Source organism: Lithobates pipiens, unplaced genomic scaffold (assembly GCF_037356315.1).
Source record: "Lithobates pipiens isolate NorthernLeopardFrog02 unplaced genomic scaffold, aLitPip1_a1.2 Scaffold_30, whole genome shotgun sequence".
In the NCBI taxonomy this organism is placed as follows: Eukaryota; Metazoa; Chordata; class Amphibia; order Anura; family Ranidae; genus Lithobates; species Lithobates pipiens.
The window spans coordinates 102,319,892-102,445,300 of record NW_027507791.1 but is presented as its reverse complement, the minus strand read 5'-3'; the positions used below and the strand labels follow the sequence as shown (position 1 = coordinate 102,445,300).

General features: G+C 44.6%; 1 protein-coding gene across 1 annotated transcript; it reads left to right on the top strand.

Annotated features, from left to right (window-relative positions):
- Nucleotides 1–32,289: 32,289 nt before the first annotated feature.
- Nucleotides 32,290–106,435, top strand: SNX6 (sorting nexin 6). The gene is made up of 14 exons (XM_077464704.1): nucleotides 32,290–32,449; nucleotides 32,567–32,617; nucleotides 67,673–67,777; nucleotides 71,528–71,638; nucleotides 81,084–81,205; nucleotides 82,641–82,764; nucleotides 86,245–86,340; nucleotides 92,274–92,379; nucleotides 93,569–93,644; nucleotides 95,935–95,974; nucleotides 98,830–98,916; nucleotides 99,011–99,170; nucleotides 105,384–105,469; nucleotides 105,770–106,435. Exons 1-14 carry the CDS (start codon nucleotides 32,444–32,446, stop codon nucleotides 105,821–105,823), a joined length of 1,224 nt encoding a protein of 407 aa, XP_077320830.1. The 5' UTR covers nucleotides 32,290–32,443; the 3' UTR covers nucleotides 105,824–106,435.
- Nucleotides 106,436–125,409: the final 18,974 nt, after the last annotated feature.

Sequence of the window (125,409 nt, the reverse complement as noted above, 5' to 3'; positions counted from 1 at the left end):
CCCCATCATCTGGCTGCAGAGATGCATCACTGACAGTGTGGGGGATGTCTGTGGTAGAGCTAGCTGGGTACTTCATGTTAGTACAAGGGAGAGGCATGGGCAGGATGTTGATGCTTGTAAAAGTGAAGGGTGAGAACATTTCTCAGAGCTGAGGAGGGGTGGATGGGGTATCATGTGAATGAGAACGCAGTGGAAAGGAGGGAGTGGTGGAAGAGAACTGAACCCTGCATGCTCTATGTAGTGTGCACGCCCTGCATGCTGTATGTAGTGCGCACACCCTGCATGCTGTATGTAGTGTGCATGCCCTGCACGCTGTATATACGCAAAATAAAACCTGGTGCACAAGGCACGGTATAACCCCTCAGGATTTTAACTGACAGACCAAATGTGAGATAAAAAAAAGTATTTATTATACACAATATATCATTCCAATATCAAAAAAGTTTATCATTATAAAAAAATTGACATGATTAGGCATGAAACTTAGCTGCCCTGTACACAGATTTTGGGCTAGCAGGGAACTCTGGTTGCTTATTAGCAATGTCAGTCAGCTGTATTATTTTAGCTCTATATAACTCACTCCCTCAGCTTGGACGGTCATTCTGATTGTGCCATGCTGTAGGATTCATCTTTACACAAACAAACTGCTTTAATAAGGTAAGTTATCGGCATATATGTTACCTTACAAGGATCGGTCTGTCTCTACATTGGACATTGGCTGATCCACTTACCGTTTGACTTTACTGACCATTTTGGTTCACATTTTAGATACTGTTTAGTGCTAAGTATTACACATATACTACCTGGGCATTTGTTTTGTGCTTAAATTTACAGACCCATACATCAGCCAAACAGTTGCACATATTCCACTTTGGCCGGTCAGCGGTGGGTGATTTCTTTCTCCACTAGCTGGGTGCTCTTGCAGTGGGGCTGCTCCCTTATCCCCAATGCTGAGGCTGGCCTGTGTACTCTTGCCATTTCTGGCTGCTGGGGGGCCCGGGAGTAGTATAGATGACAATTCCATCTCTCAGGTGTCCAGCATTGGCTGACCTGCTTATGTAAGTATGTACCCACCGTCTTATCATTCTGAACTATGTTTTAGCATGTTGACCATGGTTGAAAGTGTAACTATTGAATAAACTATTTTGACCTATATTACTATTATGTTGTATTCATTTATATTATATTCATACTGTAGAAAAATAAACAACACAATACAATTGTTCTAAGTGACGTTAAAGCCTCTGAGGAAGGACGTCATAGTCCGAAACATGTCGGGCGTCATTTACAGCATGGATCCCTGCTAGCCCAAAATCTGTGTACAGGGCAGCAAAGTTTCATGCCTAATCATGTTAATATTTTTATAATGATAACATTTTTTCATATTGTAATTATATATTGTGTATAATAAATACTTTTTTTATCTCACATTTGGTCTGTCATTTAAAATCCTGAGGGGTTATACCTTGTGCACCAGGTTTTCTTTTGCTGATATATTGGATCGGACAGACCAAATGTTTATGCACACACTGCCAATCCTTACCTTTATAGATGCACTCTGTATGTAGTGTGCACGCCCTGCATGCTGTATGTAGTGCACACGCCCTGCACACTGTATTTAGTGCACACTGCACTCTGTATGTAGTGCGCTCTGAACCCTGCACTCTGTATGTAGTGTGCCCTGGCATGAGCAGGCTGGATAAAATACATGTACATCATCCAGCCTGTTACAGGTTAGTGGTGCGCATGCTGTCTGTTCCTGTTGATCCACGCTGACACTGGCTACAGCGGAATTTTGGCAGCAGGTCCCAACCAATGATTTATAGCTGAGACCTGCTGATTGGCCTTAGCCAATAAAAGCATAGAGTTCTGTGTTTAAAAACACACAGGGCTCTGTACACTAGTCAGCGATCTGGCTTGTTCTTATGTAGTGCGCACGCCCTGCACTCTGTATGTAGTGCGCCCTGAACCCTGCACTCTGTATGCAGGGCAGCCCTGAACCCTGCACTCTGTACGTGCTGCGCCCTGAACCCTGCACTCTGTATGAAGTGCGCCCTGAACCCTGCACTCTGAATGTACTGCACCCTGCACTCATAGTGTGCCTTGAACCCTGCACTCTGTATGTAGCGTACACGCCCTGCACTCTGTATGTAGCGTACACGCTCTGCACTCTGTATGTAGCGTACATGCTCTGCACTCTGTATGTACTGAACCCTGCACTCTGTAGTGCGCTTTTGACCCTGCACTCTGTATGTAGTGTGCACGCCCTGCATTCTGCATATAGTGTGACCTGAACCCTGCCCTCTGTATGTAGTGTGCACGGCACTCTGTATGAAGCGCACATTAAACCCTGAACTCTGTATGTAGTGCGCCCTGGCATGAGCAAGCTGGATAAAATACATGTACATCATCCAGCTTGTTCCAGGATAGGGGTGTGCATGTTTTCTCTTCCTGTTGAAACACGCTGACACTGGCTACAGTGGGATTTTGTCAGCAGGTCCCGGCCACCCCCTCCACCCCAAGGTATTAAAGAACTGAGAATACCATCCTACCTCTCCAGTCAAGGTATTGAGGCACTGAGGATGCCCTTATAACTCTCCACCCCCAGGTATTGAGGCACTGAGGATGACCGCCTAACTCCACCCAAAGGTATTAAGGAACTTTTGAAATGAACGGACTTGCTCACATGGAGAAAAGTCTGTTCATTTTGAACGTGGCTCCAGGTAGACGGGACTAGCAAAGGAGGTCAATGTTGCCACCTCCATCGGCGAGATTGACACCACGCTGGCCCTGTCACCTGGTATGGACTTAAAGGGGAAGCCCTATGCCGAAAAAAAATTGCAAAGTCCATATCAGACCCTTATCCTTATCAGACCCTTATCCGAGCACGCCCCCCCCGAGCGAGCGCCCCCCCCCCGAGCCATACCAGGCCGGGTGCCCTCAACTTGGGGGGTGCTTTGGGGAAGGGAAGGCCCTGCGGCCCACCCACCCACCCCAAAGCACCTTGTCCCCATGTTGATGAGGACAAGGGCCTCTTTCCGACAACCCTACCCGTGATTGTCGGGTTCTGCGGGCGGGGGCTTCTCGGAATCCTGGTGAAAAAAAAAGTGTGAAGAACAAAACACGTTTTTAAAATAATATATTGGACAGCTCCGGTGGTCTTCCGTCTTGGGGGGTCTTCTCGCCGGACTTCTCTGCTATCTTCTGCTAGCTCTTTTACTAGCGGAGGACCCCGGCTTTCTTCTTAGTCGTCGTGCCACTGTCCGGGGGGCTTCTTCCGACTTCGGGGTCTTGTCCCCCTCTTTGGTCCTTCTTGCTGGGCCTCCGCTATCTTCTTATAGCTCTTTTACTAGCGGTGGCCCGGTCTTCTGTCGTGGCCTCTTTTTCCGACTTGGGGGGTCCTGTCCCCCTCTTCGGGTTCTTCTTGCCGGGTCTCTGCTTTCCTCTTCCAACTCTTTTATTAGCGGTGGCCCGGTCTTCTGTCGCCGCCTTCTCTACTCTTCTTCTTCCTTGAGATGTTGACTCAACGCTCTCTCTGGCCGCAATGACAGGGACGCGTTGTGCGGCAACTTATATAGGGGCAAGGGGCGGGGTCACCGGGTGATGTCACATGGTGACCCCACCACCTTATGATGTCGACAACCAACCATGGGGACAAGGTGCTTTGGGGTGGGAGGACCGCAGGGCCCCCCTTCCCCAAAGCATCCCCCCATGTTGAGGTCACGCGGCCTGGTACGGCTCAGGAGGGGGGGCTCGCTCGTCCCCACCCCCTTTCCTGACTGGCCGGGCTGCTTGCTCGGATAAGGGTCTGATATGGACGCAGTTTTTTCGGCGTAGGGCTTCCCCTTTAAGTCCATACCAGGTGACGGGGCCAGCATGGACCTCCTTCGCTAGTCCCGTCTACCTAGAGCCACGTTCAAAATGAACAGACTTTTCTCCGTGTGTGGGCAAGTCCGTTAATTTAAAAAGCCCGGCGGACTCCCGCCATAGTCTGGCGGTTTTTCCACCGGAAAAGTCCGGTGGTGTGTGGGCAGGTCCGCTCATTCGGAAAGTCCGGCAGACCTCTGCTGCAAAGTCCGGCGGTTTGTCTGCCGGACTAAGTCTGCCGGATAGTCCAATCGTGTGTACGCAGCATAAGTCTTGCATGGTATCAGAAGTCTTCCTTTATGGACTGCCACTAAAGAGTATCACCCACGTGCCCTCCTGATGTGGTGAATCCCTTAAAATAACCAAGGTGGTCAAAAGTACTTTAATCACATAGGCAACAGATCTAACACCCCCAGGTCACCTCTCCATATTACGCAGCTCTTGCATAAAAAAGCTCATATAAATATATGCAAAGAAGATCCAATAGCGTAATATTGCCAGTGACCGTTTAATAATGCTCACAATGCGCAGAGACACATACAAGTGTCTATTTACAGCATGCATACACACTGTGCAGATTTGTCAGCTCGATTATTCCTGGCCCCTCCCAGCATGGTGTTATCACATTGGTCCACCCACCTCATGTGTATCGTCCCAGGCGTCTGCTTGCTAGATTTTGGATCATCAGCTCTCCCAGGACCAGGATTAAATCAAAAGGTCTGTGACATCATACCCACTGAAATAAGCCAGGGTATAGGATAAATGTATAGGTAATTATTCCCCTCATGTGTCATTTTTTTAATAGGTAACAGTGTTTTTTAAGGGGCGAGGGTATAAAAGTTAAGTGACCTTTCATCTTTATGCAATTATTTTTGATATCTAACAACTGATTATTATGAATAAACGATACTATGCAAGAAAACAACAATTTCAACATGGCGGATGTATGGACAACATGCCTGTTTAGGATAAATAAATATTCTTTAAAGTTTGAATTAGAACATATTGGGGGTTATTTACGAAAGGCAAATCCACTTTGCACTAAAAGTGCAAAGTACACTTGAAATTGCACTGAAAGTGCACTTGGAAGTGCAGTAGCTGTAGATCCGAGGGGGACATACAAAGAAAATAAAAAACAGCATTTTAGCTTTCACATGATTGGATGATAAAATCAGCAGAGCTTCCCCTCATTTCAGATCTACCACTCAGATTTACAGCGACTGCACTTCCAAGTGCACTTTCAGTGCAATTTCAAGTTTTCAAGTAGTGCAAAGTGGATTTGCTTTTCGTAAATAACCCCCATCGAGTTAGTCAATTCAATGGCACCATCTATATTGAAGCTTTCCAGCCTGTATTAAAGCCCCCTTTCCCTCTGCCACCCACTGCTGTTCCTGGGTTCTCCTGTCCTATCGGGGAGCCCGGGATAGCTGCAAGTGGTCATGGTCAGGTCAGCTGCAGACAGAGGACAGGGAGGAACATTCATTCCTCCACTTACTCTATGACAAATGTGTATTGCGTCACTTCCGGTTTTAGTTCTTTGTTTAAAAGCCGGTACCGGCCAGTAAGCCAGCCAAACAAACCAATTTCAGTTTGATTAGCTGCTTTGGAGGGCAGAAGAGAGATCAAGGGTCTAATAGACCCCAGATCTCTCTATAAACAGGACCTGTCACTGACCCAGCTATCACAAGGGATGTTGTTTAGCCCTTGTGATAGCAATAAAGTTAAATAAAAAAATGAAAGTGTAAAAAAAAAAAAAAATAGTAACATAAATTATTAAAAAAAATATTAAATCACCCCCGTCCCCCTTTAACACGTATATAATAAATGTGAAAAGTGGCCTAGACAGCAAGTGATTCCACTTTGCTTCTCCGTGCTGTACAAGAAGAATAAAGAATTTGACTGTTAGCTCTCAGCTACAGTTCTCTTAGACACTGGTAAATCAAAGTCATAGTCAGCAAAGAGCTTAGTTTAAATCATGTGCAGAGCAATGATAAAGTGCAGTACAGGATAGCAGCTAATTGGAAATTCTTATATAAATCAAGTTCTCTTTTTGGTTGCTTTAAGTTACTGCACTTTGTACAGCCGGGGCTTTTGCACTGCATATTCTGAAAGCCAAACGTTGAACGCATCGCTGTTATTGCACCCAGAGAGATCTAGATGGCACTGTAGAACTAACAAGTCATCATGCTGCATAGCCAGTACTGTGGTATAGGCACATTATAGTTCTGTTTAGTGATAAATTCTAATGCATGTAACAAATGGATGAAATATGCCAAAAATGCAAAAAAAAAGTACACTGCACCTAAAGCACACTACATCTCTCATGCAGAGATGTGAATGTAGCCTTATGGCTCATTTACACCATAAGCAGTCAAACATGTTGTTAAACTCAATATGAACACATATGTAAGCCCCCGTACACACGGTCGGAGAATCTGTTGGAATGTGTCCTATCGGACCGTGTTGTCGGATAATCCGACTGTGTGTGGTATGCATCGGACTGATTCCGTCGGAATATCCGTCGGACCAAGTTTTCCAACATGTTGGAAATATTTTCCGACCAACTGGTCCGATCGGACATACTCCGATCATGTGTAGCCTACTCCGACGGACAAGGTTCCCACGCATGCACACATTCAAATTCCGACACGGAAGCGCTCGTTCAGGTAAAACTACTGCTCGTAAGCGATATAGCACATTCGTCACGCTGCAATGTTCAAAATTCTTTCATCAAGCGCATGGGAATGCAGGCCGCACCTACCCTCCCCGAATACCAAAACTTATATAGCCTATTTAAATAATAACTCAACACACTTATTGGCAAAGAATTGGCCGCTGCACATTTATTGGTATATTCAAATCAATAAATAAATAATAACCATATTCTGATAATTTTATTGCATCATAAAATTCTTATATTTCAAACGATCAACTTCAAAACAGCTCAGTCTTAAAGGACTCGAGCATACATAAATCTTTTAACCAAAGTCCCCCCTACATCACGTAGGGTGACAGACCACATAAACGTGCTTAGCGACAAGGGAAGGGGGGGTGGGAAGCTTGTTGCACCTTCACTGCCTGGCTGGGAACAGATGTGAGTGCACCTGTGAGAGATTCCTGTATATAATAAGCCCCTTTCCAGAACATTCCCCATAGGTCACATGACTATTTGGGATATCACCAATAGCCTTGCAACCCTTAACCCCGCCCCCAGCCCAATTTGCCATTTTCTTAAAGGGACATTAACCCAAATACATTAACCTGTATATAGCCCTAAATATTTACATTATTTATTCTATTCTCTTATTAATAAAGGGAGGGGCGACCGCATGCCCATGCTGTCGGGCCCAAAGCCTTAAGCCCTCCTATTTCATGGGAATGCAGGCCGCACCTACCCTCCCCGAATACCAAAACGTATATAGCCTATTTAAATAATAACTCAACACACTTATTGGCAAAGAATTGGCCGCTGCACATTTATTGGTATATTCAAATCAATAAATAAATAATAACCATATTCTGATAATTTTATTGCATCATAAAATTCTTATATTTCAAACGATCAACTTCAAAACAGCTCAGTCTTAAAGGACTCGAGCATACATAAATCTTTTAACCAAAGTCCCCACATGCCGGGTTTGAGAATTTCAAGCCCGGCCTACCCCACAACCACGGCCAATTCAATGCAGTTTTGCAATCCTACATTAAATATATCTAAACCTATATTGGACAGGTGAACGCCATCTGCTCTATATAATCAAGGGAAACCACCCTCTATATTAATGTGTCCATATGAGGAAACCTCCAATGCGCATAAATAATAACCATATTCAGATAATTTTATTGCATCATAAAATTCTTATATTGCAAACGATCAACTTCAAAACAGCTCTGTCTTAAAGGACTAGAGCATACCGAAATCTTTTAACCAAATGCGCAGCATAAATTTTTCCATAAACCTGTTCAATCTCTTCCTAATTTTCTTTAAAAAATTTTAAATGAACTTCTTGGAGCCATACTAGCCGAGGGATTATCTCTGAAAAGATAATTCTGGTATTCGGAAAAGATAACTTAACCTTAATTAGATCACATCTAAACAACGACATGAGGTCCAGAGTGCTAACTTTTCCCACATCATTTCCCCCTAGGTGTACTGTTAAGGCATCCGGAACTGGCCATGACTCAATCAATCAATCTAGAGACATAAAAATAAAGAAATAAAGAAATTAGCCCAATTTAAGACCTCTAATTACTTTCCAGAAAATTCTGGAAATTCATGAAATTTCTCCAGGATCCATAGACAAATTGGACATATAGCAGTGTTTCTTGGCTCCTTTATTAGCCCAGTATACAAAAGAGTGGCTCAGGATCCAAACATATCTTCTATTACTTAGAATTTAAAGAAAAAGATCAGGTCTGACCTAAATCTGAAAACTTTGAGATTCCCATCTCCCCAACCTTTTGATTATTGCATCATCCAATCCCATCCTAGCAGCTTCCGTAGCTGCCCCGATCCTGAAAGAATGAGAAATAAACTTAAATTGATGCGAATTCAATTTTCTCAAGCAAGCCTTTAATATGTAATTGAATTGATACTGAGTAAGAGGGGACCCATCAGCAGCAACCAAAAAAAAAACAAAAAAAAAACCTTTTCATATTGGCCTAACTGCCGGGTAACCATTTATGACTCTAACTGGACATATATCCTCATCTCCACATCGACTTAAAGGTACCCAACTGCCTTTTCCTAACCTATCTGTTTTTTGACACAGGGATGAACAATTTGACCGAGACAATCACATTCCTTTTTAGTAAACCCACCATGACTTTTTTTGTTTTTTGGCAGCAACTCAGATATTCTGAGAGCCCCAAAAAGGCTAGTACAAATGCAGTATTAAATAATATAGCCATAATTTTTTAATTTAAAATATTTTTAATTTGAAGAAAAAAGATAAACCCGCCATGATTTTGGAAACGTGACTCAAATTGTATATCCATTTCCATAGCAAAATTACACCACCTATTCCATGCGGTTGAGTACTCAACTCATGTATTTTCTGCCACACAGTGTCTTATTGCATTTGTAAGAACCTTTAAATTAGGCTCCACAGATTTTCTGGACACACATTACCTTCCTTGTCCGCATTCTGCAGGAGTTGGTGAAATCTGTATACCTGAAATTGAGATAATGCATCCGCAATTTGATTCTCCTTCCCTGGGATGTGCCTGGCCTTTAACCAAATATTACATTTAAGACAAAGAAACACTAAGTATCTTAGTAAGTTGACCACTTGTAGAGATTTGGCTGACAAACAATTCACAGCATATATGACCCCTTTATTATGCAAATTAATCAGGATTCCTTTATTTGCAAATTGCTCACCCCATATTTCTATCGCAACCACTAAAGGGAAAAGCTCCCACACTACTATGCTTTTGGTGACTTTATTCGTCTCCCAACTCACAAGCCACTTCCCACAGCACCAGTGAGTCTTCCAAATAGCTGTGAATCCATATGAGCCTGCAGCATCTGTATATAGCTCAAGGTCGGATGAGGACACAAATTGTTCCTCAAAAAATGATCTGCCATTGTATATATCAAAGGATTTAAACCAAACTGACAGGTCCTCCTTGAGGTCAACTGTCAATCTGATGTGGGAAAATGGTGATTGCATTCCAGACATGGCCAAGTACAAGCGCTGCAAGAGGATTCTGCCAACTGCCATAATCCTTGTCGCGAATGCCAAAAGGCCTAATAAAGATTGGAGTTCTTTTAATAACACTTTTTTATGCCTAATCAACACTGAAATTAAAGCTTTAATCTTAAAGATTTTACCCTGTAGCAACCTCTAGTGTGTGCTAGAGGTTAGTGCAGGTAAATTTACTGGCTCATGGTAAAAATTTGTCTTTTTTGAATTTGTGTCAGGGCAGGGTAACTCATCCTGGCAGCTCTCTGGTGCCTCCTCCTGGTCTAGAAGGTTGGATAATCTTCTAGAACTAAAGGGTGGAGGTCAGGAGCTGCCTTGAATATTTATGCAGCCTTGGCCAATCCTCAGTAGGCTGGCAGGGGGCTAAGACCACTCCATAAATAAACATGGGCCATGCCAGCAGGGCAGTCAGGTGGAAGATGGGAGATGCAGTGTTGAGGAGGCTGTCAGTGGCCCTCAGGGCCCTCTGGACCCGGCGGTCATGGATGTTCCCAGGTGCGCGACCCAGGGGGGCGCACGGGAACGAGATTCTGTGAGGATGTCCCGCAGACATAAACCTAGAATTAGCCAACCGCGCTGTAGCCGTCTTTCGGCTATGGCCCGGTCGACATGTGGTTAACCATGATGGATAAAGCACCTGGACCAGATGGCATCTAGCCCTACTAAAAGCCAAATTTCAAAGCCATTGTTTCTCTTTAATGACGGGAATTGTACCACTGGATTGGCATAGGGCCAAGGTGGTGCCTTTTTTTTAAAAAAGGGATCAAAGTCTTTACCAAGTAACTATAGACCTGTTATTTTAACTTTTATAGTTGGGAAGATACTGGAGAGTTTAATAAAAGATCACATAGATCTAGAGATGGCCTTGCGGTTTGCCCGGCGGTTGGTTCGCAGCGAACTTTGCTCGTTCGAGATTCGCCAAACCGGTGGACTTCTGGCGCTGTTTGCGGCGGACATATTCGTTTACATTGTGAAGAACTTTGACCCATGACACATCCATCATGGGGTACAGGACGGCCAATTGAGACATTTCAGAACATGGACATACCCCCTACCTTTTAAATAGACCTGATCTGGTGACCATTTTACATTCTGTCTTTTGTCAGTGTAGGGAAAGGACGCTGTGTGGAGCAGGGACAGTCAGTCTAATCACTAGCTATTACTATTAGGTCCACAAAAGTCCTTTTAAGGACTGGTATAGGTGTACAGTATATAGGGTTGTAATGCACTTATAATATACTTTCTTTCAAATATAGAAAGCATATTATAGTGCACTGCAGTGCTGACTGATTCTGCAGCTGTCTTTTCTCAGTGTAGGGAGGGACAGTTTGGGGTTTGGAGCAGGGACAGTCTGCAATTCACTAGCTACTAGCTAGCTACTATTAGGTCCACAAAGGTCCTTTTAAGGACTGCTATAGGTGTACAGTATATAGGGTTGTAATACACGTATAATATACTTTCTTTCAAATATAGAAAGCATATTATAGTGCACTGCAGTGCTGCTGACCGATTCTGCAGCTGTCGTTTCTCAGTGTAGGGACAGTTTGGTGTTTGGAGCAGGGACAGTCTGCAATTCGCTAGCTACTAGCTAGCTACTATTAGGTCCACAAAGGTCCTTTTAAGGACTGGTATAGGTGTACCATTTGGTGTGCAGTATATAGGGGTGTAATACACGTATAAAATACTTTCAAATATAGAAAGCATAGTATAGTGCATTTCCACTGTGCAGCATTGTGACTGCTGAGCTGTTCTGCAGCGATACTACAAAGAGTGACAAACGCAATTAGAAAAAAGTATTATAACTGGTGTGATAGACCAGTGGCCCCCCAAAACGACAGATGGAAGCAGGGTGTTATATACCTTCTTCCATATATACTGTACTTCTCTAGAGACTTTTGTCACAGGGTCATTTAAAAATTTACAGGTAGAGGAAGAGGCAGGCCCTTCTGCAGGGGTGGTAAGGGTAGGGCAGGAGTAACAGGCTTGAGCCAAAGTGGCAAATTGCAGAAGGTGCGTTCGATTACATCAAAGGATGCACCAGACTTGGTTGAGTGGCTCACTCAGCCTTACTCTTCTGCACCCTCCTCATCCTCTCGATCTGCACCCTCTTCACTCTCTGCTGTGTGCACCCCCACAGATCGTGACTGATAAGCGTACTTGCCTAGCTCACGACAGTGTTGACTACCTCACATTTATAAAAATGAACGAGGCATGGATCTCGGAGGAATTTAACACGTGACCAGTAGACCATGTATATGCATAACTCTATAAACAATTTATATAATCTAGCACATGGACTTTTTTTCTACCTTTGGCTCACTTGTACAAAAAAAGCACACCGTACTATATGCCCCTACCCTCCTGTTTGAAGAGGTTGAGTGGTGTCATATTTTTGGGTCCCACAGCGGGTTGCTGGTGTCAGTGCTCTCTACCACGGTGCTGGTGTGGTGTCAGTTCTCTCTATCACAGTGCTGGTGTCAGTGTTCTCTATCACGGTGCTGGTGTCAGTGCTCTCTATCTCGGTGCTGGTGTGGTGTCAGTGCTCTCTATCTCGGTGCTGGTGTGGTGTCAGTGCTCTCTATCACGGTGCTGGTGTGGTGTCAGTGCTCTCCATCTCGGTGCTGGTGTCAGTGCTCTCCATCTCGGTGCTGGTGTCAGTGCTCTCCATCTCGGTGCTGGTGTCAGTGCTCTCCATCTCGGTGCTGGTGTCAGTGCTCTCTATCATGGTGCTGGTGTCAGTGCTCTCTATCTTGGTGATGGTGTCAGTGCTCAGTCTCTATCGCAGTGATGGTGTCAGACAGTGAGGGAGATAGCAGCAGAGAAGCCAATCAGCAGGCAGTGCCAGCACCATGGCTGAGGATCAGCACTGGACTGGCACCTCCGGACCACCGCAGTGGAGCCCTGCATAGGTGGGGGTAAGGGCCGGGCAGAGGGAGGGGTCAGGGGCTCAAGCTCAGGTTGGCACACTGGGACACTGGCACAGGACTGCGCTGCCCTGACTGTAGCACTGATCATCTCCTGCACCCACTTCATAGCCTGGCCTGACCTTGCCTCTCCTCCATGGCCTTCATGCGCTCCTGAATTGTCAAAATTTCACAGATAAAAAAAGAATGCTTGTCGTTGTCGATCCCAGATTCACTTAATACTTCTGGTATGCCAGTGTCCATGTTGTGGGACTATGTGTGCACAGCTAGTAAGTATTTTGTGGCTGAAAATATGACCTGGAGGTTTTTAAGGTTCGCCTGCCATTAAAGTGAATGGGGTCCGCCGCAAACCTTGCAGTTCGCGAACATTTGGGCACGTTCGTGAAACATCCCGTCGGAAGTTCGTCCATCACTACATAGATCAACGAGTTCTTGCTGGAAAAAAATATTTTAAGTAACTGACAGTATGGATTGATGAAAGACAGAAGTTGTCAGACAAACCTGATTTCTTTTTATGAGGAGGTAGGTAAAACCTTAGACACGGGTGGCTGTGGATGTTGTATACTTGGATTTTGCAAAAGCATTTGACACAGTTCCCCACACACACAAGATCAATTTGTAAATGGATAGAAACTGACAGAATTCAGAGAGTAGTGGTTAATGATTCTTACTCTGAATGGTCTAAGGTTATCGGTGGTGTACCCCAAGGTTCAGTGCTGGGACCATTACTTTTTAATACCTTTATAAATGATATAGGGTCTGGGAGTAGCATTTACTTCTTTGCAGGTGACACCAAGCTATGCAGTGGAATATCGTCCTCACAGGATTTCTCCAATTTACAAGCCGATCTCAATGCACTGTTGAGCAACTATGTGGAAAATGAGGTTTCAATACCAGGCACTTACCCCCCTTACTACCCAAGCCAATTTTCAGGCTTCAGCGCTGTCACTTTTTAAATGACGATTGCGTGGTCATGCTACACTGTACCCAAACATAATTTTTATAATTTTTTCCCACAAATAGAGCTTTCTTTTGGTGGTATTTGATCATCTCTGTGTTTTTTCAGTTTTTTGCCAAACCAAACAAGTTTCTGTTATAAAATTTTGTAAAAAAGTAAGTTTTCTTCTTCACTGATGGGCATTGATAAGCTGCACTGATGAGCACTGATAAGGCAGCACAGATGAGGTGGCACCATTGAGATAGCACTGATGAGGTGGCACTGATGATGGGCACTGATTTTCAGCACTGATGGGCATTGATAGGTGGCACTAATGGGCACTGATAGGTCACACTGATGGGCACTGAAAGGTTGCACTGATGGGTACTTATGGGTGGCACTGATAGGTAGCACTGCCAGGCACTGATAGGTGGCACTGATAGAGTGCATTAATAGGCATCACTGGCACGCATTTTTAATCGGCACTGATTGGCAGCTGCCTGGTCACTTATTGGCATATCCCTGGTGGTTTGGGGTGACATACCTGGTGGTTTTGTGTGGTGGTCATCCCTGGTGGTCCTGGCGGCATCCTGGTGGTCCTGGGTGGGCATCCGCGGAGGGAGGATAAACAATCAGCGCAGACCCCCCCTGTCAGGGAAGCCCCCGATCGGCTCTTCTCTACTCGCGTCTGTCAGACGCGAGTGAGGAAAAGCTGATAAACGGCTCTTCCTGTTTACATCATGATCATCCGTGATTGGACACGGCTGATCCCGTATTAAAGAGCCTCCCTCAGAAGCTCTTTACCGAGATCGGTGATGCGGTGTGTCAAATTGACACACCACCAATCGCCACACACCCCCTAGGGCACGTGATCGCGGCTTATCCTGCTGGATGTCATATGATGCCAGGTCAGGATAACTGAACCACCGCCCGGCCGTCATTTTGCTATAGGTAAGGCGGGAAGTGGTTACCAGTGGAGGAATTATAAGGGTCGCCAAGATCGCCATGGCGACCGGGCCCCTTGCTGCAGGGGGCCCTTGAGGGCCCCCTGTACTCTTCGATAGGGGGGAGGCTGAGAGGAGCTCCACGATCATCAGCCGAACTGAAATCTGCACTGTGCGGGGAGCTCCTCACTTTAGCCTAAAGGCCCCTTTCACACGGGACGGATCAGTAACGCTGAGCCGGCGAGGGACAGGGCGGTCTCTGCACACTGTGGCGGAACCGCCCTGTCAGCTCTCCGCTCTCCTCTATGGGGAATTGGATGAGCACGGACCGTCTTTCCGTGTTCATCCGATCCGCTCTGCACACGGATAGAAAAATAGGATTTTCCTCCGTCTGCAGAATCGGACAATTGCGGAGGCGGACTAGGGTTGCCACCTGTCCGGGATTCACCCGGACAGTCTGAGTTTTGAATCCTGTGTCCAGGTTTCAGTCCATTTGAAACCTGGACACATTATTCAGGCAGGAATGTGGCTCAAAACAAGGCTTGACTGGAGGGTGAGGGGGCACGATGTGTGCTTCACCGAGCGGGCTCACTGTTTGTAACAGCATGTCAAACAACAAGTCCTGCACTCTTAACCCCTGCAGTGCTGCACACTATTAATGTTCCTCCTGCTGATTACACCGACAAGCAGCCAGGACTTCATAGGGGGCACATACAAGTCCTACAAAGATGGAGAGCAGTCCTGGCTGGGACGTTCCCACAGCCTTATAGATGCACGCCTGCCCGGCGCCATCACCTCACAGGGAGCCCTCAGTACACCACAGAGAGCCTGTCCTAGCCCTCTGCACCCCTCCAATCCCCGCCATCCCTCTCATGTGAATGACAGCTCGGGTTTCTGGGTGCGCACGCATGCGCGAGAGCGGACCCGGAAGAAAGCCCCGATGTACAGGTACTTCACGATGCCTGAAGGAGCCAACCCCCCACAGTATAGTTACTGCAGCAGTTTGGCAAGAGGTTAAAGGCCTCATTCACAGGGGCGTACCTATGCTAAGGCCCCCCCCCATGCCTGCATGGGGTACCCAAGTGTTTCATGCCTCTGGGTGCAAGCAGTATGGTTTATGTCTACTGGGACGCAGTGCCTGCACAGACGTTCAGAGACATGCCCCTGCACGACTGCCAAGCTGGGACCGGCGGCTATATCCATGCAGCTACTATGTCCCAATAGACATAAATGGATGCGGGCAAAGATGGTCCTTCACACAGAGGTGTGAATAGCTGAGGCCTAAGAGTGGGGTTGCCACCTGTCCGGGATTCACCCGGACAGTCCGAGTTTTGAATCCTGTGTCCAGGGTGACCCTTTGAGAAAGTCACGTGGTATGTGACGCAACGCGTCAGGGAGGAGCTAGGTGTCGATCGTCACTTCCGGTCGCGGCCGAGACCGGAAGTATCATTGTTTACATTCGCGAATTACTGGATCCTTATGTAAGTGTGGATATTTTTATTAATAAACGTTTTCTGATTATACTACACATTGGAGCCCCCTTTATTCTCTTTCCCCATTATAATATAACCCGGATTGGGAGTTGTGGAGATTTTAAGTTGGTGTCCTGGAGGTTAAATCTAAGAGGAGGTGGGAGATTGCCAGCCCATTATCCCTGAAGTGTAATCTGGTCCTTAGGGACCTTGTTTTGAGGTGAGAGGCTGGGGGAAACAAGGGGTGCACCATAAGCACTGAAGTGTGGAGGAACGGAGTAGTCTGCACTTTTATCCACTTTGCATGGTTATTATTATCCGTTGGACTGATTGCACAACTTGGATACATCTGAATGGACTGATTTATATGCACTTTGCACTTTAAAGTTTGCTTGGAGCAACACGATTTTTTCATATGCTTGGTTGGATTTTGTGCTTTACTAATTGCACTTTTGCACATTTGCACTTATTAATTTATTTATACAAATTTTTTTTTTTTACGTTTGTGATACTGTATATTTTTTATTGGGAGTAACACTATTCTTTGGCTTGATGGTGTGCTTTATGAATTACACCTTTGCACATTTGCATGTATTGATTTATTTATACAATTAATTTTGATGTTTGTGATATTGGTAACATTCCCTTTGCATTTTATACTTTTCTGAAAATTGATGCACTATATGAGGTTTTATATATGGATTATATTTATTTTTGATAATTTATTTATTTCACTAAGAATTCACATTTATTAGAAACCATATAGGATTTATTTATCTAGGTAGCGCCACATAAACACCTCCTATATTTATATCTTTGAGTGCAGAGAACACTTTTATATGTGAGCAGCTTCCTAAAATTTAGATCAGACCCATCTGGCGAAGGTTGTGCGCAACAGTATTTATCAAATTTACATATTTATATATATATATATGCTCTACAATTAAAATGTAAATAAAGTAGTATAAGCAGCCTGAATAATACAGTAAAACGGGCATCTCCCTCCAGTGTCCTTCTGTGTGCTCTCCCCCCGTCTCCCTGTGCAGGTGTGACTTGAGTGTGGGGACCAAGGGGACCCCATCATCTTCTATGGCCCGGGGGCCCCATGAGTTGTCAGTCCGCCCCTGTCTCCCACCCAGTCTCCAGCTGAAAGATCAGAGTTGGCACCTGCAGCCGATGTCCATCAGTCTTGCAAATTACCCTCTTGCAAATCAGCCAAGCAGTCTGAGCCCGAAATCATGCAGCAGATGTTTATCCGCAGACACCCGCTATCCCATAGGGATGCATGTATGTGCGTATTTCATCCGCAAACGGATGGATGAAATACGGACATAATGTCCGCATGTGTGAAAGGGGCCTACGTGAAAGCACAGTGTGTGCTCTTTGTCTCCCCCTACAGTGCAGTACCCGGCAGGAAGAGCCAAGGTAAATGTCTGCCATTTTTTTTTATAAGACTAGCTACTGTATTTGTGTTTATATGTGTGTGTGTGTGTGTGTGTGTGTGAGCATGCGTGTGTGTGTGTGTGTGTTTGTTTGTATGTGTGTGTGTGCATGCATGTATGTGTGTGTGCATATATGTGAGTGTGCATGTATGCATATGTATGTATGTGAATGTGCATGTGTTTATCAGTAGCGGTGCGTCCAAAAGGGTGCACAGGTGCCGCCCCCTCTCTCCAGCCACTCCCTCTATGACCAATGGATAGATTCATGCATAGCATAGCATGAATCTATCCATGGCCACTGCTGCCACCGCCATATTTAGGTGTCTGGTCACTTTTGGGGTGCGGGCGCCTGAATTACAGCGGCGGGGGGTGTTTTTGAAGCACTTGATTAGAGCCATTGGCTCTAATAGGCTTCAAAATAGGTGAACTGCGAGCGCCATGCTTGGCGCTCACAGTCTACCCAGGTGTAGGGCTGCAACTAACGATTATTTTCATAATCAATTAGTTGGCCGATTATTGTTTCGATTAATCGGTTAATAACTTTAAAAAATTTTTTTAAAAAGTGGGTCAAATTGACGTTCATTTTCAACCACAGTGACGGGAAAATTTGGAAATAATTGAAAACTTCTTAGTCAAAGGAATTTTCAGACAGTGTATGTGGTTTTCGTTCAGAAATTACATTCATTTTAAAAACAAGTGAAAATATCAAACAAATTTCTTTCATTCAGCAAATGTACAAAGATTTTTTGTCTGAATATTTTCATCTGAAAATTGATCTGTGTGGCCAGCATAAGGCTCGGTACACACCTATGCAGTTTGCTTTTGATCTGTTTCTGCTGTGCTTTTTGCTGTACGTTTTGATTTTTGCACACGTAATTTGCATTTTTGCATTTTTTTTGGGCAGATTGAAAAACACAAATTGCTGCAAAAACGCATTACATGCTTTTCTGCAGCTTTTCCATTGAAGTATATTAAACCAATAGCACCATTTTGCGTTAAAAGTCCCTGACCCTTTTAGATGTGAACGTGTCCGATAGCAAACCATGTAAATGAACTGTAGTGCATTTCTGTGAAAACCACCAATAAACGCATAGATGTGAACCAGGTCTAAGACGTTTAGTAACATAATGGGGTTAAAAAAAATTAAAAATTAGCCGTTTATAGTAGAAAAAAAGCAGACAATCACTACTGTAAGGGGTTGATTTTTTTTTTTTTACTGTACGATGAAAGTAATATTTACAGTAGCGATTATTTGCTCTTTTTGTACTATAAACAGGGCTCAAGTCCTGCAGGAACGCATGGGAACGGAGTTCCTGTACTTTTTCCACAATAGGAACTCAGTTTCCCGTTAGCAGCCGCGTCCTGCAAGACTTTGAAGTATGCGAGCTGTGTGGGAGGTGCTACACTAGCACCCGCTGACACAGCTCACAATAGTAAGTTCCGTACACCAGGGGTGGACTGACCATTCAGGCATTGCCAGTAGGGGGCCCCATGATAGCTCCTCTTCGATCTACCTGTCAATCACAGCTAGCTGACAGGTAGATGAGGTCCCTGCCGCTAAGAGATTGTATTTAGTCAGATCTCTCGTGATGCGCTCCTCCCCACCAGCCCCTCCTGATTTTCTGTCTCCACATTCCCCCCCCAGTCTCCTGCATACTTGCTCTGTGTGCCATATGATGAGAGAACCCAGAGAAGGAGCACAGCTATTCTGCTCACAAGACATGCAGGGAGAGAGGAGAGCTGAGGGAGGAACATCAGTTTGGGGTGGTAAGCTGGGCACAATACCTGGCAAAGTTTAATGCCAGGAGGGAAGTTTATGTGGAAATATGTGAAGGGTTGGAATAGCAGCGAGTGTGTGTTGGAGCCCTGCAGAGTTTGCAGCCCCCCAAGCTAACATACATCTCCTAAGCAGGAACACATCACTATCTCCCCAAGCATTCTGTCCAGATAATGTGCAGTTATTTTATGACCTTTCCGTTTAACCCTGTGTTATCCAAACTCTGTTCAATGAAAAGTGGAAACTCACAACATAAACACTCTATATACAAAAAAATTCCCCTATAAAGATCAGAACACATTTGCATGGAAGCACAATTGAATGAATGCTGATTATTCAGAGAATTACCGTATTTATGTTTATTGAGGATTGTTTTTTTATGTACTAACAGTTAAGCTTCATTCGCACAATATGAAAATTGGATGAAAAATACCACTTTTGAAGGGTTCGTGCATATGAGCGTATCATTTATTTATTTATTTTGGTGGGGGAGTGGATCTTGGGTGGGAGTTCCCACACTTTTTTCCACAGGACTTGACCCCTGACTATAAAGGGCTCATTTTAGTTTTTTTTAACCCCATTATGTTACTGGCCGATTAATCGATTACTATTTTCATAATCGATTAATTTCATAATTGATTAGTTGTCGATTAATCAATTAGTTGTTTCAGCCCTACTCAGGTGTGTTAGAAAAGTGAATTAATATTCACTTTCCTAACACTAAACTGCCTCTCCACCAATCAGGTGTGCGGGTCTGTTACCCGTCACCTGATTGGCTGAAACGATAGGCGCAGCTATTGGACGCTTATCAGGAGGAGAGGACGGGAGATGAGGATGGCAGGAGATGCATGGAGGACCCCGCTCATGGCCGTCACCCACTGCCCAACCAAGACAGGGTAAGTGGTGGGCAACATTTGATGGCACACTGCCAGCATTTAATGGGCACACTGGCGGCATTTGATGTGCACACTGGCGGCATTTGATGTGCACAGTGGCGGCATTTGATGTGCACAGTGGCAGAGCTTAATAGGCACAGTGGCAGAGCTTGATGGGCACAGTGGCAGAGCTTGATGGGCACAGTGGCAGCATTTGATGGGCACACTGGTGGCATTTGATGGGCACAGTGGCAGCTTTGGGCACAGTGGCAGCATTTGATGGGCACAGTGGTGACATTTGATGGCTCAGTGGTGGCGTTTGATGGTACAGTGGCTGTAATTTATGTTTTTTTTTCAATTTGCTTGCGCCCCCCTAAAAATTTTGAGCACCAGCTGCAACTGGTTTATATGTGCGTGCATATGTGCATTTATATATGTGTGTGTTTTTAGATATATATATATATGTGTGTGTGTGTGTGTGTGCCGATAGTTCGCGAACCGTAACATTCGCGGCGGGCCCCATTGACTTCAATGGGAGGCGAACTTTGCAAACCTACAGGTCAAATTTGCAGCCACAAAATAATTACTAGCTGTGCAAACATAGTCCCACCACATAGCCAATGACATAACACATGTATGAGGTGAATCTGGGAAAAACACTGACACCAGCACCATGATATACCAGTCCTTAAGGATTAGCAGACTGTACCTCACTCAACCCTATATACTGTAGTACCCTAGACCTTACCAGTCCTTATAAGGACCTTTGTGGAACTAGTAGGTTGTGAATGATTAGCAGACTGTACCTCAGTCCCTATACTGATAAAGGACTACTGCAGCAGTCAGCAGTAGTGCACCTCAACCCTATATATTGTGGACCTATACCAGTCCTTAAGGAATAGCAGACTGTACCTCACTCAACCCTATGTACTGTAGTACCCTAGACCTTACCAGTCCTTATAAGGACCTTTGTGGAACAAGTAGGTTGTGAATGATTAGCAGACTGTACCTCAGTCCCTATACTGATAAAGGACTACTGCAGCAGTAGGGCAGCAGTCAGCAGTAGTGCACCTCAACCCTATGTATTGTGGACCTATACCAGTCCTTAAGGAATAGCAGACTGTACCTCACTCAACCCTATGTACTGTAGTACCCTAGACCTTACCAGTCCTTATAAGGACCTTTGTGGAACAAGTAGGTTGTGAATGATTAGCAGACTGTACCTCAGTCCTTATACTGATAAAGGACTACTGCAGCAGAAGGGCAGCAGTCAGCAGTAGTGCACTTCAACCCTATATAAATTGTGGACCTATACCAGTCCTTAAGAAATAGCAGACTGTACCTCACCCAACCCTATGTACTGTAGTACCCTAGACCTTACCAGTCCTTATAAGGACCTTTGTGGAACAAGTAGGTTGTGAATGATTAGCAGACTGTACCTCAGTCCCTATACTGATAAAGGACTACTGCAGCAGAAGGGCAGCATTCAAGTATAATATTCTTTCTATATTTGGAAGAAAGAATATTATACGTGTACAAGCCTATTACCATACCAGTCCTTAAAAGAACCTTTGTGGACCTAATAGTAACAGCTACTGATTAAACTGACTGTCCCTCACTGCCTCACACACAGCTTCCTGCCTGTCCCTATTTAAACTGACAAAACAGAGGCTGCTGGAACTATAACTTGAATAGCACTTTTGTGGACCTAATAGTAACAGCTTATGATTAAACTGACTGTCCCTGCAGCACACAGCGTACTGTCCCTCTCTCTACACTGACAAAAGACAGGCTGCTGCAAAAATCAGTAGCACAGCAGTGCCTCAAACCTATATCCTGAACTACACCTAACACCTATGCCAGTCCTGAAAAGAACTTTTGTGGACCAAATAGCTAGCGATTTGGGTCACTGCAGTCTCTCCCTGCTCCACACAGCAACCTCTCCCTATAGTGACAGAAGAAAGAATGTAAAATGGCCGCCGGATCGGGTCTATTTATAAGTTAGGGGGAATGTCCAAGTGTCCATGTGCTGTAATTTCTCAATTGTCTGTCCTGTACCCCATGATGGATGTGTCATCATAGGTCAAAGTTCTTTTACACAGTAAACATGGAAGTCCGCCGGGCGAACGGCGGCAATAGTCCGCCGATCGGGCGGACCGCGAACAGCCGAAATTCGCCACGAAATGACCGCCGGACGAACCGTTCGGCCATCCCTACTCTGCAGTTCATCCAGAGAGATCATGGGCCTCTTGGCTGCATCTCTGATCAGTCTTCTCCTTGTCTGAGCTGAAAGTTTAGAGGGACGGCCAGGTCTTGGTAGATTTGCAGTGGTCTGATACTCCTTCCATTTCAAAATGATTGCTTGCACAGTGCTCCTTGGGATGTTTAAAGCTTGGGAAATCTTTTTGTATCCAAATCCGGCTTTAAACTTCTCCACAACAGTATTACTGACCTGCCTGGTGTGTTCCTTGGTCTTCATGATGCTGAGACAATCACAGAGCAGGTGCATTTATATAGAGACTTGATTACACACAGGTGGATTCTATTTATCACCATCAGTCATTTAGGACAACATTGGATCATTCAGAGATCCTCGCTGAACTTCTGGAGTGAGTTTGCTGCACTGAAAGTAAAGGGGCCGAATAATTTTGCATGCACCACTTTTCAGTTTTTTATTTGCTAAAAAAGTTTAAAATATCCAATAGATTTCGTTCCACTTCACAATTGTGTCCCACTTGTTGGTGATTCTTCACAAAAAATTACAATTTTATATCTTTATGTTTGAAGCCTGAAATGTGGCAAAAGGTTGAAAAGTTCAAGGGGGCCCGAATACTTTCGCAAGGCACTGTATATGTGTCTGTGTGTGTTTACATGTATGTATGCACATTTTATGTAAAAAGCTGTTTCTCTGAAAAGCGATCCATGCTCAGATCGCTTTTCAGAGGCATTTGACAGCCGGTAGAGAGGCAATATGTTGCCTACTGACCACCTGTTTTTAACCCCTTAAATGCATCATCACTATGCTGCAACTGCATGCAATGCACACAGTTGCAGGGGGGTTGGAGTGCAGCCCCATTCACCTAGGGGTATACTTCAAGGGTGTCCTGACTGTAAAAAGATTCTGAAACACCGACATAGAGGAATCCATCTCTCCATTTTCCTCCTGCAGCCGCTGAATCCCTGTGGGTAGGAGAGGAGGAGAAGTGAGGGAAATGGAGAAATTGGTTCTTTTATATGCAGCCACTCACTTGGGACCGAGCCCTGGTGTTCCACCATCGGGCTTGGAGAAAGGAGCCCTGTCCGAAGGTCGGGGGGGGCCTCCATGGTTTCTTGCATCGGGGCCCTGAAGGTTCTAGTTACGCCACTGGTCGTTACTGTTGATAAATGTAAAGTTATGCACTTGGGGGGCTAAGAATATGCATGCATCATACATACTAGGGGGAGTACAACTGGGGGAATCCATAGTGGAGAAGGATCTGGGGGGTTTTGGTAGATCATAAGCTTAATAATAGCATGCAATGCCAAGTGAGCAAAGTCATTTCTTGTATTAAGAGAGGTATGGACTCCAGAGAGAGAGATATAATTTTGCCCCCATGCAAATCATTAGTAAGACCTCATCTGGAATATGCAGTTCAGCTGCACGTTTTTTTCAATGAAATGCAATCAATCAGTGATCACCCGTCTCACTAAATATACAATCAGATTACATAGCGTATGGCTATCTTTTACAAGTACATAGGAGGGAGTTGACATAAACACTCAGCTGTCAAGCCCCGTTCACATCTTTGCATATGCACATGCGTTTTTTTTGGGGGGGGGGGTGTGTTTTGGAGCATTTGCACTCATCACACATAAGGCAGCTCATTCACTTAAATGGGCTTCCCTACACGCAGCAAACGCTCCAAAGAAGCTTCAGGATTTTTTTTTTTTTAGAGCGGAGCTTGGTGTGTTTTTTATTGCAATTTTTAATGCAGTGCATTTCTGAAATGCAAGGAAACACACAGATGTTAATGGAGCTTCATTGTTCTTGTGTAAACACACCAATTTCAGTTTCAGGCCCCATTCACATCTAGCATAGTGGGAGCGAATGTTTTGTGTCTCGTTTTTCCTTTCCCTTTGACATGCATAGGGCAGTCTGGCGATTTCAATGGAATGCACTACATGTGGCTTATGGGACATGTTGGCGTTTTGTGGATTGCGTGTTTTTAAACTGTATGTTTTGCAGCATTTGCGGCTCATTTTTTTCACAAAGCAAAATGTGTGTTTGGTGTGCCGCTAACAATTAATGGCACTAAAAGCGTTAAGGTGTATAAAGGTGGCCATACACTATACAATCTGATTGTACAATCTCCTTTAGATATGTCATTAATAATAATTTAGTGCAAGGGCCTGCCTGATTGGATACAGAGTGATTGGCTAGATAGGTGTTTCCTCCTCTTATATAAATTTGGTAAATCGAAAGGCGACTGTACAATCAGATTGCATAGTGTATGGCCACCTTTTACACCTAAAACTACCTAGTTGTGCTTTCAGTGCCATTAATTGGTAACGGCACACCAAACACAGGAGCAAACACACATTTTGCCATGTAAAAAAAATTTGTGGCGAATGCTGCAAAATGCACAGTAAAAAACCTGCAACCCACAAATGCCAAAATGTCCCATAAGCCACGTGTAGTGCATCCCATTGAAATCAGCAGGCTGCCCTATGCGTGTCACAAGAAAAACAAGCCACAAAATGTTCGCTCCCACTATGCTAGTTGTGAATGGGACCCAAAAGTGAACTTGTGTTACTGCACCAATAACAATGAGGCTCCATTCACATCTGCACGTTTCCATGCATTTCAGAAATGCACTGCAATAAAAAACACATCAAGCTCCACTAAAAAAAAAAATTCTGAAGCTTCTTTGGGGCGATTGCTGTGTGTAGGGCAACTCATTCAGGTGGATGGGCTGTCCTATGTGTGATGAGTGAAAATGCTCCAAAATACCTCACTTAAAAAAAAAAAAAAGTATGTAGGAATGTGAGTCCCCACTATGCAGAGTTGTGAATGGGGCTTGACAGCTGAGTGTTTCTGTCCACTCTCTTCTATGTACTTGTATAAAGATGGCCATAAACTATGCAATCTGATGTGTATTGATGTATATATACACAACTCCTGCCTCCACACTGCTAAACAAACCTACAACACTCTCATCAAAACCCTCTCATCCAAACCTCTTCAAATATTTTCTACCGTTAATTCCTTACTTCACCCCCCACTGCCCCCACCCAGCAACTTGCTTACCGCTCAACAGATTGCCAACCATTTCAAAAGCAAAATCGACACCATTCGCAAGGAGATATCCAGCATTCAACTACCTCCCCTACCCAACACATCAGGTCCAAAACCACACTCAATACTTTCCTTCTGCCCAGTTACCACTGATAAAGTTCATAAATGCCTCTCCATGGCCCACCTCACCACCTGTCCCCTGGACCCTGCCCCTCACAATTACTGCGACCATTTTCCCACTCGATCCTAAACTCCCTAAACCACATCTTCAACCTCTCCCTCACTTCCGGCACCTTTCCTTCCCCGCTCAAACATGCACTGGTTACCCCATACTTAAAAAAAAACCCTCACTAGACCCCACCTGTTTGAATAACTCAAGTCCCATCTCCCTGCTCCCATTTGCCTCCAACCTCATCGAACGCCTTGTCCATTTCCTAATAAGTCGCTACTTCATGGACAACAACCTTCTCGACCCCCTAGAGTCTGGTTTCCGTCCACAACAATCTACTGAAACTGCCCTACTAAAACTCACCAATGACCTACTAACTGCTAAAACCAATGGCCACTACTCCATACTCATACTCTTATGCCCTGTATATACGGTCGGACATTCAGACGACAAAATCTGTCTGATTTTTTCCGACGACAAAATCCGTCTGATTCTTTCCGACAAATTTTGGCCCAAACTTTTCCTGCACACACACGGGCGCACAAAGTTGTCGGAAAGTCCGATCGTTCAGAAAGAGGTGATGTACAACAGGACTATAAAGAGGGCAGTAGCCAATAGCTTTCGGAATTGTCTACACGCGATCGGAATTTAAACGATCAGATTTTGTTGTCGCAAAATTTCAGATCCAGATCTCAAACTTTGTGTGTCAGAAATTCCGATGGAAAAAGTCAGATGGAGCCCACACACAATCGGAATTTCCGACAACACAGTTCGATCGCACATTTTCCGTCAGAAAGTCTGACCGTGTGTACAGGGCATTAGGCCTCTCTGCTGCCTTCGACACAGTTGACCACCTGCTCCTCCTCAGCAAACTACACTCCCTTGGCCTCTTCTGCTTTATCCTGCTTCTCCTCCTACCTATCTCAGCGCACTTTCAGTGTCACTAATGCCACGTACACACGACCAAACTTTCCATTCCGTCAGAAGTCTGTTGCAACTCCGTAGGAAATCCGTCTAGAAGACCTTCAGGCCTTTTCTGCCGGAAAATCCGGTCGTGTGTACGCGGCATTACAATTCCATCTCCTCTACTCTGCTTCCTCTCTCTGTAAGCCCTTGTACACACGGTCGGACATTCCGACAGCAAAATCCGTCGGATTTTGTCCGAAACTTGTGTTGCATATACACGGCCGGACAAAGTTGTTGGAAAATCCGATCGTACGTAACGTGATGACGTTATTTCGTTACGACGGGACTACGTTCAGTTTAGTAGCCAATAGCTTTGGTCTAGGAATTTGATCTGAGCATGCGTGGCACTTTGTCCGATCGGAATTCTCTACACACAATCGGACAAAGTCCCATCGGACCATGTTGTCGGAAAGTTTTATAGGCCAGCTCTAAAACTTTGTCCGTCGGAAACAGTCCGATGGAGCCCACACACAGTCGCATTATCCGACAACACGGTCCGATCGGACATTTTGCGTCGGAATGTCCGACCGTGTGTACAAGGGCTTAGGATTCCTCTGTCCTTGGGCCCCTCCTATTCTCGCTCTATACCTCTTCCCTGGGCCAGTTGATAACCTCCCATGGCTTCCAATACCACCTCTATGCCAACGACACCCAGATCTATCTCTCCACTCCTCAACTCACCCCCTCAATCTCCTCACGGATCTCAAACTTACTGAATGACATCTTGGTATGGATGCCACACCACTTCCTCAAACTCAATCTTTCTAAAACTGAGCTTGTGATATTTCCTCCTTCACGGTCTCCCCCCTGTGACTTCACCATTAATATCAACAACACAACCATTGGTCCCTCCACACGTGCCAGGGTCCTGGGTGTAATCCTTGACTCTGACCTCTCCTTCAGCCCCCACATCCAATCACTGGCTAAATTCTTCCGCCGTCACCTCCGCAACATCTCCAGAATTCGAACCTTCCTGACTAATGCCACCACAAAGCAACGTATTCACTCCTTGATTATTTCCCACCTTGACTACTGCAACTCTCTCCTTAATGGCCTACCCTTACACAGGCTATCCCCCCTTTAGTCTATTATGAATGCTGGTGCAAGACTAATGCACCCCACTAACCGTTCCGTGACTGACGCCCCTCTCTGCCAATCCCTTCACTGGCTTCCCCTACCCCACTGTGTCTAATTCAAAAAATTTTAACCACAGCATTGACCCCAGCTACATCATCAACCTCATCTGCAGATATTGCCCAAATCGTACCCTCCTCTCCTCCCAGGACCTCCTGCTCTCTAGCTCCCTTGTTACCTCCTCTCATGCTCGTCTTCAGGACTTCTCCAGAGCCTCTCCTATACTCTGGAATTCCCTGTATATACAATCAGCCCCAACCTGTCCACCATTAGGAGATCCCTGAAAACAAATTCATTCAGGGAAGCCTATCCCACACCCACCTAACTGTCCCTGAGCCACCTCCATCAAATCATTCCCTGCATCTACTACCTTTTGTACCACCACCCCCTTTTCTCCCTTTAGAATGTAAGCTCTATGAGCAGGGCCCTCCTGTCCCCTCTGTATTGAACTGTACTGTAATTGTGCTGTCCCCCCTCTACATTGTAAAGCACTGTGTAAACTGTTGGCACTATATAAATTGTTAATAATAATAATAATAATATTGTGTAGTTAGTGAGAAGGGTAATCACTGACTGATTGCATTTCATTTAAAAAAACGTGCAGCTGGGAATTGGTGGGTAGGTAGGAGAGTGGATAATGCAAGGTGTGTGCTAATGAGGGTCAGCTGGTCAACTCCTTCCTGTGTCATGATATAAAGTCTGTCCAGGAAGTGAGGCAGAAGCAATGGATACGTTTGTAAACATGGATGAGGACAAGTGAAGTAAGTTATTGTATATTTAATGGAAAGCTTTACATTTTTTGCAAAAAAAGTACATGAATGCTATATTGATACAAAGGGGGCTGAAATTTAGAAAAAAAAGATGAACTTATCCTTTAACCACTTCAACCCCGGCCTATAGACATGTGACGCCCACAGATGGGATCTCCCATCCTGGGTGGGCGTCATATGACGTCCTCTGATTCCCGGCCGTCTAGAGGGCGCGAGCGCACCGCCCAGCGGCCGCGATGTCCGCCAGGCACCCGCGATTGCCTGGGAACACAGCAGGACCATGGATCTGTGTATGTAAACACACAGATCCACGTCCTGTCAGTGGAGAGGAGACCGATGGTGTGTTCCCAGTACAGAGGAACACTGATCGGTCTCTTTCTCTTGTGAGTCCCCTCCAACCACATTTAGAATCACTCCCATAGGGAACATATTAACCCCTGCAGCGCCCCCTGGTGTTAACCCCTTCCCTGCCAGTCACATTTACACAGTAACCAGTGAAATTTTATAGCACGATTGCTGTGTAAATGTGAATGGTCCCAAAAATGTGTCAAAAGTGTCCGATGTGTCCGCCATAATGTCGCAGTCACAAAAAAAATGCCATAAATCTAGCCCCTATTTTGTAGATGGTATAACTTTTGCACAAACCAATCAATAATCGCTCATTGTGATTTTTTTTTTTTTTTACCAAAAATATGTAGAAGAATACGTATTGGCCTAAACTGAGGAAAAAATTCGTTTTTTTTTTAAAAAATGGGATATTTATTATAGCAAAAAGTAAAAAATATTGTGTTTTTTTTTCAAAATTGTCGCTCTTTTTTTTGTTTAATAAAAAATAAAAACCGCAGAGGTGATCAAATAACACCAAAATAAAGCTCTATTTGTGGGAAAAAAGGGACGTCAATTTTGTTTGGGTGCCACATCGCACGACTGCGCAATTGTCAGTTAAAGTGACACAGTGCCGAATCGCAAAAAGTGCTTTGGTAAGGAAGGGGTTAAAATCCCCCGGGGCTGAAGTGGTTAACCACTTCCAGCCCGGCCTATATCAGAATGATGACCGGGAAGTGGTTCTGTTATCCTGACTGGGCATCATATATGTCAGTCATCCATATATGTCAGTCTGACACGCCGCATCACCGATTGTGGTAAGAAGCCTCTGACAGAGGTTTCTTACCACGTGATCAGCTGTGACTAATCACAGCTGATCATCGTGTGAACCAGGAATTGCCGGTAAACAGCATTCCTCGGTTCACGCTGACAGGGAGAGCCTATCGGCAGCTCTCCCTGTCAGAGGGGGGGGTCTGTGCTGATAATCAGCACATTGATTACAGTGCCGCCAGTCAGTGCCCATCACAGCTGCCAGTCAGTGCCCATCACAGCCGCCAGTCAGTGCCCATCACAGCCGCCAGTCAGTGCCCATCACAGCTGCCAGTCAGTGCCCATCACAGCCGCCTGTCAGTGTTAGAGCCCATGAGTGCTGTATATCAGTACCGCCTATTGGTGCCTATCAATTCTACATATCAGTGCCTCATCAGTGCCACCTTAACAGTGCCAACCCATCAGTGCTGCCTCATCAGTGCCCGTCAGTGAAGGAGAAAATAAAATTTTATAACCGAAACGAAGAAAAACTATTTTTTTTTTTAAATCTGTCTTTTTTAGTTTAGCAAAAAATAAACCCTGCAGAGGTGACAAAACACCACCAAAAAGAAATCTCTATTTGTGGGAACATGATTGTAAAAATTTGGTTTGGGTACAGTGTTGTATGACCACGCAATTGTCATTCAAAGTGCGACAGCTCTGAAAGCTGAAAATTGTCCTGGGCACTCTTTATGTCTAGAGGAAAATAGATTTCATCTCCAAATATGGAAAGGTTTCTTCACAGTAAAGCCCTATACACACTATCAGATTTTCTGCTGAGTTTTTCCTTCAGATTTACCAAAACCATGTAGTAGAAGGGCCTGCCTGATTGCACACACATTGAAACTCCTAAGGTTTGACCTCATATTATATGGTTTTGGTAAATCTGAGGGAAAAACTTAGCAGAAAAACTGATAGTGTGTATGGGGCTTCATGCCCCGTACACACGGTCGCAAATTCCGACGGAAAAGGACCGATCGGATTATGTTGTCGGACAATCTGATCGTGTGTGGGCTCTATCAGACTTTTTCCGTTGGAAATTCAGATGGAAAAAGTTTGAGAGCTGGATCTAAAATTTTCCGTAAAAAAAAAAAAAAAACGATCTGACTTTTTCCGAACATTTGTAGAGAATTCCGATGGACAAAGTGCCACGCATGCTCAGATTGCATTACGAAACCAAAGCTATTGGCTACTGGCCTCTACGTAGTCCCATCATACGTAACAAATGTCATTTCGAGTGAACGGATTTTCCGACAACTTTGTCCGACTGTGTGTATGCAATACAAGTTTCGGCAAAAATCCGACGGATTTTATGGTCGGAATGTCCAGCTGTGTGTACAGGGCATAAGAAGAGCTGTGACAATGTGGAATAGACTCCTTGCAGAGGTGGTTCTGGCCAGCTCAGTAGATTGCTTTGAGAAACGCCTGGATTCTTTCCTAAATGTAGATAATATAACTGTGTACTAACATTTATAGGTAAAGTTGAACCGGGGAAAACCTGATTGACTCTCGGGGGATCAGGAAGGAATTTTTTTCCTGCTGTAGCAAACTGGATCATGCTCTGCTGGGGTTTTTCACCTTCCTCTGGATCAACTGTGAGTATAGGATTGTGTATATGGGATTGGATGATTTTTTTTTTTTTTTTTTGGTTGAACCAGAATGGACTTGTGTCTTTTTTGAACCATCACACCGGAAACCCTCCTTCATATATCCCCCTCACATCAGAGCCCCACCTTTATATCATATCCCCCCTTCCATTCAAATACCCCCCTTCACAACGCAGTCGTGGCCCCCCCCATCAGAGTCCCTCCTTCCGATCAGAGTCCCTCCTTCCGATCAGAGTCCCTCCTTCCGATCAGAGTCCCTCCTTCCGATCAGAGTCCCTCCTTCCGCATCAGGGAGTCCCCCCCTCCCTTTCCGCATCAGGGAGTCCCCCCCTCCCTTTCCGCATCAGGGAGTCCCCCCCTCCCTTTCCGCATCAGGGAGTCCCCCCTCCCTTTCCGCATCAGGGAGTCCCCCCTCCCTTTCCGCATCAGGGAGTCCCCCCTCCCTTTCCGCATCAGGGAGTCCCCCCCCCCCTTTCCGCATCAGGGAGTCCCCCCCCCCCTTTCCGCATCAGGGAGTCCCCCCCCCCTTTCCGCATCAGGGAGTCCCCCCCCTTTCCGATCAGAGTCCCCCCCCCTTTCCGATCAGAGTCCCCCCTTCACATCAGAGTCCCTCCTTCACACAGAGTCCCCAGGCCCACAGTTTGCATAGTATTGGGGGTCAGGCCCAGCAGGTCTGGATAGAGGGTGGGAGGCCCTGGATGCCCCCACTATGGATCAGTGTCTTGTATTTCCATGGTGCAGTTGTGTCGGTCACTAGTACAAAGCAATGCATGACGTTGCGTGTTCTGCTCAGTGTCATTGGTGGTCATGGTGTTGGCTGCTGCCTGCACCATGGAATCACATAATGCGGATATAGAATGAGGGTTACTAAGGGCTGGGTAAAATCTTCTATTCTGGAGAACCCTCATTTAATTGATTGGATGCTGAAAACTATTACTTCAAAATCTGCAGAAAATTTGCCTGCATTGACGCAATAGACACCACGCTTCCTCTGAGTGTGAAATAATTGAAATGATGATTGGACCAAAAAAATCAATCAAATGAAATGACTGGAAATTTCCAATCATACAGCTTTTGGCTTTAAAAAGATTAGTATTTCTCAATGATCATCAAAATATTGAGATAATAATTTTAATTGAAAATATCATTACATTTAATAACAGATCTGCGGGAAATCTGGGAAGGCGCCCCTAGAACAGGTCCCCGTCTGTATCTGCACGGATTCTTCGCCAAGGACCAATCTCCTCTCTCCCTCAACAAACATGGCCACTCAGATTCCTTCCAGTGGTCACATGACAATCTAACCCACCAGCCGACTTGCAGTTCGGTCCAGCTGTCATTCAGCCGGGCCCCCTCCTCCTATCACGTGTCCCCGCGGCGATCTCTCCTCCCACTGATCCTCGGTGGAGTCCGTCCCCAGCCTGCCAGTGACCGTCTCAGCCATGATGGTGAGCGGCGGAGGGGAGGGCGGGGGATTGGCGCTTGTGCAGGGCACAGTGCTGGCTCTGGGGCCCGGGGGGCACTGTGAGGAGGGTAACAGTGATTGTTTTGTTCTCTCTTTGTAGCAGGAAGGCCTGGATGACGGACCCGACTTCCTGTCAGAGGAGGACAGAGCGGTAAGTGGCCACCTACCCTTCTCATGGATGTGTGACACCTCTCAGGGAATGGATGTGCCAATGTATGGTAGGCATCATGGGCAGAGCCAGCATACAGATGTGCAGCTCATACACTGCTTCCCATCCATTCATCACCCTGGCATAGTCTGTGTCTTAGTCACTGACCCCCCCCCTCATAGACTGCCCCTTAGTCACTGACACCCCCCGTCATAGACTGCCCCTTATTCACTGATCCCCGTCATAGACTGCCCCTTATTCACTGATCCCCGTCATAGACTGCCCCTTATTCACAGATCCCCCCGTCATAGACTGCCCCTTATTCACAGATCCCCCCGTCATAGACTGCCCCTTATTCACTGATCCCCCCCCCCCGTCATAGACTGCCCCTTATTCACAGATCCCCCCGTCATAGACTGCCCCTTATTCACAGATCCCCCCGTCATAGACTGCCCCTTATTCACTGATCCCCCCCCCCGTCATAGACTGCCCCTTATTCACTGATCCCCCCCCGTCATAGACTGCCCCTTATTCACTGATCCCCCCCCGTCATAGACTGCCTCTTAGTCACTGACCCCCCCCCGGTCATAGACTGCCCCTTATTCACTGATACCCCCCCCCGTCATAGACTGCCCCTTATTCACTGTTCCCCTGTCATAGACTGCCCCTTATTCACTGATCCCCCGTCATAGACTGCCCCTTATTCACTGATCCCCCGTCATAGACTGCCCCTTATTCACTGATCCCCCGTCATAGACTGCCCCTTATTCACTGATCCCCCGTCATAGACTGCCCCTTATTCACTGATCCCCCCCGTCATAGACTGCCCCTTATTCACTGATCCCCCCCGTCATAGACTGCCCCTTATTCACTGATCCCCCCCGTCATAGACTGCCCCTTATTCACTGATCCCCCCCGTCATAGACTGCCCCTTATTCACTGATCCCCCCCGTCATAGACTGCCCCTTATTCACTGATCCCCCCCGTCATAGACTGCCCCTTATTCACTGATCCCCCCCGTCATAGACTGCCCCTTATTCACTGATCCCCCCCGTCATAGACTGCCCCTTATTCACTGATCCCCCCCGTCATAGACTGCCCCTTATTCACTGATCCCCCCCGTCATAGACTGCCCCTTATTCACTGATCCCCCCGTCATAGACTGCCCCTTATTCACTGACCCCCCCGTCATAGACTGCCCCTTATTCACTGACCCCCCGTCATAGACTGCCCCTTATTCACTGACCCCCCCGTCATAGACTGCCCCTTATTCACTGATCCCCCCCCCCCCGTCATAGACTGCCCCTTATTCACTGATACCCCCCCCCCCCCCGTCATAGACTGCCCCTTATTCACTGATCCCCCGTCATAGACTGCCCCTTATTCACTGATCCCCCGTCATAGACTGCCCCTTATTCACTGATCCCCCGTCATAGACTGCCCCTTATTCACTGATCCCCGTCATAGACTGCCCCTTATTCACTGATCCCCCGTCATAGACTGCCCCTTATTCACTGATCCCCCCCGTCATAGACTGCCCCTTATTCACTGATCCCCCCCGTCATAGACTGCCCCTTATTCACTGATCCCCCCCGTCATAGACTGCCCCTTATTCACTGATCCCCCCCGTCATAGACTGCCCCTTATTCACTGATCCCCCCCCGTCATAGACTGCCCCTTATTCACTGATCCCCCCCCCTGTCATAGACTGCCCCTTATTCACTGATCCCCCCCCGTCATAGACTGCCCCTTATTCACTGACCCCCCCGTCATAGACTGCCCCTTATTCACTGACCCCCCCGTCATAGACTGCCCCTTATTCACTGACCCCCCCCGTCATAGACTGCCACTTATTCACTGATACCCCCCCCCGTCATAGACTGCCCCTTATTCACTGATCCCCCGTCATAGACTGCCCCTTATTCACTGATCCCCCGTCATAGACTGCCCCTTATTCACTGATCCCCCGTCATAGACTGCCCCTTATTCACTGATCCCCCCCCCCCCCCGTCATAGACTGCCCCTTGTTCACTGATTCCCCCCGTCATAGACTGCCCCTTGTTCACTGATTCCCCCCGTCATAGACTGCCCCTTGTTCACTGATTCCCCCCGTCATAGACTGCCCCTTAGTCACTGACCCGCCCCCCGGTCATAGACTGCCCCTTAGTCACTGACCCCCCCCCCCCCCGGTCATAGACTGCCCCTTAGTCACTGACCCCCCCCCCCCGGTCATAGACTGCCCCTTAGTCACTGACCCCCCCGGTCATAGACTGCCCCTTAGTCACTGACCCCCCCCCGGTCATAGACTGCCCCTTAGTCACTGACCCCCCCCCCCCCGGTCATAGACTGCCCCTTAGTCACTGACCCCCCCCCCCCGGTCATAGACTGCCCCTTAGTCACTGACCCCCCCCCCCCCCCCGGTCATAGACTGCCCCTTAGTCACTGACCCCCCCCGGTCATAGACTGCCCCTTAGTCACTGACCCCCCCGGTCATAGACTGCCCCTTAGTCACTGACCCCCCCCCCGGTCATAGACTGCCCCTTAGTCACTGACCCCCCCCCCGGTCATAGACTGCCCCTTAGTCACTGACCCCCCCCCGGTCATAGACTGCCCCTTGGTCACTGACCCCCCCCGGTCATAGACTGCCCCTTAGTCACTGACCCCCCCCCCCCGGTCATAGACTGCCCCTTAGTCACTGACCCCCCCCCCGGTCATAGACTGCCCCTTAGTCACTGACCCCCCCCCGGTCATAGACTGCCCCTTAGTCACTGACCCCCCCGGTCATAGCTTGCCCCTTAGTCACTGACCCCCCCCCCGGTCATAGACTGCCCCTTAGTCACTGACCCCCCCCCCCCCCCGGTCATAGACTGCCCCTTAGTCACTGACCCCCCCCCCCCCCCCCGGTCATAGACTGCCCCTTAGTCACTGACCCCCCCCCCCCCCCGGTCATAGACTGCCCCTTAGTCACTGACCCCCCCCCCCCGGTCATAGACTGCCCCTTAGTCACTGACCCCCCCCCCCCCCGGTCATAGACTGCCCCTTAGTCACTGACCCCCCCCCGGTCATAGACTGCCCCTTAGTCACTGACCCCCCCGGTCATAGACTGCCCCTTAGTCACTGACCCCCCCCCGGTCATAGACTGCCCCCCTTAGTTACTGATTCGCCCCCCCCCGTCATAGACTGCCCCTTATTCACTGACCGACCCCCCCCCGTCATAGACTGCTCGCTCCTTAGTCACTGACCCCCCCCGGTCATAGACTGCTCGCTCCTTAGTCACTGACCCCCCCCCCGGTCATAGACTCCTCGCTCCTTAGTCACTGACCCCCCCCGGTCATAGACTGCCCCTTAGTCACTGACCCCCCGGTCATAGACTGCCCCTTAGTCACTGACCCCCCCCGGTCATAGACTGCCCCTTAGTCACTGACACCCCCCCGGTCATAGACTGCCCCTTAGTCACTGACACCCCCCCGGTCATAGACTGCCCCTTAGTCACTGACACCCCCCGGTCATAGACTGCCCCTTAGTCACTGACACCCCCCCGGTCATAGACTGCCCCTTAGTCACTGACACCCCCCCGGTCATAGACTGCCCCTTAGTCACTGACACCCCCCCCGGTCATAGACTGCCCCTTAGTCACTGACACCCCCCCGGTCATAGACTGCCCCTTAGTCACTGACACCCCCCCCGGTCATAGACTGCCCCTTAGTCACTGACACCCCCCCCGGTCATAGACTGCCCCTTAGTCACTGACACCCCCCCCGGTCATAGACTGCCCCTTAGTCACTGACACCCCCCCCGGTCATAGACTGCCCCTTAGTCACTGACACCCCCCCCGGTCATAGACTGCCCCTTAGTCACTGACACCCCCCCCGGTCATAGACTGCCCCTTAGTCACTGACACCCCCCCCGGTCATAGACTGCCCCTTAGTCACTGACACCCCCCCCCGGTCATAGACTGCCCCTTAGTCACTGACACCCCCCCCGGTCATAGACTGCCCCTTAGTCACTGACACCCCCCCGGTCATAGACTGCCCCTTAGTCACTGACACCCCCCCCGGTCATAGACTGCCCCTTAGTCACTGACACCCCCCCCCCCGGTCATAGACTGCTCCTTAGTCACTGACACCCCCCCCCGGTCATAGACTGCCCCTTAGTCACTGAAACCCCCCCCCCGGTCATAGACTGCCCCTTAGTCACTGACACCCCCCCGGTCATAGACTGCCCCTTAGTCACTGACCCCTGCCCCTTATTCACTGACCCCCCATCATAGACTGCCCCTTATTCACTGCCCCTTAGTCAATGACCCCTGCCCCTTATTCACTGACCCTCTCCCCCCCCCATCATAGACTGCAACTTGTTCACTGATTCCCCCCCGTCATAGACTGCCCCTTAGTTACTGATTCCCCCCCCCCCCCCCATCATAGACTGCCCCTTAGTCACTGACCCAAGGGTCATAGACTGCCCCTTAGTCACTGACCCAAGGGTCATAGACTGCCCCTTAGTCACTGATCCCCCCCCCGTCATAGACTGCCCCTTATTCACTGACCCCTGCCCCTTAGTCACTGATCCCCCCCCCCCCATCATAGACTGCGCCTTATTCACTGACCCCCCCCATCATAGACTGCCCCTTATTCACTGACCCCCCCATCATAGACTGCCCCTTATTCACTGACCCCCCCCAATCATAGACTGGCCCTTATTCACTGACCCCCCCAATCATAGACTGGCCCTTATTCACTGACCCCCCCAATCATAGACTGCCCCTTAGTCACTGATCCCCCCCCCGTCATAGACTGCCCCTTAGTCACTGACCCCCCCCCCCCCCCCAATCATAGACTGCCCTTTATTCACTGACCCCCCCCCCCCCCCCCCCCCCAATTATAGACTGCCCCTTAGTCACTGATCTCTCCCCCCCCCGTCATAGACTGCCCCTTATTCACTGACCACTGCCCCTTATTCACTGATTCCCCCCCCCCATCATAGACTGCCCCTTGTTCACTGATCCCCACCCCCCGCCATCATAGAATGCCTGTAATCTGCCCCAAAGAAGCTCATGCTCTTTTCTCTTCGCTCATGCTCTTTTTTGAGCTTAGGGCGTTTTGATTCAGGGGACAGAATGCTCAGATGTGAACAGGTGCCATTGAAAGGAATGGGATTTTGCTTGTTGGAGCGTTTTTCATGCATTTTTTTGGGGTGTTTTATGAGCTGAAAACACTCAGCTGTGAACGCAGCCTAAAGCCTCGTGCACACAGGATGTTTTGTTTTTCCTCCTTTGGACATTTTTGCTGCAGGGGAGGAAAAAGCATCTAAAAAAAACACGTGCCTAAACCTCGCCTTGCAAACGCCTTTAGGCAAGTCCAAACATTTGGGCATTTATTCTGACCATTGGAATGAATGAATGCTTAAGACCCCTTTCACACCACGCCGCCCATAGCGTCGGCGGTAAAACGCCGCTATTATGTTAGCGTGGTTGTAAAGACTGAATGTTTTTATTTTTTACTTTCATGCACTCTTTGGCATGTTAAGTTTTTTTTTTTCTGCCCAAATGTTCTTCTCCAAAACGTGTTAATGGTGCGCCCCCCTTTTTATCTTTTTTTTTTTCCAGCCTCTAATTACTCCTCTTATAATTATATGTGTAAAAAATGCCTGGCCACAAAGGCTAAGATGGAGGTGTGTTTAAAGGGGGCATCAAAGGCCTGTAAAAGTGGTGTTTTTAAATCCTGCATGCATGAGGCCTAAATGTTTTAATCCAGTAGGTCCTTGCAGCGTGTACTCGCCTTTCCGGCTCCAACCTTTCCATTCCAGCACTGCAGCCTAGGAGAACGTCTTCGGCATTCAACCCTTTTACTCATTAGTGACGTATAGGGATGGAAGAAGCAACAAGTGTGTGGCTGCAGACATAGACATCTGACGCTCCCAGAAGCATCGAATGCTGAAGATATTTTAGTAGACTGCAGTGCTGAATAGAGGACAAGAGGAAGAAATTGCAAAACACAAAGGTGAGTTTATACTAAGGATTGACCGATATCGTTATTTCGCTGCCGATACCGATATTTTGACCACCTCTCTTGCCGATAGCTGTTTTTTTTTTTTTTGTATATTTAAAATTTATTTTTTTAACACTGTCATTTTAAATTACTCTTTAACCCCTCCACTGCACTTGAAAGTATTCAAAACTTTAAGATCGGCATTTTTGAATACTTTATTTTTAAACTGGCGTCTTTAAAGTGGTTGTAAACCCTTAGATTAAGGCTTACCTGTAGGTCCAAGCAATATCTCCTAAACCTATATGGTTTAGGAGATATTTGCCCGAAAGCGGGCACCGCTGGCTACGGCGCATGCGCCGTAGACAGCGGCGTGCAGGCGCACTGATTCTCAGCGCACCATTCTCAGCGACGGAGCTGCCGCGCGTGTCGGCTCCCGTGCGCATGCGCGGGAGTGACGTCATAGCGGCTTCGCCGAATGACAGCGGCGGAGCTGCGAGACCCCACCAACAAGATGGATGCGGCGGACTACAGGGGACAGCGGCGACTTCGCTGGCTCCTGTGTCAGGTAAGTGACACTTAATGGGCTACTATGCGATGCATAGTAGTCCATTATGCTTTGCCTTTGCAGGGAATGAAAGAGGAAGTAAACTCATCAGGGTTTACTTCCTCTTTAAGATGGCAGTAATCTGGGAAGTGATGTCATGACATCGCTTCCGGGTTACTAGATCCGAGACCCGAACAAAGCATTGGCTTTGTTTGGGTCTTCGGCCAGCCGGGGGATGTGCCGGCTGGTTGCTCGGGCCTCCTAATGGGACGGGTGAGCAGGGGGCTGTCCCCTCTAGCTGCTTGTAATAACAGTCGACCGGTTGCTGAGCCACATCGGTTGTTTTTACAATTAAGCCGACCGTCCGCTCTAAAGAACGGTACAGGGGATGCATGCAGCTGCATGTGTCACCCCGGTAAAACCCCTTGAAACGCGATTGGTAATATCGGTCAGTTTTTTGACCGGTTCTTCTAAAAACAGTGAATATCGGCCGCACCGATAATCAGTCGATCCCTAGTTTATGCAGCCTTTCATTGCAGGGATCTGCTGGATTTCCCAACTGAGTCTCATTACGTATCAGTACTGTACTTCCAATTAATAGCATATTGGTAGTTATAAAAAAATAATTTAAAGCTACAGCAAATATTTCAGGCAGTGGGGCTGGAGTTAAAGATGCTTGTGGCAACCTATGGGAGGATCTCACCAGTATGGTGTCTATTAGGCCCCAGTCACAATTGAGCATGTTTTAAATGTTTGTACAGGTGATTTTGCTTGGATTTAGGCTTGAGCATTTTTTTTTTTTTTTTTAAGTTACTAGGCAAAAAAAAAAAAAAAAAAAAGCTTTCTTTTCAGGTACTCCCTTTGAAGTTTGCTGGAGCCAAAGCACACAAGTCTGCACCAAGAGAAGCTCAATTACTTTTTCAAGTGACAGCAAGCCTAATTTCAACACCCAGCAAAAGGCGTTGGATAAAGTATAACTAAAGACAAAACTTTTTTTCCCAAGGCGTCTTTCAGGACAGCACCTGAGAGATAGCGACTCCACCCTCCTCGTTAGGAAACACCTTCTTCCTCCAGACTTTAAAGGGAGGCGCCTCCCTACCACACATCAGTTTTTGTGTTTCCTCCGGCCCGGAGGGAACACCTTTTGGGAAGGAGTCTGTTTCTCTTAGGTGTTCCTGAGGGACTAGGCTTCTTTCCCTTTTTTTCCTCCTTTAGAGACCCGCTGTCCTCCCGACCTACCCACGCCTCGTCAGCGGTAGCAAGCGGGCTCCTCTTCCCCTCTTGTGCTCGGAGAGAGCCGAAGACTCGGTGGCCCGCACGTTCGTAGGCGCGGCGGCGCGCGTGTGCCGCCGCCATGTTTGTTTTCGGCGGTCGCGCCGGAAGTGACAGAGCGGGTCAGCTGAAACGTCGTTTCCGGCGTGGACGCAGGGGGGAGGAGGGAGGACAGGTGCTGGTGCCTATTTCCGCTTCCGGTCCGGTGCAGCTGCACGGCGTGACTCCGGAGGCGGCGTTTAGCCACAAGTGGATCTCTGCACAGCTGATTATGGAAGATTCAGCGTCTGCAGCGGTGGGGACAGGCACCAGCAAGGCCCAGGTAAGAGGCAGCAGTTAAAGTCTGCCTTTCTTTTTCTATTTCCTGGCGTTTGGTCTCGCTCTCTCCTTTCTTTTTTCCCCCCTGGTGGCAAGGGGCCTGTCTGGGCACTAGAAGCTGACTGGTTTCTTCTTAGTGCACCTGTGTGGTGATCCCTATCAAAGCTGAGACTGGGTCTCACTAAGGGTTCCCTGGTTTTTTTCCCTTTTTTGTCTTTTTCTTCATAGGCTAAGAGCTCTGACCCAAAGAAAAGATGTCCTTCTTGCAGGGCCAAGCTGGGAGAAAATTGGAAGAAAACCTTATGCAGTCCCTGCATTACTTCTTTAGTTAAAGAGGAATCTGCCTCTGTATGTGAGGATCTGGTGGCCTCTGTAAAGAAGGAGCTGTACGCCACGATCCAGAATTTTCGTGACTCACTAGCAAACCCGGCTGCTAGTCAGCCTTCCACTTCAGAGTCTTCCCAGGGGTCTCTCTCAATCCCGGTGTTAGAATCTCTGCCTGAAGACCCTTCAGATAGGGAAAAGCAGTCCACTGCTCTTTCCGTTAAAGATTCGGAAGAGGAGTTGGAGGATTCTGAGGTAGCCCCCTCTAAATTCAAACTGTCCCTTGAAGAGGTCGATGGGCTCCTTAAAGCCATTCATGCTACGCTTGGTTTAAGTGAGGAGAAAAAGGAATTATCACTCCATGACCGCATGTATGCTGGGTTGGATGAGCCTAAGGGCCGAACATTCCCAGTTCATCCGGTCATCTCTGAGGCCATTAGGAAAGAATGGCAGGATCCAGAGAAAAAGCCCTTTTTCTCCAAAGCCCACAAAAGGCGTTTTCCTTTCGAGGAGGACCCTGCAGCAGTATGGAACAAGGTGCCCAGACTGGATGCCGCCTTTTCCCAGGTTTCAAGGTCCACAGATCTGTCCTTTGAGGATATGGGAGTTTTGAAAGATCCGATGGACAAACGCATGGATCTTTTGCTCAAGAGATCATGGCAATCAGTTATGAGCAATTTAAAACCAGCAATGGCCACAACGTGTGTAGCCAGAAATTTAGAATACTGGATTAACCAGTTAAAGTCACATATAGCTGCAGATTCCCCTAAACAGGAAATCTTAGATTCTTTTCCTACCCTGATTACGGCAGTGGCCTATGTTGCAGATGCCTCAGCTGAGGCAATTAAGATATCGGCCAGGTCAGCAGCTCTAACTAATGCTGCAAGAAGAGCCTTATGGCTTAAAACCTGGCCGGGTGACTCGGCTTCAAAGAATAAGCTGTGTGGGTTACCCTTTTCAGGAGACTTGCTCTTCGGCTCTGACCTCGATAATATTCTTGACAGGACAGCCGATAAAAAGAGATCCTTTCCGGTCAAAAAGAAAAAGCAGGTACCAAAGCGTCTTTTTCGACCTCAAAAAACTCAGGATCAGGACAGCAAGTTGCAAGGGAGAAGGAAAAGTTGGTCCGCCCCGAAGCCGAAGGGTAGAGGCGGAATTCTCTTCCGTCCTCCTACACAGGCCGAAAAATCGCAATGACTCGTCTCTGCGGGTGGGCGGAAGACTACAAGAATTTCTTCCGCAGTGGTCAGGGATAACTTCAAATCAGTTTATCCTGACCACTCTCGCGCAGGGTTACTCACTCGAGTTTGTCAACGACCCCCCAAAAAGGTTCCTGATTACCAACACCCCGCGGGATCCAGTAAGGGCCCTGGCCATGAAGTCCTCTCTAGAGGAACTGATGCAACAGGGCGTAGTAGTACAGGTACCCCTGCAAGAACAGCAGGAGGGGTTTTATTCCCATGTTTTCCTAGTAAAGAAACCGACAGGGAAGTTTCGGTTGATTCTCAACCTAAAACCTTTAAACGAGTCCATAAGGTACAGGAAGTTCAAAATGGACTCAATTTTTTCGGTCAGAAACCTGTTGACGCCAGGATGTTTTATGGCGTCAGTAGATTTAAAAGACGCATACCTACATGTTCCGATCTCTCCCCAGTCTCAGAAGTTTCTCAGGCTGGCGGTGAGGTTGGGGGGTATGGTTCATCATCTCCAGTTCAGGGCCCTACCCTTCGGCCTGTCATCATCTCCCCGAATTTTTACCAAAATAATGGCAGAAGCTTTAGCGCCACTGCGTCTTCAGGGAATCGCAGTTATTCCTTATTTAGACGATCTGCTGTTTTTCGCCCCATCCAGCGAGGAATTGCAGACCAATCTAGGCAAAGCTCGCAGCCATCTGGAGGCGTTGGGTTGGATTTTGAACCTCCAAAAGTCGTCCCTAAACCCATCTCAGGAGATTCGGTTTTTAGGGTTTCTAATAAATTCGGTGGAGCAAAAAATCTTCCTTCCCTTAGACAAAAAGGACAGGATTTCCGGTGCAGTGTCTTTATTACAGACCAGCCAAAATCTGACAGTAAGACAGGTTATGTCAGCTTTGGGAGTTCTGACTTCAGCAATGCCAGCAGTCCAGTGGGCAAGAATGCATTTCAGGTGTCTGCAGGCTTTCCTTCTAAAATCTTGGGATCACACAGTGGCATCCCTAGAGGCAGAGGTGAGAATGTCAACCCAGGTAAAAAGGTCCCTATGGTGGTGGAAAAGACAGGAGGTCTTATCGGAAGGGTTAGTCTGGGCTTTTCCAGTCGGGAAAAGACTAACAACCGACGCCAGTTCCTGGGGGTGGGGAGCCCATCTAGGAACACGTTTCACTCAGGGGTCCTGGGCCAAAGAGGAGACAATAAGGTCCTCAAACTGGAGGGAACTCAAGGCGATTGCCTTGGCTCTGGAGTTGTTTGTTCAGGAACTGCAGTCCCATCACGTCCAGGTCCTAACAGACAATGCCACGGCAGTGGCTTATTTAAACAGACAGGGGGGTACAAGAAGCAGGTCGCTTCAGGTACTGGCCATGGAGATTCTTCGGTGGGCGGAAAAACATTTGTTATCCCTATCAGCAGTCCACCTAAAAGGGGATCTAAACAGGGTAGCGGACTTCCTAAGCAGAAACGCTATTCGGGAAGCAGAATGGTCTCTAAATCCGGAGGTATTCACAATGATTGCCGGAAAATGGGGTTTACCAGAAGTAGACCTGTTCGCCTCAAGGGTGAACGCCCAGGTTCCCCAGTTCTTTTCCCTGGACAGTCGCGATGGCTCGCTGGGCACAGATGCGCTAGCTTATCCATGGGAATTTCGTCTTTGCTATGCTTTCCCCCCATTTCAGTTAATCCCGTTAATTTTAAGAAAAATTCAGAGGGAGAAGGTACCAGTTATTCTAATCACGCCCTTTTGGCCAAAAAGGGCTTGGTTTTCGACAGTTCTAGGCCTGGCAATCAAGCCTTGTTGGCGTCTGCCCCTCAGACACGATCTGTTGTTGCAGGGCCCAGTGAACCATCCAGGAGTGGCCAGCCTGGCTCTCACGGCCTGGTTTCTGAAAGGCAGCTCCTTAGGAGCAAGGGGTTTTCCAACCGTTTGATCTCGACCCTTTTAGCAAGTAGGAAAAGGGTTACGAGGGCCATTTATTCTAAGGTCTGGAAGCGTTATGAAACTTGGTGTTTGTCAGCCGCCCAGGTGACAGGGAGCCTTGTCTCCATCTTGGAGTTTTTACAAGATGGTGCAGACAAGGGACTGGCAGTTAGTACCCTGAAGGTGCAAGTAGCAGCCCTGACGGTGTTCTTAGAAAAATCTGTGGCCTCAGATCCGCTGGTGATCAGGTTCTTTAGAGCTCTTAAAAGATCTAGGCCAGCTCCTGTTAAGGTTTTTCCTAGATGGGATTTGTCGGTAGTCCTACAGTCTCTAACAAAAGGGCCTTTTGAGCCTCTTGTGGAGGCTTCCCTTAGGTTTCTCACATTAAAAACCGTGTTTCTGATTGCCATTGTCTCTGCACGCAGGATCAGTGAGCTAAATGCTCTGTCAATTAAAGAACCATATCTTTCCATTTTTCCTGACAGTTATTCTTAGAACAGATGCAAAATTCTTACCGAAGGTAGCTTCAGTTCAGAACCGTATACAGGACATAGTACTGCCAACGTTTTGTGTTAACCCCAAAGGAAATAAGGAGACTTCTTTCCATACTTTGGACGTCAGAAGGACTCTGCTGAGTTATTTAAAAAGGACGGAGTCCTTCAGGCGTTCAGATTCACTGTTTGTACTTTTCTCAGGAAGAAAAAAGGGTTTTCAGGCTTCTAAAGTTACTTTAGCTAGATGGCTGAAATTAGCTATCTCAGAGGCATATTCCCAGGCAGGGTTATCTCCTCCAGCAGGAATTTGTGCACACTCAACCAGAGCTCTGGCGTCTACGTGGGCAGAGAGAGCTGGTGCCACCCCTGAGCAGATCTGCAAGGCGGCGACGTGGTCGAGTTTTCACACATTTGTGAAACATTATAGACTGGATCTCACTTCTGCCAGCGATCAGGCGTTTGGCAGAAAGGTCCTGCAAGCTGTTGTCCCGCCCTAAGGGGTAAGTCTCTGTTATCCTCTCAGGTGCTGTCCTGAAAGACGCCTTGGGAAAGACCAAGTTAGACTTACCGGTAACTTGTTTTCCAGAAGTCTTTCAGGACAGCAAGCATCCCGCCCTATGGTATTATATTATGCTACGCTGTGACTAACGTATGTGTTTATGTGTTCCAGCCGGGGCCGGAGGTTCTCTTCTACAACTGATGTGTGGTAGGGAGGCGCCTCCCTTTAAAGTCTGGAGGAAGAAGGTGTTTCCTAACGAGGAGGGTGGAGTCGCTATCTCTCAGGTGCTGTCCTGAAAGACTTCTGGAAAACAAGTTACCGGTAAGTCTAACTTGGTCTTTTTAGATTTGGGTAGATGTAAGGGATTAGAACTGCTTTCAGGTTTTTTATTGCTGTCTACAGGGAGATTCACTCTCTTTAATTGATTATCAATGATAAAATTTATGAGAAATCCAACATTTTGAGTAGCCACCAGAACAGGGGTAGAGGGGAATCCTGTGCCAACTTAGGAGGGGATTTCCCTCACATTGGAAAGATATCCTCTCACTTTCCGTGGAGTCTACAGGACAGAAAGTAGAGGGCAGTCTCCGTAAAATGACACAGATGACAAAAAAAAAAAATTAAAACGATGTTGATTTAAAGGATAAGTTTGCTTTAAAAAAAAAAAATGCACGTTTTTTGGCAGGTGTGAATGTATTCTTTTTTGTAGTGGGAGCCTGTAAAACTTTGCACCAGCGATCAGCAGATCACTGATGCCATGCAGGTCTCCTGCACACTGTCAGTGTATATGCTTGCCCGTACATCCCGTATGGGTAAGCAGATACTCCCTGAACTACCACAGCACTCCACAGCAACAGTTCATTGATAACTACAAGCTGACAGCCGCAAAGGATGTAGTGGATTATAATTTATTCACACACATGGAGCTGTGGCTCTGTGTCCCGGGATGTACGATAAGAAAATAGGATTTTTAAAACGGCTTGCCTGTAAAAAATCTTTGAGGTGCATCACAGGACACAGAGGTCCCTCCCTTGGTATACACGTGTATGGCTTTACTACAAAACAAGTACTCCCGCCAGAGTGTGAGAGGTTATATAGGGAGGGCACTTTTTAATTTGGGGCGTACCAGTGTACAGCACCTGAAGATGGCCTATTAAACCCACATAGTAACTACTATGGCTCTGTGTCCCATGATGTACATCAAAGAAAAGGATTTTACAGGTAAGCTGTTATAAAAATCCTTTTTTGGATAGAGCAAGAGAGGATTTATAACCCCTGACAGATTTTTTTTTTACTGCCATCTGCGTCCCATTGCAGAGATTTCCCTTCACTTCCTGTTTCGTAGCCAAAACAGGAAGTGAAAGGAAATCCTGTAAATTAGGGGAATTCCTTGGGAACCCCCAGGTAAGCAGAACTAGTATTCCCATTGGAAGATTTCCCCACTATTTCTTTTCTGGGGACAACTTTCAATGATAATGCAGGTGGCTATATAAATCGTGTATAATAATAATAAAAATAATAATAATGGTAAACAAGACAAATAGAAAGGGTGACTCTCCCTTATGGGGACACAGGCAGCAATAAAAATTGACAGGTTCTAATCCCTCTCCACTCTATTCAAGACTAAAAATAAAGTTTTGCCTTTAGTTATACTTTAATATAAATATAGATTTTTAGTAATGACACCAGATAAGTTGAAAAAGGATTGGATGGCTTTTGATGGGTGTAGAAATAAAGGGGTGTTTTTTATAGTTCATTGACTTATTGTGGACTTTGTATGTGAGTTACAGGAGAAGCTGAGGAAAGCTTGCTAAAACAATTCACATTGTGCAGATTAGGGGGTCACAATCCTTCATCTCCATACTTGTTCTGGAGCATTTACTGAGAGTCCATTCACACCAACTGCTGCATTGCGACAGTGCTGTCTGGCCGGACCAGCGCAGTGTTAATGCGCCAATAGCGGCGCTTCACGATGTGTTTTTTTTTTGCCATGTCACACACCTGGTGTGACTAGACCCCAAGAAATTACTAAATCCATTGGATTAACGTGACAGTCAGTGAACTGGTATTTTCAGAAGAGGTTAGTAATGATGGCCTCTATACTTCTTCCTTCCTTACAGTTTTCCTCTCAGCTCTTTATTTAAAGTGGTACTTTAACCACTTCCTGCCTGGGCTATAGCAGAATGACAGCCGGGAAGTGGTTCTGTAATCCTGACTGGGCATCATATGACGTCCAGCAGGATAAGCCATGATCGCGCGCCTGCGGGGGCGTGCATCATGGCGATTGGTGGTGTGGTGTGTCAGTCTGACACACCGCATCATCAATCTAGGTAAAGCGCCCCTGATGGAGGCTCTTTACCACGTGGTTAGCTGTGTCCAATCACAGCTGATCACAGTGTAAACAAGAAAAGTTGTGTATCGGCTTTTCCTCTACTCGTGCTAATAGACACGAGTAGAGGAGAGCCATTCAGCTGCTCGCCGGACAGGGGTATCTGCACTGATTAACGCTACAATTAAGTAGGAACGCTAAAAATTTTACTGTCTGTATTTCTTTTCCGGCCATTATCAGTTTTTTCATTTTTATTACTGAAAATGATTTTGTTGTATAGATCAGCCATAGGTGTTAAATACACGGCATATGCCACATTCTTATTCCTGTATATCAAGTTACTGTCCACACAGATGTAACTTAAAGTGTTACTAAACCCACAACAGTAAAATCAGTGTATATACAGTAAAGCATGTTTGTTATACACACTGTGGAACCTAAGGGGTTAATCCTCTGCATTGTGTAAAAAGGCTGTTTGATCCTGTCTTCTCTGATCCCCCCCCCTTCTTGCATTGCCCCGAAAACATGTCTGTATGAGACCGAGTTAGTGGAGTCAGTCTGCACATGCTTAGTTTGGTGTGTATTGCTAGAGAATTGTTTTTTTTTTCTTGGGAGGGTGCATGTGAACAGCACAGGGCCAATCAGCACTGTCCACACAGAGGGTCGGGGGCCCTGCATCCTAATAGGACAGCCAGTGCCATATGAAAACGCCTTCTACAAGCTTTAACCTGATACTGATATAGGTAACAAGACTGTTATATACTGCTGGTCAGAAAAGTTATTTACTAGTTTATATTTACTAAAAGAATTACATTGCCATGTTCTGAGTACTGTTGGGAAACCAGATACAGTGAATTTAGGGTCCTGGGTTTAGTAACACATTAGGCTGTAGACAAAATTGTTAGTAGGGACTAAGACAGTTATTTTATAGGTTCCGGTGTCAAAAGGTTTGATAGAAGCTGCTCTATAGTATTCCCCCTTGCTTCTCCCCTGGCTACTACATAAAAGGTTATGTAGGTAGGTAAGTGGAGGAGCAGAGGATATAGTCCAATGCAGAGAGTGATTGGACACTTTCAGAAGAGGAGAGGGCTGTGCTAGGGTATTGACTCTTCTGAAATTGCCAGCAAGTTTTGAGGCATGTAGAAAATCAATATATAATTATTTGTGGAAAGGAAGTTTGCTGCAAGCATTTAAAATGCTTTAGATTGCATATGCATTTTTCCATGTTTTACGGCATTTTCAGTGCCTTTTGCACCTGTGAAAAAAGGACACGTGACTCAAACGCACCAAAAAATGCAAATGCGGATGCGTTTTTCATTTTTTTTTTTTTTTTTTTTTAACCACACCAAACATGCACGAAAAATGTAGCAAGCAGGACTTTTAAAAATGCAACTAACTGGTGTGAAGAGCTCCATAGAATTTAATGGTCATGCATTTTTCTTCCACTTTTGGTAAGGCAAAAACAAAAGGAAAACTAATCGGTGTGAAAGGGGCCTCTGATTTTTCTGTACATATACTTCATGTTTAAAGAGTAACTCCACTTTTGTTGAGAAAAAAAAAACATTCCCCTTCTGGGTGATCTTTGGACATTTGCAGGGCTTTTAACAAACTTTATTGCAGATTCCTACCTTTTTGTTACTGTGAAAAATTAGCTGTCAATGTGCTGAGTGAATCTGTATGGAAGTAGTTTTATATTAATTAGGTACTGCACCTGTAGGGCTCTGAGGAAAGTGGCAGGGTCTACATCTTAGACCCAATTTCCTTTTGAGAATATCTTACCAAAAATTACATTTTTGTTGCATGGGATGCTCAAAATCTCACTTGCATAGTAGGTGAGGTTGAAAAAAGACAATCAAGTCCAACCTGTGTGTGTGACTATAAGTCAGTATTACCTTGTATATCCCTGTATGTTTTGGTAGTTCAGGTGCTTATCTAATAGTTTTTTTGAAACTATTGATGCCTCCAGACCCTTTATTAGCTTTGTTGCCCTTCTTTGTACTTCCTCCATTTCCAGTACATCCTTCCTGAGGACCGGTGCCCAGAACTGGACAGCATACTCCAGGTGCAGCCGGACCAGAGTCTTGTAGAGTGTGAGAATTATTGATTCATGCTTGTTGTTAATCCCTTTTTTAATGCATGCCAATATTCTGTTTGCTTTGTTAGCAGCAGCTTTGCATTGCTAACTAGGACATCTGCTAGGACCCCCAGGTCTTTTTCCATCCTAGATTCCCCCAGAAGTTCTCCCCCCCCAGTGTATAGATTGCATTCATATTTTTCTCACCCAAATGCATTATTTTACATTCTTCCACATTAAACATCATTTGCCATGTAGTTGCCCACCCCTTTAATTTCTTCAGATCTTCTTGCAAGGTTTCCACATCCTGCGGAGAAGTTATTGCCCTGCTTAGCTTAGTATTGTCCACAAATACAGAGATTGAACCCCATCCTCCAGGTCGCTTATGAATACATTTTAAATAGGATTAGTCCCAGCACAGAACCCTGGGGGACCCCACTTCCCACCCTTGACCATTTGGAGTATTCCCCATTTATCACCACCCTCTGAACTCGCCCTTGTAGCCAGTTTTCAATACATGTACTTACCCTATGGTCCATGCCAATGGACCTTATTTTGTACAGTAAACGTTTATGTGGAACTGTGTCAAATGCTTTTTCAAAATCCAGATACACCACACCTACGGGCCTTCCTTTATCTAGATGGCAACTCACCTCCTCATAGAAGGTTAATAGATTGGTTTGGCAAGAACGATTCTTCACAAATCCATGCTGATTACTGCTAATGATACCCTTTACTAAAATCTTGTATATAGTCCCTTATCATCCCCTCCAAGAGTTTACATACTATTGATGTTAGGCTAACTGGTCTGTAATTCCCAGGGATGGATTTTGGGCCCTTTTTAAATATTGGTGCTACATTGGCTTTTCTCGCTGGTACCATTCCAGTCAGTAAAAATTAGGAACAATGGTCCAGCACTTACTTGACTGAGTTACCTAAGTACCCTCGGATGCAAGCCATCCAATCCCGGTGATTTATTAATGTTAAGCTTCCCAAGTCTAATTCTGCCCTCTGATAGCCATGAGGGTGCTTCCTGTGTTGTGTCACGAGGATAAGCACTGCAGTTTTGGTTACTGAAGCCCCCCCAATTCCCTTGTGCATACTGAGGAGAAGAATAAATTCAGTACCTTTGTCATCTCCCCATCCTTGGTAACCAGATTTCCTTCCTCATTCTTAATGGGGCCAATGTGGTCTGTCCTCCCCAACCTTGTATTTTTTGAAGGCCTTCTCCTTTGCTTTTATATGCATTTTTACATTGGAGTTAAGCCATCCAGGACTTTTGTTCGCTCTCTTTTAAATGTATTACCCAATGAGATACACTGGCTAATGCCCTATTTAATATGCTCTTAAAGCAAACCCATCTCTTCTCCATGTTCTTTGTTCCAGACTTCTGCAAAAATCAGTGAGCCAATCACATAAGTAGTGTACAGAATGCCCTCCAGATATGTAGTTTCCTATCTGTGGATATAACTTGGTATCAATGGTTTGCAATCCTCTTCACAGCAGAGCTCATACTGGCAGAGGGAGGGCCGGGACTAGGAGTCAGGTTTGTTGTATGCAAATGTGCTGATGGGAAATAAGAGGCCAACATTTTTCTGCTGTTTAGCCAGCAGGCTGGGGCTGGAAAGAGGACATTGCTGTCCCTTTTCTAAGGCCTATACCTGTAACAGAGAAAGTGATGTTATCCATCTGACTGTACTGTATTACAGGGCTGTGTAAATCTCAGAAGGGGTTGGGCTCCCTTAGGCTGGGCATTTTGAATCGCTGGCAGATTTGGCATGATTCTGCCCACAATTTCAAAACGCCCATGTTTGAATGACAAATTGCACAATGCATATTTCAGATGCCATTAATTTGAAAGGCACCTAAAAAGGCCGTGCAGTTCTGCTACGATTAGTTGTGGCAGACTGCATCGCGTGAAGTTTTTTTTTTTTTTTTTTTTTGGCGACATGCTTCACGCGATGCAATTTGCTGCGATTGCAGGACCGCGCTGCGTTTTTCAAGTGAATGGCATCTTAAATGTGCATTGTTTGTTATTTACACCTGGGCCTTTTTAAATCACGGACAGAATTGCGGCAAATCAGCTCACAATTCAAAACGCCCAGGCATGAATGCAGCCTTATATGTATGTCATCTGGATATTTATCTATTTGAATGAAGCTCCGCTATCTACAGGTCTTTAAACCATGACTAACCATCAAGCAGAGATTTTAGTTGATGATGCATTTGTATAAAGTCTACCAATTAATGGATGTTATGCCAAAAAAGTAACATTGAGCCCAGGTTCACACTGAGCTGCGGGAATGAACTCGCACGATTTCACTCCCGCATGTCAGTCCTGATTTCGGCCGCGATTTCAGAGACATCTGTGCAGGTTTGTCAATGTAAATCGCACCCAGAAATCGCAAAAAGTAGTACAGAGAATACCTTTTAAAAGTGGTGCAGCACCAATCAGGGCAGTGCCATTGATGGAAATTGCCATTTATTTGACATGCAATTTGACATGTCAAAACGCTCCAATGTGAAACTGGTCTGAAATAGATTTTGAGGGGTTGGCAACCAGGATTTTTTATTTCTTTTTTTTTTATTTAAAATCTGATTATGATTAGCAGGTCCACATTTACTCTGGTTTCCTAAATAAACCCCATGATGATTATTCAGGTGTTGGATTCCTTGGCCCACAGAATTTTCCTAGGTCTTAAAATGCTTGGAATGCTCTTAGTAGGCAGATTGCATTCTGTTCTCAGTTAATTAGTGAACCTTTCAGAATACATTAAGATGTTTAGTCTGGGTGAAAACATTAGAAAACCAAGACTTTTTAGATCAGGGGTCTCCAAACTTTTCAGTACAAGGGCCATGTTATATGTTACAAATATTTGGGGCCAAAAAATAGTCTTTATAAGTCAACTAGGGCTGCAACTAACGATTATTTTCATAATCGATTAATCGGGCGATTATTTTTTCGATCAATCGGATAAAATCATAAAAAATATAAAAAGTAAACGTAATATGCCATTTTTCCATTTATTTAAAAGTAATAATGAAAAAAATGAGCGTTACACTCAAACTGCAGAATAAAACACCAATGATGGGGTAATATTACCCTCAAAGAAAGTATGGTGAATGTTAGATTCCCTGCTTTATTCATACAAGTATGTGTATATATAAAGAGAATAATAATAGACATATAAAATACCCCCCCCCCTTTATTCCATAGAAAGTGTACATTGAGGACAATATATAAGAAAAAAATTATAATAAATATTGTTTTATGTATAATATATGTGTAAAGGTAAAAAAAAACTGAAAAAGGGGAGTATCTCTATCTCTATCTCTATCTCTATCTCACATTTCTCCCCTCTCACATGTGTCTCGGGTTTTCTCGCCCCTCTCACCACAACCTCCAATCACGGCAGCGCTGGAAAGCAGCCCGGCGAGGGCTTGCCGCGCCTGCGCTCTGTGGCGGGTCTATCGGAAGGCTGCTGGGTAGAGGGGGGGGGAAGGAGGAACCGAAAGCAGCGCAGGCTGATATGCTATGTTTTTATGCTTGTAATAAGCTGCATTTTATTGGGGGGGGGGGATAGTGTTATACCTTTTATTTATATAAACAATGTGGCTGTGCCAAGCAAGTGGAAAGGCTTAGATAGGATTAGATAATAACTATCTAATAGATAGTAGTTAGTTATTAGGTTAGATTAGCTAATATATGTAGTGGTACCTGCATAAAAAGTTTTGAATGAGGGCAGGCAAGGCATCCAGCGTGACTCCTCCAGAATTCACTTGGGCTGACACAGGCTGAACAACTTGCGCTGGGGGTGACGTCAGCGCGCAGCTTGCCACCGCTGGGTGTACCAAGATGGCCGCCAGCTCCGAGCTAGGCCGAAGCCGCGACCTTTCCTAAGGCCGCCTCCACGGATCGCATGGTGCGGACCAACTAATCAATAATGAAAGTCGTTGACACTGATTTTCATTATCGCTTATTATCGATAATATCGATTAATCGTTTCAGCCCTAAAGTCAACGAACAATAAATTGACACAAAAAAGGAACTGATTCAGATCTCCATCAACACCCCATTACATGGCACCTCATCCCTATTAGAAATATAAGATAATAAATTGACACATTTTACGTGAATCTTGTTTGGAATCGGCATTCAGAACAAAACTAAACTAAAGTCCTGCGTTAAATCAAGGTCCTTATGACCCCCCCCTTTACATCGGGGTCCCCCCTACATCAGACAAGACTAACTGATCTGTATCCTCAGTCTGTGCACATCAGCTGTGGACCGCGTAACATCTAGTAGCAAGCCAGGTGGGCTAAAGTTTGGAGACCCCTGCTATAGCATATGGATATTCCAATTTTTATTTTACCAATTGCTTTAAAGTGGTTGTAAACCCTCCCCCACAACTTTGTCCCATGTAAATCAGCATAAAAAACCCTAATGAACACTGCTTGTAGATCTCTCCTTACTTGCTTAGTATTGTTGTAATCCTTTTTGTTCTTTAGAATGAAGTCACTGAGCATGCCCAGATCTCCCCTGATTTATGGCACAGTCACTATGTCTTATCTATCTGTTATCAGGACTTCCTACGGCACACCACTGAACTCCCAGGAGACTTCAGAATCATTCAGAGCTTCCTCCTACACACCATGTGACATGACATGCAGTATAAACTTGGCCATTACTGCAGTCTTAACAGCTGAAGCTGATAAGACTGACAAAGGGAAACATTAGACATCCGCACAAGTAAATACTATGAAATAAAACAAGTCAGCTATGAACAGGGAAGCAGGGTTGCCATAGAAACGTTGGATTGAGAAGGAGGCTTGGTTAACCCCCACCCCAAAGCACCTTGTCCCCATGTTGATGAGGACAAGGGCCTCTTCCCGACAACCCTGGCCGTTGGTTGTCGGGGTCTGCGGGCGGGGGGCTTATCGGAATCCGGGAGCCCCCTTTAAGAAGGGGGCCCCCGGATACCGGCCCCCCACCCTATGTGAATGAGTATGGGGTACAATGTACCCCTACCCATTCACCTGTGAAATAAAGTACAAAAAAAAACACAACACAGGGAAAAAATATTTTATTGCACAGCTCCGGGGGGTCTTCCGTCTTCGGGGGTCTTCTCGCCGGACTCCTCCGCTATCTGTGTGTAGCTCTTTTACTAGCGGAGGAGTCCGGCTTTCTTCCTCCCCGCCGCCGGCCTCTTCTCCCGACTTCGGGGGTCTTGTCCCCCTCTTCGGTTCTTCTGCCGGGCCACCGCGCCTTCTTGTAGCTCTTTTACAGGCGGTGGCCCGGTCTTCTGTCGCCGCTGCCTTCCGTTCTTCTGTCGCCGCCTTCGGTTCTTCTGCCGGGCCACCGCGCCTTCTTGTAGCTCTTTTACAGGCGGTGGCCCGGTCTTCTGTCGCCGCTGTCGTCGTCGCCGCATTCCGGCTGGAGAGCTCGTCGAGTCAACATCTCCAGGAGAAGAAGAAGAACAACAAGAAGAAGAACAAGAACGGAAGGCGGCGGCGACGACAGCGGCGACAGAAGACCGGGCCACCGCCTGTAAAAGAGCTACAAGAAGGCGCGGTGGCCCGGCAGAAGAACCGAAGAGGGGGACAAGACCCCCGAAGTCGGGAGAAGAGGCCGGCGGCGGGGAGGAAGAAAGCCGGACTCCTCCGCTAGTAAAAGAGCTACACACAGATAGCGGAGGAGTCCGGCGAGAAGACCCCCGAAGACGGAAGACCCCCCGGAGCTGTGCAATAAAATATTTTTTCCCTGTGTTGTGTTTTTTTTTGTACTTTATTTCACAGGTGAATGGGTAGGGGTACATTGTACCCCATACTCATTCACATAGGGTGGGGGGCCGGTATCCGGGGGCCCCCTTCTTAAAGGGGGCTCCCGGATTCCGATAAGCCCCCCGCCCGCAGACCCCGACAACCAACGGCCAGGGTTGTCGGGAAGAGGCCCTTGTCCTCATCAACATGGGGACAAGGTGCTTTGGGGTGGGGGGGCCGCGCGGCCCCCCCTTCCCCAAGGCACCCCCCATGTTGAGGGCACGCGGCCTGGTACGGCTCAGGAGGGGGGGCGCGCTCGCTCGCCCCCCTTTCCTGGCCGGCCGGGTAGCGTGCTCGGACAAGGGTCTTGTGTGGACTTTGGGGGAACCCCCACGCCGATTTTTTTCGGCGTTGGGGTTCCCCTTTAAGCCCATTCCAGGCGGCGGAGCCCGCGACGTCTCCTTCGCGGGCCCCGCCTACCTGTACACGCGCTCGAAATGGGCGGATTTGCCTACTCCTTACGTGGGCGAGTCCGTTCATTTCAAAAGTTGAGCGAACTGTTTGGCAAACAGTTTGCTGAAACAGTCCGCTCGTGTGTGGGCAAGTCCGCTCATGCAAATTTTGAGCGGACTGTTTGCCGAAACTGTTTGACGAACAAGGTTGGGCAAACAGTCCGCGCGTGTGTACGCGGCCTTACACTAAAATTGCTACGGATGTCCATGATCTAACTCTTGCCTATCTAGGCCTTCAAAGAAGAAATCGGTATACATACCTTTTTTGAAGCAGATCCAGTCCGATCTTCAGCGGTAGAAGCTCTGCAGAGGACACAGCTGACAATGGATGTGAAATGAATGGGAAGTGACGTCACCCTTAGACATACCTTGAGGCTTCCTTTGTCCGCTGCCTCCTCTGGGATCAGGTCGGATCTGCTTCAAAAAAGGTATGTATACTGATTTCTTCTTTATGGGGTTAGATAGTTACAAGGTTAGTGTTAGCTTGTAGATGTAGAGATTTTAGTATTAGGTTGTACTTCTTCTTTAACACCTCTCTACCCATCTCCAGCACTGCTCCTGGGGACTAGCAGTGTGACTGGCACCGATTAGGTGCTTCTCAGGAAAAAGGAGTGTTGGGCCTTCTTAATGGTCAGCAGAAACATATCTGCTGAGCGAGTAAATGAGGTGCCGGCCCTATTAAGATTAAAAAACGTAATTCTTTCAGGTTACCCTCGTACACAGAAGCACTTGGGTGCTCAGTACAATCGAATGCTGAGCAGCCAAAGCAAGCTTCAGTGCCACTGTGGCATGAAGATGTGTATACCCTAAAGATCTGTATCCCCTACAGCAACTGCACATGCGCCGGTATCGGGGAAAATCAGCCAAGCTAAAGCCAAAGAGGTGCCTGAAGTCACTTAACTTGTTACATGACAGGCTACAGCACAGTCGCTGGGTGCTACAGACGCTGTAATAACCTGAATCGACACTATTAAACATAATGACCCGTGTCTAGGTCCCTGCTCGGCTGTCGTGGTGCCCGAGCTTCTGAATCCGGACCATTAAAGTGCCTCTGTTGTAGTCCACTTGGGTGATTGGAGATGAGCAACCAATGAATTTTAAAGTCGTTTATTGGGCAGCACAGTGGTGTAGTGGTTAGCACTCTCACCTAGCAGTAAAAAGGGTCACTGGTTCGAATCCCAACCACGACGCTGCCTGCCTGGAGTTTGCATGTTCTCCCTGTGCCTGCGTGGGTTTCTCCCGGGTACTCCGGTTTCCTCCCACACTAAATGCAGGTAGGTTAATTGGCTTCTATCCAAAGAAAATTGGCCCTAGTATATGAATGGGTACCTTGGATTGTGGGCTCCTTGAGGGTAGGGACCAATGTGAGAGTGTAATGTACAGGGATAGGGACAATTGTAGACACTCACTCAGGTTGAACTGGATGGACTGGTGTCTTTATTCAACCTTATTAACTATGTAAGCTAAAAGTAAACAAGTAGAGCCAACGCGTTTGAGGAATTTCCTTCCCTTTTTTTTTTTTCAGGGCTGTATTTCTTGGAAAATGGTTAGACTCTGAGAGGGTTAAATATATTTGATCAGCTCTGCAGTATGCCAGTGTTACCGAGCAGAGACAGCCTCGTTGTAGTCCGACATGTAAGGGGTTAAGTGTCTTGCCTCAGAGTTCGGCTTGTTTTCCCTGATTCCTGTGCATGTGCAGTTACTGCAGGAAATACAGAACTTCATGCTACACACAGTCTCTGTTTGCCTTCTGTACCTGGCATGGCAGGGTCATGTTTTCAGTGACTCTGGGACTCTCTGAATGCATCCTAGAGATTCTGGCTAAGTATGGTTACCAAGTCTAAAGGAGATTCCTTTGGTTGGCCTGTCAGTTGCTGACTGGTGAAATGACATCGGCTTCACAGTACAAGGCACACTGTTGACAGCATGCTATAGTGGCACTGTGTCGGTGTGTGTGCTCATCAATGACTGTGGAGGGTGATCGGAGCACTCACCTGTCTGGCACAGCAACCAGCAGCTATGATGATATTGGTGTACTTACTACACACGCATGGTGAGGGATCAGCGATTGGAGTACCCCGGGTGACCCACGCAGCTATGCAGCAGGCAGAGCAATGCCGATCTCCTCCTGATCTCCTAATGCTACACCAGTTTCCGCTGTTGTCGGGGCAGGATGTGTATCCTCTGAAAATCTGTCCACTTTGTTAAAGGTAAAAAAAAAAACACTGCAGAGCTAAATGTAAAACAAAATCACCTGCCCAGTGCCTGGAACTGCATGTCCCAGGCGTTGGACGATAGGAATTGTATATCCCTGGCATGTTTGTGATGCTGCTGGTGGAGTAAGATTCTAAAGAGAACTGTATTTATGGCTGCTGTAGTAGTGGTTGTTGGGGGCGTGGGGGGGGGGGGGGTAAAACCATATATATGGATTATGTGGGATTGGGTCTAGGGTAGAGCTGCACAATTCTGGCCAAAATGAGAATTCCTTTTTTTTTTTTTTGCTTAGAATATCACAATTCTTGCGGCGTAATACCATCTTTGACATTTATTAAAAAAAATCTGGGTTAACTTTACTGTTTTAATTAAAGTGTATTTTTTTTTTCAAATAAATTGCGTTTGAAAGACCGCTGCGCAAATACAGTGGGACATAAAATATTGCAACAACCGCCATTTTATTCTCTAGGGCCTCTGCTAAGAATAAAAAAAATTTAATCTTTAGGAGTTCTAAGTAATTTTCTAGCAAAAAATACAGATTTTAACTTGTAAGCAACAAGTGTTAGAAAAGGGCTTAGTCTTTAAAGTGGACCTTCAGTAATTTTTTCAACTTTCCATCTATTAAATCTTCTGCCCCCTTTGTTTAGGGGAAAAAAAAAAAAATCAGGAGTGCTTTATTGTAAAAATAGCTACAGTACAATAAAATGTACAATTTTTACATGTAGCAGACAATGTGTATTGCATTTGTCTAAGCATTTTTAAGGAGCTTCTGCCCTGTTGTTTTAACTTTGGATAGCAAAACTTTTTTTTTTTTCTGCCAGTAAACTTCCTGTTTCTTGTCTAGTAAAAAGCCTAGGCTTATAACAGCGCACTCACTCTCGAAAGTTTGACAGCAAGAGCGGGGGGGGGGGGGGGGGGTGAGTCATAAGAGGGCCAATGAGGGCTACAGAGCTGGGGGTGTGCCTCTGTAAATCCAGGAAGTGAACAGGCAGCAGCTTCTGCTGCCCACAGTTAAAATGGCTACAGCCAGACTATGCAAAGTGGTTGGAGGGTAGCTTCAGAATGGCAAAGATGTTTTTATCACAAATTATGTGAGCAGACTGCAGTTCGTCTTTAAAGGGTAACGCATATAAAACTAATCATATTGTAATTGAACGTTATTAAAAATTCCTTTACCTTTCCTTTTCAATCTGTAGCCACTGTAATTTTCTGATTATACATTGCAATATGGCTACATGGAGTTGTTCTGTATACGCAGAATGTGCACTGACCAAGCCCCATAAACCTCATTTCCTGCTTGCGTGATTGGCTCCCCAATTTTCCCCGAAGTCTGCCTAAGATACCAGTCAGATTTCAGGCATCCCCTGCAACAAAAATTTCATTTTTGGAGAGATACTTTCAATAAGAGCACGTCTAATAGAATGCAGGCTCAGCAGATTTCATAATTAGTGCCCTGCTGCTGCCACACCTGACAGTTCATTATGAAACCACTCCCATTAGCCCCACTCAGTACAGAGGCACAGACAAACACATTTGGATTTCTTCAGAATAACAAAAAGGTAGGAATCTGCAACAAAGGTTGTTATAATCCTTGCAATGTACATCGATCACCCAGAGGTTAATATTTAATAATAATTATTAATATTATTTTTTTTTCCCAACAAAAGTGGAGTTTCGCTTTGTGGTTAAACTGACCTCAGTTCATTCCATAGATCTAAAAGAACCAAATGTTACAATGTTTCTCTTTATCTCCCCTAAGCAATGTGATAAACTTGGCAGGCTGCCTATTTTTTATTTTTTTGCTTTTGTTTTTTGACCGCTGTCTGCAGTAAGCAGAGAACTCTCTGCACTGAATCAGTAAAATGCTGTTAAGATTGCGAGGGTGGTAGAATCGCGATCTTGATTCTTTATTGTGCAGCTCTAGTCTAGGGCTTCATGCACATTGAGATTTTGCTCAGCTCTTCTGAATGCTTTTTCTGTTTTAAAAAAATACGTGAAAAAAAAGTGTATTGTACACACCTTTTATACGCATTTGTGGGTATGCGTGTTAAAGCATTCTATTGGCCAGAATATGAATTTATTCTGGCCATTAGAATGCATTGACCAGTGAATGCACCTAGTGCTTATACACGTTTTGCCCAAACGCTCCTCACTTGAACATGTTGATTATAGTTTGCAGGAAAGAAAATCTTATTATCTGTGGCCCGTCTAAAGAGAGCTATACATATAGGTGTGGTGGAGTTGTGTATATGTCGGTCAGAGATGTTGCTGGCTCATAATATTTTTGGAGCGGTCCTCTAGGAACATCTGTGGAGGCCTGCAGTATGCAGGAAATGAAGAACTTATCACATGAAGAGTGCAGTATCATTACCAGCTGTTTAACATACATTTCCTCATTCTAGAAATGCTTTTGATTATGTAATTTCGCAGATGTGCTCTAAATGGGGAAAAAAAAAATGCGTGCCTAATAGAAAAGTAGACTATTGTTAAAATTTAGGAGCTGTTAAAATCGCTAAATACAGCCAACATCGTTAGAAGCATTCGTTGCAGTGGGCTGGAAGCCAATGTACTGAATGTACAATTCAGGCCCTCGCATCGACAAAATCTTGGGCCTCATGTATAACGTGTGTCACAGAAGAACAACCTACATTTTTCTCCAAGCAACCAAAGTAGCCCTCTTCTACTGCTAGGGCACGTTACAAAATGCAAAGATGACCGATTGGTTCCTAGGTAAACGAAGATTGTTTTTTGGTTGACACTTTGCCTCCAGAAGGCAGCATGTTTCATAGTTACATAGTTAGTCAGGTTGAAAAAAGACACAAGCCCATCCAGTTCAATCACAAAAAAAATATCATCATATAATCCCATATACCCAATTGTTTACCCACAGTTAATCCAGAGGAAGGCGAAAAACCCCAGCAAAGCATGATCCAATTTGCTAAAGCAGGGAAAAAAAATCCTTCCTGATCCCAGAGAGGCAATCGGATTTTCCCGGGATCAACTTTACCTATTAATGTTAGTACCCAGTTATATTATTTACATTTAGGAAATAATCCAGGCCTTTCTTAAAACAATCTACTTAGCTGGCAAGAACCACCTCTGGAGGGAGTCTATTACACATTTTCACAGCTCTTACTGTGAAGAAACCTTTCCGTATTTGGAGATGAAATCTCTTTTCCTCTAGTCGTAAAGAGTGCCCCCTTCTCCTCATTGTTGACTGTAAAGTGAATAACTCAACCCTAAGTTCACTATATGGACCCCTTATATATTTGTACATGTTGATCATATCCCCCCTTAATCTCCTTTTATCAAGAGTGAATAAATTCAGTTCCTCTAATCTTTCCTCATAGCCGAGCTCCTCCATGCCTCTCATCAGTTTGGTTGCCATTCACTGCACTTTCTCCAGTTCCCAAATATTCTTTTTTGAGAACTCAAGCCCAAAACTGAACTGCATATTCCAGATGAGGTCTAACTAATGATTTGAACAGGGGCAAAATCTCTCTCCCTCTCCCTAGTATGTGTGATGCATGCATATTCTTAGCCCCCAAATGCATAACTTTACATTTCTCAACATTAAACCTCATCTGCCACATAGTCGCCCAATTGGACAGAGCATTGAGGTCGGCTTGTAAATTGGAGACATCGTGTAAGGAGGTTATTCCACTGCATAGCTTGGTGTCATCTGCAAAGACAGAAATGTTACTTTTGATCCCAGACCCAATATCATTTATAAAGATATTAAAAAGTAAGGGTCCCAGCACTGAACCTTGGGGTACACCACTGATAACCTTAGACCATTCAGAGTAAGAATCATTAACCACTACTTTCTCTGAATTCTGTCTTTTAGCCAGTTTTCTATCCATTTACAAACTTCCAAACCTGTAGACTTTACCTTACACAAGAGCCGTGTGTGCGGAACTGTATCGAACGCTTTTGCAAAATCCAAGTATACCACGTCCACCGCCACCCCTCTGTTCAAGGCTTTACTTACCTCCTCATAAAAAGAAATCAGGTTTGTCTGACAACTTCTGTCTTTCATGAATCCATGCTGTCTGTTGCTCAAAATATTTTTTTCTTGCAAGAACTCGTCGATGTGGTCTTTTATTAATTTCTCCAGTATCTTCCCAACTATAGAAGTTAAACTAACAGGTCTATAGTTACTTGGTAAAGACTGTGTTCCTTTTTAAATACAAGCACCACATTGGCTCTGCGCCAATCCAGTGGTACTATTCCTGTCATTGAGTCCCTAAAAATTAGATACAATGGCTTTGAAATTACAGAGCTCAATTCTTTTAGGATCCTTGGATGGATGCCATCAGGTCCAGGTGCTTTATCCACCTTTATTCTGTCCAAATATTTCTGGACCATATCACTTTTGAGCCATTGTGGATTTGGGGTTTGTCCTATCTTTTGCAATCTGTCTTTCGTTTTGAATTTTTGCATCCTTGATTTCCTTTTTACATATTCTGTTATATTCTTTGTAACATTTAAATGACACTAGTGTTCCTTCATTTTTATATTTTTTTAAAAGCTCCTTTCTTATAGTTTATAGCTTTTTTTTAACTTTGGTCGTGAGACACATAGGTTTTATTCTTAGCCTTTTAAACTTATTGCCCATGGAAATATACTTTGCAGTGAGTTCACAAACAGTCTTTTTGAAGTATTCCCATTTCTGTTCTGTGCCCATTGATGCCAATATTCTCTCCCAGTCTAAGTCCTGGAGAGCAGCCCTCATCATCATGGGAGCGAAGTTCTTTCCTGGTTCTGACTTGATCAGCTCTACCCTGCAGTAGAAATGAATGGGCTACACAAAGGTTGTTTGTGTGGTGTGTTTTTTGTTTTTTTTTGGTAATCTATGGTTGTTAGAAACCTAAAGTCAGTATAAGTATTTTTTTGTACAGTTGGCTGTTGCATGTCATCAGTGACATTACATTTACAGTGCCTTGTGAAAGTATTCGGCCCCCTTGAACTTTTCACCCTTTTGCCACATTTCAGGCTTCAATCATAAAGATATAAAATTTTTATTTTTTGTGAAGAATCACCAACAAGTGGGACACAATTGTGAAGTGCAACGAAATCTATTGGATTTTTGAAACTTTTTTAACTAATAAAAAAATGAAAAGTGGGGCGTGCAAAATTATTCGACCCCCCCCCTTGCGTTAATACTTTGTAAAGCCACCTTTTTCTGCAATTACAGCTGCAAGTCGCTTGGGGTATGTCTCTATCAGTTTTGCACATCGAGAGAATGAAATTCTTGCCCATTCTTCCTTGCAAAACAGCTCGAGCTCAGTGAGGTTGGATGGAGAGCGTTTGTGAACAGCAGTTTTCAGCTCTTTCCACAGATTCTCGATTGGATTCAGGTCTGGACTTTGACTTGGCCATTCTAACACCTGGATACGTTTATTTGTGAACCATTCCTTTGTAGATTTTGCTGTATGTTTGGGATCATTGTCTTGTTGGAAGATAAATCTCCGTCCCAGTTTCAGGTCTTTTGCAGACTCCAACAGGTTTTCATCCAGAATGGTCCTGTCTTTGGCTGCATCCATCTTCCCCTCAATTTTAACCATCTTCCCTGTCCCCCTGCTGAAGAAAAGCAGGCCCAAACCATGATGCTGCCACCACCATGTTTGACAGTGGGGATGGTGTGTTGAGGGTGATGAGCTGTGTTGCTTTTATGCCAAACATATCGTTTTGCATTGTGGGCAAAAAGTTCAATTTTGGTTTCATCTGACCAGAGCACCTTCTTCCACATGTTTGGTGTGTCTCCCAGGTGGCTTGTGGCAAACTTTAGACGAGACTTTTTATGGATATCTTTGAGAAATGGCTTTCTTCTTGCCACTCTTCCATAAAGGCCAGATTTGTGCAGTGTACGACTGATTGTTGTCCTATGGACAGACTCTCCCACCTCAGCTGTAGTTCTCTGCAGTTCATCCAGAGTGATCATGGGCCTCTTGGCTGCATCTCTGATCAGTCTTCTCCTTGTCTGAGCTGAAAGTTTAGAGGGACGGCCAGGTCTTGGTAGATTTGCAGTGGTCTGATACTCCTTCCATTAATGATCGCTTGCACAGTGCTCCTTGGGATGTTTAAAGCTTGGGAAATCTTTTTGTATCCAAATCCGGCTTTAAACTTCTCCACAACAGTATTACGGACCTGCCTGGTGTGTTCCTTTGTCTTCATGATGCTCTCTGTGCTTTCAACAGAACCCTGAGACTATCACAGAGCAGGTGCATTTATACAGAGACTTGATTACACACAGGTGGATTCTATTTATCACCATCAGTCATGTCATCAGTCATGAGTCACAACTTCTGGAGTGAGTTTGCTGCACTGAAAGTTAAGGGGCCAAATAATTTTGCACGCAACACTTTTCAGTTTTTTATTTGCTAAAAAAGTTTAAATTCTCCAATAGATTTCCTTCCACTTCACAATTGTGTCACACTTGTTGGTGATTCTTCACAAAAAATTTAAATTAAAATTTTATATCTTTATGTTTGAAGCCTGAAATGTGGCAAAAGGTTGAAAAGTTCAAGGGGGCCGAATACTTTCGCAAGGCACTGTATATGGTGGCCAATTTAGATGCAAATAACATTTGGTGGAGATTAAGGTCCATTGGAGTCTGCCTGCTCAGCGGAGAATCTGCTGATCCCCTCGAGTCTGAGCATGCAGATGGCTGGTCCGCGTCGTCTTTGCTTATGCTGAATGGACACAGATACAACCCGCTCTCCTCTATGGGTGGTTGGAAGTAAAAGAACCACCTGTCCGTTAACATCTGACTGCCATCTGATCAGGCAGACGGATGGGGAACAGATCCATAGCCATCGGTTATTAGACCAGGGCTCGACAAGCCCCAGGTCGCCAATGCAACCAGAAATCGCAACCTGGTGCCTAAGCTGCCACCAGCCCACTCACTATTGATGACCGAGACATGCAGCAGCATTAACACTGACTGCCTTCCTCCTCCCTCCTCCACACTCAGCGGCTCAGCGCTAAGTGTGTGAAACTGACAAGCAACGGAGAGAGGAGGATCTTTCAGATTTCAGCTTGATGTCGGGGTGGGCGGGACCCGGCAGCTATCAAACACCAGCCAATGGGATCTGGGCGGGCCGCTACGTGTATGTGGCCCGCCCCTTTTCTTAAGCAGCCCAATAGTTGGCTGGTGTTTGATAGCTGCTGAGTCCCGCCCACCCCGGTAGGGTCCCGCCCACCCCGACATCAAGCTTAAATCTGACAGATCCGCCTCTCTGTTACTTGACAGTTTCACAACCCGGCTGGGTCCCGCCCATTCCCGACATTAAGCTCAATTCTGACAGCTCCTCTGTTACATTTCAGTAACAGAGTGCTCATTGTGAAACCTGCCAGTGCCAGTGTCAGTGCCACCTGCCACCACCAATCAGTGCCACCTGCTAGTGCCAACCAGTGCCACCACCATCAATACCACCTGCCACCACCAGTGCCACCTGCCAGTGCCACCTGTCACCGTCAATCAGTGCCACCTGCCACCACCTACCAGTGCCACCTGCCAACACCAACCAGTGCCACCGCCAATCGGTGCCATCTGCCAGTGACAACCAGTGCCACCGCCAACCAGTGCCGCATGCCAGTGCCAATAGTGCCACCTGGCAGTTCCAAACCACGTGCCTGCCAGTGCCACCTGCCACCGCCAATCAGTGCCACCTGCCAGTGCCATCTGCCAGTGACTAGTGCCACCTGCCAGTTCCAAACCAGGGCCACCTGCCAGTTCCAAACCAGGGCCACCTGCCAATGCCATCTGGCAGTTCCACGCACCTGCCAGTGCCACCTGTTGCCAGCCTTAGTCTTTATGGTCAGCCCATAACCCTGATGTAACAGCGTTTCATTGGAGTTATTGACTGGGTGCTCCATTGTGAGTTAGGGATAGGGGGTGAAAATGAGTGGCGTTACCCCAGGAGCTGACCATCCATACCACTCTAAAAAAAAAAAAAAAAAAAACTGGCTCCTGACTTTTTTAACTGGCTCCTAAATTCAAAGCAATTTTTTCAACCCCTGTATTAGACACGTGTCTGTTGACACCCGCCACTTCATAGAGGAGACTGGAGGGCCCGATCGGGTCCACCTGAAATACTGACAGGTGGATGTGATCAGTCTAGTAGTGTGGAAGGGGCCTATCTGAAGTGTTTTGAAAAAAAAAAACATCCATACTTGCCTCTATCTATGCTATAGCATTAGTACGACGCTGCAGATGTCCCACATTGGCTCTAAGACCAAGAACTGATTTATCACATGATCACTGATAGCTCAGTTCTCGACCTGTTTAAGCAGAAGGTAGTGACTGTCGGTCATTGCTCTTCGCTCTGCTCCTCTTAAAGCGGGAGTCCGCGTTTTTTTTTTTTTTTTTAAAGCCAGCAGCTACAAATACTGCAGCTGCTGACTTTTAAAATAGTGACACTTGCCTGTCCAGCGCGCCCGCGATGTCGGCACCCGAAGCCGATCTCTCGATCGTCTCTCGGGTGCTGCCGCCGCCATCTTGGGTATGGGAATCAGGAAGTGGAGCCTTTTGGCTTAATTTCCCGGTTCCCTACTGCGCATGCGCAATAAGGATGGACCCGCTGCCTCTGGGATCTGTGTGTTTCCCAGCAGGCAGCGGGGGACTTTCGGAAAGGGGCGTAACTTGCGCCCCTTTCCGCAGAGAGCTATCCCGGAAGTGGGTGCAGATACCTGTACTGTACAGGTACCTGCACCCCCCTCCCCCCTGAAAGGTGCCAATTGTGGCGCCGGAGGGGGGGAGGGTTCCGATGAGCGGAAGGTCCACTTTAGGGTGGACCTCCGCTTTAAGCTGGGAAGGGAGTGGGCAAGGCTGACTGGTTCTAATCTGCACACTGAGAGGCGGAGCCAGGTGTCAGGCAGCTGGGTGGATCCCGACAGTATCATCAAGATCCTTTCAGAGCCTAGAGTGTCTCTGTTCTGTCAGTTTTTATAGCGGGACAATAACCGGCTATAATTTGACTCTGGGTCACAGGAGAATGGGAAAAAGGTTACTCCTGTGACCCACAAGAAAAGTATAGCCAAACCGCTTTGGCCATACTTCTCTCTTCGTTTCTTGTTATTAAAAAGAGAAGTACATTTAAAAAAAAAAAAAATTTTTATGAATTACAGTGCTGTGCTAACCTGCAAGTAAAATGTTAATACCCAGCTAACAACTAATACAGGATAGTCCTCCACTAGCTGTGGGGGCAATTATCCTTATCCAGTAACTTTGTATTGGCTTAGCTGCTGAGTGTTGAGTTTTGGCACAGTCAGCCAATAAGAAGCAAGCATATTGTATAGTGCAGGCAGCAAAGGTCACATTTTATTTACTATCTAGCAAGTAGAACATAATCTTGTGACTAAAACTCAAACACAAGGTTTCTAGCAGACACCAGCACTTTGCTTGGTAGGCTCTGCATTAACTTGAAGGATTCTCTCTGCTCCTGTATTTCTATGAACCGTGATTATTTGAGGATCATTTTAATGCTGTATGTCTTTTCTGAATAAACTCAGCCTGATAATCTATATCCTGTAACTGATCTGATATTATTTTATTAAAAGTATATCTTCACACTTTAATATATTTTCTGTTGTGTTGTTGTTTTGTTTTGTTTTAGCCACGAGCAATTAGCGTAGATCTGCAGCCTGATGCAACTCTGCAGGTTGATATATCTGATGCCCTAAGTGAGCGAGACAAAGTGAAATTTACTGTACATACGAAGGTGAGTCCTCTCTCTGTTAAATTCATATATGTGTAAGAGTTATCAAGCGACATGGCATCAATTGGTCCATGCACCCAGTTGCCTTTGAGAATTGTCAGAAGTGCATATCATTGCAACATGAAAAACCTTTGTGACCAATCAGCAGTCAGGTTTTCTAACATATATTTCTTTTATTAGATTCAGTATATCAGAGAGATGCTGGCATATGATTAGTATGCTGTAGAAATTTGTACACTGACAACGTTTTTTTTTTTTTTTTTTTTATATATCAAAAGTAAAGGTTTATTGAGCATAAAGTAAAAAAGAAGCCATACAAATATAAAGTTCAACAGGCACTATTCATGAAGCAAGTACTGGATGTGAAACATTGAGGGACAAAGTAACAAGCGCTGACTGTTGAGTTCTAGCAGAGGGCAGTCCCCCTGTCATAACAGAATAGCTCAGCGGGGAGATCACTGTACTAACATTGCATAGTTAGTACAGTGAGCTTCTGTGTGTACTAGGCTTAAGGAGGTCACTGCTCCTGAGAGCCCCCTCTTCCTTGGCTCATGTCTTCTAACCAGCCTTTGTCACCACACAGATTTACAGATCAGGAACAGGGGGTCCTCACTCCAGTACCTGTGGTGGAACCGTTCCAGGGCTTGTACTCTAAACCTGTTCATATTTCCCAAACCCAGAAGTAGGTTCCACCCAATCTCGGATCTCAAAGCCCTAAATATCTTAATTTGGGCATAGGAATTTGGCATAGAATTGACCAGGTCTGTCATTGCTTTCCTTTATCAGAGAGACTTTGTGGCCTCTGTGGACATCAAGAACACATCCCTGCTTGTTATTATTTTTACAGTGCCCTTAGCACTTTGTGGCCCTGCCAATTGCCCTAACTTCTGTGTCCTGTGTATTCACCAAAATGCTGACCTCTGGACTAGCCTTGTTGCATTCCCATGTTCTGCCCAACAGTGTAGCTTGAACAATCTAGATCTTGCAAAGGTTCAGCTATGTTATGAACATCCAGAAGTCTGTGCTGAAAACAACTCATCACTTATAGTATCTGGGTCTGATCCTAGAAACAGCTTAACCAGTTTTTCTTTCTCAGGAGAAACATCAAACTCCTTGCTCCCAGACTTGAACTCTCCAGTCAAGGAATTGCCCAACTTCTGCATGGGAGTTTAGTGTTTGATGGAAGCCTTCATCAAGGCAGTCCTATAAATCTGTTTCCACTTCAGACTCACAACACCACATCCTGTCATTAAGTGACAAGTTGGTCTCTAGCCACTGGACTGATTCTCCTGACACTAAACACCAGATCGCCACTGCTCTGGATATGGGTAGTAGGTGTTTCCTTTTTAGTCTCATGGAAGTTCCCCATGATGGATGCCACTGTGCCAGCCTCTTGGGCTGGGTAGGAGTCTTGTACACCTTGTTTGTGCAGGAGACTTAACAACATAGGAATCTTTGTCTCCTGATTGACCTTCTGGAACTTTGGGCATTTTGGTTGTCCCTGCAACACTTACATTCTACTGGAAGATCATCCTATCAAGATTCAATCAGACAACGCTATGGCAGTGGTGTACATCACCATCAGGGAGGCACAAGAAGTGTCGCTTCAACAAGACAGGTGGAAAGGGTCCTGTCCTGGACAGAACTTCATGTTCCAATCTTGTCTGCCATTTTACATCCCTTTTATGGACAACTGAAAGGCGCTCTACCTCAGCCAGATATTCCTGGATTTGGAGGTGGGGGTGGTTTCTACATCCGAAGGGATCCTCTTGGCATAAGCAGTGGATGCTCTGGTGACTCCGTAAGATCAATACAGCCCGATTCATGTTTCCTCATCTGCTTCACAGCATTAAGATGGAAGACATTCCGGTGAATCTCAGCGTCACATTGGTTCAGGGAGATCTGATTCTCCGAAATGATCAGATTCCTGGCAGACGCTGTATGAGCTCTTCCAGATCGTCTGTATCTTCTGTCCCAGAGACACTTCTTATCTTCCAAAGATCGCTAACTTGCCATCCTTGGATTAAGACCTTGGTACTGGATGTCTCTGAGGCGCAACCTGTGCAATCTTAGTGACTTGTGGAATCTGAATTTTGGTTCTTTCTGCATTTTATAAAGCCACCCTTTGAACATATCAGTGTTATTCCCCTTTCAACTCTCCTACACAATGTTCCCTTCCCTCTTTACTTCTACAAGGTAAATGTCTGAGTATCTTTATCCTATAAAGAACCCTTTCTGGCCATACACAGGTAATAAGGTGGTGTTGAGACCCAGAACTTCCTTCCCTCTTAAAGAGGAGATCCAGTCTACCTCAAAAAATTAAGTCAGCAGCTACAAATATTGTATTTGCTGACTTTTAATATAAAGACGTTTACCTGTCCAGGGATCCAGCACTATCCTCACCCGAGCTGATTGTTCAATTGGGATTGGGTTCAGGTGCCGGCATCTTAACTAAGGGAATCCGGCAGTGAAGCCTTGTGGCCTCACAGCTGGCTTCCCACTGTGCATGCCCGAGCCAATCAAGGAGTATCGGGCAGTGGGTGGCAGACTGGACCACCTAATAAGTGACTTTTGACTGAAATTCCTACAGCGTATGATTAGCTTAAGACTAACCATCGTCAAAGCCTATAATTTCAAGGATCGAGTTTTCTGTTAGCGCTATTGTAAAGGGGATATATATATATATTGCAGAGGGAACAGAGCATGCAGCTCCAGGTGACCTGTTCTGTGTCTTTCACAGACACAGCATAGAATATGGAATAGCTGGCTCCTAATTAACCAAGGGGCTTGCTTCCATTTTATAATTTAGGGCTAGCATCTGTTGCCTTTCATCCGCTTAGAAAAAGTGGTGCAGTCATGCATGCTGCACCTCTATTTGTTAATTTTTTCCATTATATCAGTGTTTGTCAACTTGCACTTCATCTATTTGCATATGTACACTGTAAAGCGGTGTCATTGTGGCACTGGGAGAGACCCCCGATGCATTAGATACTAGGTTGAGTTTTTGCTTTTTTCTGCAAAGTAACATCTGAGTCTGGTTCTTTTAAACGCATGACAACTTTGTCGTTTTTAATTTTGTGATGGGTGGTGGTAACTAAGTTTTTGATAATTATTGATGTCTGTTAATTAAATATATTTTTGCATCAAGTCAAATTAATAGCATTACCTATAGTACCTGTTTTCTGTTGGGGGTTTTCCCATTTTTCTTTTTTTACAGTTCTTTTCTGGTACAATAATCTACACCTATATGTTAGTATAGTGGACTGTATGTTTAACGGGCCCCTTTGTAGAGGGGTTACCGTGTGGATAATCCCCGATCTATATTTTAATTACGAGCAGGGCTCTGATTCCTACTGTATTGTAATTGTACTGTCTACCCTCAAGTTGTAAAGCGATGCGTAAACTGTCGGCGCTATATAAATCCTGTATAATAATAATCTAGATTTGGGTAATGCATGTAACTGGGGGGTAATACATGTACTTGGTGCCATGTTTTTAGTACCTGACAATGTCAGTAATAGCTCCGTAAAGAATATTGGAAAGAGAGCCTAGTGCTTGCCATCACATCTACCACTGTTTGGTGTACAGAACCTGCTAGGCCCTCAACTCTTAAGTTTTGTAAACAAGAAGCAGTGTATTCTCTGCCAGTACACAGTTACAGGATGTTAAGATGCAGTGAAACATATAAAATAAATGAGGCATGCATTTTCTGTGATCGTTATGTCATTTCTTAATTTTTTTTTCCCCCTCCAGAGTTCATTACCAAACTTCAAGCAGAACGACTTCTCTGTGGTGAGACAGCATGAAGAGTTCATATGGCTGCATGATTCCTTTGTGGAAAATGAGGAATATGCAGGATATATTGTAAGTGTGATAATATCGCCAGCCCTTATACTTCATTTATGGTGCTTCGTGAGCTCCCATAACATGCTTCGTGTTTAGCTTTGCTGTGAATATTTTTAAATGCTTATCTGGGGATTGCATATTTCTAATTAATACAGTGCTTGACAAAACCCGGTCGCCAGGTCGCATTGGCGACTAGAATCAGCGACCTTGCGCCTGGGGCAGCATAGCTGGGGGTATCCCGTCTCCGTGGACCCCCCCCCCCCCGCGCGATCGCGTCGGGCCGCGCCGCAGGCGGCCGGTAATTGAGCCCCCGGCTTTGAGGCCTTCTGTGATCCTATGGTTCCTTCTGGAATCTGGCGCCCTCTTGTGGTGGCCGTTGGAATTACAACCAACAATGCTAATGGGCCAGTCTTTCTCCATCCCTTTACTTAGAACCCCTAAACAAAACAAAAAAAAAAAAAAAAATATATATATATATATATATATATATATATATATATATATATATATATATATATATATATATATATATATATATATATATATATATATATATATATATATATATATATATATATATAATTTTTTTATTTATTCTAACACCCTAGAGAGTAAAATGGTGGTCGTTGCAATACTGTCTGTCACACCATATTTGCACAGCGGACTTACAAGCGCACTTTTTTTGGGGAAAATTTTTTTATTTAATAAAAAAAAAAAAAAAGACAACAGTAAAGTTAGCCCAATTTTTTTTTTTTTATATTGTGAAAGATAATGTTACGCCGAGTAAATCGATACCCAACATGTCACGCTTCAAAATTGCGCCCGCTCATGGAATGGCGACAAACTTTTACCCTTTAAAATCTCCATAGGCGACGTTTAAAAAATTCTTCAGGTTGCACGTTTTGAGTTACAGAGGAGGTCTGGGGCTAGAATTATTGCTCTTACTCTACCGATCGCAGCGATACCTCACATGTGTGGTTTGAACACTGCTTTCATATATGCGTTCGCTTCTGCACGCAAGCTTGGCAAGACAGGGCGCATTTAAAACTATTTTTTTTTCTTATTTTAACTTTTATTTTTATTTTTATTTTTTTCACTGTTCTATTAAAAAAAAAAAAAAATGTGTGTCACTTTTATTCCTATTACAAGGAATGTAAAAATCCCTTGTAATAGAAAAAAGCATGACAGGTCCTCTTTTATATATGAGATCTGGGGTCAGAGAGACCTCACATCTCATATTTACACTAAAATGCAATTTAAAAATGTCCCTCTAAGAGCTATGGGCAATGACTTGGAGACAGGTGGGGGGCTGGGGGCTATCTTCCCCTCACTCGTCTCCATGTCAGGCCAGGGACAGGTCCAGATCGCCGTCACGGACCTGGCTCCTAACTTTTTTAGCTGGCTCCTAGATTCCAAGCAAATTTGTCAACCCCTGAATTAATATATTTTCCTTTGCTCCCAAGAACAAGAAGTAAGCTGCCAAGGCCATCTGTGCTGAAAAATGTAGCTAATAACACCTTGTGTAATTACAGTGGAGCAAGGCAAAAATAACAGTTTGATTTGGAAAAGCTGATTGTATGTATTTATCAGCCAGGCAAAGAATGTGTTTCCCGGAAAGGGAGATAACGGAGGGGAAATTATGTAGACATACAACTGTGTCTTGGCTGTATATATATTCAATACCAAACTCCTCTCATTTTTAAGGGTCTGTATTCGTCAGATGGAAAGCATAGAAAAAAAAACTGTTTTGGATTTCCAGTGTAGGTGGTGTAGATCAGCGGTCCCCAATCTTTTTGGCATGCGGCACCCAATTTTCCCAGGGACTGGGGGGAGGGGGGCTTCTGGGAGAGGTAGTTGGTGGGTGTGTTGGCTGGTGTGGACGGGTCAGTGGATGGGATATTCGGAGTCCTCAAAATATTTTCTATTTTTTCATTAATTGTTATGAATTTTTACTTTTTATCAATTTAGGTATTTTATTAAGTTCTCACTGGACTATTTTTCATTTATTGGACTTTATCACTTCACTGGGATTTTTCGAATTTCATTATTAACACTTGTTTATAATTCTTTTTATAAATTATGTTATGTTTGATTTTATTAGAGGGGTAGAGCAATTTTTCTCGCTATTATTGGAATCAATTAATCACTCATAGGTGTTTATATTTAATTTATTTATGTATGTGCGTGGCTTTTTCCTTTTTGTTACACTATAAAATAACCCAGCACCTCACCCTGCTGGAGCGCAAGTGACACCTAAATAAAACATGTTGTATACAAATTACCTCTGCTTTTATTAAAATGTTACATTTGTAAAACATACATAATGGTAAGGTTCCTTTGTGTAGTGTGGTTTTCGGACCATCGGATGATTTCATCTCAATTGACATAAATGGGACTACCTGTACAGGGATACACAGAACACCTGTGCATTCCTGTGCGGGTAAACATGGCCCTCCATTGGAGTACACTTTAGTATGCCACATGTGAACGGTGCTTTAGTACTAATTCAGCAAGAATTTTGTAAGTTATGTTGTGTTTATGCGCAATATTACTGACTTTTTGGCTAAGATCAAGTGTTGTATCTGTTCTTATCAGTTACCAGAGGAGGCGCTGTGCTGCTCCCATAGGGGAGGGCTGGCGAATCCAATGGCGTAATTGTGCCTGGATGTGCAGTTTCAGCAGGGATTATGTCGAGCTGCCTGACAGATTACTGTGGTCCGACCACTGGTTGCGTCTGAGCCACCTGGAAGGGTGCTCCTGGTGAGAATGGGTGCTGCATTGGGTCTGGTCAGAGGGTCGGTTCCCTGGCCTTCAGGCCTTCCTGTGTGGAGTGGGGTCTGCACTGGTCTGGGTCATGGTCAGGGTTGTGACAAAAGCCTGTGGTGAATGTGCCCCTAAAGTGGCAGTTCAGGGGTGCCAGACAATCACTGTGAGGGTCACTTTGATTTATGCCACCATGGTCACTTCACCATACACACTTTTTTTTTTTTTTCTTATTTTTTTCCCACTCCTGCCTCTAGGGCCGAGCCTTTTGGCTAGGACCAGGGAAAATTTTTATTCCTGGCTGAAGGGCCTGGCCATTCTATTGCACAATGATAACTCTTTCACTTCTCCTTCCTTCTTCCCACTTTCCTATTTATTTTAACCCAGTGTTTGTCACTTTTTTGTATTTTTTTGTTGGTGCGTGTTCTCGGGCCTGCCCTGAAAGTCTTGGGAGGGGGTGGACATAGGTCTTTTGGCTTGGTTCGCCCTCTTTCATGGGGTCTCCCTTCGGGGGAGTCCAAACCGAGTAATTGGGTGGGTCTGTTTCGGCAGACCTTCCAGAGAAAGGGGGTCCATCTGGTTTTGGCCAGATTCACCCCAGTGATGTACCTCTGTCCTCGTCTGGAGCCTAACTCCCCGGGGGATCAGGGTAAGGTGCTTCCTAGGGAGGACGTGTAGCACCCGTTGCACGTTTTTGTGTTCACTCTTTGTGTGTGCACTTTTTTTGGCACCAGGTGGAGTTTTTGGGTGTGTTTCACACTCCGTGGGCTTTTCAAAAAAAATAAAAAATTTATGGTTTTAGTGTATTTTTAGTGAAAATAGCGATGTGATGTACAGTTACACAATTGTTGCAAGGCCCAGAAAACAGCACTTTTTTTTTTTTTTATTCTACAGGTCATGTGCTTTTAGAAAATGTCTAGTTTTGAGGGGTCTTTTCAAATTCTGAAATCTGTAAGTGAAAAATGAAAACCCCCAGATTATTAGAGAAATTTTTGGGTACGTTTTGATTCAATTTTTCACCATTTTGCAAAAAGGCGCACTTTAAAATTTACAAATATGTTATTCATTAATTTCATACAGGTTAAGCTTTTATAATTAGTAGGGATTTAGCAGAAACGTTGTAAAATTATCTGTTTTTATCTGCTAATAGTGGTTTTAGTGTATTTTTTGCCAATAGGATTGATAAACATTTTGCGCAAATACTGCGGGGTCTAAAAAATTATTAGCTCCTTCTTTTTTTTTTTCTAGAGGTTATATGCTTTCATAAAGTATATAATTTTGGGGGTCTTTCACAAATTCTGAAAGCTGTAAGGGAAAAATGAAAACCTTCAGATTTCACAGGTGACACCGTCAGTCTTTTATAGCGTCGGGGTACCCCCATACATTACCAAATAAAGGTTTTAACCCCTTGATCGTCGCCAGTTAACCATTTCCCCTCTCGTCACCAGTGATCACCGTATTGGTGTCACGGGTGATGCTGGTTAGTTGTTGTGTTTTTTTTTTTTTGTTTTTTAGCGTCAGGGTACCCGCCATATATTACCTAGTAAAGGTTTAACCCTCCCGATCGCCCAATGGGTGACATCACTTAGGTTTTAGCGTCGGTTAGGGTCAGCGTCAGTCCCAAGCAGCATCAGCTTAGTGCCAGTCGTGCTAACACCCATGCATGCACCATACACCTCCCTTACTAGTATAGTGCAGTGTCTAAACAGATCAATATCTGTGATCTGATCAGATCTATACTAGTGTTCCCAGTAGTTTAGGGTTCCCAAAAAAACACAGCGTTAGAGGGGTTAGCCCAGATACCTGCTAGCATTTGCATTTAGCCCCTCCGCCCAGCCCACCCAAGTGCAGTATCAATCGATCACTGTCACTTACAAAACACAACACGCATAACTGCGGCATTCGCAGAGTCAGGCCTGATCCCTGTGAGCGCTAACAGTTTTTTGGTAGTGATTAAAGCAGGCTCTGACAATCCGGGGTTCTTTTTGCCTGTGAGTCACTAGTTGTACCTATAAATTTAGAGGCCAAAATGTCCAGACAGAGGTACCACTAGTAAAGAGGCCTACATGTTGCTCAGCATGACAGATGAGTGCGAAGAGGAAGCCGCCTCACTGTCTGTTTGGATTCAGGCTCAGTATACGAACCAGTAGACAGCAGCGGCACTCTGACAGATAGCTCTGATGAAGGAGTAGTGGCCCCTGCTAAGGTCAGGCGTACCTGACCCTGTTCTGTTGAGGTGCAAGAACTGCAGGGCTCTCGTATGAAGCAGAGAGCAAGTACTAGTGCCGCTCATCCTGGTGAACTGGCAAGCACCAGCGGCCTAGTACACCCTGGTCATAGTCGAAAACCAGCACTGCAGTATCACATGGCGAGTCCCATAAGTGCAGTTCAAGCTGATGCGGTGGCTAGCACAAGTAGTGTCCCGCAGTCACCAAGAAGACAAAGACTGACCCATCGAGCCCATAGTGCCCTTTCCGCTGCATTTGCCAATCCTAATTGGGAGCCCACCATTTGTGGTTTATGCACTTCTTCAATGACAATGAATTCTGTTGTCCTTGGGGTGACCCTGAATTTGATCGGCTCTACAAAATTTGGCCCCTCGTAAACCACTTCAACCAACAGTTTGCAGCCTTGTTTACTCCTGATCTAGTTGTCTGCATTGACAAGTCACTGATTACGTTTTCTGGCTGCTTGTCTTTCAAACAGTATCTTCCAAGCAAGCGTGCCAGATATGGGGTCAAGTTACATAAGCACTGTGACAGGGCAACAGGCTATACATAATGTTTTATGGTTTACAAGGGAAAAAATAGTCATTTGGAGCCTGAGAACTGCCCAGACTACATAGGGAGCGCTGGCAAGATTTTTTTGGGACTTGGTGTCACCCTTATTCGGAAAGGGGTACCACTTGTACGTGAACAATTACACAAGCGTGACACTTTTTTTAGTCCTCTTTTTGATTGTGCAATTGGCGCATGTGGCACCGAGCGATCTAATCGCTGGGACGTCCCCCAATGGCTTGTCGATTCCTGACTTCGACGGGGGGAGAGCGCCTGCTTGAGATGTAATAATTTGCTTGCAGTGAACTGGAGGGATAATCAGAATGTTTTTGTTCTGTCCTCCCTTCACACAGAGATTACAGTCGAAATTCCAACAGCGACTGGTGTTGTGAAGCCCCTCTGTGTCCAGGAGTACTCCCTTAATATGGGAGGGGTGGACTTCAATGACCAGTTGATGGCGCCGTACTTAATTGCCTGTAAGGCCAGACGCTGGTACAAAAAAGTGTCTGTATACCTATTTCAATTGGCTCTGCTGAACGCTTATGTGCTATACAAAGCATCAGTACGAACTAGATCCTTTCTTAAATTCCAGGAAGAGGTCATCACAGCCCTTCTGTTTCCGGATGGTGCTGTGCCCCAACTTCTCAATGCAAATACAGTGAGCTGGCTGCAGGAGAGGCATTTTCCGTATGCCCTCCCTGGTACCCTTACCCCAACGAACACCCCAAAGAAGATGTTGTGTCTGTAGGAAACGCGGATACAGGCATGACACCCACTTTTATTGGTCCTCCTGGTCTCTGCATCGGTGAACGTTTCCAATGCTACCACACCCTAGTGGAGTATAGGGCACAGTAACACAGGATCTCGAAAGATGGCATCGCATTTTTGGAGTCTTGAACCTGGAACCTTTTACAGTTCCAAAAAAAGGATAAAAAATAAAATAAAAAAGTGCCAAAAATAGTTGTAATTTTCTTGTTCTTCTCTCTATTGTTCTCTCTCTATTGTTCTCTCTCTATTGTTCTGCTTCGTTTTACTGTATTTTATGCATAATTGCAATGTTTTATTGTTACTATGTTTTATCCTGTTTGCTTTGCAGGTATGTAATTCTTTTATACTATACTGTTTACTGTGTTTTATTGTTGATCATTATTTTCCTTGCAGGTACACCATTCAGCTGCAGCACTGATTTATCTATCTTGACAGCAACGTTTGCTCTCACTATACATAAATCAGCTCCAGTGCTGTAGGAGTTGATTTCACCACCGTTTTTTTAAAAAAATGTATATATATCCCGAAGCATGGGGACAGGGGTGGAGGGGCGATTTGCCCCTAACATTAGGGGCGGATTGCCCCCATGCTTTGGTTTATATTTTTACTTTTTTACATTTTTATTTATTTTTATTTTTTTTGGGCACAGATTGCAATAAAAAAAAGTTGTTTTATTGTGTTATTGTTTTGTTGTTACCATTGTTTGCTTTTCAGGTATGCCATTCAGCTTCGGGATTTATTTATTTTGACAGCAACAGCATTTGCTCTCACGATACGTAAATCAGCCACTCCATCGCTGTAGGAGGAGATTTCACCACCACAGTTAAAATTAAAACGGACAGTGCATGTATGCATATCCTTAGCAGTGAGTGGAAGCAGGGCAGTATTCTAATGGTGCGCATACCCACTGATCAGTCCCTTTTTTCGTTAAGCCCACAGGCTGCATGAAAAAAATGAACATTACAATATATGCCCAGCAAGGACCAGCAATGTACTGTTATGTTGCTGGACTTTGAGTGGTTATGCCGGAATGATGCCCACGGGTCTAGGTATCCTCTTGGCATTGTTCATTTCAGCCAGCAGTCGGCTTTCATGTAAAAGCAATCCTAGCGGCTAGACTACTTTTACAAGCAGGGGGGGGGGGGGGGGAACGTCCCAAGCAAAAATGACATTTACCTCCTGCAAGGCTATTTAAAATGCCTAAACATTTTCAAATGCTGGAGGTAAATGTAATTTTTGCATGCGTGTGCTGTAATATTTGTTCATTTTTAAGGTATCTATGTACTTGGCATAAGATCATCTTTTATATTTTGCCAAACATCTGGGCAATATAGTGTATCTTAGTGCATTAATATTCAAAATGTTTTTTTCCAGCAAAATTGCTTTCAATAAAATCGCTGCGCAAAAACTGTGTGGGAAAAAAATAATAATGTGGAATTGCAACCCAAAATACATTCTGCTGCTTCTCTTAAGTATGGAGAGACCACAAGTGTGAGACTTTTTGGGAGCCTAGCCGTATACAAGACCCCGAAAACCAATTGCCGCCTTCAGTATTTCTAAAGGCGTACATTTTTTATTTCACTCCTCACTACCAATCACAGTTTTGGAGGCCATGAAATGCCAAGATAGCATTAAACACCCCCAAATTACCCAATTTTGGAAAGTAGACACCCCAAGTTATTTGCTAAGAGGCATGGTGAGTATTTTGCAGCTCTTATTTGTTTTGGAAAATGACGAAAGAAATGGAAAATTTTATTTTATTTTATTTTTTCCTTTTTTTAATGTTCGAAACTTTGTGACAAAAAGCGAGATCTGCAAAATACTCAACATGCCTCTCAGCAAATAGCTTAGGGTGTACTTTCCAAAATGGGGTCATTTGGGGGGTTGCTATCTGGGCATTTCATGGCCTCCGAAACTGTGAAGGGTAGTGAGGAGTGAAATCAAAAATTCACGCCCTTAGCCTGAAGGCGGTGATTGATTTTGGGGTCCTGTACACAGCTAGACTGCCAAAAAGTCCCACACATGTGATATCCCCATACTCGGGAGAAGCAGCAGAATGTATTTTGGGGTGTAATTCCACATATGCCCATGGCATGTTTGAGCAATATATCATTTAGTAACAACTTTGTGTTACAAAAGAAAAAAACTTTTTTTTTTTTTAATTTTTCAATCGCTTGTGACAGAAAAATTAAATATTCAATGGGCTCAACCTGTCTCTCAGCAAATTCCTTGGGGTGTCTACTTTCCAAAATGGGGTGACTTGGGGGGTTTTGTACTGCCCTGCTATTTTAGCACCTCAAGAAAGAGATAGGCAGTCATAAACTAAAAGCTGCGTAAATTCCAGAAAAATGTACTCTAGTATGTAGACGCTATAACTTTTGCGCAGACCAATAAATATACGCTTTTTTGAGTTGTTTGTTTTTACCTAAGACGTGGTTGAATGTATTTTGGTCTAAATGTATGACTAAAATTGAGTTTATTGTATTTTTTTAATAACAAAAAGTAAAAAAATTGCATTTTTTTTTTCAAAAATTTCTGTCTTTTTATTTTTTCGTTTATATCGCAAAAAATAAAAACCACCAAGGTGATCGAATACCACCAAAAGAAAGCTCTATTTGTGGGGGAAAAAAGGACGCAAATTTTGTTTGGGTACAGCATTGCATGACCACTCAATTACCAATTAAATCAGCACAGTGCCAAATTGTAAAAAATGCTCTAGTTATTAAGGGGGCAAATCCTTCCTGGGCTGAACTGGTTAACCTTCCTTTACTCTGTCCGAAATGGGAAAAAAAAGTTTTGCCTTTTAGGTCTGTACCTTTAAATACACTTGTCTTGATAACATTTCGTCAAATTGGTTAGGTTTATTTTTTATAATTGTGTAGGTATTAGGATATTTTCTATGAATAAGGTTAATCATCACGCCTGTATACGCTGTGCTTTATTTGCATATGTGCACTGTAAGGAGGTGTGTGTTTTTTTTTTTTTTTTTGTTTTTTTTTTGAAGAGTTTTGTGTTGTGTTTGTTGGGGTTTTGAGACAGCTGAACTTGGCAGCCCTAACCCTCCTACAACCTATTTGGTGTGCGGTCACAAAAAAAAAAAAACTGAAAAAAATAAGATGCATTTACAAATCTGAATTACTTTCTTATCAATGTAGATCCCTCCTGCACCACCCAGACCAGATTTTGATGCCTCTAGAGAAAAACTGCAAAAACTTGGTGAAGGGGAGGGTTCGATGACCAAGGAGGAGTTTACCAAAATGAAACAAGAGCTTGAAGCGTAAGTTTGCATTTATTATTTTATTGGTGAACTGAAGTACCCAACACTGTTGTGAGACATGAGTGGTTCTAAAGACAGAAAGTTTTTTTATATTACTGCATTCTATGCAGTAAGATAAAAAGCCTTCTGTGTGCAGCAGCCCCTAATACTTACATGAGCCCCCTCTCGATCCAGTGATGTTTCACAAGAGACTTGCATTGGCAGTGACAGTAGCAAACCGCCATTGGCTTCTGCTGTTGTCAATCAAAGTCAGTAAGCCAAAGAGGAGAGAGAGGGCAGGGCCAGGTCGCTGCTCCATGTCTGAATGAACATGGGGAGCTGCGGCTCGGCTTGGGTACCCCCATAGTAAGCTGCTTGCTGTGGGGGCACTCAACAGGAGGGAGGGGCCTGGAGCAACGGAAAGGGACCAGAGAAGAGGAGGATCAGGGCTGCTCTGTGCAAAACCACTGCATAGAGGAGGCAAATATAACATGTTTGTTATGTTTAACAAAAACAAAAAATTAGATTTAGTATCACTTTTTAAAGAAGTACAGCCAAAGCTCATTTGACTGTACTTCTGTGGATCACAGCAGTGCAGATCGTTCTGCACTCCTGTGACCCGTTTTCAGCAGAGAACGGGCTGAAGCCCGCTGTCGACTGACATCACAGAGCTGGTCCAGGCTCGGGAAAGATCGTGGCCATATGGTCGGGATCTGTCCACATGCTTGGACCGGCACCCAGCTCAGCCTCTCAGCGAGCTCCTGCTCCCTCCACAGCCCAGCGGCCCAGTGAGCGCTGGAGGGTCAGAGCAGACAGCAGTGACTGACAGTCACCAGCCCTCTGCTCAGGGAGCTCTGAAAACCAAATTGGCGGTGATTGATTGCTCAGTTCTCAGCCTTAGAGCCGGTGGGAGACAGATGCATCGTACTGATACTGCATCCACCTAGGTAAGTATGATTCTTCTTCAAAAAAAAAAAGTTTTATTTTTAAAGGATAACTTTAATACCCACCAGCACTTTCTCAGCCTCCCCTTACTATCTTTACCCCCTTGTACCTACCTCTGACCTATAACGGGCAGTGCTTCTGTCCTCTTCCAAGGTCAGGGAGCTTCTGAGTTCTTTGCATATGTGGCATTTCTCCATAGGCCCTGATGGAAAAGCCAACCTTGCTCTGTATTGGCTACCCCCTTCTTTATTTTTCAAACAAAGATTCTACAGATTTTTTACTTTATTGTGCCTGGTAGCCAGACCTTTATCAATGGTCTGTTGTGGATCCAAGTGTGCAGCTGCGGTCCTTTTACCCATTATATGTTTAGCAGTGTAGCACTATACTTTCTTGTCCCGATACTATTTTTACCGCGTTTGGACATGTGACTCAAACGCATAAGACTGAATAATTTGCTGTGTGTCCCTCTACTTTATAGATTCTGCTAATGAAGTCCTCTTATTACTTTCAGAGAGTACCTGGCTATTTTCAAGAAAACGGTAGCAATGCATGAAGTCTTCCTCTGTCGTGTGGCAGCTCATCCAATTCTTAGAAAAGATTTAAATTTTCATGTTTTCTTGGAGTACAATCAAGATGTAAGTTGAGTGTTCTTTTGTCTCCTTTTAAAGGAACCTCTAGGCATCAGATGAGTGTATGGAAATGACTTTAAAGATATATGAATACTGGTTTGTAATTTGAAGAGAATTATTACGCTCCCAGTTTACTTAAGGAAATAACGCTTGTTATGTTTCAGTGATTTCATTCCTCAAGGTTTACTTTATAGGGATAGATCAATGTACATGATTATATGTATATACAGTGTGTATATATAGAACATGAGTGTCTAAATGTTTATCTAGAACAGTGCACCGAATGGGTTTTTTGGTGCCGAAACCGATACCGAAAATGAAAAATACACTAGGCCGAAAACCGAAACACATACCGAAACAGCACCGATACCGAAACATATTTAAAAAAAAATATTTTTATACAGGAGGTGGTCAGAGACTGGGGACATGGTACAAGAGATGGTCAGAGACTGGGGACATGGTACAAGAGATGGTCAGAGACTGGGGACACGGTACAGGAGATGGTCAGAGACAGGGGGCACGGTACAGAAGATGGTCAGAGAATGGGAACATGGTACAAGTGATGGTCAGAGACTGGGGACATGGTACAAGAGATGGTCAGAGACAGGGGACACGGTACAGGAGATGGTCAGAGACAGGGGACACGGTACAGGAGATGGTCAGAGACTGGGGACATGGTACAAGAGATGGTCAGAGACTGGGACATGGTACAAGAGATGGTCAGAGACTGGGGACATGGTACAGGAGATGGTCAGAGACTGGGGACATGGTACAGGAGATGGTCAGAGACAGGGGACACGGTACAGGAGATGGTCAGAGACAGGGGACACGGTACAGGAGATGGTCAGAGACAGGGGACACGGTACAGGAGATGGTCAGAGACAGGGGACACGGTACAGGAGATGGTCAGAGACAGGGGACACGGTACAGGAGATGGTCAGAGACAGGGGACACGGTACAGGAGATGGTCAGAGACAGGGGACACGGTACAGGAGATGGCCAGAGACTGGGGACACGGTACAGGAGATGGCCAGAGACTGGGGACACGGTACAGGAGAAGGCCAGAGACTGGGGACACGGTACAGGAGAAGGCCAGAGACTGGGGACACGGTACAGGAGATGGTCAGAGACTGGGGACACGGTACAGGAGATGGTCAGAGACTGGGGACACGGTACAGGAGATGGTCAGAGACTGGGGACACGGTACAGGAGATGGTCAGAGACTGGAGACACGGTACAGTACATGGTCAGAGACTGGGGACACGGTACAAGAGATGGTCAGAGACTGGGGACGTGGTACAGGAGATGGTCAGAGACTGGGGACGTGGTACAGGAGATGGTCAGAGACTGGGGACGTGGTACAGGAGATGGTCAGAGACTGGGGACGTGGTACAGGAGATGGCCAGAGACTGGGGACGTGGTACAGGAGATGGCCAGAGACTGGGGACGTGGTACAGGAGATGGCCAGAGACTGGGGACACGGTACAGGAGATGGCCAGAGACTGGGGACACGGTACAGGAGATGGCCAGAGACTGGGGACACGGTACAGGAGATGGTCAGAGACTGGGGACACGGTACAGGAGATGGTCAGAGACTGGAGACACGGTACAGTACATGGTCAGAGACTGGGGACATGGTACAAGAGATGGTCAGAGACTGGGGACGTGGTACAGGAGATGGTCAGAGACTGGGGACGTGGTACAGGAGATGGTCAGAGACAGGGGACACGGTACAGGAGATGATCAGAGACAGGGGACACGGTACAGGAGATGATCAGAGACTGGGGACACGGTACAGCAGATGGTCAGAGACTGGGGACACGGTACAGGAGATGGTCAGAGACAGAGGACACGGTACAGGAGGCATCCCCCATTGCAGGCCAGTGTGCCCCATTGCAGGCCAGTGTGCCCCATTGCAGGCCAGTGTGTCCCATTTTTCAGCCAGCCTGTGCAGGGAGGAGAGCCCGGCCTGTTTGATCACAGCGCCGGGAACATCACAGCTTACATTTCAATAGGTGTGTGTTCCCGGCCGCGCGCTGTCACACACAGCCCCTCCCCCTTGTCCGGGCACTTTGATAGACAGATCATCTGTCCAATCCTGCGGATGATCTGTCTATCTATGTGCCCGGACAAGGGGGAGGGGCTGTGTGTGACGGCGCGCGGCCGGGAACACACAGCTATTGAAATGAAAGCTGTGATGTTCCCGGCGCTGTGATCAAAGCGGAGGCGGCTCTCCTGCGCTATACACCCCCCATGATGGGCGGCACCAGGGGCAGGAGGGCGGAGCCCCGCCCCCTCCCAGCCCACGCCCCATTTTCGGCTCCATTATCGGCCGTTTTTCTCTTTCGGCCAATTGCCGAAAAGGGCATTTTCGGCCGATATGTTTCGGCGGCCGAAATTTCGGTGCATCCCTATAGAACATAATTACATTTATTTAACCCCTCGGTGCCGGCTGCCACCAGTCCTTTACAGGGTTTACTATGCCGGGAAGCGGGTGGGGGCTTATGGCCACGGACCACTGTGATTGGTTATTACATCGGTCACATGATCGGAAAAGTCCTGATCGCAGACGGTGATCAGGAACTTACCAGAAGCATGCAAGGTGCGCTCTCTTGGCACAGCATTGTCTACACTATTGCATGCAAATATGCGGCCACTCGGTGCCAAGGCCTGCATATTTGTGTGCACTTAGTGCCAAGAGGTTAAGGGCAGCAATGTTTTCTGTCATTGTAAAATGCAGTAAGCTGCATAGATTTCCATGTGTGTAAATGGTGCCTGGAATATTGGGAAGGATAGAAAAGACGTCTCAAATATAAATACGTATGATGTCTGCCAACCCTTCCTGACAGTCCCTCCACTGGCCTCCATTCGCCTAACAAAATTCAAAATATTACCTACAAAGCCATTCACAACTCTGCCCTTAGATACACCACTAAGCTCATCTCAAAATATCAACACCATCCTCTTCTCCCAAACCTGCCTCCAGAACTTCTCCAGAGCCTCTCTCATCCTCTGGAGCACCCTACTTCAACCTGTAAGGCTATCTCCTACTCTGTCTGCCTTTAGGCAATCCGTGAACGCTCATCTCTTCAGGGAAGCCTATCCTGCCTTTAGTCAACAACTGAATATTACTTTCTTGAACAACTACCCCCCCCCCCCTTACTAGTTTTTATGTCACTTTCCCTTTTCGTTTTGTAAGTTCTTGCAAGCAGGCCTTCTGTATATAACCACATACACATTTGTAACTGAACATGCTATTCACTAAGATGGCTTCTTATTATTGCTGAGTACATGTCCTTGCTTCCGGGGACTGTCATAGTAGAATGAATGACTTCTTTGTCTGGATGTTTCCTTGCATGGTTATATAAGTTAATCGCTGCCTGAGCTAATGCGAATGGAATTGCTAATTCCAATGGTTTAAATGATGGAAGTATTATTTCTGCTCTATTAATAGAAAAGCATTTTTGAACTGCTTTTATTTTCTAGTTAAGTGTCAGAGGAAAAAACAAGAAAGAAAAATTAGAAGATTTCTTTAAAAGTGTGGTAAAAACAGCTGATGGAGTCATTGTGTCCAGCACAAAGGTAAGAAGAAAAATGACAATCCAGTTTGAAATAAGAATGTGTCATCTGTCGCTCAAATCTCATAGTAGTGACAATGAGTAATGACAAGTTATCACCAAATCAGTAATCCAAAAATGCCAAAGATCTACAAAACCGTTCATAAGAAAGTCCAAAATAAGGTGCAAAAATTCCCATAGGAACATTCACCAGGAATTTTCAAAGATCATCACTTGTGCACGTGAGACACCTACCCCTTCAGGAAGAAACTCACCCTTATTCTCATGACTGGCATAAAGCGGTATATTACCCAAAATCCTGGGATGAATCTCCGTTGCATCACTCCTCCATCCATCTCAACCATTGCCATATCATAGAAGAAAGAAAAAAAGACAATATAAGCTCATCTCATCCTAGAAGTAGCATCAGGCAATGATGACTAAAGCTTGTATCCCCACATCTGGAGCCTATGGCCACATCCAGTACGTCACTTCCAGTTCCTGGCTCTGACGTTACTTCTGGTTGCCACATAGCCACCTACCGATGCGTTTCGTTCTTCCGACCTCATCATAGGGGGTGGCTACATGCCGTGGCATCCGGGTAGCCTCTCCTATGATGAATTCGGAAGGACTTTGTGCTGTAATCAAGAACAAATATGTGTGTGTGTATGTATACAGTTGTGCTCATACGTTTACATACCCTGGCAGAATTTGATTTCTTGGCCGTTCTCAGAGCATATGAATAATAACACAAAAACTTTTTTTTCACTCGTGGTTAGTGTTTGGCTGAAGCCATTTATTATAAATCAACTGTGTTTTATTCTTTTTAAATCATACCCGCAACAGAAACTACCCAAATGACCCTGATCAAAAGTTTACATACCCCAGTTCTTAATACCGCATATTGCCCCCTTTAACATCAATGACAGCTTGAAGTCTTTTGTAGTATTTGTGGATGAGGCTTTTTATCTTTTCAGATGGCAAAGCTGTCCATTCCTCCTTGCCAAACGCCTCCAGTGTAAATTCTTGAGCTGTCTTGCTTGAACTGCACATTTGAGATCTCCCCAGAGTTGCTCAATGATATTGAGGTCAGGAGACTGAGATGGCCACTCCAGAACCTTCACTTTATTCTGCTGTAGTCAATGACAGGTCGACTTTGCCGTGTGTTTTGGATCATTGTCATGTTGGAATGTCCAAGTACGTCCCATGCTCAGCTTCCTGGCTGATGAATGCAAATGTTGCTCCGGTATTTTTTGATAATATACTGCATTCATCTTGCAGTTCGTTTTGATCTAATTTCCTGTGCCTTTGTAGCTCACACATTCCCAAAACATCAGCGATCCACCTTCGTGTTTCACAGTAGGAATGGTGTACCTTTCATCATAATCCTTGTTGACTCCTCTCCAAATTAAGCATTTATGGTTGTGGCAAAAAGCTCCATTTTGGTCTCATCACTCCAAATGACTTTATGCCAGAAGGTTTGTCTCTGTGCTGTTTGGCGTAATGTAAGCGGGATACTTTGTGGATTTTGCGTGGTAATGGCGTTCTTCTGGCGACTCGACCATGCAGCCCCAGGTGTCTCATTGTGCATCTTGAAACGGCCACACCACATGTTTTCAGAGAGTCCTGTATTTCACCTGAAGTTATTTGTGGTTTTTTTTTTGCATCCCGGACAATTTTCCTGGCAGTTGTGGCTGAAATTTTAGTTGGTCTACCTGATCATGGTTTGGTTTCAACAGAACCCCTCATTTTCCACTTCTTAGAGTTTGAACACTGCTGATTGGTATTCTCAGTTACTTGGATATCTTTTTATATCCCTTTCCTGTTTTATACAGTTCAACTACATTTTTCCGCAGATCCTTTGACAATTCTTTTGCTTTCCCCATGACTCAGAATCCAGAAAGAGGCAAGGGTCTGTCAGGCGTTCAGAAACTCATTGACCTTTTATACACACCAATTACAAGAAAACAGATCACAGGTGAGGATGGTTACCTTTTAATAGCCATTCCCAACCCCTTTGTGTCAACTTGTGTGCATGTTATTGGGCCAAAATCCCCAGGGTATGTAAACTTTTTGATCAGGGTCATTTGGGTAGTTTCTGTTGTGATTATGATTAAAATGAATAAACACTGTTGATTGATAATACATGGTTTCAGCCAAACACTGAAAAATGGCCAAGAAAGCATAAATTCTGCCAGGGTATGTAAACTTATAAGCACAACTGTGTGTATGTGATATATATATATATATATATATATATATATAATATATATATATTCTCAAATATTTATTTTTATTATTGCATGTGACATGTGTTATCTCTGTTCATCTACCAGATCGTGTTGCATTATAAATCGTCGCTACCTGCTAAATGAGACCGGAATTTGGAAAGTATAATAAACTATTTTTTCCTGTTAAAAGGGATAAGAAGTAGACCGTCTAAGCTTAATCTCCAGTTCTAGTGTTGTGTTGGACACTGGTATTGCGTTCAATCTGGTTGTCCCATATGGAATGCCGGGAGGCCATTCTTTGGATGATATCCTGAAGGCCCCAGTTTTTAACCACTTTCAGACCGGACCATTTTGCTGGTAAATGACCAGAGGTCTTTTTACACTTTGGCACTGCGCTGCTTTAACTGGTAATTGCGCGGTCATGCAATGTTGTACCCAAACAAAATTTGCGTGCTTTTCTTCCCACAAATAGAGCTTTCTTTTGATGGTATTTGATTGCCTCTGCGATTTTTATTTTTTGCGATATAAACGTAAAAAGACCGCAAATTTTGAAAAAAAATGATATTTTCTACTTTTTGTTATTAGAAAAATCCAATAAACTCAATTTTAGTCATACATTTAGGCCAAAATGTATTCAGCCACATGTCTTTGGTAAAAAAAAAAGTCAATAATTGTATATTTATTGGTTTGCGCAAAAGTTGTCACATCTACAAACTAAGGTACGTTTTCTGGAATTTACGCAGCTTTTAGTTTACGACTGCCTATCTCATTTCTTGAGGTGCTAAAATGGCAGGGCAGTACAAAACCCCCCCAAATGACCCCATTTTGGAAAGTAGACCCCCCTAAGGAAATTGATAAGAGGCATGTTGAGCCCATTGAATATTTTATTTTTTTGCCTCAAGCGATTGAATAATGACAAAAAAAAAAATTTTTTTTTTTTTTTACACAAAGTTGTCACTAAATGATATATTGCTCACACATGCTATGGGCGTATGTGAAATGACACCCCAAAATAAATTCTGCTGCTTCTCCTGAGTACGAGGATACCACATATGTGGGACTTTTTGGGAGCCTAGCCGCGTACGGGGCCCCGAAAACCAAGCACCGCCTTCAGGCTTTCTAAGGGCGTAAATTTTTGAGTTCACTTCTCACTACCTATTACAGTTTTGAAGGCCATAAAATGCCAAGATGGCACAAAACCCCCACAAATGACCCCATTTTAGAAAGTAGACACCCCAAGCTATTTGCTGAGAGGCATGTTGAGTCCATGGAATATTTTATATTTTGCCACAAGTTGCGGGAAAATTACAAACTTTTTTTTTTTTTTTTTTTTTTTTTCACAAAGTTGTCACTAAATGATATATTGCTCACGCATGCCATGGGCATATGTGAAATGACACCCCAAAATAAATTCTGCTGCTTCTCCTGAGTATGGGGATACCACATATGTGGGACTTTTTGGGAGCCTAGCTGCGTACGGGGCCCCGAAAACCAAGCACCGCCTTCAGGCTTTGTAAGGGCGTTACAGTTTTGAAGGCCATAAAATGCCAAGATGGCACAAACCCCCCCCAAATGACCCCATTTTGGAAAGTAGACACCCCTAAATTTAGGGGTACACTAGTGAGACTAGGTAATAAATGGCGGGTGCCCTGAAACTATAAAAAAATAACTAACCAACCAGCGTCACCTGTAACAGTTATATGGTGATCACTGGTGAAAGGGTTAACTAGGGGGCAATTAGGGGGCTTTATGCGGTAGTATATGGGGGTCCCTGGCGCTATAAAAAGCTGCAGCGAACCTAAATACCTACCTGCCTAACTAGCGTCACCTGTGACACTAATACAGCGATCAGAAAAACGATCGCTTATTAGGCTGGGTTCACACTGGAGCGATGCGGGAACGCCACGAATGCGCGGCGGGTTCCCGCATCGCATGCCTCCCGGCGGCAGTTCACACTGCCCTATGCGAACTGCTGGGAGTGTCAGTGAAATGTTACTGACACCCCCAGATCAGTTCGCATATCGCAGTGCGATCTGCAAACTCGGATCGCATGGTGTGAACACCCATGCGATCCGATTCTGCTGCGGGCCAAAAAAAGGGTCCCGTGCGAATTTGCGGCGGGTGCGGCGAATGGCTGAACTCGAATCGCACAGAGATCGGATGTGATTTGCACTGCAGTGCGGTGCGAATCACATCCGTTCTCATAAACCGCTGCAATGTGAACCCAGCCTTAGTGACACTGGCGACGGGGGGTGATCACGGGGTTAAACCTTTATTGGGGGGGTTAGGGGGGTACCTTAGAACTAAAGGGGGCTAACCCTAACTGCCCTAACAGTTATTAGTCACAAATGACACCCGCCGGGTGATCAGGGGGTTAAACCTTTATTAGGTAATAAATGGCGGATGCCCTGAAACTATAAAAAAATAACTAACCAACCAGCGTCACCTGTAACAGTTATATGGTGATCACTGGTGAAAGGGTTAACTAGGGGGCAATCAGGGGGCTTTATGCGGTAGTATATGGGGGTCCCTGGCGCTATAAAAAGCTGCGGCGAACCTAAATACCTACCTGCCTAACTAGCGTCACCTGTGACACTAATACGGCGATCAGAAAAATGATCGCTTATTAGGCTGGGTTCACACTGGAGCGATGCGGAAACGCCGCGAATCCGCGGCGGGTTCCCGCATCGCATGCCTCCCGGCGGCAGTTCACACTGCCCTATGCGAACTGCTGGGAGTGTCAGTGAAATGTTACTGACACCCCCAGATCAGTTCGCATATCGCAGTGCGATCTGCAAACTCGGATCGCATGGTGTGAACACCCATGCGATCCGATTCTGCTGCGGGCCAAAAAAAGGGTCCCGTGCGAATTTGCGGCGGGTGCGGCGAGTGCGGCGAATGGCTGAACTCGAATCGCACAGAGATCGGATGTGATTTGCACTGCAGTGCGGTGCGAATCACATTCGTTCTCATAAACCGCTGCAATGTGAACCCAGCCTTAGTGACACTGGCGACGGGGGGTGATCACGGGGTTAAACCTTTATTGGGGGGGTTAGGGGGGTACATTAGAACTAAAGGGGGCTAACTCTAACTGCCCTAACAGTTATTACAGTCACAAATGACACCAATGCAAAAAAAAAAAATGACATTGGTGTCACTGTGACTGGGGGGCAGGGGTAATTGGGGGGGTGATCGGGGGGTAAAGGGGGGGTGTGAGTGTGCCTGGCATGTTCTACTGTGTGTGTAGAGTGTTGGTGCAACTTACTGATCCGCTCTCCTCCGTGTCGGAACGAAAAATACCGACACGGAGGAGAGAATACATCACTTCCTCTCCTGTGTTTACATTACAGGAGAGGAAGTGATGTCACCGGGGATTTCTATTCGTCGGGAGCGATCGCGAGGGGGTGGCCATGAATGAATGGCCGTCCCCTCGTCCGGGATCGCTCCCGTACGAATACCGACCGCCGCAGGCACCGGGCGGGGGCCCGATCGGGCCCCCGACCCGCGGGAGGCAAGGGACGTACATGTATGTCCTTATGCCTGCCCGTGCCATTGTACCGACGTACATCGGCGTGCGGCGGTCGGCAACTGGTTAAACAGGAGTTCCCAAATACTGTGATTTCCATTAAACTTTTGTTTGTTATAAATTTTTCTTGATCTTATGTGTACTATGTCAGCGAGACTAGAAAAAAAATTCTGGTTTCTATTAAACCTTTTCTCTTTCCAGGATGTGGACGATTTCTTTGACCATGAGAGGACATTTCTCGTGGAATATCACAATCGAGTGAAGGATGCAAGTGCCAAGTCAGACAAAATGACAAGATCACATAAATGTAAGCCCTGGCTGCCATTTGTGACCATGGAATATCTCGTATCAGGCATGTCATATGTTTAAGGCCCCTTTCACACTTGTGTGACTTGGGACTTCAAAGGCACATGACAAGTTGTACCCCATGATTTCCAATGAGTACTGTTCATATCTGTGCGACTTCAAGTCGCAGCAACTTCAAAGTAGTCCCTGCACTACTTTGGTCCGAATTTGAGGAGACTTGAGGTCCATAGACATCAAGATTACATAGGCATTGCTTCAAGTGGTGTGACATTCAGGTGGTACAAGTGTGAAACAGTCCCTAGGATGGCCTGTTTACCCCTTTTTGTTTTGGATAATAATTTAAACTGAGCATATATACTGTTTATAGATGATCATTGGAAAGCCATGGGCTGCCTTGCAAACAGTTATTACCTGGCTGCTACAAAGGTACCATTGCATCGTGCAACTTATGTACGTGGCTGCCAGTAAGGGTGCAGAGGGTGGGGTAAGGTCAGCCTCAGGTTTGTTTTATACAGAGAAATGGCCACCCTGAGGCAAACTGTAACCAGTCTTCACCGTTTGGGCCTTGTTTTGTCCTAGTAAGACCCCTTTCACACTAGGGCGGTTTTCAGGTGCTTTAGCACTGGAAATAGCCTCTGCTAAGTGCCTGAAAACTGCCTCCCATTCATTCCTGTGTGACCTTTCACACTCGGGCAGTGCTCCGAAAAGTCCTGCAAGCAGCATCTTTGGGGTGGGTTGGGAGCTCTGTATTTAGCGCTCCCAAAACACCCTGCCCATTGTTTACATAGGCAGATCGCCGTTCTGGCTCTCTGCCTAATGATTTGCAAGTGCTGAAGTCCATGGTACCCACAGATCAGCTCCCGCTGTGTTTAATTACGCAGTACTTTTTTACAGTGCGTTCCTCCCGCAAAGCAGTGGTGTTAATTAGGCATGCTGGAGACCAGACATTTTGCCTTCATGCGGTGGAACTACGCTGAAATAGCTGCCCAACGCATTCTCACCACAACTGGTGTGAATATACCCCCAGTGTTTAAATATTTTAAAGGAATGGTATGATCTATCTGGGCCCCCATTAAGGTTTTCACCATTGAATAGACCATGATTGTACTGGAGTGAATAACCATATAAAGACCCTACACAAGCTGATATGATACAGCTCTGGTGGCTTTTTTATTCCCTCTTTGTTATAGGTGTTGCAGATGACTATAACAGAATAGGATCTTCAATGTACACATTGGGAACACAGGACAATACTGACATATGCAAGTAAGTGATATTTGAGATGAAGATAACGAGATGAAAACAATGTGGAAATCCTAAAACAAGCTGTATGACCTATGTATTTCTTTTCACTTTTCACATTGTATGTTGGCAACTGCCTTATTTGGGGCCCTGTTTGATGGAGTTGTAATGTTCCACTCCCTTTTGTATGGATTGCCTCCCATAACCTACTCTGGTACTTCTGCAGAAAAGTTTAATGTTGTAGGACTGAGCGTTAAAGTAATCTGCTGGATGGAGTGCTGCACACATGCGCACTGAAATCTTTCCCACCATACAGCATTGAAAAGCATCTCCCCATTGCTGTTCTTGCATGCAAAATCTGCTGAGTGCCTACAATAACTTTTGTCATCTCTGGTCTTCTAAGCCTTACTCTCCACCAGCTGTCAAGTTTTCGTGTGTACCTGAGGCCTTATGAGTCATTGTTGTCTTATTGCCTTGTGGCTGCAACATGTCTGATTCTAGAGGAGACAGCCCTGCTGTACTGGTTGCCCCAGTTCATTTCTACTAATGGCTCTGGGGCTGTTTGCATGCAGTAGCTGCTTCCTCTATACCAGTGATGGCAAATCTTGGTCCCCCAGATGTTTTGGAACTACGTTTCCTATGATGTTCAACTACACTGCAGAGTGCATGAGCACCATGGGAAATGTAGTTCCAAAACATCTGGGGTGCCAAGGTTCGCCATCCCTGCTCTATACTTTTCGCCATAATCTGTACCGCTGTCATCCAAGATTTCATGTCCCAAATGACTCCGCTTTGGCGACTTTAGTCACTGAGGTCACAAGCATGCTTCCATGCCTGATCGTACAGGTTCAAAGTCTGAGCATGGTCTTCAGTATAAAGCACAGTTGTAGTATGGATGTTTCTTTATGGACACAGTTTATTTAAAAAGGATGTTTACAATAGTACTATTGCTACACAACTCTTTATTAATCTGTTATAGTTTGTGATTAGTACCTAGCTGTTTTTTAGTGCTGTACATTGTAACACTTAATTATTTGAACACACATTGTGTTTTGCACAGCAGCTTCATTTGTAATTGTATTTATTAATTTTGAAGCATGGGTGAATTTGTTGTAAGTAGGGATGCACCGAATGGGTTTTTTGATGCCGAAACCGATACCGAAAATGAAAAATACACTAGTCCAAAAACCGAAATCGATACCGAAACAGCACCGATACCAAAAATGACTGTTTTTAAAAATAATTTTATACAGGAGGTGGTCAGAGACTGGGGACATGGTTCAGGAGGTGGTCAGAGACTGGGGACATGGTTCAGGAGGTGGTCAGAGACTGGGGACATGGTTCAGGAGGTGGTCAGAGACTGGGGACATGGTTCAGGAGGTGGTCAGAGACTGGGGACATGGTTCAGGAGGTGGTCAGAGACTGGGACATGGTACAGGAGGTGGTCAGAGACTGGGGACATGGTACAGGAGGTGATCAGAGACTGGTGACATGGTACAGGAGGTGGTCAGAGACTGGCGACATGGTTCAGGAGGTGGTCAGAGACTGGCGACATGGGAGGTGGCGACGTGGTACAGGAGGTGGCGACGTGGTACAGGAGGTGGTCAGAGACTGGCGACGTGGTACAGGAGGTGGTCAGAGACTGGCGACGTGGTACAGGAGGTGGTCAGAGACTGGTGACGTGATAAAAGAGATAAGTGTGTTTCCCCCTGGGCAGCCAGTGTGTTGTCCCCTGTGTAGTCAGTGATGCCTGGGCGGAGCACTGCCCCCGCCCCTGGTGCCGCCCATCATGGGGGGTGTATAGCGCAGGAGAGCCGCCTCCGCCGTCTGGTTCAATACAGCGCTGGGAACATCACAGCTTTAATTTCAATAGCTGTGTGTTCCCCCGTCGCATATAGCCCCTCCCCCTTGTCCGGGGAACTGTGATAGACAGATCCCCCGTCCAATCTGGACGGGTGATCTGTCTATCAATGTTCCCCGAACAGGGGGGGGGGCTGTATGCGACGGCGTGCGACGGGGGAACACACAGCTATTGAAATTAAAGCTGTGATGTTCCCAGCGCTGTATTGAACCAGACGGCGGAGGCGGCTCTCCTGCGCTATACACCTCCCATGATGGGCGGCACCAGGGGCGGGGGCAGTGCTCCGCCCAGGCCCCGCCCCATTTTCAGCTCAATTATCGGCCGTTTTTTCCTTTCGGCAAATTACCGAAAGGGGCATTTTCGGCCGATATGTTTCGGCGGCCAAAATTTCGGTGCATCCCTAGTTGTAAGCACTGCAACGTAACTTTTTTTTTTTTTCTCTTTCATGTACAGATTTTTCTTAAGAGTGTCTGAATTGTTTGACAAAACTCGCGTAAGTATTATTCATCATTGCATTGTTTGCACAGGAGGGGCTGAATGCATTTGTACTCAAAAGTTCTAATATGGGAGTTTTCTTTCAAGGGTGCCTACGTTTTAAACCTTAAAGGGCCAGTCCACCCAAAACGAATACATTGGTGTTTGCTAGGTAATTAGAGAACAACTTAAATGCAGATAAAAACACAAACTATTTTAAATGCTTACTTGTTGTGTTTTCCATTACATAAATTATGTATTTACTTGGATTGTGCCTCTGAACATTACAGAAAATTTGAAAAACCATATACAATTATTGCACTAATGTCATAATAGGAAAAGCTGCTAACACCATAATCTAACAGAGCATTGTGTACCAATCTGAAAAATAATAAAGTGCAGTGCTAAATGAAACACAATAGTACTAAAATCAATATGCATAAACAGTAATGATACCTTATATTGATTATTAAAGTGCAAAAGTCCGCAGGTAAGGCCTCATGTACCCTGCTGCTGGTAAACGGATGTTTAGGAGCAGTTGGGCAATTTTTTCAGCTGCCCCTGAGCTCTCCTCAATGTTATCTTATCAGTACATGTACACAGGGTCGTATATAGTAGTTTCTAGGCAGTTGAGTTCAGAAGCATTTTTTGGAACGCAATAAAATGCATTTAGAACGAATGTTCAGAGGCATTTAAAATGCCACATACCTGTAACGGCTTGTAAACGCTGTTTAGCCATGTTTCGTTTACAAGTGTTTTTTTAATTTATGACCATTTGAAAAAATATATAAAAAAAACACTCCCAGACACAAACGTGGCTGAACGCCATATGTAAACGTGGCAAAACTGATGTTTTTAAATGACGGTTGCTATCTGTCAAGTTTAAAATGCTCAGGAGAGGTTGTAAAACATCCCGTGTACATGATGCCTAAGGAATTCTGAAAAAATAAAAAAGCAGCCTCTGTGTATCAAGACAGTTATGTAGAAAGTTAGATCTGTTCAACCACGCAAAATGAAGGAAATACTAGGAAGATGGTCAAAAGAGTAACCTCTGGGAATCGGTCACCACAATTCTCCACAATGACCAATCCTCTTGTTGGAACAAGAACTCCGACATTCATAAAAAACAAGAAGTCACCACATAGGTTTTACACTATCTCTTACGTTTTTTTATTTAAAAAAGTAGAAAAATTTACATCAGTTCTGAAGTAACGAGCATATCAATAGGACATCTCCATAAATGTGATCACATAATACATCAAACAGGTGCAATGACATGAAACAAGCTCAGTCTGACCCGACAGAAAATGTGACTGATTTAGGAAGAGTGAGTTCCCTAGCACAGCCGCCTCCTTTCTTGCATGTCATAGCCCTCTCCTCCTCTGGAAGTTTCTTTTTTACTATCTGTGCTGGCCCAACTACTCTGCGCCTCCCTTCATACATAAACTTTTATGTAGCTGCAAGGGGAGGTGCAAAGGAGACAACTATAAAATGTAAATCTGCTCAGGTTCTGATATCATATCCAAGATGGCAGCACCCAGCAGAAAACTGGAAGCGCCAAGGATTTCGTCACTTTTGGTGTTGACTCTTTGTTTACCTGGCCATTAGTGGCCAGGAAAGCAGCCAATCAGACTGATCCATGTCTGATAGGCTGCATTGGAAGCCAGAAGAGAGATTTGGGGTCCAATAGACCCCAGATCTCTCCGTAAACCTGTCACGGCCCATGTTTTCACAAGGGATGTTGTTCATCCCTAGTGAAAGCAATGAAGTTGATAAAAAATTAAATACATTTAAGGACAGAGTGGCAAAAAAAAAAAAGTTTCAACCAAAATAAAACAATTGAAAGCGCTTCCTACCCCTGTGCTTATGCAAAAGCACAAACCCATACATAAGTCCCGCATGCTTATAAACGGTGATCACACCACACTTGTGAGGTATCATTGCAAATGTTAGAGGGAGAGCTCCACACCTCCTGTGTAACCCTAAAATGGTAACCTGTAAAGGCTTTTAAAGTGTCGCCTATGGAGATTTTTTGGTACTGTCGTTTGGCGGTTTATGCAATTTTAAAGCATGACACGTTTGGTATCTATTTAATCTGTTTAACATTGTCTTTTCTATTTTAACAAAAAGTAGGTATTATATTGTGTTTGTGTGCAAGAAAATTCATTAAAGTGTATTGTTTCCAAAAAAATTGCGATTGAAAAAACGCTGCGCAAATACCGTGAGACATAAAAAAATTGCAACACCCACCATTTCCTTCTCTAGGGTCTCTGATAAAAAATATATATATTTACTGTTTGGGGGCTTGAAGTAATTTTCTAATCAACAAAAAAAAAATACAGATTTTCACATTTAGGTGAGAAATGTCAGAATTGGCCTGGGTGGAAAGTGGTTAAACATTTTTCACCAAGGCTTCATGCAAATGTAACAGTTGATTCCTGGGCGTCTGCTATCTTATATGCTGTCAGTAAAAACAAATACAATTGGTGGGCTAAATCTAACAATTTACATGTAATGCGTTAAAAAGGAAAAATGTTTTTAAATGAAAAGCCTTTCGTGCATCATTAACTTTTGCTAGCGTGCCTTGCAGGTGAAGCAGGACCAGAAAGTATGTAGAAGAGTATTCTCTTCTTGTTCATTTATGGAGCATGTTGAGAAACATCTTCTTTGTATTCTGTACCTGACGCTTTTCAGGATTTAGGAAAGCGATGTAGTTGGTAGGACCTGCAGATTTTCTGATCTAGAAAGGAATGCTCGGTCCTATCCTGCAGTAGGATATGTCGAGATCAAGATAGGTCTAGTCTAAACCAGCATTGGAAATGTAGTTTATAACGTACTTTATCTTTGTAATAAAACACATTTTGTATCCTTTAGAAAATTGAAGCCAGGGTATCGGCTGATGAAGACCTGAAGCTTTCAGACCTCCTTAAATATTATTTAAGAGAATCACAAGCTGCTAAGGTAACTGTATGGTGCTTTAGCACAGAAACTGTGCATTGTGAGTGGCATCACATTGAAATGACGGGCTGTTTTTAAGTCTGAACTTTGTTTGCAGGATCTCCTCTACAGAAGATCTCGCTCTTTGGTAGATTATGAAAATGCTAATAAAGCACTAGATAAAGCCAGGGCTAAAAACAAGGACGTGTTATCAGCGGAAACCACTCAGCAGCTTTGCTGTCAGAAGTTTGAAAAAATATCTGAATCTGCAAAACAAGGTACATAGAATTACCCTGATTTTTTTTATTTTTTTAACAGTATATGGCATACCAAGCTAATTGAATGACAAAATAGTAGGATAGAAGAATAGGTTAGATCAGCCTTTCTCAACCTTTACCAACACAGAGGAACCCCTCAAATAGTTCTCTGGTCTCGGGGAACCCCTGCTAAAAATTAGAAATCTACAACTCGTGATACATTAGTGTGATGGTCAGTGGGAAGAACGGTCCTTACACTTGTGGTCATTGGGAAGAATTACCTCCTTACAGATAGCTAAAAAGATCAATGGTGTTGGTGGGAACTTATCTGAGAGGCAGAAATTGCCCAATGCTGAAGGAACCCCTAGCAACCTCCTGGAGAAAGCCTGGTTGAGAATCACTGGGTTAGACAGTCTGTAATTAGTAATGTTTTTAATGAGTATTTTATTTATGTATTATTTATGTCCTTTTTTTCTTGAAGTGTGAAAAATAGGGGGCAGCTCTGTTCCTGAAGGCTTGTGTATTTGTGTTTAATTGTGGCAGTAAAACACTGAAGTTCACATATTTTAGAATTTGTAACTCATTTATGTGCACTTGTGGAACACCTATCAAACAGATCGAACCCGGCCACTACATATAAACGGCCTGGTGGGGCGAGCTTGAATATGGAAGGACATAACCATACATCTTCCCAGATCTGTGCCCCCAGGGGTGCGATCCTGTGTCTGGTGGACAATGCAGATCAGAGTACCGAGCAGCTGTGCTCTGCCCTGTTACCATGTGATCACTGTGACCAATTACAGCGAATATGTACATATATGTAGTAGTAGTTTTGTAGTAGTAAATATGGCTGAAAAATTCTACTTAAAAAAAAATATATATATATATATATATATATATATGGCTGACGTTCATACAGCCATTCAGAACTACTGTGATCTCTGTTCAGTGATCACATGGTACGGGGCCAAGCACCACCTGCCTGTAACGTGATAGTTGTAGCCAATCACAGCTTATCACAGTAGTTCTCAATGGCGCAAGCGATGCAGCTGAGAACTGTCAAATTATTGCTTATACAGCCATCATGCTTGATGACAATCCCAGTACCATTTCTAGAGCAGTACAGTGTTACTATGGTAACACTGCACTGTAATTCTAAAAAATGATTACATTTGGAGTGGGCTGAGGAGGGGATTGTAGAAATTGATTTTGGGTTGCATGTTTGACTTGTAAGTATCTGAAGAACATGTGGTTAGGAAGATTGTATTCTTCTTTGAGTGCGTGAAAGGTTTTTAGGGTCCCATGCGTAATTAAATGATGTAGGTAGAAAATTCCATGAACGGACCAGCAATCTACATCCGTGATTCACCAGAACTCAAGTAGGGTCCTATTGTGCCATAATGGGGTTAAATCATATTGGGGAATCTCCAGCTTGGCGGAGGCGATGTCTGGCAATGCCATACCTCCCCAGGTCAGTAGGGTTTTTAAGTGCCTGCCACGCCAGTTTGTGTCTGTTAGGACCCCATAGAAACTGCTTAAGGAGGGCTTCTAGGGTCTTTAAATATTTCAAAGGTAGGTATGTTGGGGAGTGCCAAATCACATATAAAATTTTGGGAAGTAGGATCATCTTAATTAAGTTTATTCGCCCCCATACCCCCAGTGGCAGGTGAGCCCAAATCCTGAGCTTAGTTTTCACATAGGATATAAGGGTTCAATATTTAGATGTATGTAGTCGGTCGATATTCTGGACACCTGCACCCCAAGGTAATTAATGGTACTAACTCTTTGGAGCGGTAACATGGCTTGTGACTCGGTTGGTGGGAAACTGTCTATTGGTAGTATCTGAGATTTCTCCCAATTAATTAATTACATTTTTAAACCAGAAAAGGTCCCAAATTGTTCAATTGTGGGTAGTGCCAAGCGCAAGGAAGGACCCGAGTCGGCCAGGTACAACAAGGTGCGGTCCGCGTACATACTGATTTTCTCAATAAGATTACCGGAGCATAGTCCCTTAATTTCTGGATTATCCCGGATGGATATGGCCAACAGCTCAGCTGCCAGGGTGTACAGCAACAGCGAAAGAGGGCAGCCCTGCCTTGTGCCTCTGCTGAGGTCAAACTGCTTGGAGGGCCATCCGTTCGTCATCACCCTGGCTGTGGGTGACTGGTATAGAAGTTGCACCCATTTAATAAATTTAGGGCCAAAGCCATACCCCTCGAGACATTTCCACAGGTACCCCCATTCCACGGAGTCAAAGAGTTTTGCCATGTCTAAGGTTACTACTACCCGAGATCCTGCCTCCCTATGCGCGGCTTGCAGGTTAATAAACAACTTGCGTAAGTTGAAGGATGTATTACGACCCGGCATAAATCCCGCCTGGTCGACATGTATTAGAGAGAGGATAATTTTGTTCAATCTCAGTTGGTAGTACCTTAGCAAGGATTTTAATGTCTGCTTGGAGTAGGGGTATGGGGCAATATGGTTCCGGATATCCCGGATCCTTCCCTTGTTTGGGAATGAGTACTATTACTGCCCCTCTCATGGACTGTGGCAAGGAAAAGGTCTCGAAAAGGTGGTTATATAGCATGAGTAGCTTTGGAGTAAGAAATTTACTGAACTGGGAGTAAAACTCAATTCGGAGGCCGTCCGAGCCAGGGGATTTGGATCTGGCAAAACTGGCAATAGCCGCGGCTATTTCGTCTGTGGTGAGGGGAGCCTCAAGAAGGTCAATCTGGTCAGTCGTCAGTTGGGGAAGGGTGATACTATGAAGGAAGGCCGTTCTATGGTCAGTGGGGTCTGTTGTAGTTTTGTACAGATCTGCAAAGAAATCTGTAAATCTAGCTGTTACACTATGCAGATCCCTGATCTGTTGTCCCCCTGGTCCATGCAGGGTGTTGACCACTGGTGGTCTATCTTCACTGTGGACCAGATAGGCCAACAGATTGCCCGCCTATTCCCCATGCTCAAAAAATATATGGCTTTGTGAAAAACAGCTTTTGCCTGGCCTTTGTAAACTGAAGTTGGGTTGCTACTCTGTGTTGCAATTTGAGTCGGCTGCTATCTCTGAGGTAGGGTTAGTGACATATTCCCGTTCTGTGGAGGTTAGTTCTGCTACCGCCCTATCAAAGATATCTGCGGTCTTAATTGCATTTATGTGGGAGGCGAGGGTCATGCTCGCGTATATTTTGAAAGAGTCCCAAACCGCTGAAATAGAGGCGGTTTGTTCATTTTCTGCAAAGTATAGGTTCAGGAGCTCATCATCTGGCAAATGGGTTCAAGCGCCAAGGCTTTGGGGGCTTACTGACGGGAATACTCAATGAGATCCAATATGGGCTGTGATCAGATAACAGTCTTGGGCAAAAGGCCGTTTCTAATATCCACGGCGTTAGGGTTCTGGATACAAGAATAAAATCAATGCGGGACATGGAGTTGTGTGAAGGTGAAAAGCAGTAGTAAGTCTTTGTAAGGGGGAATTTGTAGCGCCAAGTGTCAATTAAGTGGAAAGTGGAGATCAGTTTAGAAAATGTTGTCTCCCTGGTGTCCGCGTCTGTCCCCTGTGAAGTCTGTAATCTATCTAATGCTGGCCGCAGGGTGGTGATCGCTGGTATTGTGGGGTGGCGGGTCATAAGGGCGAGTCCCTCCATAATCACGGTCATACTAAATGGGGGAGGTATGTAAAAAGCCAGGAGGAGAAACTGTTCAGCATATAGTTTGGCATAGAGAAACACATATATCTGCCCTGTGGGTTGGTAGTTACTTCACATAGCTCGAAGTGTACCGATTTGGCTATTAAAAGTGAAACACCTCTGGCGTGAGTAGTATGAGTGGAATGATATGCCCACCCCACCCACAGGCAGCGGAGGGCCATCTGAAGCCTCCCTTTCTATATGTGTCTCTACCAATGCCACTACATCTGCTCTCTGCCTCTTTAGGAATGAAAATTCACTGCACTATGCATGCAGCTTGGGACCAGCACACTTCCACAGCTCCGTGTGACGGATAACTTAGCTGTAGGAGTAGTAAAAAAAAGGGCTCCCATAAGAGGAGCAATGATATAAATGAAGTTCACTCCAAGTATCCAAACGAATTAAGAGAAGAGAATTTGCGGCGGTGGGGTCAGTAGAGGTGTAGGGTTCCACCTGTCTCTCCAAACCGATGAGATATACCGAAGTGAAGTCGCCAAGGTGTGATACAGGTCAAGGTGGTAATGTGTCAGGGGTAGTTAGGACAGGCTGAGTAATGGCGGAAACAGGAGGCAAGAGGATTTCGCCACGTGGCTCACCCAGAGTGTGGTCAGCCGCACCTGCCATGAGCAGGCCCACGCTCCAGCCAGGAGATGAGCTCACAAGGGTCCTCAAAAAACAACACTCGACCATCATGTTCCACTCTCAGACGTGCAGGGTAGAGCATGGAATACATCAGGTGACGGTCACGAAGTCTGCGCTTGGCCTCCATAAAGCTCTGTTGGCGTTTCTGTATTTCGGCCAAGAAGTCAGGAAATATTGCACCTTAATGTTTCCTACTGGGATGTTACTCCTCTCTCTCTCGCCAGCCTTAACGCAGCGTCTCTGTCTTTGTAGTTTAAAAGTTTTGCGATAAAAGTACAGGGGGGGGGGGGGGCCCCGAAGAGGAGCTTTAGCGGGCATCCTATGAGCCCTCTCCACCGCCAGCATGGGGGAGAAGGCCTCCCGACCATACATGGTTACCAGTAGTTGTTCCAGGAATACCATGCAGATCATTTTTGATCAAGTATTGTTTTCTCGTGCTCATTAAAAACAACCAACTGCATTCCTCCTGCGGTTACCTGTGGGTTTTTCTTTGTAACCTTAACAATTCTTCTGGCCATTGTGGCTGCAATCTTTCTGGCTTGGTATCTAGAGATCGCCCAGTTTTCCACTTCTTAATAAGCGATTGAACAGTAATTACTGGCAAATTTAAGGTTTTGGATATCTTTTTACATCTTTAATTGCCTTGTTTTGTAGCTCTTGTAAGCGTTATCAAAATGTAGCGGAATACATTTTGGCCAACAGTTATGAAGAAAGATTTTATAACAGAAACTAGGAAAAAACTTGTTTTTTATTTTTCTAAATTTTTATTATGTATCTTTTCGCTTGTATGGCAAAAAAAACACTGGTTTAAAGTGACATATCTAAACTCAGTAATATAACTTTTGGTGCCACGCTGTCATACTCCCTGTTCTATATATTGCCCCTGTGCCACTGGGACCTTTGGAGTTCTTTAGGAGCCTCCTCTACAGGCTTGTTTCTGCTCTGTGCTAGAACTGTACATCCAGCGTTCTGGGTGCCTCGGTGGAGGATGATGAGAGGCATGGCTTTTGTTCTGTGTCTCTCTTGCACTGCTTCTGTGTGCAGTGCTTGGAATGTTTTAGTACAGAGCAGGAGCGTGCATTTAGAAGGGACTCCTATAGGACGTTCATAGGTCCCAACGGCACAGAGGGAACATAAAGAACATGGAGTGTGTCAGCGTGGCTGGGGGGACACTTTCAAAAGTATTTGTAAAGAAGGAATTTTTAGTTTTTTGTTCTTTAGAAAAAAAAAGACAAATATTGTATCTAACAAAAGTGAGTACACCCCTCACATTTTTGTAAATATTTTATTATATCTTTTCATGTGACAACACTCAAGAAATGATACTTTGCTACAATGTAAAGTAGAGTGTGTAAATTTGCTGTCCCCTCAAAATAACGCAACACACAGCCATCAATGTCTAAACTGTTGTCAACAAAAGTGACTATACCCCTAAGTGAAAATGTCCAAATTGGGTCCAAAGTGTCATTGTTTTGTGCGGCCACCAATATTTTCCAGCACTGCCTTAGCCCTTTTGGGCATGGAGTTCACCAGAGCTTCACATGTTGCCACTGGAGTCCTCTTCACCCCCCTTATGATGACATGGCTGTATGTTGAGTTATTTTGAGGGGACAGCACATTTACACTGTTATACAAGCTGTACACTCACTACTTTAGATTGTAGCAAAGTGTAATTTCTTTAGTGATCCATGAAAAGATATAATAAATTACTTGGAAAAATGTGAGGGGTGTACTCACTTTTGTGAGATACTGTACATGTACATTTTTATTATGCTTTATGTGAAAAAATAGATGTTAATGTCACTTTAATGGTATGTTTAACAGTGCATTACAAGGAGTTCATCAGTAGGGTTAATATACATTTTAAAATCGGCTTATCTTTTCTTTATTTTATTTTTTGTTTCAGAACTGATGGATTTTAAAACCAGAAGAGTGGCTGCTTTCCGCAAAAATCTAGTAGAGCTGGCTGAACTGGAATTGAAGCATGCCAAGGTACACGTTACTATACAAGTTTGTCCTTTTTACTTCTTGAACCTGTTAAAAACCCCCCAAAACACTTTAGATTTGGTAACAATATAGGTACACAATCAAACTAAGAGACAATGTATGGTTACAAAGCTGTAATTTTGCTTATTAATGAATATATATATATATATATATATATATATATATATATATATATATATATATATATATATATAATAGTTTGTATAACGAAATGACAGGTGCACAGTAAATCTCTTTTGAGAAATATGAAGATCACTGACAGTTTGAATTTTCTTCTCTTTGCAGGGTAATTTGCAGCTGTTGCAAAGTTGCTTGGCCGTGTTAAATGGTAAACCATAAAGTACACTCCGTCCAGATGTTTGAAGTAACCAGACCTTCCTGTGACCTCTAGGAGCTGCCAGTTTTCGATGGACTGCTCCATTGGGCATATCTAGATTGGCAAGGATGAACCCATACCGAAGTGGTTGGGCTGCTTCCACCTCGGTAACAGCACTGTGCTGTGGAGCCCACACATGACGATCCCACATGTACCTTTATTTAGTCATTGTACACTTTCTAGTACATCACAAGATCTCCCATTTATTTTTCGAAAGCAGTTAAATGCTGTACTTGTTATGAACTGTACTGCATAACAATGCCAATCTTATTTACCAGTGTATGTTAATCTTCGATGATGTTCGGCATTTGTGGTTCGAATGGATTTAACATTGCCGTTAGTTGTTCACATCGTATACCTTGTCCAGGTTCCATGTAATGATTTTTTAAGCCTCTGTTTTCTTGATTTACCGAACTCTATTTTTTTTATTAAACATTTTCTTAGATATTTCAGATTGCTCCAATTATCTTTTTAAACTTTAAGTTCCTAAAGCTAATGCATCAGTATGTTTGCCTTAACTTGTAGACTTCTCAAATATTGTAAAATAAACTGTGAATCCAATGATTTTTAATTTATACTGCCCCAGTGTTTCTATTTAACAACTACAAGAAAAATTTGTAAACTGCGCAAATGAAAAGCAAACACAGAAAGAAGATATCCCTTCAAACTATCACAACTAAAAAGTGTAAAAAAAAATCAATATTACTACTTGCAGTGCCTTGCAAAATTATTCACCCCCTTTGGCTTTTTACCTATTTTGTTACATTACAGCCTTTAGTTCAGTGTTTTGCTTTTTTTAATCTAAATTATATGTGTTGGATCAGAACACAATAGTCTAGTCTAAGTTGGTAAAGTAAAATTAGAACAATATATACATAAAACTATTTTTCAGAAATAAAAAAATAATTGGCATGTGCATATGTATTCCCCCCCTTTGTTATGAAGCCCATAAAAAGCTCTGGTGCAGCCAATTACCTTCACAAGTAACATAATTAGTGAAATTGTGTCCACCTGTGTGCAATCTAAGTGTCACATGATCTGTCATTGCATATACACACCTTTTTGAAAGACACCAGAGGCTGCAACACCTAAGCAAGATGCACCACTAACCAAACACTGCCATGAAGACCAAGGAACTCTCCAAACAAGTAAGGGACAATGTTGTTGAGAAGTAAAAGTCAGGGTTAGGTTAGAAAAAAATATCCAAATCTTCGATGATCCCTAGGAGCACCATCAAATCTATCATAACCAAATGGAAAGAACATGGCACAACAGCAAACCTGCCAACTCATGGACCGGGCAAGGAGGGCATTAATCAGAGAGGCAGCACAGAGACCTAAGCTAACCCTGGAGGAGCTGCAGAGTTCCACAGCAGAGACTGGAGTATCTGTACATAAGACAACAATAAGCCATACGCTCCATAGAGTTTGGCTTTATGGCAGAGTGGCCAGAAGAAAGCCATTACTTTCAGCAAAATATAAAATGGCACATTTTGAGTTTGCAAAAAAGGCATGTGGGAGACTCCCAAAATGTATGGAGGAAGGTGCTCTGGTCTGATGAGACTATAATTGAGCTGTTTGGCCATCAAAGAAAACCCTATGTCTGGTGCAAATCCAACACATCACATTACCCAAACACCATCAGCATGAAACGTGGTGGTAGCATCACGCTGTGGCGATGTTTTCAGCAGTCGGGACTGGGAAACTGGTCAGAGTTGAGGGAACGATGGATGGTGCTAAATGCAGGGATATTCTTGAGCAAAACCTGTACCATTCTGTGTGTGATTTGAGGCTAGGATGGAGGTTCACCTTCCAGCAGGACAATGACCCCAAACACACTGCTAAAGCAACACTTGAGTGGTTTAAGGGGAAACATGTAAATGTGTTGGAATGGCCTAGTCAAAGCCTGGACCTCAATCCAATAGAAAATCTGTAGTCAGACTAAAACATTGCTGTTCACAAGCGCAAACCATCCAACTTGAAGGAGCTGGAGCAGTTTTGCAAGGAGGAATGGGCAAAAATCCCAGTGGTAAGATGTGGCAAGCTCATAGAGACTTTATCCAAAGTGACTTGGAACTGTGATAGCCGCAAAAGGTGTCTCTACAAAGTATTGATTTTTAGGGGGGTGAATAGTTGTGCACATTGACTTTTTCTGTTATTTTGTCCTATTTGTTTATTTGTTGTTTGCTTCACAATAATAAAAAAAAAAAATCTTCAAAGTTGTGGGCATGTTCTGTAAAATAAATGATGCAAATCCTCAAACAATCCACGTTAATTCCAGGTTGTGAGGCAACAAAACACGAAAAATGCCAAGGGGGTGAATACTTTTGCAAGGCAATGTATACACTGTCATCTCCACCCCCTGATCCCTACAGGATAAGCAGCCCAGATAACGAAGGCCATTCGCCAAACCCAATTTTAATATCTTAGCACTCATGATGGTACAAGGGGGGATTGCATGGCTGACACGAGGAAATGCCAGAAAAAGAAAATTATGGTAAATATTGAAAATAAATGAATTTTCAAAATTCCAGGCAATCCTGTTGTCAGCCTACTATAAGAAGTAACCACATAAATTAGATAAGGGGTAGGAAAACATGCCTATGAATAAACCCAAAACCAAAATTGTGCAAAAATTTTTAAAAAATATGAGCCAAGGCTTTGGAGATGACACACTGGGCAAAAAAAAACCCAGATGGCCCTATTGCATCCAGTTGACCAACTGGCAGCTTTGCAAACTATACCAGTATCCGCTAATACTTTTACAGTGGCTGCTCCAGGAGCTGCTATGCCTCTTGTTGAATTAGCCAACACACTGGTAAAGCTCAAGTGTATGCCAATAAGGCCAAAACATGGACTTTAAACATGTTATAACTGAGACCTTAATCCAAACCCGCTTGGAGAAAAGCTAAAACTAAATTCATCTTCAAAAGCATCCATTCCCTGCGCTGTAGCCATCTTTGTAAGCATTTTTATACCCAAACGTAGGAAGTGTTAATCAAAAGTTTCCTTGCTTTTACTAGTGTCTATCTTAATCGTACATATACAGGGCACAGGAAAGGTATTCACAGACCCTGTGGTTTAGGCTCATATGCTCAGGTGATTGGACACAGGCAAAGCTTTATGGGACTTGCTCCCTGGGCACCTTCCCTATAACTCTACCCTATTTTGTAAGTTTTCAGCCTTAACAATAGGGAGGTCTTTCCTTCCCTTCCACTGGAAAGTGATAAAAACAGACTCCAGTCTTTCAGGCTGAGGAGTGTTCCAGTCCAGTTTTTTTTTTTTCCCCTGAGGATGCACAATCGGGGTACAGTCAAACACTGGCCTACATCAATCATCAAGGCATCAGGATTTGTGCAGCCTTGAAGGAAGAAAAATTAGGCAGATAGTCTCATGGATGGGAAACTGTCCAATAATCTCTGCAGTCCACATCCTAGGAGTAAAAACCTGGAAAGCAGTTGCCACTGCCCGGATCAAGGGAAATTGGTTCTTCATCCAGCCCTTCACAACCTGATATTTAAAAATGGGCAAGTCTAGATGTTATAGCCTCTAGGTTCCTCAGCAGACTTTCTCTGTTTGTAGCCAGGGTCAAGGGTTTGCTAGCCTTAGCCTTGGATGCCTTGATAATTCCCTGGTTTTTGTTCAGGTTAATATACAGCTTTCCTGCAGTGTGAATTCTACCTCGCCTGCCCAAAAAAGATGGAGCAAGAGAGGAAAACTGATTCTAATGCACCAAACTGGCCCAGAAGAGCCTGTGTGATGTCCATACTCTGATATTGAGCAGATCCCTTTTTTTCCCCAACAGGCAAGATCAGCTATCTCTTGGCCCCTCTGTTCCTTCCTGCTTCACAGTCTCTGGCTTAAACAGCATAGATGGATCTCTTAGTCTGTTATTCTTACCTTACTAAAAGCAAGAAAAGCCACTTCCAGTAAAATCTATCAAACCATGTAAAGTGGTTTGCTCTGATGTGTGTGTGTGTGTGTGTGTGTGTGTGTGTGTGTATATATATATATATATATATATATATATATATATATAATATAATGTACACACTATATTGTCAAAAACTTTGGGACACCTGCCTTTACACGCACATGGCCGTAGGGTTCAATATTGAGTGGGCCCACCCTTTGCCACTATAACAGCTTCAACTCTTCTGGGAAGGCTTTTCACAATGTTTAGGAGTGTGTCTATGGGAGTGTTTGACCATCTTTCCAGAAGCACATTTGTGAGGTTAGGACTTTGGCAGGCCGTTCAGTTCCTCCACCCTAAACTCGCTCATCCATGTCTTTATGGACCTTGCTTTGTGCACTGGTGTGCAGTCATGTTGGAACAGGAAAGGGCCATCCCCAAAATGTTCCTACAAAGCTGGGAGCATGAAATTGGGAACTGACGCCTTAGTCACTGAAACAAAGGGGCCAAGCCCAACCCCTGAAAAACAACCCCACTCCATAATCCCCCCTCCACCAAATGACTTGGACCAGTGCACAAAGCAAGGTCCAAAAAGACATGGGCGAGAAAGTTGGGTGGATGAACTTGACTGGCCGTCACAGAATCCTTACCTAAACCCAATAGAACACCTATGGGATGAATTAGAGAAGAGACTGTGAGCCAGGCCTTCTCGTCCAGCATGAGTGCCTGACCTCACAAATGCGCTTCTGAAAGAGGCTGCAACAAAAGGTAGGCCAACTCAATATTGAGCCCTGCAGATACTAACACTGGGATGGCATTAAAGTTCATGTGTGTGTAAAGGTATATATAACCACAGTTTCTATGGTACAATGTGTGTGTGTATATATACACTGTACCATAGAAACTGTGATGTTTGTGAATCCACTATCAAACCATTAAATTGTAGTTTATTCCACATACTGTAAAACTAATTCCAACATCTATAGTGCATGAAGAACAGTGTTAATCATTCACAATATTGTGTAAGCAACTTTTCAATATTGCTCCCAAATAAAGTTCTGGGTGCAAAATAACCACCTAGGATACAATGAATAATGTGACCCCACTTTTTAATGTAAGGGGTGTTTGTTAACTTTTGAGGACACTTAGACAGCTTGCATCTCCTAGTTCTTGGTTGCAGGAGGGGATTTCCAAGGGCTGAAAACTAGACACTTATGCCTTGTACACACGATCAGACTTTCCAACGAGAAATGTTTGATGCAAGCCTGTTGATGGTAAATCCAACCGTGTGTATGCTCCATCGGACAATTGTTGTTGGACTTTCCGCCAACAAATGTTGGCTAGCAGGTTTTCAAACTTTTCACGGACAAATGTGTGTTGTCGTATTTTCCAAGCGTGTGTACACAAGTCGGTTGGACAAAACTCCAAAGTACAAACACACATGCTCGAAAGCAAGGACGAGCCGGAAGTGGTCGATCTTGTAAAACTAGCATTCGTAATGGAGATATCACATTCGTAATGCGGCAGATTATGAAATCTCTCAATGCAGCACATTCTCTTCTTTATAATGGTATAATAATGAAGCTGCTTTGCTGGTGATATTCAGAGTTCTGAGAATTTTTTTTTTTGTGATCTCCAGAATATTATTTTTTTTCTTTTGAGTGATCTCCAGAATCGTTTTTTATTTTTTGTGTCATGTTACCACAAAACCATTATTATCTCATATTTTTTTAAGCTCAGATACAACTATGTTGGTGTCCCTTGTTAATTTGACATTGTATTTTTGAAATGTACCTACCTACTCACAAAAAAAACTGTCCTTTTTTTAAGTAAAACACATAGTATTTGGCAAAAACTAAATTTTTAATATAAAAGTCAATAGGAAGGCAACGATGGAGAAACAGTTGGAATTGGTAAAGCGTTTGTACACCAGGACAGACATCAGTTATTTGAATTTCAAAATTGGTAACCTGAGGAGTCCATTTAACAGAGAGCACAATATGGTCCTGGACTCCGAGAGATCGGGAGCAGCAGTAGATGACATATATGTCCTGAGGCTGTGGTCTTCCAACAGCCTGCGTTTTTTTGCCAGATAAGTCCAAACCCAGGCCATCTCTCTCAACACTTCCTTCCACACAAATTTAAGAAACCAAAAATGCATTCTCTGCTTCAAAAAATTAAATAAAAAAGATAAACTAAAATGAAACAAAAAGAAAATTATAAATGAAACTGGGGATAACCCCCAGCCCAGTGGCCTTGTTGGGAGTGTTGTGGCTGCAATGGCCATGGTATGCCATGCTGCTGTGGTGGGTGGGGTGGCTGTGGAGGTGGTGGAGCAGTATGGTCGATTTTGCATATGAGCATTTGTGGGGTGATTTGGTCTCTCCTCCCGTTGTTGAGGAGCTGAAGGATGATCTCTTTGCATATACTGCGCTGGTCATCCTCCATCTCATTTAATTTGTTGCCCATTGTGCATCCAAAAAGCCTCCTGGGCATCAGGGGGCATGCTAATAGCACTTGTGGCATGCCTGAGAAATGCAGTCATGGCCTCATTCAGGTTCCTCGACTTCCTGGCCCTTTTAGTTGGAGGGCGAAGGGGAGGAATCTAGGATTCAGTCTGGCTGCTGGGCACGGCCTCCTCTTGGCTGAGACTTTCCTGTGTATGAAAATGGGACATATTTTTAGGTTTTTGGTCATCAATCACACATAACTTAGAGCTCATGACTGTTACAAATTGAATGATAACAAATAGGAATGACTTGTGACCCAGCATTTTTCATTCTTGTCCCAATAATTTGTGGCCACTACTGTCTATTGATATGGAAACCACTTTGTTAAAGTAGAAATTTGGGATCAATAATGTCTAGTTAACATAATTCAATTTTTGCCAACAAATATGTTCAACAATGCTATACCTGGGTCAAGCTGGGCTCCTCCACATCTTCTTCCTGTGTTGAAGGACAAGGGTGGACCTCAGGAGCCTCATCTGATGTGGAAGGAAGTGTTGGGCGTGGTTCAGTTTGGTCTGACAAAAAACGCAGGCTGTGGTAGTATCACAGCCTGGGGAAATATATGTCTGCTGCTGCTCTGGATCTCTGGGAATCCTGGACCTTCTTGTGCTCCCTATTATATGTACTCCGCAGGCTACCAATTTTGGCCTTCAAATAATTGATGTCTGCCGTGGGATACACGGGCTTCACCAATTCCAACATTTTCTCCATCGCTGCCTTCCTCTTGAGTTTGATGGAATAATCCCTGCTTTGAACTTGCAATTGACATGGCAGCTCCCGATATTGCTGGATAAATTCTGTAAAAAAATCAGGGGCTGTAAATTTATCCACCATTTTACCTGCAAGTCACAACACAAGACAAACCCTAATGTCAGGCTAAACGCTCATAATCTGGTCCCAATATAGGCCTTAATCTATAAGCGGTATAGGCCACTAACCACTGATGCCCCAATTTACAATTGTACCTTCGCTTTAACGTTCTATTGTGCGATAACAATCTTCCATCCTCCACTCACAAATCGTTCCTACAGCTGTTACAGCGAATGCGGGTTATGCTTCATACACACTGCGACTGCGTTAAACTCCGCCCCTGTCCTTTCTAGTGTATTCCCCAACCTCTTCTCTTTCGGGGAACAGTGGGAGAGCAAATGGCGGAGAGATATCAGGTGCGTGCTGATAGCATCAACGACGAAAGCCCGGAAAACAAACAAACTTCCAGATCCAGGAGGAGATATAAGGCCTCAAATATGTCCTTTGAGGAAATGGTGGAGATGGTGGACATATTATTGAGGACAGACTATTATGGGAATCATGGACCATACAGAAACCCAAATGCCAGAAAGGCCAAGATCAGGGCTAAAGTTGGGAGAAGTCTGCACAGGACTTTTGGGGTATGATGATCTAGGGATCAGTTGAGAAAATGCTGGTCAGACCTGAAATTGAGAGGGGAAGATCAGTATAGAAAGATCAGGAAAATGCTGCAAAAAAGTATTTGTCGTGTGTTTCTATTATTATTATTTTCGTGCTGATCCATGTTCTTTTCACTACTGTTGTACAGTTTAAAATGGCAAGTTTTTTGTTCGTGGACACAGGAATCGGTTACGGGACATTAAACATCATTTGTTCGCCCACTAATACTTCGTTTTTGGGAGATGCAGGTTAAATATATTTGTTCATGCCTATTTTGATAAAAATAAGTTCATTAGATTGTTGTCTAGATGTGTTTGAAGCTATAATGAAATTTCAACTTTATTCAGTGTCAGGAGAGGACACTCAGCAGCTGTTTACGCATATGGATGCAGGAGCACTAGCGTGGGACACCATAACACCCTTGTTATATGGTCCCACGCAGGTGCTAAAGTGGATACTAGTGGTCTCTCTATGTGTGAAACTTGCACAAAACAGGTAAGTATTCCAGCTTTTGAAAGGGAAAAAATTGTGTATTCAGCTTCGAACTCTGCCAAAACAGACAATTGGAAGTCACTTCCAAGCAATGTTTGATATAACTATGTGTAGCCTAACAAATCTGTCTGCTAAGTATACCTTTTTTGTATTCACATAGGGGAGAAAAGAGGGACATCTGGGGACATCAGTAACCCAGCACCTACTGAACATCCTGCAGAAAGGCTACTGACCACACACCCTCAAGATGTGGATGTGGATGCTGATGTGCAGAAAGTACTGGGTGAAGTTGTCCAAATTTTGTCGACCACAGGTCAGTGTCTGAGACCACAGCTTCAGGTAATAGATGGATGCCTGCATATTTTTAAAACATGGTGTGTTTTTTTATTTTTAGGTAATGATATTGTGGAAGAAGAAAATCACTTCAGCAGTGCAAGTGCAGAAATCCTGATCAATGAGCTCATTGTGTGCAATCTTGATTTGGAAAGAATGAAAAAAAACATTCATGATGTACAAAACAAACTTTGCAACATCATAGATATTTTAGGGAAAATCTAAAAAATAATTTACCCTATTTTTTGTACCACAAGAAGCACTCCCCCCCCCCCCAAAAAAAATGGGGGGAAATGTCCCTGTGTCTTATGGAGCGAATACTGACCAGGCACCAACCCCCCCCCCCCCTTTGCCGCCGCTGCATCAGAGCTCGGCTTCTCTGTGGAGGAAAGAGGACAGGATGTGAGGTGGATCCTTGCAGGGGCATACCAAGTAGGAGTGGGAGTTGGCGGTCTGCCCTGGGTGCCAAAACATGGGGGGGTATCAGTGGCGTTTGCTATGGTGGTGCGCTCCACACCCAGGTCAGTTGACACGGCCAGATGTGACATCATCTCGTGGCGGCAAGAGCCCTGGCTGTTTTTTTTCAGCCGGAACACACCCGGCGCTGTGGTCTGGTCCAGTCTTACTTCCTGCTCCTTCCAGCAGCAGCTGCTGCTGCAAACTCTGTCCCCAGTCCTTCTTCCTAGCTGCTGCCCGGGGGTATCTGAGGCTGAGAGACAGCCAGAGGGTGTTGTGAATTGTAATCGCTGTGTCCTCCACTGCCTGAGGTGAGCTGATGATAAGGGGGTGGGAGGTGTGGGCTGGCATGGTATCTACTGCCCAGTCACCTGAGCTGTTGTGATAGAAAAGGCTGAAGGAGTATTTGTGTCTGTCCTGGGAGCTGATCTGGGAAGGGGGTAGGTTGCTGTGTCCACCACCACCCAGGTATAGTGTAGCTGAGCTGATTTGATAGGGGGGTGGTATTACTGTGTCTCCACCATCCACCTATAGTAGTAGTATAATATTTTAGGACACCGTTTGGTTCAGTAGATTTTTTTTCCTGTTTTCCTCCTCTAAAACCTAGGTGCGTCTTATAGTCAGGTGCATCTTATGGTGTGAAAAATACAGTAATTTTATAGTTGTCATTATGTTGTACATGTTTGTACAGTTTTAAATGAATCACAAAGCCAAATTTTGAAGATGCACACAAATTGGGACTCCGAATTTGTATTTCCCTCATGACCCCATGCCTAAAATGTGTGTTTTTCCCTACATCTATTTTGCTAAAGCCCCAAAACACACAGTGTGTCAACATGTGCTATCTCCCATCAAGGGATACCAATGTATGTGTTTTGTGGGTGCAACCCCTTCCTACAAACTAAAGTAGGTGAGAGGAAGGGGTTGTACCCCCAAAACAATTTAGCACTACAAGTGCAATGCAATTGGCCTTTCTGAAAGTAGCCCCAGTGTGTCAACATGTGCTAGCTACCATCATGGGGGATCAATGGATGTGTTTCCAGGGTGCAACCCCTTCCTCTCACCTACTTTAGTTTGGAGGAAGGGGTTGCACCCACAAAACGCGTACATTGATATCCCGTGATGGGAGATCGCACATGTTGACACATTGTGTGTTTTGGGGCTTGAGGAAGTAACCTGTTTGTACCTACACACATTTTCTGCAGGGGATCATAAGGGACATTTAACAGTTATGCCTCTACATATACGTGGTGGTTTTAAATTTTGGCTTTAAGAGGGGTGAGATCACCCCATCTGATGAAGGCAAGATCAACACAGTTTTGAGATACTAATGTCTCATATGGCCTTCACCCCTGAGTTGGGGGGTGTATGTTATGTTTTTAAACATGCCTGTGTAGCCCCAAAAAAAGGCTAAATACTGTCAAACATACATGTTATACACCAAGATGTTGGTTTGTTCAAAAACATTTATAAAGCACATGTGAATGTGCTTGGAGTAAAATGTTTTATACTCAACAATGTGTGGCTTCTTATTTCAGTGCTCAATACCAGTATATTTGTTTAGTTGGTGTAGTTACAGTGACAATGTGCTATAAAATGTGCCAAACTCAGGCAATTTTAGAGACTCCAACCAATTAATTCAAGGAGTTGAAAAGGCTGAATATTTTTACTGTACATCCGCCACATTTCGCTGTAAAGCAACTGCCCCTCTACCCACAAAGTACTCCAGATGTTTTTGGCGAAATTCTCTGGCACATTGGGCGGGTAAGCCAGCACGGCCACTTTCCAGAGCCATTAGCACTGTTTCTTCATCTGCAAAGTCCACCTCAGTTGACACTGAGGCCAGATAGCTGACTGCATTCCTCCTCAAATAGTTGTGAAGAATGCAGCAGCACAGCACCACATGATTTCGTTTATATTCTGCCAGGTTTATTGCTGTAAGGAAAAGCCGATACCGACTTGACATGATGCCAAATTAATTCTCCACCACTCTTCAGGCATGAGACAGCCGGTAGTTGAAAATACACTCCTCTGGGGTCAGGTTCCTCACAGGGAAAGGCCTCATGAGATGTTCCCCCAGAGCAAAGGCCTCATCCGCAACAAACACTGCTGAGGCCTTCCAAATTCTCCTCAGGAGGTGGCAACCACAAGGTGCCATTTTGTAGCGAATGGTAGAACTCTGTCTGAGCTATCATTCCTCTGTCCGAGTTTCAGCTGTTCTTCCCAATGTCCAGATATAAAAATTCATAATTGGCTGACACCACCGCTAACATGACTATACTACAAAAGCCTTTATAGTTGAAGTAATAAGAGCCCAAGTTGGGTGGTGGGACAATCCTCACATGCTTCCCATCAATAGCACCACCACAATTGGGAAAATCCCACTAGTGATGGAATTGGGAGGCCTCCGTTTGCCATTCGTGTGGGTTTGAAGAAAACTGTGGAGTCAAACAAGAATTATAAAATGAGTACTTTTGCACATAACATTGCAAGCAGATTAGACACAAACATTCTTGGCCAACATAAGTGTATAACATTTATTGAAATTAGTATTTAAAGACAAAGGTATAAAGTCAACTTATCAGATTCCTCACCCCATCTGGTTGCCCATTGTAAAAATTTTATGGTGGGGGGATGGGTATATGTTTTGGACAGGTAACCCTCTCCACTTCATTGAGAGCTGAATGCATAAATAATGTGTGTTACTTTGGCCAGCCCCTCCTTACTTACACTATTGGCAGCCCACTGGACAGGTAAGTGTCATAATCCAAAAATATGGATGTACACTGTCCAAATTGAAGCACATTTTTACATTCTGAAATTACCTATCAAGATAAGAGACCAAAACTTACCAGAGTACCATTTGAAAGTATTCAGGCAGGCCCTTGCACTACATGCTTTGGTGAATTCATCCAAAAATATGACCACAAAAGAGGTATAATGTGTATGGGTTTGGCAAAGTCAGAAGATTATTGGTATCGGTTGACTTTGCATTTGGGGGTTGGGGGGAGGGAGGGTTCAAAATGAGCTTGGGCCACAAAAAAATAGCCTCTTGCACTCTGCCTGAATTTGAGGACAACAAAAGCATTTGTACACATTTTAGGGGGTGTTTAGGGTAAGCACAAATATGTAGTTGACAAAATACATTGTTACGTTACTAGGCTAGGTGTGTATGGGCCCAGGGTAGCAATGCTGGGGAGGTTAGTGAAGGCAAATATGCATGAAGGACAAAAAAGGAGCATTAAAAGCTTACAGCATGCATGAGGACAAAGTGGACATTCACAGCATATTACAATAATGGTAATTATGGAATGAAGAAATTAATACAATACATTAGCAAACATTAAATACATAGAATGTGATGTTAAAGGCTAAAACTTACCCAAATATAGTCCTTCTGCAGGAATTGTATGATGGCAGAACAGGTCTCTGGAATAATGATTCCCAGAGCCTGGGGGGAGGTCCCAGTGGTAAACTTAAGGTCCTCGTCGCCAAGTACCGCAAGGTGGCAACGAGCTTTTGTTTGGGAGTGATGGCTTGCCACATGAATGTGTCCTGCTTAGTAATATAGGAGGTCAAAGTCAGTAGACAGTGAAAGCAGGGGTTCTTCATCAGGATTATTCTCCTGGAGCTCCCGCAGCAAAGGCATATGACAGAATTGGTCACGATTAAGCGATCAATTCTTGGTCCAAGAACTCCTCCTCCCCCTGTTCCTGGACTAGCCCTGGAGCTTTGGGCGATTTGGCTGTCTCTGAAGATTTTGAACACCTTAGTGGAGGACTATCTGATCCATATTCAGGCAGTGTCATGTACCTGGTAAAGGCCAGATTAATGAGAGGGCTTCCCCTACACCTCCTGATCTCTTTACCACTGGAGATGACAACAGAATACCTAGTGGAACAGGTGCCTGTTGAAGATCCTGGCCTGAAGATGCTCTTGGTGGTACAGGAGATGCAGTGAGCACAGGACTGGGAACCCCACAGAAGGCAATCCAGAAGCTGTCAGGTGCAGGATCTAGAGATATAGTCGAGAGGGGTATTCCTGCTCCAACTCAAATGGCTATAGAGCATGTACTGCTGCACGCATTGAGGGAAATGTCTAAAGCCAATGTGATGAAGATAAAAGAATAGTGGAGCGCTATACACATAGAATAAAATAATGAAAGTGTTGAATATCCTACTGGGTCAGTATTGGAATAAATATCTAGAGATAAGTGCTGGCAATTAGCTAGCAAACAAAATAATACTGGCTAATTGTAAACAAATAATATTATCAGAGTGATGAGCAAAACATAGGTAAGTAATTGTTAGCAGTAGCCAGACTTTCAATACATTAAATAAAATCAATATCCAAATGCAGGTGCTGGCAATTATCAGGCTAGAAAATATGTGAAAAAAACACGGTGGTGGCTAATCATAAAAAATATCATCAGAGCGATGTGCAAAAAATAGGTAAGTGTTAGCAGTAGCCAGACTTTCAATACGTGAAACAAGGTGCATATATCCCAAGTGAAAAATAGTAATAGAACAAACTATTTAAAAAATAAAGTGACGGGTCGTGCAAAAACCACAGTTCATGCATAAAAAATTAATAAGTCCATAAAAGCATGTATCACAGTGTCCATAAGAATACTTCTTTCTGTAAAAATATATGTAGTGCAAACATATAGTGGCTCTTGTAAACCCAGTAATAGATAAAGTGCAGGTGCTGGAAATCAAACTTCTGTAAGGTGCTGCTATGTTTGTGAACTCCTCCGTGCTGATTAAATATATGGATGTCCCCTTACCTTACTGCTGTAAGGTAACAGCATATAAGTATATAACTTTAGGGTCCTTGCTGACCGTCTTAGCGTGGTAGCCCCAGGCTCTTTGTTGTTATAGGTGTCCTGCCTATAATCTGCGTTAATGTCCCCCTTTAATGATAACCTTTGAGATATCTGGGGTGGGAGGGTCTTACCAGCACCTGCCTTTGGATATTGATTTTATTTCATGCATTGAAAGTCTGGCTACTGCTAACACTAAGGCTCGGTTCACACAGGGGGCGACACGACTTGCCGTGCCGCGACCTCAGCGGCGACTTGCAAATGACTTCTGTATAGAAGTCAATGCAAGTCGCCCAAAAGTAGTACAGGAACCTTTTTTCTAAGTCGGAGCGACTCGAGTCGCTCCTCTTAGAACGGTTCCGTAGTACAGAACGGGGGCGACTTGTCAGGTCGCGGCGCGGCAAGTCGTGTCGCCCCCTGTGTGAACCGAGCCTTACTTACCTATGTTTTGCTCATCGCTCTGATAATATTATTTGTTTACAATTAGCCAGTATTATTTTGTTTGCTAGCTTGGTAATTGCCAGCACTTACCTCTAGATATTTATTCCAATACTGGCCCACTAGGATATTCACCACTTTCATTATTTTATTCTATGTGTATAGCGCACCACTATTCTTTTATCAGGATCTAGATATGTAGTCAGGCAGGCAAGAGTCAGCAAAAACCAACAGAAGTGCAGAATCGGAAAGCAGAAGCAGAGTTTGGGCCTGGCCAAGGTCAGTATTGAGAGAGCAGAAATGGTACCAAATCAGCACACAGAAAACAAGGTCAGGTCACAAGCCAGGGTCAACAATGTAATATCAACATGAGCAGAGTCCGGATGAAGCTGGTGTCAAAACACAGTGCTTTAAATAGACCACTTGGCGCTTAAGTCTATTCATATGTGCATGCAAATGTTCAGATACATGTGTGGTCATGATTCTGTGCACAGATCTGTGGACAGTTCCATGAGCATGTGCAGTTCTTTGGGCAGAGGCATGAATTTGGTTCCCCTGACAGGCAGACAGCACCATGATAGTAGCATCCATCAACCATCCAAGGTCAGATCCTGTCCTGAGCAAAACTTCACTGCTGACCTTGTCTGTCATTTACATTCCAGAGGTAGACAACTGGCAGGCAGACTTCCTTAGCTGGCAAAGTCTCAAAATAAGCTTCTTCCTTGTCAGCTTTGTAGGGTCGAGAAGGAGGGTATTCCAGTGATTCTTCTCACTCCGCATTGGTCAGACGAATGTGATACTTGGACCTGGTAAGCCTTCTAGTGGTCTTTCCATGGGCACTACCTGATCGTCCAGGTCTGCTGTCTCAAGGACCAATTTACCATCCTTTTTCAGTGTTGCTAGCATTAATAGCATGTTTTTTTAAAGCCCAAGTTTTAAATAAGACCTTTTATGTACAGGAAATTTCTCATGTAGCTTCCCCTATTTGTTCCCTTGAAGGGATCTGAATCTGGTTTTATCTTCGCTACAGAAACCACCATTTGAACCCATCTGGGACATTCCACTTTCATGCACAAGGTAATATTGCTTGTAGCCATCACCCTCATGAGGCGAATGTCTGAACTTGTGCCCTCATCTAGCAATGAACACTTTCTACTTATACATAATGACAAGGTGGTTTGGAGCCTAGAAATTTCTGCTTGCCTAATGTGGTGTCTGCCTTTTACCCTAAGCAGAATTTTGTTCCTCCTTACCATCTTCTGGATCCAGCTCACCAAAAGGAAATTTCCCTCCATTGCCTGGATGTGGTTCTGCGCTGCAGCCACTCAGTATTTCATTCCAAAAGACAGATTCCCTTTTTGTCTTCCCAAATGGTCCCCTTATGGTTACATCAGCTTTTTGTTCCACCATCTCTAAGTGGCTCAGGCAGATGAAACAATATCCAAGTTTATGGTCTGAAGGATTGGGTTTCACCCTTTCCTGCGACAATCAACTGGAGTTGAGTGCTTTTTGGGCTTTTTAGCATCAAGCAACTGGTTCCCAGATTTGCAAGATTGCCACCTGGTCTTCTGTTCATTCTCTAGTTTTATTAGGTGAATGTTTAGGCAAATATGTGATGCTAGGTTTGGTTGGAGGGTCCTTCAGTGGCTTGTAAAGCTGCAGTTTAGTGGTAATAAATGATGTTATCCTGGGTTGGCCCACAGTTATTTTGGTTGGCAGTGTACAATCCTCTTGGCAATGTAAACCAAAGGTAAATAAATTCCAATATCCTTTAATGGATTCCTAGAAAAGAGAAATGAAAAAGAATAGAAAATTCCTATTTGTCCTTTAGCGACCAAAACAGAGGTGGAAAACAAAGCTCAACAGGAACAAATTGAAATATATGTATATTTAATCCCAATTAATTATTTAGATATGCAGATTTCACTGAAGGCAACCTCTTTTTACATATTTGTATTCTTTCCTTCATTGGAATTGCCTAGATTTCTGATGTTACAATCCAAAACTATGGAAATAGCTTATATCTATGTGCAGACCAGACTAAATACTTCACGCTGTTGGAGTTGTGATCCAGGCACCCCTGTTTAATATATGAGCAGCACAGTGTGTTCAAAAACATATCTCCAGCCTGCTGATTGGACAATGAGGATTTAACAGCACAATTTTACTCTTCCTCTCTCAGAACATATGCAGAGAAGAGCCTTCAGAATACCCCCCCCCCCCCATCCCCCACCCCTCCCACAAGTCTGAGCCCTGGTGTGCAAGGGATTACAAAAGGTTAACATCAAAGTAAAGTCAGACAAAACTTGTGTCTTAAAAATATTTTCAGCAAATACATAACTGTTAGGAAAAATGCAAAACCCTGCTGCTTCAAGCTGCCAAATGATTACCCCATGATGCAGACTGCCAGGGGCAAAAGCCCAGGGAGCCAGTTCATGCTTGATGTGAGACACTCCGCCACAAAGGATAGGGAAGCACTCCGCTGATCTCACAAAATCCAGAAGTTTATTTGATCGACAGCACACACTGCTTCCTTTGACCCTATAGGTGAGATCTAAGGTGAAAACATGCAATGTGTGCTGTCTGTCAAACAAAGTTCTGGATTTTCCTTAGTATTTGGTAGAGTCGGGAAGAGGTTTTCACCTAATTTCTTTTCCTGCTGATGTTTTACTAGACATGAAGGGGAACTTTCTGAAGAAACACAAACACGTAAACAAAAATGCTCTATTTCTGTCTGTCCCTGGTGGAGCTTTTCTATTACGCAGACCCAGATAGCAGTAAAATCCTGACGAGTCCTAAACCTTCCCCATTCTATACAAAACTAGAAACACATTTTTGGGCTTAACACTTTACGAAAGAAAATGCTAATGCAGCTATTGCAATCTTCCTTTTAAAGCTGAACTCTGGGTACAATCATTTTAATATCTCTTAATTGTTTTTAAAAAAAGTGTTAGCCTAAAAAAAAAAAAAAAATTTTTTTTTTTTATTTGTTTCCTTTCCTGCACAGGGAGATATACAATCACTTGTTATCTCCATGTGGAAAGCTGCCTGTGTGCTTCCAACCTCATGGCTGACCCCAGCACCGCAGTTGTGTCCCCACCACCTGTATACTTTCAGTAAGCCCAAACTGCAGCATCATCACAGGTTGGCGACATGACTGGAGACCAAGAAAAGAACTGTGTTTCCACAGGGAGATAGCAAGCAAGCCCCTTTATATGTTTATTACAATAAAGAAAACAAATAAGGGCATACTGTATGAGTAAGTCAACAAAAACAATTCAAGAGATATTAAAAATGTTGTGCCCACAATTCAGTGTTAACTCCCACTTCTCACCTGCCCCAGTGTACTTTTAAGCACTTGACCACTGGGCACTTCCAAACCCCCTTCCTAACCAGACCAATTTTCAATTTCTCACACTTTGAATGACAATTACTCAGTCATGCAACACTGTACCCATATGACATTGTTGTCCTTTTTTCACACAAATAGAGCTTTCCTTTGGTGGTATTTAATCACTGCTGTTTTTTTTTCTTTTTTGCGCTTTAAATCAAAAAATACTGAAAATTCTGTAAAAAAAACAATAATAATTCTTTGTTTGTGTTAAAATTTAGCAAATTAGTAAATTTCTTCATATATTTTGGCCTAAATTTATACTGCTAAATATCTTTGGTAAAGATAATCAAAATTGGTGTATACAGTGTTGCCAACTGTCAGTATTTTTACTGGCAGCCAGTAAAAAACAGGCACTTTTCTCCTACCAGTAAATGCCAGTGACAGGAAAAGGTTGCCAGTAAAACAATATGCCTGTGGCACTCGGTTCAGAACTGCTCATGCACAGTTCCAGTCCAGAGCCATCAGAGACTATGTGAGTGCCTGCTACAGTGTGTTCAGGCAGTGCAAGCAGGGGGCGGGTCTAGCAAAGGAGGCACCTGAGTGTGTCGTGTGATGTCATAGTGAAAGGGAGCCAGAGTGGCCGGAGCTTCATGTGCGGTTTGGACTGGAGTAGACTGAAGAGACCACCTGGCGTGGAGAGAGACTGTCATGGTGACTCAGGAGGGGAAATGTCAATGAGCTGTCATCATCATCATCTGTGCTACTGCACACGGCTGTCAGTGTCACTGTGAGAGTCAATCTCATGTGTTTGCCTATCCATTCTAATTTCCCGTCCCTGAGGTATTCACTTACTATATCGAAAATAAAATAAGAAATATGTTTTTTGCCTTAATATTGACCATAAATCACATTGCTAATTGCATATTATACTTGTTTGTAGTCTAAATATTGACATTTGCACTTAAACCTGTCATTTTGTAACTTTTGGAAATGCCAGTAAAAACTTGTCTGTGCCAGTAAATTTTGGATGTTGTGTCAGTAAATTTTAGTCTGGTAGGTTAGCAACATTGGGTGTATATTATTTGGTCAGTGAGAAAGTTATAGAGTCCACAAGCAATGATGCTATGGTACGGTTAGGTTTTTGAAGTTGTATTTTTTTCCCACAATTCTTTTCAAAATCAAGTTATTTTATTTTTTCACAAAATTGTCATATTTTCAGGTTATTTTTCACACACAGGATATGCATACCACTAATTACACCCCAAAATACATTTTATACATGTGTGAGACTTTTACACAGCGTGGCCATGTACAGAGGCCCAACATGCAGGGAGCACCAGGGTCGTTTTTAAGGCAGGGCAAATGGGGCAGCTGCCCTGAGCCCTGTCATTGTTGTGGGGCCCAAAGCAGCTGCCTCATACTTGCCAACTATCCCAGTTTAAATTCCCTTGCCCCGTGAAATTTTAGTCCCGTGCTGTGTCCTGATATTTCAGTGTGAAGTGCTGCTGCTAATGCTGCCCAGCTCTGCCCTATTGTTTTGTACAAATGACTCACCTGCAGACCCTGTGTTTACATGTAAATAACCGGCAATCATATGTAAATAGTGAGACATTCATATGTAAATAGCTGCAGCTGTTGGCATAGATGTGTAAATAAAGGCGGCATTCATATGTATATCATGCCCCCTACAGTGAAGAGATAATGTGCTGTAACCTCTAGAAACCAATCAATGAGCAGTATTACTGTACAGTAAACTCTAGCAACCAATCAAAAAGCAGAAATCATGTGCTGTAACATCTAGCAACTAATCGGTGAGCCGTAATGTGTGCTGTAACCTCTAGG

Bases quoted from the DNA above. Each gene is read 5' to 3' on its own strand.
- SNX6 (XM_077464704.1), top strand. The intron at 81,206-82,640 runs GTAAGTTTGCAT...TATTACTTTCAG, and splicing joins ATGAAACAAGAGCTTGAAGC to AGAGTACCTGGCTATTTTCA. The intron at 105,470-105,769 runs GTACACGTTACT...TTCTCTTTGCAG, and splicing joins TGGAATTGAAGCATGCCAAG to GGTAATTTGCAGCTGTTGCA.